Below are 142935 nucleotides of genomic sequence, written 5' to 3'. Positions count from 1 at the left end.
GTTATAAACGAAAGTGAAGAGTCTATGAGAAGTAAACAAAAAAAATCATTCAGTGATTGGAAAAGTTGTGGACTGGAAGTTTTAAGCCTCATAATAGTGTCTAGGGGCCCCATGCTGTTTCCCGGAGACCTATATGCCCACTTGCAGGATTAGTTCGATCGTTAAGGAGCATTCCACTTTGCCCTTGATTTCTTTGCATTTGCTCGGAGGGCCTTACGCTCTTGACGGGGGCCCTGTATGTTAACCTGCTCTGACGCACTGGATCAATCGGGGGTTCTCTGCGTTGGATCTTCAATACTTCCTTACTGAATGGAGGGCCCTACGTTCTTTTTGTGAACTTTTGTCTGTTGACCTGCTCGGGCACACTCGATCATTCGGGGTCCCTCTACATTGGGTCTGGGATACCTCTTATTTGAATGGGGGGGGGGGGGGGGACGGGCTACGTTCTTGTCGGGGGCCTAACTGATAACCTGCTCGGGTACATTTGATCGTTAGAGGGCCCTCTACATTGGGCCTTGGGCACGTGCTTTTTGAATGGGACCGTACGCACTCGTTCGGGGGCCTCCTATGTTCGCCTCACTGGCTACACTGGATTGCCCGGGGGCCCTGCTTATTGGTTCTTGGTGTTTGAATTTAAGGCCCTCTGCCCCCATCCGGTCATCTGATAACCTGTTCGGGTACACTCCATCCTTCGGGAGCCCTTCACACCGGATTTTGTGTACTTTTTATTTGAATGGAGGGCATTAAGCTCCTCTCGGGGCCCTTTCTGATAAAATGCCCGGGCCCATTCGATCGTGGGGGCCTCTGCATCTAGTTTTGGGCACTTCCTTTTTTAATGGAGGGCCAACCGCCCTTTTCGGGGCCATATCTGTCAACCTGCTCCGGCGCACTCCATCATTGTACCCCCTATGTACATTGGGCCTTGGGTACTTCCTATTTCAATGGATAGCCCTGCACTCTTGACTGGGGACCTATATGTTAACATGCTCTGACGCACTGAATCATTCGGGGGTCCTCTGCATTGGGTCTTAAATACTTCCGATTTGAATGGAGGGCCCTACGCTCTTTTTGGGAACCTTATCTGTTAGCTCGGGTACACTCGATCACTCGGGCCCCTATACATTGGGTCTTGGGTACTTCCTATTTGAATGGAGGGCCTCACGCTCCTGACGGGTGCCCTATGTGTTAACCTGTTCAGGCGCACTTGATTGTTCAGAGCCCTACATATTACGTCGTAAATATTTCTTATTTGAATGGATGGCCTTATGTTCTTGGCGGGTCCCACCTATTCAGCTGCTCAGGCCGGTGGCGTATGCAGAAAGTGGGGGGTGGGGGGGTGGGGGTGGGGGGTGGGGAAAGGCACAGAACCATGCCCCATGGACCATGCTAGAGATACCTAAAGGCTCTGAAAGGGTCATAACCGGCCGGATGGACGCAGTTTTCTGACAAAAAAGAAAAACAACACAAAATTGAATGCCTTTGGGCCTACAGACGACCAATAACCAATTTTGGCAAAAGTAAAGAGTTCATAAGTAAACGAAGTCCATTCTTCGCTGATTGAGGAAGTGCTGCTTGGAGAAATTTTGGCGTTCATTACGCTGTCTAGAGGCATTATGCTGTAGGTTGCCTGGCCCTATATGTCCACTTGCCGGGTCAATCTGGTCGCTAAGGAGCTTTCCACGTTGTTCTTCATCGCTTTGCATTTTCTCATAGGGCTCAATGTGCTGTCGGGACGCTATCTGCCTCCGTGCCTGAGCACTGTTGATCGATCAGCTTTTCCGTCACGGATTCTTCCCATTCGTTCGAAAGGCTCTATACACTTTTTCCGGGGTCCAATATGCCAGGGTACACCCAGTTGCTCAGGGGCTTTCCACTTGCTTGAAGGGTCTTGTGCTGTTGCTAAGGCTCTTGTAAGGTAAGACACGGAGACACTCGATGCTCAGGGGCCCTCTTCTTTGATCACGGGCTCTCTTCCTTCGGTCTCATTTGCGGGGGACTCTTCATTCCTATTGAGGCTCGTCGCACAGGGGTATTAATTCATGGTCTTGGAAAATTCCCTTTTGCTCGTAGGGTCCTGCGATATGGCCGGGGCCTAACATGTCGGCCAGCCGGGGCACTTTTTGCTTGCTTTGAGAACCCTATACTTGTTAACGAGAGCCACTTTGTTGGCCTCCTGTGGCACCCATGATCGCTCAGGCTCCGTCCCCATTAGCTTTGGTGCCTTCGCCGCAGAGCAGCAGTCGAATACGCGCCAATGAATTTTTTTTACGGGCGATTGCCGAACGTAATGTTACATGCCGCGGACGTCGTACGTGTCATTTCCATAAGCTATTGAGTGTGTGACACTTATCATACTAGTGCATCATGTTCTTAGCAGCATAAATTGAATGTTGACGTGTTGTATTCCCCATGTTTGACGTGTCGTATTCCCCAACAACAAAGAAAAAACTCTGCATTGGTCATCAGTCATCAGCTGGTTACATCGTCCAGCCGGCTAGCCGTAAATGCATAAGCTAGGCATCAAGTCTTTGCTTGGTTTTGATGGTTGTTGGCAGCCAAGTTAAGTTTACTTGGCCTGTTGCTCCGAAACACTTGGCCTCAAAATCACAGCATCTAAAACATTCTGTAGAAAACGAGTGAGCTCTTTGTTTATGCATGCGCAGCAAGCCTGTGCTTTATAGAGCTGTGCACGGAAAAATAGGTTTCCGTATTAATTCAACCAATGAAGAAGCAAATATATACATGCATAAATATACATAAACAAAGAGAGAGAGAGAGAGAGAGAGAGAGAGAGAGAGAGAGAGAGAGAGAGAGAGAGAGAGAGAGAGAGAGAGAGAGAGAGAGAGAGAGAGATTATATATATATATATATATATATATATATATAACACACGATTTGCCTTAAAATGCAATGACCGAAATGAAAATATATTTTTTGGGAGGGGGCCCAAACTCCAGGGGCCCCACAATGTCTCTGACAAAACCCTGTGTCAATGTAGCGACAGCCTTTAACCAAAGGGCACACTTATCGTTTATTTTTTCAACAGATGGGATGGTTTACCTTTCGTGTATGCGATATGTACCGTTTTTAATCTTATTTTATGTCGGCTGAATTTTTTTATGGTAGCAGTACTTTATGGTCACTTGTTCACCCTGGTTTCTGAGATAGTGGCGCTCTACAGACGTTCATAACGCAACTGGCGCATGTAATAGGGTATATTTGCTCGGCCCTCTCTTATTGGGTGGCGCAACCAGGCAGGTGTGTGGCGTATCTAGAACCGCGGAAACCGTGGAAAAGTCTAGCAGGAACAAGGCGGTTGTCTAGGCGTTCGCCTGTCGTAAAGCTTTCAAGGCTGCTGAATCGGACTTGGCCGAATCATTTCCTGTTTTCTAGCGTGACGTGCCTCTGCACCGCAACCCACGTCAAGAGCTGTCTTTAATGGCTTCAGTCTACATCCCGGCTTTCAGGTCTGCACGCAAGGTTAGTTCAGCCTGGACAGTGGGTGTGCTGGAGCTGTGGATAGTCAAAATAGAATTCTGAAGCTGGAACACTGTTAAGCATGCTCAATTCAGCTGGTTCTGCTATGAATTTTCTGTCTCCCCACTGCTCAGACATTTTGTGAGAGTGAAAGAATGATAGCATGGTTGCGTTTTATGGGAGATAGCAAATGTTAAAGCTGTGGACCAGCCTGAAAGCAATTTCCACTGAGCCAGACACCTATGTGACATTGCCATTTTGTTTTCCTGTACTGCACATTTGGGTGAAACACATGGCAGGGCAAATTGGGTTGAATTTTCACCTAATTTGTGCATAAAGAATACTTTTTGAGCAGTTCCTGGCTTAAATTGAATCTCTATATAGAACTTGATGATTGTGCACTAAACTCAAAGCACTTAGATTCATGGTTTGCATACACAAAACTTTTTGCATTAATATTGGGGTGTCTGCTATGCTTAACAGGCCCGATATTGTATTTTCGCGGTGGCGTTGGGTTAACCTGCAAGAAGCAAGTGGCTTCTCAAATTAGGATGGTGGGAAAGTGATTGTGATCTTAGATGGAGCTGGTACATATCAAAATAGAGGCAAAGACACATTGAGAAGCACTTAGACACTGACTGAATCAAGTGGGGGTTGAGGCTCACACCACTTTAAGAAAAGTGATTTCAATAAGACGACCTAAGAATGCTTTTTTAGACCGTAATATACCCACCAGTAGTAGAAAACAGCGGCTTTGTATCGTTTTACCCTCAAAAATGAATTAATCGATCTCATACCGGCGACGACGTTCGCAGTACACCACAGCGTCAAAAGATGGCGCTGTTAGATGGTTGGTAGACGAGTCAGCTGAGCGTTCGACAGTCAGCCGAGCATGGTGCGAAGCCCCCGTATTTATTCCAGCAAACACGCTACTTCTGGCAAAATGTGCTCCTAGGCTACCAAATAAGAGAAATTGTCTTGCTGTGCTCCCAGCAGCTACTGCTGTGAACACAAAACTGGCAAGCATAATGCGTGCATTTTGAATACGTAAGTGGCATGCATGGAGAAGTATAAGTGTATTAAGTATATGCCGACATGTAAGCGAAATGGAGCAGGACAAGGACGAGTCGGGAGGCCGCAAAATAAAAAAGGTTGACAGGCAGTGAGAAACATGTTTAAGATGACAAACTATAAAATAATTTGTTGTCTCTCTGGGGCGTGGGCATAACCATGACGCTGAGATCGCGGGGACGATCCAGGGCTGGGCGGGTGAGCCTGTAGTCGAGGGGACCTGGGATCGCGGGGACAATCCGGGGTTGGGCGGGTGAGCGTGTAGTCGAGAGGAGACAACCTGAACTGAAAATAATATTTTGAATTGGAAAATTTCAACAAGTAAGCATTCTACGGGCAGCGTTAGGGGAGGGTGTGGAGTGTGAACCACACATATATGGACATACCGCTCACATAAGGAACGGGGCAAACATCATGTTTCCGTCCCCCAATCTCCATAGAGGTTCCTCCATCACTGGGCATGATATGGCAGCCAGAGGACAAGAGATGAGGGATCATGTGGCGACAGGACAAAACAAGACAGGCTTGCACCCGGGGCGGGATGAGAGAGGACAGCATCGAACAGGATAGAGGAGATAAAGCATGGGGCAGATCACTGGTTAGGAACAGCAGTCGTTGGGACTTTACGACGCGCTTAGCTGCTGAGGCTATATGGCGTCGCCTGCCTCTCGCCTTGGCAAGAAAGGTGGGCACCACGGGGAATCGAACCCCGCACTTCTGGTTTCCCAGACGTGCAGTGGTTAAAGGGAGCGTTATACATTTGTATGAGGTTTTGAACTAAACTAGCGCTATTAAAGATCACTCGGTGCAGTTCACAGATGCGCCGTTAGATTAAGACCTAAAACCCTGTGGATTTTGAACTGCACGCTTGTCAAGATGTGCATACTATTTCGAGGTCACCCAGACACCCATGCCGCCATGCCATCATAACGTCATCCATATCATGTCATTCCATTGGCCATGCGGCGATCAATGCTAATGAAAATGTAGTTGTTGAGTCGCTCATACATGGCGTTCGTGGGCCGATTTAAGATATAACGGCCGTCAATTTGCATTAAGTCAATGTTGTGCAAGGTACGATGACTTAATCAAACAATGACGTACTGAGGAGCATATGTACTGGATTAACAACGTGTCGTCTAGATCAGTTTTTACTTAAAAGTATGCCAATTGTTATAAGTGAGCTTGTTTCGTCATATCTGATGATTTCTTCAACATCTTCAAATATGGAACATTCTCTTTAAGTATCACGTCCCATTGAACTAGAGGCATGCTGCAGTCTTAACATATTGGGGCCATCGCGGCAAAGCACCAGCATCTGCACTGGTCTATGCTAACCACACTGCCCAAATCCCAACTCTTCAAAACCCTGGCTAAATCCGGGATGGCTCATGTTGGAGCTAGCTGGGAATGTGCAACGTCAGGGCTATGACAGTCAGGCACACTGTATGTCATAATGGCGTGGAGTATAATGCACTCATAAGGTCAGGATCATGGCAGCTTATAAGGAGCAAATCTGTTATTTTGTTCATAGCTGCCAGCTCATATTGTTCCAGCCAGCCTATGGAAGTTCGCAAGGGTGCTATTGTCAATTGAATTGTGAAATAAGATATGAGCATTGTATCAATGACATTGAGCTCCAGATATACTGAGCTCCAGATGTACTGAGCCCCAGATGTACTGAGCTCCAGATGTGTTAAAATGTTTAAATGGCAGGTGGCCATGCCCTGCGCTGTCATTGTGGAAATGTGTGCAGATAACTGACAAGAGCTCCTCATTGCCATGCGGGGTGACTTGTTTTGGCCTGCAAATGATATGCCCAGTACCAAGACTATGTAGCAAGTACATTTCTCCAGTCCAGGAATGGGGCAGCAGTTATTGGGCAAGATCCGTTTAAAGTGACGACAGTCTGTGTCATGAAATGTTTTCCACCTCGGAAATTTCCTTAAATTGCATGCAAGGGAAGGGGAGTGGTGGGTTCTATCACTGTAACCTTATCAAACAGAAGGCTGTGGTTTCAACAATGTTTTTATTCAAATGAGAAAAAAGGCATATTACGCCCAATAGGGTAATCAAAAGGACAAGAAGTTGCGCAGGTCTCAAACAGCTTTGCAGTGGATTGGAATCCTCAGGTCTCGTGGTTCCCTCTGAATTTCAGGCATATGACTACGCCCAGTTGGAGGGTATGTGTGCCGGTTGTTTTTGTTGTCGGGGGCTGATTGAGGACATTAGAATTTATGTAAATTGAAGCATATTTGACTCAAGCTGAATGTTGAAGCAAACAGTAACATTCGCCCCTCCACCCCATAGTAATATCAACGTGACTGCAGGCTAAGTAAGGCTTTCCGAAGCTATGAGAAAATGAATGTGACTCAGATCTGTTAACTTGAGGTAGCCGGTCCGTCCGGCCGCTACGCTTCCTAAAAATTTATTTCATCACGTTCGCACAATTCTCAGCGCCGAGAAGTACAGTTCTTTAAAGATGTGCTTTACAGCCAGTTAAATGTTTGCACAGGGGCGCGACCGGGATTTTCTGAAAGGACAGGCCCGGACATCTGTAAGGACGCATCACGCTGACGTTTTGTCGGGAGCCATCGATGAAGCAAAAAGCGAAAAATCTAGACGTAAGTAGGCGTCCGGGCTTCGTGTCCCCCCCCCCCCCTAGCATGCAAGCTATTTGGTCAGGTGGTGTAATATCACCACGGTTTCATCGCTCCCATTCTATTAAATAAACAAGAGAAAATTCCAAGTTGCGAACGGCCTGGAGAACGTGGGTCGAGTCCGGGCCCAGATCTTGACGATCCGGCTTCGCAATGATGCGAAACTTATACGATCGGAGGAGAAAACCGGCGATCGCCCTGGGCAAATTACAAGTCGATGTACGCAAACCAGCCAAACGCAGTTCCGCTGGTTTTCGGCATCTTCAAGTGTTAGTGATATGTCAGCAACCAGAGAGGCGAAAGGCGTGGTACCAACTATACGGTGTACGTTATTATACCAACTGCAGCTCCCTGACAGCTCTCAACACTTCCCAACCCTAGATATGCCAGTTATCGACCGAAAAACCGCCAGTGTCACCTTTGAAACTCATCTGCGATGCAGGTCGCTGTGTCCTGTACCGGAGTACACTGGACTCTGGAGGCTACGCTGCTGTGGGGTTGTGGTGATTGTGACCAATATTTAAGGCGCCTTGTTGATATCTTGGCAGGGGTGTGGAAGCAGCAGGGAGGTGGGGTGTTGAATTTATGACACGCTCTTACCCATTGTTGACGCTCGTGGCCCGCACAAGAAACAGACCATTTGTATTCACACTGTTCCTTCCATCTCCAGTCCGATCCAGTTCCATTCCCTTGACCGATTTTGACCACCTTGGCCGCCTTGTCCATTTGCTTGCCATGGTCTTTGCCCAATCTTTGATCTAAAGACACGTCTCCCTCGACTCGTTTATGCCGTCGCCTGCTACTCGGGTGATGCTCGGGCACGCGGTCTTCGGCTTGCGAACTCAGCGGCCTGGGGTTTAGGTGGCTTGTGATTCCGCATGCTGAAGGCCGGTCTCCCAGCTATCAGTGACGTCATCCTTCACATTGTTAAACTCTTGCCATACACATTCAGATATCTCAGGCACTGGGAAACACTCCTTGATCCATCTCATGTTCAAGACCAGCAAGCCAGCAGACCGGTCGAGTATCCGTCCTATATCCCTCGTCCAACTTACCACCAAAATGGGAGAACGAATCGTCGCGCGGCAGTTTTGTGTAGTTTTACCCTTATCTGTCTCACGTGCGGCAGTTTTAGCCTTACCTATCTCACGTGCGGCAGTTTTGCCCTTACCTATCTCACGTGCGGCAGTCTCGCCCTTACCTGTCCCACTTGCAGTAGTTTTACCCTTACCTATCTCATGTGCGGCAGTTTCACCCTTACCCATTTCACGACCATCTTCTTGCGTTCCTCCAGCGCGGGTTCCAGTCCCCGTTATTCGAGGGAAACCGTGCTTTGGTTGGTCCCCGACCACATTCTTGGCGCCACCGATAAGGACAGGTTTCACTGCTGTGCCTTACGTATTTAAGTAAATGTTTTGAAATTTATCACCGCATTTGGATAAAGAAACTGTAGATGCACGGCTTTGAGACCTCCTGGTTTACCGCCTATCTTAAGCGGCAGCCCAGAATGTGTGCCAAAATTATGTTTCCTGACACAGGGTGCTGTCATGGCCGCTCGCCAACAACTTGTGTGTCTTCCAAGGTTTAGCGTTAGGCGCTTTTCTTTTTACAGTTTTCTCAAATGACTTGTCTTTGTACGCAGAAAATGCACATGCTTTTTCAACATGCCGATGGCGCCCAGGTTTTGATGAGCGGTCCGAGGGATGACCTCAGCGGACTTATCTCGCGTATGAAAGCGTTGCGTGCGTCCTTAGCTGCTGGTTCGGCTCGCCTGCCCGTAGGGTGAATGCGACCAAAACACAAACAACCCATCACTTTCGGCAGTCGTCAAAACGTGCGCATCCTTCCGGACTTCACTGTAACTTTTCGTGACGCTGCGCTGCAACCGTGGGCGGAGGTGAGGAACCTAGGTGTCGTCTTTGACGGCGCCCTCCCGCCTCCCCCAACCGGGTGTCGTCTTGGAAGGCGCCCTGTCATGGGATCCTCGCGCCTGAGCTCAGCCGCCAGTGTGCGGGCATGCCGACAGGCCTGTCGCATGCACGACACTGCGTTCCCAACGGTGTCATGAAAACTCTACTAACAGTATTGATGCGCACGCAGGCCAGGTAAGGTGCTGGCTGCACGGCGAGCGGGACGCGCTGGGAGACCCGTTTGTATTAAACTGCGGCGCACGTGTGGAGCCCTCTCGGCAGGATAGGCTCTTACACCTCCCTAGGCCGAGAAGCGAAGCCGGTAGGCGACGTTTCGGATGCCGCACGCCAGCATTGTGTAATGCACTACTAGCCGACATCACACATCGGACACGGCAGCGTTTCGCACGCGTGGCGAGAGCGCACATACTGAGCGCTCATGCCATCGGTAGCCGTTGAATGGGCGTCTGACGGTGTTTCTTCACTTTTTTGCCCGCATGGTTTTTATCTGCTGAAGTTTTGACCCGGGCTGGAATAGTTACGTTCCATTGTGGATGATCCTATGGAAGCAACGTTTGCATGCCGATCACAACTGTCATGTCGTGTCGTGCCTACCACATCGTTTATAGAACCCTGGTTGAACTCTCACGAGTGGTGCTTTTCAGCGTATTGATTACTCGTGTTTGTATTGGTTGCCAAATACATCTGGGTGTACTAGTACAGTTCTTGGCATCATCATCACATGATCAGCCGTGATCATTCACATGATCGCGGCTGAAAACTCTCGTAGTTGTTATCGCTTGGGCCCTCCCACGCTGCACGAGGTGTCCTCGGCCCTGCGATGCCTGGTTGAAACACAGACACCTGTTCGGTTTGTTCAGTTCGGCCTGTTCAGTTCAGCCGAACAGCCTTTTCAGCCCGTTCAATTCAGCCAAGGTGCCTGTTCGAATGTCCTCAGATTGGAATGCAATAAAATGTAGTGAAATGTATTCCCCAAATATTTGTATTGGATTTGCCTTCGTCGTCTCGTTTCGACCGTCCAACATTCACGCATTCAGCATTGCGCACATGAGTGAAGGGTACATGAGTAATACTGCGCTGGTTTTAACACAGAGACTAACACCATTTCATCGGGGTATGACCGTCATGTATTTCCCCTGCGACCTTTGACAATCCACAGTCTTCGGTGCCCGTAGCCAGCGGTCTCTTACGATATATCTGATTGTGTGAAAACCTATTTTAGTCAAAAACTGGGTGCCTTTAACACCGCGTTCTGTAGCGACCTGTCCGTCACTTTCGCCAACTGTGACAGCCGGCACCTCCGCAGCCTGACTGTTATGACGCATGCAGCGGCGGCTGGCATGCTCGCTACAGAGACGTGGCAGCGTCACCGTCGATGAATGTGACGGTCGGGTGGCAGCCACAGCGGCTGGTGCCGCCGTGACGGCCGTTCATCCCGCCACTCCGCTGCGACACGTCCGCTGTGACAGCGTCGCCCCGCCACTCCGTCCGCTGTGGCAGCATGGCCCCGCCACTCCGTCCGCTGTGACAGCATCATCCTGCTACTCCGTCCGCTGTGATAGCGTCGCCTCGCCACTCCGTCCGCTGTGACAGCATCATCCCGCCACTCCGTCCGCTGGGACACGTCCGCTGTGACAGCATCATCCCGCCACTCCGTCCGCTGCGACACGTCCGCTGACAGCGTCGCCCCGCCACTCCGCTGCGACACGTCCGCTGTGACAGCCGTTCATCCCGCCACTCCGCTGCGACACGTCCGCTGACAGCGTCGCCCCGCCACTCCGCTGCGACACGTCCGCTGTGACAGCGTCGCCTCGCCACTCCGTCCGCTGCGACACGTCCGCTGTGACAGCGTCGCCCCGCCACTCCGTCCGCTGTGGCAGCATGGCCCCGCCACTCCGTCCGCCGTGACAGCATCATCCCGCTACTCCGTCCGCTGTGATAGCGTCGCCTCGCCACTCCGTCCGCTGTGACAGCATCATCCCGCCACTCCGTCCGCTGGGACACGTCCGCTGTGACAGCATCATCCCGCCACTCCGTCCGCTGTGACACGTCCGCTGTGACAGCATCGCCCCGCCACTCCCTCCGCTGTGACAGCAACACCCCGCCACTCCGCCCGCTGTGACGCTCCGTCCGTCTGATGCCAGTTTCATTGAAATTTGCCTCGTATAATTCGTTTCACAGCTCTGTGAAAAGCAGACCCTGAACGCGTGAACCCCATGGGCTAATAGGTAAAGAATGCCGCCGAGTGACTCTGCTACCAACGTCCTTCAGTGGGGGCTGGCTTAACGTTACATAGGCGGCTGCATGAGGAAGCCGGTCCAAGGGCGGATCCAAAATGTAATCTGGGGACAAATTCCGAGCATCGGATCATTTGCCCAGGCGCTAAAGGTGTCTGATGCATGGTCAGTTGCGAAATGTCCGGCATAGTTCAGTCCCCTTGCTTTATAGGGCTGACTCTTCATTGTCGGCATGGAAACATCCTGGCGTACAACCGTTGTACAAAAGGCGGACATGCTGGCAGGGTATTCGACGACATTTCTTTTAGGTGGTGACGTTAAGAGTTGCGCGATCTCCCGTTGTTAAAGGGAGTGTTCCACATTGATGTAGGGTTTTGAACTGAAATAGCCATCCAGAAGTGCTGCCTTTCGGTGCTGTTCACAATTATGCCCTTCTTGGGACCTAAGCCCCTCTGATTTCTGAGCTAACGCCCGCGAAACTGCGGAAAGGCATATCGGAAATAGTATTTCGAGGTCACCTTGGCAATGATGACGTCATGATAACACCATTCAAATCCTGCCATTCTATAAGCCATGTGGCCATCGAGGCTAAGAAAAATATAGTTGTCGAGACGTTCATAACTGGTGTTTGTGAGCGCCATTTCCAAATATATCGGCCGTCAATCGGCTCCCAATCAGTGTTGTGCAAGGTACGATGACGAAATCAGACCGTCACGCATCGAGCAGCATGTTTACTAAACAGATAATTTTGCCATCTAGAGCAGTCTTTTCCGCTTAAAAAATTACCAATAGTTGTAAGTGAGCTTGTTTTATCATACCTGGTGCATGCGTCATATCTTCAGATGTGAAACTTTCCCTTCAACAGTGGAAAGTCGTCTTCATAAAGCCTAGCCCCTCTCAACATACGGTTTGCTTCCCTTGCGCGCGATTGGCACTCGCCCTTGCGAAACCCATGTACTCCAGACATTCAGCCTCAGGCGGGACGTGCCATTGCGTGACTGCGGCTGATCGTCGGTTTTGGGCGAGGCCCAACGACCCTGGGTCGCGTGACCGTTCTATAGCGGTCAACGGCCGGATAGCGCGGCGGAGACCGTCGGCCGGAGGTGTCGCCAGGGTGGAACACCAAGGAAGGCGAGCTTACGTTAATGAAGGGGGAAGGTGGCGTTGAGTCGGAGCTGAAACAATCATAGCTGTGCGTTTGTCGTGGGCGCCGGTACCAGAATGGGGAGGGGGGGGGATGCAGTGTTCGGGAGGGCAATAGCCGCCCCGCTCCCACTGGTGACCTTTCCACCTTCGGTGAAGCGGGCCGTCCAGAGCCATTGCGCTCCGGCGGCCGTTTGAGCGTCCACGACCCGCCGATGATGGACCTGGGCTGTCGCAATGCGAGACGCTACGGCTGCCGTTGAGCAAGGCTCCATTACATATCCGACGGTCTGTCTGTGTGACGGTGGTTGGGCTGCACCAGTGTTGTAACCGTCTGCCAAGGGATGTTGGTCAGGCTCTGCATGCTTTATGCAACGTGAGCGCGGACAGCGCGCAGGTGGTTTGCTAGCTTTACGGTGCCGGCAGCCCACTGTGGTCCGTGCACGGTTGCCAGTTGTTACCAGTCCTGGTGGGGAGAGATGCAACTGCTGATACGCTTGCATAGGTCATGGAATACCAGTTAGGCGCCGTCTGCGGCCCGGGATGAGCAAGTGTATCACAGACGCCACTGCTATCACCATGCAGGTGATGCCAACACAGAAACGTGTGATACCCGTCAGCTTCGGGAGCCCATTCTACCGGACTTAGCAATGCATCGGAATATCATCCTTTCATGTATTTGGCTCGCGGATGTGCGAAGATGTTGAGCGTCCAGGCATAAATTTACGACTTATGCCGCTCTGAAATATGGGCTAGTTTGATTTGTGCTTGCCAAGACGCGGCAATTGCAATAGATTATGTAGATGCCTTTTAATGGGTTGTGTTCGTGATAACTGTGCGGAAAATGTTGGAAAAAATCTTGGGTGGATATAAGTCACGACAAACCGGATAATGTAAGCCCTGTTAACATAGCTTTCACCGCAGGCGGCAGGCACGGACTGCGACCCCATAGGCAGTCCTTTGCTTGGTAGCTATCCGTTCCTGCTAGCGCTGCGCAGCAAGACACACATTCCTTTCATGCGAGTTTCCCTTCACCTGTATTCCGGACCTTCCTTCACCTGGGTAACGGTTGGCCAGTCACGGCTGATGGATAACCTTGGACGAAATCTACACCAATTAGCGACTGGTCATAACCGCGGCTTAAAACAGATATGAAAGCCCGGCCGTGTGCCGGCTGTGGGGCCAGGAACGCCGAACGTCGCCATGGCTGTGGGCCAGGAGGGCCGAACGTCACCATGACTGTGGGTCAGGAGCGCCGAACGTCACCATGGCTGTGGGGCCAGGAACGCCGAACGTCGCCATGGCTGTAGGCCAGGAGCGCCGAACGTCACCATGGCTGTGGGGCTAGGAGCGCCGAACGTCACCATGGCTGTGGGGTGGGAACGAGAAGTAACGAAAGGCTTGCTCTTTCCACATCAGTTGGGTGTTATGGAATCGTCAGCTTACAATGGCCTAATAAAGGGAGGGCTTGAAGGCCATCCAGGCGTGCCGACGCCATAGGAATGTAAGTCAACTCCTGTCACCCCGAAGGCCGGGCGGCGGTCAAGGCCAGGAAAGATATTATCACCCGACGTTCAGATCTGACGACCATGATCGCTATTTCCAAATGTAGCGAACGTCGATTGGTTCTCAAACAATGTGGAGCAAGCTGGGCAAGCGTCAATCACGAAGCACGTTTTGTGCTACAGAATATAAGAAATTGGACATGGTTTCTCCCCTCGCTAGTTATCACAGAAATAAAACTTGTGATTGAAAATTTTGAAAATAACACATTTATGCGTGATTTTGTACCCTTGCATATCTATTCGTGATTTTAAGACGTTTATTCGTATTCCATAAACGGGTCTTTTTCTTGCATATTCATCCGTGATGTTAAAGCGGTTACTCATATTCGCATACTCGGTTATGGAACCAGGTATGGGAATGCGAGTAAGTACTTTAAGATCACGAACAAATATGCAAGAAACCCACGAGAAATGGCCAGAACACGAACACAGAGCAATACTTGGCTAAGTGAACACTTCCAGCGCGCGCTGTCATCTGTCGACGAGTTTGAAGTACTTCAAGTAAGTTGCAATTTCGCACGGCTAGTTTGGCAGTAGCTTTGCGTCAAACAAGTGTTCCATGGCTCAGTCAAAGAATGACATATTGATAAGCGTATTTACTAAAGGAATATTTTTTTGTCTTCTCTAGAGCATTCTTCCACATAAAAGTACACCAATAGTTATAAGTGGGTTTCTTTCATTTTATTTCATGCCTGCTTCAGTATCTCCAGATGTGGAACATCCCCGTTAAGTTCCATCGCGATCCATCCACTTTGCACTCCTAATCCTACGTCGCGTGCTCAAAGCACCGAACGATTTCGCAAGACAAGCCGTTTACCAAATTAACCATCGTATCAACCCACATATCGGTCCATGCCTTTCCGCAGCCTTGAAAGGCCAGGTTATCCGGTCGATGTCGGCCATCAACCACAGCCTTTCTTTCGTTCAGACTTGGGGTCCCGTGAGGTGGTCGAAAGCGCTGGCTCGGCTTTTGGCAAGTGTGGTCGCATGGTCAGTGCTCGATTGGAATAATCAGATGGTTCACTCCGTGACCTCGTTAGATGGTTCACTCCGTGACCTCGTCAGATGGTTCACTCCGTGACCTCGTCAGATAGTTCACTCCGTTACCTTGTTAGATGGTTCACTCCGTGACCTCGTCAGATGGTTCACTCCGTGACCTTGTTAGATGGTTCACTCCGTGACCTCGTCAGATGGTTCTCTCCGTAACCTCGTTGGATGGTTCACTCCGTAACCTCGTCAGATAGTTCACTCCGTGACCTCGTCAGATGGTTCACTCCGTAACCTCGTCGGACGGTTCACTCCGTAACCTCGTCAGACGGTTCACTTCGTGACCTTGGGCGCTGATAGAACTGAAATCTTCGTAGAAATCGGGTTCATGTTTTTACCAGGGCGGCATACCCACCCTGCAAGTGGATATAATTATTTCACAAATGGTGTTACTATGCTGTGTAATACTCTGACGTCGGCTAACGAACTTGTTTCGAAACGGAAACAGAAAGTGCCGTCTAAATCCTCGCTCTGCAGGTGTCATTGGTTGGGCCAATATTGATGTGGGATTGGCAAGAGGTGCGCGTGGTTTTCTTCAAATTGGAATGTGTTTCCAACATCCCATTTTAAGCGGTACAGAAACCAGAGTAGTGGAAAGGCCTCGGGGGGGGGGGGGGGGGGGGGCCTCAAGACCTCACACGGGCCAAGTTAACGTAAGTATAGGTACACACATTACTCAGGCCCTCTGACATAGTCGAGTGCCTAGATGCTTTTTAACTGCTCTTTCCTGAAATCCTCTTGAGAAACCGCACGTAGATTACATTCGCAGCAGGCTCGAGAGCCGCGTTCGGGAGCGGGCCGGATGCCTGACTGACTCCGATGAGCTAACGACGGGGAGCGATCGGTCAGGCGTGACCTTGAGATTTGCCGATCCTCGACTGAGCGCGAGCCTGTCGCACCACTGCTCTTTGGGAACGGGTTTGGGCGCTGTGGCTCTGTACATGGCTGTTGAATCCCGTCGGGGTGTGCACGATGGCGTTGTTTAAAAGTGAACGGCCATAAGATCAGATCACTATTTCCGAGCCAGGCCCACGAACTCAAGTACACTTGTGACCTCGATCACCGGCTAACAGACAATCATCAGCAGCTGTAGTATGCTGCTTACGGAGAACCTGTGTGTGATGTCCGAGGCATGTATGCGAAGTCTTGGCACCGTGACCTTGACTGTACCACGTATATATGCACTACTTTGGACATACGTACACAGCTTGCATATTATATATATATATATATATATATATATATATATATATATATATATAGTATAATGTTATGTTTTATTATGGTTGCTTGTTAGGTTATGTTAGGTTAACAATGACCGCTAATTTCGCATTAGCAAACTTGTTGATGCATCGTTCGGGCTTCCGTGCGTTCGACTTAGAATTGTTAAGACTAAAGATTGTTCGTACATCACTCATGTATTCGTCGATATCTGTACATTCTAATGTTTCCAGACCACATCTCATTGTTCGAAAAATACAAATGCCACAAGCAGTGGGCTTTAAGTTTTTAGCGATGAAAGCTGTGCATCGTGATCTTAAAAACATATTTTAGTACGGAAAGGACAATAAGTCCTATCGTTACTTGGACACGTATAAAATGCATTCGCCATGAAAACACTACGAAGACACAAAACCACAACCACATTTACATTAGCTAAAGCCCACCACCTCATATATCAAGAGTTGTGCGAGAATTTGCTTGAATGAAAGTGTCTTCCGCCATTGCACGTGCGAAGAATTTCAGTGTTGTCCGTTAGTTGTTGGGTTGATGTGGTCACATTTCACCATATCACGTTAAAGGGAGTGTTCCACATTTGTATTGTGTTTTGAACGGAAAAGCCAGCTTGAAGATCATTCGGTGCAGTTTACAGCCCGGCCCTTCTTAAAACCTGAACCCTTGTAGTTTCTGAGCTAGACGCCCTCGAAGATGTGCAAACTATTTCATGCAGACTGTTCCAAGGCCACCCAGACACTTATGATGTACTAATAGCGTTATTCAAATCCTGACATTCCATTTGGCATGCGGCGATCAAGACCAAGAAAATATTATTGTCAAGCCGTTCAAATCTGGCGTTCGCGAGCACGATTTGCGGCCATGACAGCCATTATTGGCCCTCAATTAATGTTGTGCAAGGTTCAATGACGTCACCAAACAATGGCATGTTGAGGAGAAAATCTCCTGTATAGGGAAATTATGTTACATACAGCAATCTTTTCCACTTATAAGCATGCCAATAGCTATAAGTAAGCTTATGTCATCATCGATTTCGTCATGGATGAGATTGTCTCGCAAAACCTTTCTCAACGGTTTGGTAAGGTGGGGTCAAGTATTTTTGTAAGACACGTCTCAGGACGATCACGAGAGGTATTGTGTGTGTAAAAAGCATCATCAGGTGTGGTGTAAATGACAAATTTCGCGTTGTGATGTAAACGCATCTAGGTGATCGAAGCAGCCTGGAAGCGTTAATTGAATCTGTGGTAAAATGGATTTGGCCCGATGAAAATAACTTGCTTTTTACATAATCGAGGGTGCTTCATGTACCCCTGGTTCTGGTTCTGTCATTGTGGCCTGGGGAAAAGGCCGTACTCGGGCTCCCTCGGCAACGGCATTGTTTGAGCCGGCTGACAGCTAGCGAAAAGGTCAGGTCGGGTCAGAGGTCACCTGACTCGAGTGCTCGTGCGGTTTGCTGCTCAGCGTGTTAAGTCCCGCGCGATGCCGTCTGACAAAGAGGTCGGAAGCGAAATTATCCGGTAAACTGAGCCGAACCTTGTCGGGTCATAGGTTTATGGTAAACAAAACAAGCTTTGTTCAGCAAATTCTCTTAGTTCAAAGTCATCCATGCGATTCAAAAGTAATCATACGGCATCTTTTTTTGATGGTCCTTCTCCCCTCACCGTGCGACATTTCAGCCCAGGGTTCTTTTTTAGCGGACTCTACGATAGGCTGGCATGCCATAGTGATGCTAACATTATTGCATTCAGACCGTGGCGTACGACGCTTACGAAACCAAATCAGCGTACGACGCTTACGAGATCAGATCAGCGTACAACGCTTACGAGACCAGATCAGCGTACGACGCTTACGAGATCAGATCAGCGTACAACGCTTACGAGACCAGATCAGCGTACAACGCTTACGAGATCAGATCAGCGTACAACGCTTACGAGACCAGATCAGCGTACAACGCTTACGAGATCAGATCAGCGTACAACGCTTACGAGACCAGATCAGCGTACAACGCTTACGAGATCAGATCAGCGTACAACGCTTACGAGATCAGATCAGCGTACAACGCTTACGAGATCAGATCAGCGTACAACGCTTACGAGATCAGATCAGCGTACAACGCTTACGAGACCAGATCAGCGCACAACGTTAACGAGATCAGATCGGCGCAGGACGCTTACGAGATCAGATCAGACCGGAGGCTTACGAGATCAGATCAGCGTACGACGCTTACTAGACTAGATCAGCGCGCGACGCTTACGAGATCAGATCAGCTTACGAACGATATCAGATCAGCGCACGACGCTAACGAGGTCAGGTCGGCGCAAGACGCTTACGAGGTCAGATCAGCGTTCGACGCGATCATCCAAGGAGGGAAGGAGAGAGAAGCACTTTTTCAGCCCCTGTCATTTGCTGTGGTTGTAGAACTAATATTGCAGTTTCAACCGCGTTGCAGGGAACAATAATATTTTAGTTCTCAGGCGTCTTCATCTCACGCTGATCGGGGCACGACATGCGTATTTTATATTGGGTTGTCGTCCGTGCTGTCATGCTTTTTACCTGGCGGTCTCTTTTTCAGATACTGCGAATTCAGCATACCTGTTATTGCAAGTCAGCCAGATATGTTTCGTTCAACAAAACATTCAAGGTCAGCTTGGCAGCGTGATTCCCATTTGTTCCCGGCTTTTCGAGCGGCACGTGGGTGTAGGATAAACACTCAGCCCATGGTTGTCCGGCTGGCGTAGGATGCTGTGATTGGCGGTTCAGAAAACGCCGTCTTATCTGGCGCAGTAGCAGCTCAGTATCCACTAAGGTGTCGCAGTAGCAAGTAGGCCTGTACGGAATTCCGATGTGATATTTTCTGCTGCTGGTGTCATTTGTTATGTGACAGAGCGTGTGTGTGTGCATAATAAGCGCACCATAATATGCATGAGTGCCAGCACAGGAAGGAAGAATGGGCAAACCTTAGTTATGTAAAATTCAGCGTCTGTCTTCTCAGTCACCCCAGACTCGTTGCTATTAGTTTATATTCCTCTTCCTCTTGGTACCGATTTCGTTCGTGACGGTTGCGACACCTATTCGTTGTGTCGAACCCCTTATTTCCCGTCCCCGTTTCGACGGTCCAATGGCCTCGCCTGCACGCCCGGCGCTATCCGCAGTTCGAGGACATGGAGATGGAGCTGGCTACGCCGGACCAGCTGAAGCCAAAGCCGCCGGTCAGCAGCCTGGTGTTCGGCAAGCACTTCACCGACCACATGCTGACGATCGACTGGAGCGCGGCCGAGGGCTGGGCGCGACCCCGCATCACCCGCATCCAGCCGCTGCCCATTCACCCGGCCGCCAAGGTCCTCCACTACGCTCTCGAGGTGTGTGTGTGTGTGTGTGTGTGTGTGTGTGTGTGTGTGTGTGTGTGTGTGTGTGTGTGTGTGTGCGTACGTGCGTGCGTGCGTGCGTGCGTGCGTGCGTGCGTGCGTGCGTGCGTGCGTGCGTGCGTGCGTGCGTGCGCGCGCGCGCGTGTACGTATACGTGTACGTGTACGTGTACGTGTGTGTTTGCATCGGTTGCGGAAGGCGCCGGATGTCACACTCGATAGGTAAGTACAGATTTTGTTATGGCGTGGCACCTGGGTCTACCCTGATTATTGGATAATCTCCTAGGGTAGGATTAGTTGCCTATTCAGCTGGGTGGGAGGGGGGGCTTCATCCCCCCAACACGAGCTTTGGGAAGAAAATGGGAGAAATCCCCGCGGAAAGCTGTTTGTTGGCATATTTTGTGAGCAGATCGGGTCATTTTTAATGGTTCAGCCCCTCCTAACTCATTTTGCGAAACTACGCCCCCATCCCAGGAGCCCTCACTATCGCCATTTGGATGGGATCTGCTATCCATGCGTGGGTACGCACATGGATAGCAGTGTCCGTTGGAGCCTGTCCGTGCCTCGGCGCAGGGTCCGAGCCCATTGCCGGGCGCGGTGTCGGACGGTGGTCGCCCGTGCCGCCAGCTGTTTGAGGGGATGAAGGGGTGTCGGACGGTGGTCGCCCGTGCCGCCAGCTGTTTGAGGGGATGAAGGCGTACCGGTGCGAGGACGGTCGCATCCGTCTGTTCCGACCCGACCTCAACATGGAGCGCATGAACAACACGGCCAGCCGCGTCGTGCTGCCCAACTTCGACGGCCAGGAGCTGATCAGCTGCATCAAGCGCCTGGTTGCGATCGACCAGGAGTGGGTGCCGCACTCCACGGCTTCCAGTCTCTACATCCGCCCGACGCTCATTGGCACGGAGGTCAGCGGGCGGGAGCACGGCCGGCCTGCACCGGGCGTGATTCTCTGATGGCGGGTGGCGCCCGGCCGCAGGGCGACGGCGACGGTGGCTTGTGGTGCGTCAGGAGACGCGTCAGGTGCAGGATCGGTAGTGTGGTATGTGTGTGGGAGCTCGCGCTAAGTCGCTCTGTGTGCGGGAGCTTGTGCCAAGCCGCGTCGGCTTTGTGAAGTGTATCGTTTGTAACGTGTATTCTTTGACTTGTTGCCTTTCGAACCGATACTCTGACCCTCCACTATACTAATGATCACTGTGTGACCGACCCTCCTGTGACCCAGCAGTCTCCGACCCATTATGCTCAGACCTACAGTCTTCTGACCAGCTACCCCACCCGACCCACCACCGTCAATCCCACCGCGTCCCAGCTCACCGTTGTCTGACACATCTAGTTCGTAGTTGCTACCCACTGCGCTTGGGCCCATCGTTCTGCGGCGCCCCGCGCGTTGACCGGCCGTCCTGCGGCCGGCAGCCGACGCTGGGCGTGTCGGCGTCCAACAACGCCATCCTGTACGTCATCCTGGGCCCGGTGGGGCCGTACTTCGCGTCCGGCTTCAAGCCGGTCTCGCTGCTGGCCGACCCGTCCTACATCCGCGCCTGGCGCGGCGGCTGCGGCTACGCCAAGATGGGCGCCAACTACGCGCCCACTGTCATGGTGCAGGTGAGTGGCGACCGGCGGCCGCTGAGAGCGGGCTGCTTGTCAGCGGAGGGGTGGGGTAGGGGGGGGGGGGGGGGGGGGGGGGGTTGGACTGGGGAGTCGACTCAGCCGCCGACACAGCAGCCGGAAGCTGAGCCGGGCTGCAGCCGCGTGACAAACGCATGGGGTGGCACAGGCCCGTTGCGCCGGTGGTTGTGGTAGGGTTGGAAGGGGCTTTGCACAGGTACTCAGCTGCGAATGATCTGCTGCTTGTGGTGTAGGCGTTGCAGTCGTTGCTGGATGTTTAGATGCTGTAGACCAGGCTCGCGGTCGGGATTCACTCCTGGAGATGGCGAGGGTCAGGCAAGCGTCGGCCCCCTGGCGACTCGTTTCTGGGGTGGCGAGGGTCAGGCAAGCGTAAGTCCGTGATGACACCTGCGGCCCCCTGGCGACTCGTTTCTGGGGTGGCGAGGGTCAGGCAAGCGTAAGGCCGTGATGACACCTGGTAACGACGGTGACGCCGTCATAGGCTGATTACATGAAATGAAATTGGAACGCCCGCGCCCCCGTCCATGAGGTTATACTGCACAGGTCGGTAAGTTGCTTTCACGTTTTTGTGCATTTAGCCATCTGAAAAAGCTTTTTATGGTTAGAGAATACCCTTCGCCCTTTAGGACCATGTTGAGTTTTTGGAACTAACAATTTCTGCAATGCATTGTTCTGTCAGCCAGGATCAGGGATGACTCCGGATCATAAACGTATGCTCACAAACGCAAAATTAAAGCCATAATCCATGAGATGTAGACTGATGAGCCCATAGGGGCGAAATACTGGCAAGGAGTCGTTGCTACCATCTTTAATGCGTTCTTATTTTCCATGTGGTAATTTTCTTCATGTTTTACCGCGTGTCTTGGGTGAATCAGGTCACGGCTTGATGGCGGCGCCAGCTGGCCAAGTGAATATAAGCGTGCCGCTAGACCAGCATGAGCGCATCACGGTGTTAACTTGGGGACCGGCTCCCTCGGCGGCGCGCCATGTGTAAGAACGCTCCCCGCTGGTTTAATATGAGAAAAACGAAATACGCAAGTGATCAGAAATCGCCGAAACGCGTGTCAAAACACAGTTAGCTGCTCGGCAACGGCGGTCACAGCAAAAAGGACCAACGCGGAAAAGGGCGGCGACCCGGGCAGATATTAACGTGAAGCCGACTGCATCGTGCGAGCCCATGTACTGTCTACAAATCATCCATGCAGCCCAACACACCCAAAGCGACACTCCCACTTTCAATGCTCCCGTAAACACAAAGCAATGCCGGTAAATAACCGGGGCGCGGGCAATGTCTCTTTTTCGGATACAATCTCACGATCTCCTGGAGCCTAAACTGAGCAATCGAGGTTAGAGAAGTTGACATGACGTATTTCCAGTTCTTGATGGCCTTTACGTCAAAATATGTGCGTATTTTTCCGTACTTTGTTCGCAAATGCCGAAAGCGTTCGTCACTGTATAATGCCTTGTTTTCGTCGGCGCGAAATTCCGCTCTCTTTTTACCGGTTTTCCAACGAATACACGGTGTCCTGGAAACGCTTGGAGCGTGTACGGGCGGTCCTCCGCGCGGCGGCTCCTCAGACGTGTCGCTGGGAATGCGGCAAACGACGTTCATGCACGGAACGAAAACGATTCGGCCGAGACAAATTCATGCTATTGCACTAACGCTCAAATCCGTTTCTGCGTGCTGCTGGTCGCACGGTGTCGAGTGCGATAATTGGCTTCGTGGATGATGTCGCGTATTGCGTGATCACGTGTCTACGCTGCGGGCATTGGGACGTTTGAGGGACAGGCAACAGCCCGGCGCCGTGTGGCGCGGCCACAAAGGGTTTCGACTGGGATAAGGACGCGTAGTTGTTCGTCTCGTATATGCGTTCGGATTTGTGGCGGGGCGCGCGCTGTCGAGCGCAGTGCAGACGTAAGGTAGTACAGTAAGTGCTGCAGTGGACTGTCATAATATATTTTTCACGTTGGATATATGCGCTGAGAAGTTTTAAAATGTTGTATTAGGCTAATAATAGGGTTGTTATGTTGAGCGACACCTTTTACGTACATTTCTTGGGTCCATGCCTTTAGTTGACCCAAATTCTAGGAAAATACTAGGCCTGACAAGCAATCAGCAACGTGCATCGGTCAAGGGCGTTGGATGCCGTCTGCCCCATTATTGTCTGCATTGGTGACAATAATGGGGCAGGCGGGCTGGGTGGGCTTTGAGGATTATTTCATTCAAGGATCATTCATATTAGATCATGTTGAGGCATGTAAGTCTTGTAAGTTCTGTAAGTACTATAAGCAAGCCTTGAAAGCGCTGTCAGTAAGCTCTGTAAGTACTGCATACCTATGAACAGGAATGCCTCAAGGATATGAGTTTGTTTTGTCGCGTCCACGTCAGAGATCCCATTCGTACGTTTTAAGTAAATTTGGAAAAGTTTCGGTCCGGAAATTTATATTATCCTACCGGTCCAAGAAAGCAATGTTTTGCTTTTGGCGAGGTAACCGAAATTTTATCAAGTTGTGCGTCTTAACACATTTTAAAGACGTCTGCAAAACGTTGCCAGCCGAAAATCTCTAATAAAAGGTGTTTGGTTAAGAGTTTTTAATTTTTTAAATTTTTCATCGTCCTTCGTGAAAACGGCTAATTTCAAGCAAGAGGACTGAACATGAAATATAGTTAGATTGGTTTTAGATAAAGCTATCTGCCGACTGCATGGACATGGACAGATAGACCGCGTTAAGCTTGCAAAACGCTCCTAAAATAAGCAAAGCACACGACTCAGAAGTTCAGGCAATGAAATCGGTGAATCATTGGCTCAAATTTGGGATCGGTTCGCATCGGTGGTGCACCGTCGCGTCAGCGCGTGCAAATATGGCCTATTGGTTGAACGCGGGAAACACGAAATTTGCGATTTGCCAAAAATAGCTGAGGTGCGTGTCCAAATCTAGTTCATAGCTCGTGAACAGATCACAGGGAAAATCTCGCGCGTTCTCACATTTTGAACACAATTCTAAAATTTTGTCAAATTTGTTTTGACTCGGGGGAAAAGAACGGACAATCGTGAAAGCGATAGCGCCAATCAATGCGTTCGGCCACGCACGCGCGCTCGTGCGCAAAGAGCAGATTCGCCAGTTTCGGAGTGTTTTCCAGAATCAGTGGCCTAGCCAGGATGATGTGCAAGGGCAGTGGGATCAGAGATCCTCGCAGGCGGGGTGGGGGATGGGAGGTACACGTGGTTAAAATACAATTTTGGCGTAGAGCGACTCGTGTTTCGTGCTTTCGAAACTGCTGACTTGCGCTCCTCTCAAAGTTTGAAGCCATTGGCTTCGAATTAGGATTGTCATGGTAAAGCGCGAAGACATTGGTTCATGCTTTTTGCAGGCTTTTCAGTTGCATATGAATGTAATATATTAGGCATATATATATATATATATATATATATATATATATATATATATATATATATATATGTATGTATATATATATACATATATATATATATATATATATATATATATATATATATATATATATATATGTGTGTGTGTGTGTGTGTGTGTGTGTGTGTGTGTGTGTGTGTGTGTGTGTGTGTGTGTGTGTGTGTGTGTGTGTGTGTGTGTGTGTGTGTGTGTGTGGTGCGTGCGTGCGTGCGTGCGTGCGTGCGTGCGTGCGTGCGTGCGTGCGTGCGTGCGTGTGTGTGTGTTTAAAATATCATGTTATTATATTATAACTAATAATACACTCCAGATATCAATATTAGGGTATTCACTTCGCATCAAGTTTTATGCGAAGTGAAGGACAGAAATCAATGGAAAGATGACTATGCACACGATACTGAAACACCCAAGCTTTTTGGTCTTTTAGGTCAGATGAACGAAATGACATCGCCACGCACGTTGACATGGAAAGCAACGATGCATCCTCTGGGTTTCCTTATCGCTACTCTATTTGGCAGCTGTGCGAATTTTGTTGCTTATGCGTAGCAATAACTATTTTGGTTCATGATCAGGGTCAGGCCACGGTAGGTCACGAGATGTTTGCACTGAGCCCTTCACTTTTGAGGTTGCCATGGTCGTTGATTGATCGCAACAGGGCTCCACAAGCACGCAGGATTGCAAACCTCGTATCGCATGTATGAAGTTCTCCGGGGGGTGACTTTGTTGACAAACATGACCATGAAATAACAGTGTACGCGTAAATAGGTGAGGTTATGCTGTTTCTGTTAATAGGCAGGTAGGACTTTACATGAAGACAGTAACCTGCCAGATATTGCCTCGAAGCATGCCGTGTTCAAGAACGTCCCAACATGTTTTGTCGTTTCTTTGAACGCTTCCTGCCTGTCGCTAAACTCATAAGCGGCACGGAAGAAAAGCTTAAAAAATTGACACGTCGGGGATGGTTTGATGCCTTTATTGAGGTGGCTGGTTGGCCGATCAAATAACCCCCAGTAGCTGACCCTGACGCTGTTGGCGTAGCTTTCTCGTTACCTTTTTGTCCAGACTGCAATTATTCACCACCCATGTTAATATTGTAGCGATAGGCATGCAGTGTCCTAGCTACATCTGCATAGACCCTGATTATGCAGGAAGAAAGAATTTGGTCGGGTAAAAGGCATTTTAATGCATTTCTTAGTGCTCATATTTAAAGGCGAAGTTTATTTCAAAAAAGGCTTCGGGAAGGCAGTTCTGATTAGGGATGCGTAATAATAGGAAACTTCACCGGTTTGATAAATCTTTGTGTACCCATAGAGAACGGGCAGCCGTTTGCGTGTGTACAACTGTTGGGAAAATTACTGCTCGGGGCACGATGATTAATAGGACTTTTGCGAAATGCTGTTAAGATGCCTCAGATAAAACTACCCCATTATTTTTGTCTTATTTTCTGTATTATATCATGCGAGCTATTTTTCTGTAATTACCAACGCACCACAGCCAAATTGGGGAGCAAACTTAACACACACATTTATTACATTTTTAAGATTTAGTCCGAGCCCTTTAATTAGACAGATTTCTGGGATCATTGTCCGAGCTAAGCAGTGCTCGTTGCGTGAACGGTGCCGATCGACCGTCCGTCCGTCCGATACGACCGTCCGATCGTAGAAATCCGGTCCATCGGTGGAATTGGTGGCAAAAGCTGTACATCCATCGATACTCGGCACGATCTGTCTGCCCTCTAGCGTCTCGTGAACATGAGCTTGGTTGCTGCCATATGCCGCTGGACGTGCCAGTCAGAGGCAAACTCCGGCGTAGCGCAGTTCAGCGCAATGCAGCACGAAATTGGCAGCAGTCCATAGTTCTTGTAGGGCGTTTGGCCCACGCTTGTGGGGTGTTTTCCACCAGTCATGCGTACATGGATCTGAATTTCAATATACACGCGCGGCAGATACTCAGCGTGCCACGGGGCAACCGGGGGTCGAAGCTAAGCAGGACGAAAGCAAGTTTACTGAGACAACATGATATAGCTGCACTGGTACTCATCCGTTGTTAAGTGCAGCTGCCCATACGCTCTCCAGTCCAATAGTTGGGCTGCCTGGTGATGTCACACGTGTTTATGACATATTCGCGCGGCGTTTATTTATGTGTGAAGGGACTTTTGGTGGCCCAGGGTCGTAGCGACGCGGGCCCAAAATGATTCCACGGATACAAAGGCGTGCTATTGTACTGGCACATTTCTCCGTTCTGGTGCGCAGCTGGCCACGGACTCTCAAACGCAACGCATCAATCAGCAAGTGTAGAACCGCACCGTAGTGGACTCTCAGAGTTTCGGGCAAGACAACTGATCATAAAGTACGATGAGTACCGATGATAAGCTGTGTTTAGGCCGCAAAGAAGCTCCCGAAAGTAGCAATGCGCAAGGACATATTAATTTTAAAGATGAAATACTCTAAAATCGCAGACATTTCTTCAACCAGAGTGCGCGTCGTGCAATGCTGGATGCTTATTGTTTACATCGTGCCGGCAGTTTTATTCGCAGGCTTTCTGATGAAATAAAAAGTATTTATGTCGAAATAAGCAAGGTCCTGCGTTTTGAGCAACTTTCCTCCCATCTTTTTGCCTGCTGTGCCGTTCTTTTTTAAATCTGCGGAGTATCTAGCTGAGAATGGGTGGAGTGGACGACGAGAGTCCTCACGAGACTACACACTAGGCAATCCGTGTATTATATCCTAAGACCATGGGGAAGCAGTACCAAGTGGTTATGTCGGGCAGGACCACGTAATCACGTCGCATGGAATCCAGGCCCTGAGAACCGTCCAGAGCCTCGCTTATCGCCTGGGCGAGCCGCGGTTACGGCCGGGACGGGCGCCAGCCACTGCAGGACGTCTTATCGCTCGTCCTGTGGCGCCGACGGGTCGTCGGGCGGCTGGAACAGTCGGCGCACACTGGCCATGTCGCCGCGCAGCAGGGTGTCGGCGACGGCGCGTACGTCCTCTGCCAGCACCAGCATGGCCGCTCGGTCGGCCGTCAGCCAGCGTAGCACGTTGAGCGTGGGCGGTCGGAAGAAGAACGCGTCGAGCCGGCCGCTTCGCAGGCTGCGCTCCAGCAGGCGCAGGGCAGCCACGGTCGGCCGCAGGAGGCCGCCGCCGCGCGCCGTCGACAGCGGACACGTCCGCGCGTACGTCCAGAACGCCGCCTGCTTCAGCATGAACGACTGCATGCTGAAGCGCTCGTGCCAGCGGCGGGCGCGCGTGACGAGCTTCAGCAGCCGCAGGTGGTCGCGCAGCGCAGGCGCGGCACGGAGCAGCTCCAGCTCGACGCTCATCGTGTTGCCGATGAACCAGCGCTCGGCCACCTCGCCGGTGGCCACTTCGGCCTCGCTGAACAGTTCCCAGGGCGTGTCAGCCGCCAACCGGATGTCGCACGGCCGTAGGCTTGCCGGGCGCAGGTGCTCGGCGCCCGGCACCACCGCCAGCAGCGGCGAGAAGTCGACGGAGAGACGGCGGCCGTCGGGCGCTGTCAGGTCAGCGCCGGCGGAGGCACGCGTCTGGTACACCTCCGGCTGCAGCTCCGCGTGCTTGCCGGCCGCGTGCCGCAGCGCCGTCAGTATGAGGCCAAACGTCCATTCGCGGAAGCGGAGCGCGCTGAGCCGACCGTCAGGCGTTACCAGCGCCGCCAGCTCGCCGAGCGCGGCGCGCGTGGCCGCCGGCCGCAGGCGCGCCTCGAAACGCGCATCCGGGCCGCGGCGGAGCTTAAAGTGACGCAGCAGCGCATCGTCCAGCACCGCCCACGTGTCAAAGTCGGCATCGGCGTCGGCCCGAGTGCCCTCGAAGGCGCTGCCGCCGCGTAGCAGGCGAGCGTGGCGCAGCAACGGCGAGAATGTGCGCAGGTAGGCGGCGGCGTCGTCCGTAAATTGCTCCGCCGTGCGCCGATGCTGCTGGAACGCGGCGTCGCCGGCGTCGCAGCGACGCAGCGCGTCCCGCAGCAGCTGCTCTCGTGCCGCGGCGTCGGCCACCGGCGTCCGGTCCGTGGCGTTCGAGTCGGGCTCGGAGAGAGACGGGTCGACTCGTGCTGAGTCGGAGAGGCGTGAGTCGTCGAGGTCTCGGGCATCGTGGCGTGCTGAGTCGGGGATGGAGACAGAGAGGTTTGCGTCGGGGCGGACGGAGACTGCTGGGTCGGCCAGGAGCTGGTCCGGGTCGGTGAGGAGCTGGTCCGACGGCTCCTGGTAGATGGCTATCCCAGCCAGCAGCAGCAGTGGTACGGCGACCGCCACCGCCAGCGGCATATCGGTGTCCTGCTGGAGGGCGTCGTCCACCCGTCGGGAAAATGGACACTTGAGATAGCGACAAACACTATGCGGCAGTCAGATGCGGCGTTGCAGTGGTGTGGCCGACGGGCCGAGCTACCGCTCCCACCTGTTCTCAGGGGTCGGGCCGATGGTGGGTTTATTGGCCGTCAGGTACACTGTTTATGATTGCCTCAGAGGAGACGGACTTGTTGACAGTGCGCCGACCACTCACCCAGTTGGTGAGTGGTCGGCGCACAGATACATGACGAAATGAAGTCACAAAACGTTATCGCGTTCACCGGGCAGAACAATTTTGGTTTGTCGTACTCCGCTTCTTTGTTCGGGGTATAACAAAATCGTGCGCGTTCACTGATATGGCATGTTCGTACAAACTGGTAATCGAGACACTGATGCTCGTATTCGAGGTGTGTAGGATTTGTGGGAGATTTGATTGATGGAGATTGATTTGAGGGCTTGTACACTGCGAGCGCTAAGCAACTTCCGATTCATGACAACAAACATGATATGCGCCGTGATTATATGTTACCACTCTTCTGGAGAACTTCATTCATGTCTATCCTCAAGCAACACGTTAAGTCTTGACACATATAAAACAATGCAAACAAGGCCCAAATCGAAGTGCCGTCATCACTAAAGCACGAGAACCAGGGACCGCTGGGATGTCCTCACCCTCTCAGACCGCCGCGGCCATGGTCCCGGCCCCGTCCTTGCCGACCGTCAGACGGTTCAGGACTTCACGGTGACCCCATCCTCGTGAACCCACCTGTGTGACCCACCGACCCACCCTTGTGACCCGCCGACCCACCTGTGACCCGCCGACCGGCCTGTGTGACCCACCGACCCACTTGTGTAACCCACCGGCCCACCTGTGCGGCCCGCCGACCCACTTGTGTGACCCGCGAAGCCACGTGTGTGACTCGCCGACCCACCTGTGTGACCCGCCGACCCACCTGTGCAACCCCCACCTGTATGACCCGCCGACCCACCTATGCGACCCGCGGACCCACCTGTGTGACTCGCCGACCCACCTGTGTGACCCGCCGACCCACCTGTGCAACCCCCACCTGTATGACCCGCCGACCCGCCTGTGTGACCCGCCGACCCACCTGTGTGACCCGCCGACCCACCTGTGTGACCCGCCGACCCACCTGTGTGACCTGCCGACCCACCTGTGCGACCCGCCGACCCACCTGTATGACCCGCCGGCCCGCCTATATGACCCGCCGACCCACCTGAGCGACCGTCCTTCCAGACACGACGGGCAGGGCACGTTGACTGCGGCGGGCGGTACCGGACCGGCTCCGTGGCCCCCGACGCAGGCGACACTGGGGTCACTTCGCCGGGTCGTTAGGTGTTGTTTGTCGAGATCTGGTGCACATTTACCATTCGAACCTAAGTTTTCGGTGCTGATTGGCTTGGTAGTGTACTCTAAGGTTCATACAGTGGTCTGTGTGTTTAGGCCATGGTTCATACCAGGCGACTGGACCAGAATGATTTGCCTGACATGAGTCTCCGCAGGGCAGTGCTGACGTTATCCCTGTGTACTGTTTATTTTGCGGCGTTTCCTTGAATATCGTTAATTTTTTTGCTCCGAAAGTTTCCAGACTATTCCGAGATGTATGCACACAGTGCTGGCCTGACGCTACATTTTCCCTGTCGTAGTGCAATCACTTAACAGTCGCGAACAATCTGCGTCAATGACCATATCAATGGTGACGCTCACGTTTGCCAGTCGCAATGGCCGGCTCGTCTACCCGATTTATTAAGGTCGATCAAAAGACCCTAGTGGCGGTACTCGGTGACGCAAATATGCTATGTCTAGGTTCACAAAGGGTGCTTGTGACGGTGTAATATACATGCATCGGGATTGAGCCATTAAAAAGGTGTTGAAACATGGTTTGGAAACCCCTCAAATGGCTTTGTTACATGTCTATGCCGTGCTCCCATTTCTACAAGTCGCCCGATGCGGGGTGTGGTCAGAAAATAGCCTGACATGAGCTTGGCGGTTTGCCCTGGGCCGAGTGACCGAACGCCGACCCCTGACCGGGCCCGCTGTCGGACTCACCCAGCCCCTGCCAACTACCAGCCGCACCGGCTGCTGCCGGTCCGGTAATAAGGTAAAAGGCGTCGGGGGAAGAGCTTACAAACAATGATGCATGAGCTGAAACCAGCCGAGCCCGGTTGGCGGACTACGCAGGTGGGTGACAGCAGTCACGAGCTCAGCTTACGAGATTCTGGCGCCGCCGGACCAATCCATCAAACTAAGCTGTTGTTTGTTGGATGGATTATTGAATAAAGCGGAACGGACCACAGTGACCGATGCCGCGTGGCTCTGATCGAGACCGAAGTCGTAGCGGTGGCCAGTGCTGCGTGGCTCTGATCGAGACCGAAGTCGTAGCGGTGACCGGTGCCGCGTGGCTCTGATCGAGACCGAAGTCGTAGCGGTGACCGTTGCCGCGTGACTCTGATCGAGACCGAAGTCGTGGCGGTGGCCGGTGCCGCGTGGCTCTGATTGAGACCGAAGCCGTGGCGGTGGCCGGTGCTACGTGGCTCTGATCGAGACCGAAGTCGTAGCGGTGGCCGGTGCCGCGTGGCTCTGATCGAGACCGAGGTCGTGGCGGTGACCGTTGCCGCGTGACTCTGATCGAGACCGAAGTCGTAGCGGTGGCTGGTGCCGCGTGGCTCTGATCGAGACCAAAGTCGTAGCGGTGGCCGGCGCCGCGTGGCTCTGATCGAGACCGAAGTCGTGGCGGTGGCCGGTGCCGCATGGCTCTGATCGAGACCGAACTCGTGGCGGTGGCCGGTGCTGCGTGGCTCTGATCGAGACCGAAGTCGCCCCGCTGATGTTCCGGCAGCCAGTATGTGCCGTAATTACGGCGCAATTGTTATCGAAACCAGACACTGCCACCGAGGGCAGGGCACAACATGACTCAACACGAGCCACAACATGAGTTGTGGCTCGTACCTGTCGAGTGAAATGTCCCTGCTGGGACTGTGCTAAAGGCATCAAACTGATGCGTAGACCCGATAGCGACGTTGCTACAAGCTGGTACCGCGCCTTTGAAGTTGGCATGATTGCAGTTGGGCATTTATGTTGAGTGTTGGTTAGGTGATCATACATTTTTGGTGACATTGCACAGTTGACAATTAACTGCGCTTTTGTTTACATTTAACCACGTGCTCAGTGTTGGCTGGTTTTGCCCATTCATTGACGTTTTCTTTCATTGTAACACTGTTGTCATAGTCGTGTGCATTTAGGGTCACGGAACAAAATCACATTGTCCGGAAATCTGAAGATTTGGGTGGTAATCCTCATCCTGGCGTGTTTTTTGTGCTCACTTCAGTCGTCAGATGTCTGTTTACGGTTGACGCCGGATTCTTAGGTTGCATGACAATTAGCCATACATTTCACGGGTCTGACAACAAACCGCAATCCGTAAATGTGATAGCAATTAAAACCCCAGCAGTTGTGTGGCGCCTACCCACCATTCGATCTTCCCGACATTGAGATAAGCTCCCATTTGGTGACTCAGGAACAGTATGTTTTTCGCTTCTACGCGTAGCAATTCTAACGCTGGCAAAATTGTGCTTTTACGTTATTGCCAGATGCACGGAAAAATTGAATATCCCAAAAAATGAGCGGCGGAATGGTGTCGAAAAAATCACACGCTCAAACCCACCTCGAATTTTCCTAATTTTCGAAACTTGACTCGCGCTTTGCATCGCCACGCTCGGAAAGGTTCATGTCTTGTTCTGATATTGCAGGCATGTGTTTCACCATCGTGAAATGGTTCAAGCTGGTGATATCGTGATCAAACATTTATCATTATCAAGTCAGTGGTCAATGTTTCAATTTAGTGATTTTATATCCGCCACCAAATGGTTCAAGTTAGTGGGGATCCAGAGGGGGAGGTGGGGCCATGATCCTCCTTGGGCCAAAGGGTACCAAAATATGGTGAAGGGGCACCCAAATCCTTATTTCGGTTCCACATGACATTTTTTTGTCAAGAGCCACCACATTTCAGAGGCACCACAAATGGCCCCAATTCTTTATTATCGAGAGGCACTTATCAGGACGGGTGTGCTACAATGGCCAACGCATTCGTTCTCTAGGGGCACCAAGTTCCAGCGGCGCAACATTGTTTTGCCTCCCACCCTGACAAAATGTTTAGTTGGCCCCCTTTTTTACTACGGGGCACTACAACCTTTATTGTATGACATTGTAGCCTTTTTTCAACAGATGCTCTATACAAGCCAGCCATTTAAAGAGTGCAAAACCCTGATTTTGAAAGGGCACCTTAATACGAGGGCACCTTAATTTATGTGGCCTTTACCTTAACAAAATTCCGGATCGACCTGTTCCTCGAATGGGCACCAAAAACTTGCATTTTCGGACACCACAACCTGTTTACTTTTTTATAACTTTTATTTTTCATAGGCACACAGCCTATGGAACACAGCAGGGGTGGATGTATAGGGGGAATTGTACCCTCGAGTCCCATGAGGCTCTGAGACCTGGAGGAGCCACCAGAGTATCATGGTGAAGGAACACCAAAATGTCTTTATTCCGCAACACGTCATACAGCGCATAACCTTTATTTTGAAGACGCCCTCCAGAGCACGCCAGAAGACACCACGGCTGACCCCGAACCTCTGTTTTTGGGGGCCTCATATTCTAAGGCAGGGGCGGATCCAGTGGGAAGGGGGAGCACGTGGCCACACTCCCCCCCCCCTTAGGCCCCAAAGGGGCCCATGTAAGGTACCACACTGAGGAGCTGGATGCTCAGGGCCCTCGACATTGATATATGGCTCTCTCCCCTGGAGCTCATTTACGGGGCACCCGTCACTCTTTTTAGGGCCCTTTCTGGTAATTTGCCCGGGCACTTTTGCTAGCACAGTTCCATTAATTCATGTCCACTGGCCTTGGGTTATTCCGCTTTGCTCAGAAGGTCCTGTGCTGTGGCCGGGCACTATGTATGTTAGCTTGCCGAGGTACTCTCAATCGTTCAGGGGCCCCACCACATTGGTCTTGGGTTCTTCTCGCTTGCTCCGAGGATCCTTGACTGTTGACGTCCGCGGGGTCTCTTTGTTCGCCTGGCACGGCACACTCGATCGCTCAGGTGCTGCCCCTATAGGTCGTGGGTGTTCTGACATTATAGGGGGCCCGCGCCATTGACGGGGACCTAAATCTGAAAAAATAATGATTAGGGTTTACGATTCGCCGACCGCCAGGGGCATTTCGCAATGGATGCCGTTATTAGGTCACCTAATAGGTTACCTGATATAAATATATAATTAGGTTACCTGATAAAGGCATCCGCCTCGGGACCTTCCACATCGGTCGTGGGCTCTTCTGGTGAAGTGAGAAGGATTTAGTCTGTTGCCGAAAGCCTCATGTGTGGTTGCGAGCGCTTAGGCGTTTCGCGTGCTTGTGCGTACAGGCCTGACTAAATATATTCGTGTAGACAAGTCTGAGATCACAGGATGACGACGTTCCGTGACGCCATGGCCTTTAATAGCAGTCGGATATGTGCCGATGAATTTGTACGCGTAATTGTTGAGCATAGCAATGTTACGCGCCGTCGGCGTCTTTCATGTCATTTTCGTGGGTGCTAGGCTGTTTTGTATTGCTTCATAACGGTGGAAAAAAACTCTCCATTGGCCATCAGCCATCAGCTGATGCTGATGGCTGATGACCAATTTTTGACCAGCTGGTTAGCCGTAAATAAGCTAGGAATCAAGTTCGTGCTTGATTTGATTTATTAAGCACCCAACTTAAGTGTATTTTGTAATGTTGCCTCCGAAATACTTCACCTCAAAATAGCAGGATCCATCATGGTCTGGATAACATTAACAAGCTCTTTACTTGCATGCGTGGCCCGCCAAGTTTCCAGGCTTGCGCACAGTGAGATGGTTTTCCGTATGAAAAGTATATATATATATATATATATATATATATATATATATATATGTGTATAAGAAAGTTTAAATTTAATGGACGGAATGCAGGAATTATTTTGGTGAAGGGGCCCAAACTCTGAAGGTCCCGCATATTATGCCCCCCCTCCCCATTAACGAAATCAGGGATCCACCCTTATTTCAGGGTCATAGCTATATTGTCCCTTCCACCCTGTGAAATCCTGACCGGGCCCTTTAGGGTGAAGGAGCACAGGAATCTTCATTGCGGGGCACCATGATCTATTTTCGGTTTGAATCCGTCTAGTAATCTCAGTATCCTAACCTTTGCGTATCGAATTGAAAAAAAAAAACACTGCCAACTCTGTAGAACAGCAGCATCGTTGCTTGTCACCATCACATGACGTGCATCAATATAATCCACATCATCCAGTGAACCAGTGCCAGCTGCCAGTTTTGTGGTTCAATTTGATCCTCTCCCCACACACCCCGCATTCCCTCACTATTCCTCACATCCCTTCCCGCATCCCCTCGCCCTTTCCGTCATTCCCTTCCCGCATCCCCTCGCCCTTTCCGTCACTCCCTTCCCGCGTCCCCTCGCCCTTTCCGTCACTCCCTTCCCGCGTCCCCTCGCCCTTTCCGTCACTCCCTTCCCGCTTCATCTTGCTCTTTTCCACACCCCTTCCGCTTCATCTTGCCGTCCTTCGCCCATTCTCGCATCCCTCGCCCTTTCCTTCAACGCATATGCTATCGATCTAGTCCTCGCCTCTAGTCTTGTCTAGCTGTTCTTTATATAAAATACACGTATACACCTCACAAATACCACAAATGGACTTCAATTTTCGTAGCGGCATTCGGCTTACGCCTTCATCATCTGTTCTGTCACGCTCCACAATGATATTAATTCATCAGATCTACATTTTATCACTTCAACGCACGCTTGCACTATTTGGAAGGCCCTTAAAGAGTGTCCCATCTTTGGGGCATATTTCAAAAACGTACTCCAGTGAAACCTCAGGACTATTGACGTCGAATGATAGCACTGGGTTAGTGGCATCGCAGCACTATCAAGACAAAGAAATGATATAAATTTAGCTGATGCCACTAGTTCAACGCCTATACGGATCTGTAATCAGGTCCGAGTGGTTAACGAAATTAATGTATGTATCCAAAATCCATGGCTCGAAACCACGCGCATGCATTTTCGCATAGGTCCTCCCCACCCCGTTCTTCCCCAATCGATCAGCGGGCTGGGTCGGCCCATGGGTCGCCGCTTGGCTGGAACCAAGTCTTTATGCACCAAGGACACTCCACACCGAACCTGTGCCCAGCGAATGGGTACCACAGCATCCCATACCTGGTGACAAACCGATTGTCGGCTGCATAAGCGCAAGCTCTTGGCGGAATGGGACGCTGAATACCCCATATCGTAACAAGCAAACTGAAACCGTGGGAGTCCCAATTTGTACTGGAATCTTTTCTGCAGAGCCAAATCACAATATATGTATAAACTGTCAAGCGTTTCCCAGTGTATGGATTTGGGATGTACTGCGTTGACAACTCCCTTTCTCACTCCTGCCATCGCCTCAAAAGTCTTCCTTTTGTGGATCGCCACCAGATGCTTTACCCGTGGAAAGTTCTGTGCACTGCTTTATGTCACGCGATTTGTGATAATGACGGTCTTGATCATCGTACACAGTGTATCTTGACAATCCCACAAGGGTTTGTATGCGTGGTCTGTGCGTTTCAGTGCACTCGCCAATTGCTGATGACTGGGGTAACCGCCAGCACTTGTCGGCGAGCATCGTGTCCCGCCGTCCCAGCCATCGCCGTCTCCACCCTCTGACCTAACCCTCTGCGCGCAGAAAGTGGCCGAGAAGGAGGGGCTGCAGCAGGTCATGTGGCTGTACGGCGAAGACCACCAGATCACCGAGGTGGGCACTATGAACATCTTCTGCTTCCTGCTGAACGAGTCGGGCGAGCGGGAGCTGGTGACGCCGCCGCTGGACGGCATCATCCTGCCGGGCGTGACGCGGCGCAGCATCCTGGACCTGGCGCGCCTGTGGGGAGAGTTCGCCGTCTCCGAGCGTCGGCTCACCATGGCCGAGTTCACGCGCGCCGCCGCCGAAGGACGGGTCAGTGCCGGAGGAGGGGAGAGTGAGAGCGAGAGCGCGAGAGAGAGAGGGGGGGAGCGGGAGCGGGAGAGAGCGAAGGCGAAGGCGACGGCGAGAGTGGGTTGAGGACGAGGACGAGGACGAGGAAGAGGACGAGGAAGAGGACGAGGACAAAGGACGAAGGACAACGGGCCGAGCGATGCGTGGGTGGTACGGGGATTACACGAACAGAGTAGAACGTCGTTGGCATGATGCTGGACCGACGTTGGTGGGCACCAAGCGTACTCGGTTGACTGTAGTGCATAACCACACACAGTCGTTGCTCCCGAAAACACCGAATCAGCGTCGTCGTCGACAGCTCTGGGCCGCTCTTAAACCAGCAGTGGGCTAAGTGGCATACTTGCAATATGGAACAGTGGGATTGTCGCGCTGCAAGAGGGAGCAGCGGTGGTAAAGACGAAGGAGGGGGGGGGGGGGGGGGTATTTAACTGATGGAAGTGAGGAGACCGACGTCTGCGATCATCGCGTTCTAGTGAGTTTAGTTTAGACTTTGAACCGATATCTCCCCCCCCCCCGATCCGCTACCGTGCTCCAGGAGGGAGCAGTGATGGCAAGGACGGCGGGGGTATTCAACTGACGGAAGTGAAGGCACCGACGTATGTTATCATCACGATCTAGCGGGTTCAGTGTGGAGTTTGAACCGAAATATTCCGCTCCGAGCCGCTGCGCGGATACGATCGTCTTGGCGTGACGTCGCCGGCCGTGCTGACCGTCCTCCGTTGGCTGGACAGGTGCTGGAGATGTTCGGCGCCGGTACTGCGTGCATCGTGACGTCACCGGCCGCGCTGACCGTCCTCCGTTGGCTGGACAGGTTGCTGGAGATGTTCGGCGCCGGTACTGCGTGCATCGTGACGTCACCGGCCGCGCTGACCGTCCTCCGTTGGCTGGACAGGTGCTGGAGATGTTCGGCGCCGGTACTGCGTGCATCGTGACGTCACCGGCCGCGCTGACCGTCCTCCGTTGGCTGGACAGGTGCTGGAGATGTTCGGCGCCGGTACTGCGTGCATCGTGACGTCACCGGCCGCGCTGACCGTCCTCCGTTGGCTGGACAGGTGCTGGAGATGTTCGGCGCCGGTACTGCGTGCATCGTGACGTCACCGGCCGCGCTGACCGTCCTCCGTTGGCTGGACAGGTGCTGGAGATGTTCGGCGCCGGTACTGCGTGCATCGTGACGTCACCGGCCGCGCTGACCGTCCTCCGTTGGCTGGACAGGTGCTGGAGATGTTCGGCGCCGGTACTGCGTGCATCGTGACGTCACCGGCCGCGCTGACCGTCCTCCGTTGGCTGGACAGGTGCTGGAGATGTTCGGCGCCGGTACTGCGTGCATCGTGACGTCACCGGCCGCGCTGACCGTCCTCCGTTGGCTGGACAGGTGCTGGAGATGTTCGGCGCCGGTACTGCGTGCATCGTGACGTCACCGGCCGCGCTGACCGTCCTCCGTTGGCTGGGCAGGTGCTGGAGATGTTCGGCGCCGGTACTGCGTGCATCGTGACGTCACCGGCCGCGCTGACCGTCCTCCGTTGGCTGGACAGGTGCTGGAGATGTTCGGCGCCGGTACTGCGTGCATCGTGACGTCACCGGCCGCGCTTGACCGTCCTCCGTTGGCTGGACAGGTGCTGGAGATGTTCGGCGCCGGTACTGCGTGCATCGTGACGTCACCGGCCGCGCTGACCGTCCTCCGTTGGCTGGACAGGTGCTGGAGATGTTCGGCGCCGGTACTGCGTGCATCGTGACGTCACCGGCCGCGCTGACCGTCCTCCGTTGGCTGGACAGGTGCTGGAGATGTTCGGCGCCGGTACTGCGTGCATCGTGTGCCCGGTGGAACGGCTGCGCTACCTGGGCCAAGACATCGACGTGCCCACACCCGAGGGCGAGGCGTCACTGACGCACCGCTTCCTCGCCGCCCTCTCGGACATCCAGTACGGCCGCGTGGCGCACCCGTGGAGCGAGCCTATCGACTGAGGCGCCGCGCCGCACAGGCGAGCATCGGCTAGGCGAGGGCGGCAGCTAGCGGCTGTGATGTGCTATCTGTTCTGGTCATTTTTAGAGAGCAGTTGTTGAGGAACGTGCAATATTCGGTATGTGGCGGCCGGTGGCGGCGGACGGATCGGTCCCGCCGAGTTGTGAACGGGTCAGGGCGTTGACGAGCGGCTGGGGCTTGGAGGCCAGGACGGGGACTTCATGACATTATGGATAGGTCAGGTGTCTCTTCCGCCGACTGAACAAAACGGATGGCCAGCGTGTGATCGGGCGGGCTGTCTGCCATGCGGTGTTCGTTCTCCCGCGCCCCGCTGCGCCACGAGCCAGTCTTGTGCCAGGCGGGTCTGTGGGCAGCGCCGACGCGGCACGGCCGATGGGTTTGTCGCCGGTCGCGAGGCGTCATCTGGGACCGTCGGCCGGGGAAGGCGTGGCAATATATTTGACTGTGAACACAGGCGCGCACGCGTCTTAAGAACAAAACTTCGTCATGGCCCACCTGATCTGTTTATGTATTCGAACTTTTTTGTAGAATGTGCAGCTTTAGACATGGCGTTGTGTAGTCCGTTATTTTATGATAGTTTTTTTCTGTTTGGAGAGGGCTTCGCTACGGCCGATATTACGTGTCTTTGTCTAACGTTTACTTTGTAGTCCGCGAGCCTTAGTCTCCACTAACTAGCGCTAACTTAGAACGAAGACCAATGGGTGGTTCTAACTCATGTGTTGCACGCTGTCGTTTGTCAGCGAACGGCTCCGTGCAGTGTTGTGAACTGGCGCGCTGTCCCGCGGCTCTCGGACAACTAAGACCTCCGTTTAGCTGCCCGCTGTTTGTGAACCGATGTACGGGTGTTGGCGTGCTGTAGCGCGTAGTCGACTTGGTTGTGGTTCAGTCGTCTCCTCCGTCCGAGCCGATAGCAGCTGCTGAGCGTGCCGGCGGCTCCCTATTGGTAACCAGACGTTCCAAGGGCGCGTACGTGCAGGACCGTACGTCCTCTCTCTGTAGATGTCTATTAATACCTGCAGCGGTCTCGGACGGGCCGTCGCGCCCTATAGCTGCATGCTCCGTAAAAGACATGTGTACGAACCGAAGAATCGGGGTGTGAGTTTTGTTCATAGAACGCCAAGCGGAGCAGCCATTTCCAAAGCAGTGGCGAGTGTCATGGGCTGTAGTTCCTGCATGAACACGTCTCGTAGAGATTAATACAATACTTCCTGACCGCCACAAGCGTTTCACGCGAAGAGGCAGCATTCAGCGTCTTGCTTCCAAAAGGCAACGGTACCAGTCACACACGGTATGTGATCCGGCATTATATGAAATTACACGATTGCTGTGGTATGATTTCGCGGTACCCTCTGAGCGCACTTTCAAGTGAAGCGCATTGAGGATGTCGTCTCGCACCGCGACCATGAGCTTGCATTTCGAAGACACCAGAGCGCCCGGTGACATCGAGGCCGTTTTAGCTGGCAGCACGTGCCCACGGAAAGAAAGATCTTGAGGTATCCCAATGGGCACTGGGCTCCCGCACGCCATCCCACTAGCCGGACTAAGGCCGTCCAAAGGAGACCGGCAGGACATCTTCGCATCTCATCTGGCGGTTGGTCGCCTGTTACACACCACAATGCGACCTGTCGATCATCTGTTACCCCCCTCCCCCTCCCCCCCCCCCCCCCGAGACTGACCACTCACTTTCCTTCGTGTATTATCTGCGGTAAGACGCGGCTCATGTCCAGATGTCAGTCTGTACCGGCGCGAGTAAACAGCCCGGCCGGGCCTTGCTTGCGCCGGACCGGCCCGCTCGCATACCAGCGGGAAATCCACAGCAACGGCCGAGTTTGATTATCTTCCTCTATGAAATCATGGGCATACTGTCCCATGAGCTATTAATCAATCCGCAATGCTGGCGCGGCACACAGGAGCGTACACAACGCAGTCGTCAACACGGCACTGACAAACAGCTGGAAGGCCGGGTCGGACCCTGCAATATGGCACACGCCAGGAAAAATATACATGGAGCAAAAACTAAAATAAACACACTACGCACGTGCAATTTCTAAAACAAACCCTGAATTCAAACACAATACATGACATGGTTTGTTCGTAGTTTCTCATGCAATACTAGTTCCGCGTGGCACACAATTCAAGTAGACTAAAAAAAATCGCATGATAAAGCAACTATACAACGATAGACTGGAAAAAATAAAAAGTGCTCTACCTGCATGATTATTCAGACCTATGTGAATAGTTACATCTGGCTGCAACAACGCTATAATATGTATATCTGGTAACTGATCACGTTCGGGACACTATTGGGATGGGGGCAAACTGTTAGTGGTACGTATAAAAGAAAGGTAAACGAGATAGTACAAACAAAATACCAACCGACAATGAACTGAAAACAATGGGCAAGAAAAAAACAAGGCATTATTGTACTAGGTTCACGAACTGGACGAGACAGTTCAAGACAGCCTGGTTTGGTGATGTCAGATAAAGCGGGAGTAGAAGCCATGCAAGTCACGTGAGCGAAGCAGCGTTAGAAGCGAGACATTGGATTGTGCACGTCGCGAGCGGCAGGACCTGGGCCAGTCTGGGTGAAGCCAGGCGACAGGCAGCAGATTTCTGCCCCACGCCACTAACGCCTCGCATATGACAGAACCGCAGCTTGGGCGTTGATGCGGTAGTCCTGCCATGTATATACACATCAGACAATGTCCAGTAGTGATAGAGAATAATGAACAGCAGCAAAGTGTTATTTATGCGAATATAGCAGCACCACCATTGGCATGGACCTATGTTCAACAGCAGCAAATTGCCATTTATGCGAACATGGCAGCAACACCATTGGCATGAACCTATGTTAACGCAGCAGCAGCAGCAGCGACAGCCGACACCTCGACGGAGCGGTCAAGAAAATACGCAGCAGCGCCCTGACGTTGGCCAGCGCCGACAGCCTCTGTTTCCTTTCCTTAATCACGTCCCGGCGTCCGGGTGGGGTTCTCAGGCTGGCGGATCAGGCCCAGAGCCAGAGCGGAGCCCTCGGGCGGTTCCATCACACCCAGACGCCGTGCGGGTTCTTGCTAGTGGGCACGGCGCTCTCCAGCTGGCGAGGCGAGCCGATCAGCTGCCTGCTCAGACCAGACTTGGCCGGACCTGGCGTGAGCACAGAGGTCCCGTCAGCACACACACACACCCCTCAGCCGATCATCCGCCTGCTCAGACTAGGCTTGGCCGGACCTGGCGTGAGCACAGAGGTCCCGTCAGCACACACGCACACCCCTCAGCGCAGCCGATCAGCTGCCTGATCAGACCAGACTTGGCCAGACCTGGCGCGAGCACAGAGGTCCCGTCAGCACACACACGCACCCCTCAGCGCAGCCGATCAGCTGCCTGCTCAGACCAGACTTGGCCGGACCTGGCACGACCACAGAGGTCCCGTCAGCACACACACCCCTAAGCCGATCAGCTGCCTGCTCAGACCAGACTTGGCCGGACCTGGCGCGAGCACAGAGGTCCCGTCAGCACACACACCCCTCAACCGATCAGCTGCCTGCTCAGACCAGGCTTGGCTGAACCTGGCACGATCACAGAGGTCCCGTCAGCACACACACCCCTAAGCCGATCAGCTGCCTGCTCAGACCAGACTTGGCCGGACCTGGCGCGAGCACAGAGGTCCCGTCAGCACACACACCCCTCAACCGATCAGCTGCCTGCTCAGACCACGCTTGGCTGGACCTGGCACGATCACAGAGGTTCCATCAGCACACACAACCCTCAACGCAGCCGATCAGCTACCTACCCAGACCAGACTTGGCCGGACCTGGCGCGAGCACAGAGGTCCCGTCAGCACACATACCCCTAGTATATCAGCACGGACGGTGTCAGAAAGTGAACTTCGTTTGCAGAAGTGCCAGAGCAAAACAAAAAAAGAGAAAAACTACAGCCAAAAAGCTATGAGCGGGAAAATATACTAACGAAGAAGGCCTGCCATTATGTATGTATGTATGGACAATGCACGTATGTACGGGCTTGTACGTACGGCAACAAGTTACATGTAGCAACCCGTCTGGTTCTGCAATTGCGGATGCGTCGTTCAATACTACATGTACACCATTCGAACTCTGCATATAAGGGGTAGAAATCTAGCGCATAAAGTTTAAGTGAGCATCCCACCAAAATCCACTCCTGTCGGGCCACTGGGTATCGTAGTGTATACACTACTCTAACCAATGTCATGTCCATAGGTAGACGTCCAGGATGGATTTTTCGCCGCACTCAACACGTCATCGACGAGACCGGTACCGGAAATCTACGACGGAACGCACCAATGTGGCAATCCAAAGCGGAAGGTGGTGGTCGGCTAAACAACAGCAAAGCAAGCATTGAATAACTTAAATTTCCAGTTCTTCCATAAATTAGCATGACGGTCATTTGGACGCCGATTGTGTGGTGGTTCACGCGTCTGCGGTAACCACGTCTGGGAGACCAGAGGTGCGGGGTTAGATTTAACGCGGTGTCCAACCTTCCTGCCAGGGCGAAAGGCAGGCGACGCCATATAGCCTCAGCAGCTGAGCGCGTCGTAACGCCCAATGACACATGACTGGCCATTTAATCACGAACAAAGAATAAGGTATTACAGCACAGCACTTAAACAGATAGCTCAGCAAATACAAATCTAACCATGTCTATCACCATTTCCTTCTGCTTGCGTTAGATATTACGCGCGGCAAAAGGTTCGGACAGGCGGATCGCGATGCTATGTGCACACCAGCGCTGTTCATGAGTATAGTTTCCTACACAACTGAGACAGAAACATGCTTTTGCACATTTCGGGGTATGCCACGCCTTTTTCTCTATCAAACCACCCCCTTTCTTACGAGACTACGCCACTGACACTGACATATCCCCTCCCAAACCGCTCTGCTCGCACGAAGCCCTGACCGGGCCGGAGCCGGAGGCGGTACTCCTCGGCGCGCCCCTCACCCTCCAGCCCTAACCAGGCCGGAGCCGGAGGCGGTACTCCTCGGCGCACTACTCACCCTCCAGCCCTGACCGGGTTGGAGCCAGAGGCGGTGCGCCCCTCATCCTCAAGCCCTGGCCGAGTCGGAGCCGGAGGCGGCACTCCTTGGTGCGCCACTCACCCTCGGTGATCTTGGTGAGCTCCTCGGCGCCGGCCATGCGCAGACTCTCTAGATTGACCGTCTTCAGCTCCTCGAGTAGCTGCTCGACGCGCCGCTGCCGCTCGCGCAGCTGCTCGGCCAGCTGTGCGATCTGCGCCTCGAGCGCGGCGCGCTCCGTCTCAGCGCGCGCCGCCTGCTGCTGCAGCTGCTCCAGCTGGCCACCCAGCTCGGCCAGCTCCTCCTGCGTGATGCGCGCCTCCTGCTCGCCGCGCGCCTGCTCCGACTTGACCGCTTCCGACAGGTCTCTGGGGACCGCCAGCGACCGTCAGCGCCGAGGCCCACTGCCAGCGAAGTCATGCACACCTGTCTGCGCCCGAGAGGTGTCGCCGTGGTGCGCCAAGTCTGAGCTGGCCACCGTATGTGACAGGCCAACTCATAGCCCGCACCTGTGTACGAAGGTCTACTTCACTCCCACAGGTGTACAAAGGTCTACTCCAATGTCACATGTGTACAAAGGTCTACTCCACTCCCACATGTGTACAAAGGTCTACTCCACTGTCACATGTGTACAAAGTCTACTCCACTGTCACATGTGTACAAAGGTCTACTCCACTGCCACCATTGCGAGCTCCAACAGGCCCATGGCTTAACGCACGAAAGAAGGCCGCGCATGGCTCTCCGCCCACTAAGAATCAATACCGCACTTATCACCCCCGGGCATTTCTACCACTTACATATGCCTCGGGTTACCTTAACGTTTGAACATGTCGCTCAAAATTCACGGCCTTTACCACCATCAACCCCTTCAAACGCGCTGCGGCTGATCTGAAGTGACCGATGACCCGACGCCGTGACCGACGCCATCCATCAGACCTGAACCCGAGACAAACGCCCCGCACGACTGACCGCATCATGCCGTCGTATTTCTTGATGTCGGCCTCGCAGGCGGCTAGCTTCTGCTTGAGCAGTTCGCTATCAGCGCGCATCCTGTCGCCCTCCTCCGTCTCGCGTCGCAGCTGCTGCGCCGTCTCCTCCGCCTCCGACACCTGGGGCGGACACCAGGACCGGGTCAGTCGCCGGCTCGCCACCAGCCCTAGGTCACAGCAGACCACCCGCAGCGACGCCGTCCCCTCCGCTTCCGACACCTGGGGCGGACACCAGGACCGGGTCAGTCGCCGGCTCGGCACCGGCCATAGGTCACGGCAGACCAGCCGCAGTGCCGCCGTCTCCTCCGCCTCCGACACCTGGGGCGGACACCAGGACCGGGTCAGTCGCCGGCTCGGCACCGGCCATAGGTCACGGCAGACCAGCCGCAGTGCCGCCGTCTCCTCCGCCTCCGACACCTGGGGCGGACACCAGGACCGGGTCAGTCGCCGGCTCGCCACCAGCCCTAGGTCACAGCAGACCACCCGCAGCGACGCCGTCTCCTCCGCCTCCGACACCTGGGGCGGACACCAGGACCGGGTCAGTCGCCGGCTCGGCACCGACAATAGGTCACGGCAGACCAGCCGCAGCGCCTGGGCGTCTGCCGACCAGCTGATCTCGCCGCCGTCTCCTCAGCACGGCTAAAAGTGTGCCAAACTCGTTTACGGTAAAGAAATAAAACCAAGCTGAAAAACGTATGCAGCGCAGGTGGTCAAGCAAGCCTTTCATCAAGCCTGCTGGCTGTGCCAGGACATCGGCGCTCCGCGCCGATAGCGTGCGCCGGAAGTCAAACACGGACCTGCACACTTCAAAGTCCTATGTGGTGGTGCCATGAGTCATATACGTAATGCAGCTGGCGGCAGCTTGTCAGGCGCCGCTTCTTCCACGGCTGAGTTTGGTCACCCAGCACATAGAAACTTCCATAACTCGCAACCAACAAACATGGTAACACACTGGGATGGAATTGTTACTGGCACAAACCGTTACAAGAATTACCACACATCCGAAATACCACGCATTCGGCGGGGGAAGGGGGTGCGTCATTTGCAACTATCAATGTTATACGTGTGGACTCGGGGCGGGCTCACGGACCTCCCGGTGTTGCTCGGCGAGCACAGTCTCCAGCCGGTTGGCCTCGGTGCGGACGGCTGATAGCTGCACATCCTGCTCCCGCTGGAACTCCTCCAGGTATACGATCTCTGCGTCACACTGTGGCACAGGGTCAACTCGGTTACAGTGTCCTGCTCCCGCTGGAACTCCTCCAGGTATATGATCTCTGCGTCAAACTGTGGCACAGGGTCAACTCAGTCCGTGTCCTGCTCCCGCTGGAACTCCTCCAGGTATACGACCTCTGCGTCACACTGTGGCACAGGGTCAACATAGTCACAATGCCCTGTTCCTACTGGAGTGGAATCTCTTTGTCACACCGTGGCATAGGATCAACATGGGCACAATGCCCTGCTCCTGCTGAAGTAGGGTCTCTCGGTCACACTGTGGCACAGGGTCAACATGGCCACAATACCCTGCTCCCGCTGGAGTAAAGTCTCCCCGTCACATTACGGCACAGTGTGGGAAAAACCTCCGTTTTCTGGTGGATGTGGCACCAGGAAATTTTGTACTCCAGGCTCTTGACTGGTAAGAATGACAATTTTTGTACTCCAGACAAACGCTGCAGTCGCCCCACAAAGCAGACACCATTGCAAATGTATGAGCCTGAGTATAAGTACCAAGGCAGACAGTTTTGCTTTCTTGATAGCCAGGAGTGTGCATGAACTTGGCTTTCATAAAGTGAGTTATAACTTTCATTCTATTTCCAGGGACCAAACATATGGAGCACCAAGAAATGGAAACAAGCATCTGCAATCCTGCAGGAGCTGGCCAATCCAGGGCATTTATGTCAATGTCCTTCATCATTGTATTACATGGGTTAGATGCACTTGTACAAGCCTATGCAACTCCTGAATGGTGATGACAACTCATGTGAATTACTTCTGTGGGAATGAAATAAACTGAAATATGAAATGTGCTTGTTTTAAGTAGCTACCGCCGCCACATACCTCGCATGTCATTCCCTGTGGGGAAAATATATGGCGCACCTGAGTAAGTAAGACCGCATTATCCACGACGCACACACCTACCGATACCTTTCAAGAAACGGACAAACATATCACGGCTCTGGCTCCCACCACGCGACGAACCCATCGCCTCCCGTACCCGAAACCAACGGCACCCCAGCCTCCGCAACTGACGAGTGCATTTTCGAGCAGTGAAGGTCCGCGTCGCAACAGACACCTACAACAATATTCGTTCGACCAGAAAATCACTGGCAGCACCAAAATCATCGATGGCACATCTTTTTCAACTAGGTCATTCAAAGACTCGCCGAGCAAGAAGTCCAGCATGCCAACTATGCTCTTAACTTACCTCATATTAAGATAACATGTTAGCGATTTTACCAAAGGACGTGCATCTTGCAAACAGTTTGGTGGGAAAATTCCAAAGATTGCAGCATTGCACATCCTTTTCAAAGCGCCTGTTTCATTCCTGCTCCTGCCATACGAGCCACCAATCACCATCCAACTTGCAATTAAACTCAAAATCATAGCATTCAAACACACCACATATCGGCACTTTTGAGATAGAATCATGACATTAAATGGCACCCAAATATCACTTTGTGGGCGGCACTTTTGGTGGTAACGGCTTCTTTTGGGTTCTTAAATGCCATCGGGAATTACGTTCCCAAAATGGGAGTTTGTGGCATGCAGCATTCCAAAACTTATTACTATTGTATAAATAATAGTACGTCAACCACTTTTTCAGGAATCGGTAAATGCCGGTCTTTGAAGATTCGAGGATATCTTACTTACTGAACAACGGTATCATGTCTCCAGGCTCAACCAGTACCTATACTTGTAAGATAGAGATGGTCCATAACCCAGTGGGAAAAAGTCGCAGTACTTGGTTGCCCTTCTCACAATGGGGCCTATGGGGAGACCCGGGGAGAACAAGCCAGAGTACAAGCCGGAGAACAGCAAGTTTTAGCAAAGTTGGCCAAATTTAATCGAAAAATTTACGTGTCTTGGTATCGCCCAGATACGGGCCCTCCTCAGAGGGTGTTGAAATGTCATGATATGCCTTAGAATGAGAAATATCTATAGATTTATAGTACAGGTACTGCATTATCTCGGCGTTGTCTTGCGCCACCAGAAGATAATACATATTTGTAGGTGGAAAATAGCAACTTGAAATGCATGACTGTAAAGCTCTATGATTTTTCTACCACAAACTTAACAACTTGTGTTGGTGCAACTGCATAAATGGCTTTTCTTAGACTATTCATCACAGCCTGTCATTTCAGGACCGACCCGTGGTACTTGTACTTGGTTGCCCCATTGACGAGTGCTAGAATGCCATCACAATGTCTGTGAATGCGCCAAAACTCCTGTGCATGGTTTGGTTGTTTGTCTTGATGTGGTGGGAGTGAGGAGGGCGGAGGGTGAGTGAAGATGCTTGGGATTATGTGCGTCGTAGTTGCGAGTTTGAGGTATTCAGTGAGGCCAAGTGGAATTGGTTGTCTTCAATTTTCACACAGCATGCATCCACACTTCTAAAGTTACTTGGGATTTAGCTTTGGACTGCTATTAAGTCATTTCAAAAATGGTAAATAAATACCGGGGACTGATCTATAAATGTTTACCGCTGCAGGCTGGTACAGAATCACCTTGGTATAACCTGCTCTACCTACAGCATGGTGGGTAGGTACGTAGGTACTAAGATATCTATATACAACATTAATGCTAGGCTTGGGTTTCCCATGTGGGATCAAATATGAGGCTGGCCTCTTTTCAGCCTGTGGTTATAGTTGCTATAACCCGACAGATGGCAATGCTGCCATGTTCCTTGCTGTCAGGCATAAGGCATTGCAGTGACACTATTAAAATTTTCCCTACATAGGATCATAGGAAACTTGGAGAAGAGGAGAGGGATAACAGGAGGTGCAGGAAGAGAGGAGGAGCAGAAGTGGAAGAGGAGTGGAAGGAGAAGAGTGACAGAAAGAGAGGCTGAAGAACTGAAAGAGCAGAAGAGCAGAAAGAGAAGGACAGGAAGAGGAACACTTTTGGTACATTTATATCAATTATGTAAAGGCCAAAAGGACAACATGTTAGTGTTGCCACATACATAAGGCTTTCATAGTCAGTTGCAGCTGCCTAAGACTCATTAAAAAACTGGGGTGTGATGCACAGTGGTTGTCTGCAATTCAGTTTGTCAGTAAGCAGAGGATGCACCTGATTTATCATTTTGATATTGTGTAAGTTTGCATGTAGATAGGTAATGATAAGTAACTGAGCTTTGTATGATGCACCTGTGGATGTATATGTATAAAGTTTTGTTGTTATCCTCTCTAACTGTATATTTCTTATTAACATGTACCATTACTCGATCTTTGCATGTGTAGGTGAGCTAGTAGCACTACAGGGATATGGATGAGATCAGTGTGGCACCCTCACTCACAAGGAGTGCTCTGTTCCACTGAAATGCAAAATTGCATGCTGACACTAATTTTTGCCAGAAAAACGTTGGGAAAATGTTGACCCATTAAAGGCAGTATGTGACGTACTCCAAACAAGGCCCGTTGTGCAGACACCCATTCCACATTAGACAGACCTTTGCTTGCAGGCAAGTTTGTACTCCGACCACAAAAAATTGTACTCCGCCACCAGCAAAAACAACTAAATTTCCCACCCTGTTACGGCACGGGGTCAATATGGTCACAATGTCCTGCTCCCGTGCGGAAACGTCCAGAACCACTTCTGCATCCTTTACTGGCCACAGCTTTGGTGTCCTGCTTCGACCCTGCCGTCCGATCGAGCGGTACAACTTTACGCACAGGCACCAGACAGGCGCATCCACCTCGGCTGGGTTTGACAAGTTCGCATCAGTGGGAGACTTGGTACCGACCCTGGACGGCGGAAAGAATGGTGGTCGCGCGTAGACTCGTATTTCCAGACAAGAATACCGTTGCGACGGCGGCTGAGCCCGGCTACCGCCAGCTGGACGTCACACCTCACCTTGGTGACGTCCGCCTGGAGCGAGCTGAGCTGGGTCTTCTGGGCGTTGACGACGCTGAGCAGCTCGCGGTACTGGTTGTTGTACACCACCTCCTCCATGTTGTATGAGTCGTTGGCGAGGCCGCGGCCTGGTCGGCGCGACTGCAAACAGTTCGCGTGTGACAATTTATTGGAATGAGAGAAAGAAATACCAATTATGGACATCGTCTGTAGTCGGCGCCGAAAACCCGCACGGCATGGAGTAAAAGTGTACGGTCAGCAGTCATCCTCATGGCTCGTGTACCTGGTCATCATCACCCATAGGTTTTCAGCACAGAGGGTCATCACGTTAGTCACTCCAAACAAACCAAACTACACACAAATTTGTTTTCAGCCCGTGCCTTGCCAGCGCTCCGGCCTTCCAAAAAGTAACAAACAGTAGCAGCCTTAGTTTGCGGACACCAAGGCAGCAAACCCTTAACACCATGACGCGGCCCTCGCAGCCTTACCTTGGCCGGGTGGCCAGGAGGCGACGACGGGCTCTCCTGGGCGGCCAGGATCTGACTAGAGTGCGGCGGCGGCGGCGGCGGTGGCGGAGGCGGCGGTGGCGGCGGCGGCTGCTGCGGGGGCGGAGGGGGCGTACCGGGCGTACTGCCGGCGCCCGGTGGCGGCGGCGGCGGCGGGCAGCGGAGCACAGGCGAGCCGCGCGCGCCGCCCGGCGGCGGCGGCGGCGGCGGCGGCGGCTCGCGGTAGGGCGGCGGTCGGCGCGGCCCGGCGGCGCGCGTCCCCAACGGCGGCGGCGGCTCCCGGTACGGCGGCGGCGTGCTGAACCGTAGGCTGGGCGACGGCGCCGCCTCGCCCGCCGGTCGCACGCCCGGCACCTTGTCGTGACTAGTGTTGAAGCTGGTGTCGACGCTCGACACGCTGTCGTTGAGGCTGGGCTTGTCCAGCGGCGGGAGGCGCGGCCCGGGCGGGGGCGCCGCGCGGCCCGACCACGCCTCGTCCGGCGGCCGCTGCTGCACGCCGCGCACCACACCCACTGTGCCGCGCTTCACGTGCTCGAGCAGGCGCAGCTCGGAGCGGCGCCGCTGCAGTTCCGGCGACAGCACGGTGGTGCTCGTCTCAGGGCTGGGCGGCGAGATGTCGGCGCCGCCACGAGGCCGGCCGGCCCGCCGCGCCCGACCCGGCGACTTCTCCAGCGGAGAACGAAGCAGGATGAACTGCACGTCGCTCGAGTACTCGCCCCACTTCATCAGCACCTGCAGGACACGAGCCGAAAACGACGCCATCACAAACCGGCAAATCACCGCGACGCTGCCAAGTCAAAGACCACCAGAGGATCGTCCTTCTTCGACCTCTCGTGCTAATAGACAGACAGCTGAAAATCAGAAAACACTATGTGTCTACGGGTTTGCCCAGCAGCGGCATGCCAGCATCAAAAAAAGAAAACTAACATCATCAGTGACACCTTGCTGTGAACTGTAGACAAATCACTAGTAAGACAAATCATTCACAAAAGTACTCTAGCGACAACAGGCGCGTCCACTCCCAGTCGGCGGCGCCGTTCTCGGCCGCGGCGCGCGTCACCCTCTCCGCTAGCGCTGACCCACCTTGACGGGGAGCTCCTGCGGCGCCAGCAGCCGCTCGTTGTTGCGCCATCGCTCGATGAGAGTGAAGCGGCCGGTGCGGCCGGTGGCGTGCGCCAGCGCGTAGACCACGTCCTGGCAGCTGGTGGTCTCCGAGACGCCGCACACAATCCGCTGGATGCCGTCCACCCACACCTTCAGCTCCATGGTGCCTGCTCACAGGGCACTCAGAGGTGGCCTGGCCACCCTGATGGCACATCACAGCACCGGCATGATGACTCGCTGCAACACCACATACAACCACAATGCTACAATAGAAAAATGTCACATGTGAAATGTAAAAGTGCATCATGCTATTTGCTCACTGTTCGGCACCTCATCTGATACACAGGTACCACCATAATTACTTACAATACCATAACATCACTGTTTTTCATCATACAACAACAGGTGCTGATTTGCATTCTTTTGAGTGGGTCACTGTCCCAACTCCCACAATGTCTGGTTTGTTTCCTCTCCCAATCTACTGGAACCCAGGTACTAGCAGAACATTACAAATGGGTGCTCAAACTTACACCAATTCTAAAGGTTTCTACTCATTGTTTCACAGTTAAAAAGAACAAAGAGAATGAAAATTTTCATGTCAAGTTAGGATGAATGCAGCTGTCTGAACTTGCAGCATTCTTAAAGCCTCAGGTCAGTAGTCTGTTTGCTCGAGCATATTCTGCTCTTTCTGCCAGCTGAATGTTTTTAATTACATGATAAAGATGTCTTGTTGACTCCAACCTAGCTATATGATACCATCTGAGAGCTTTGGCAATATAAAGCAATGTTTTAGGTTCTACTCACTGCAGAAAGTTGCATTATTTTGCCATGGTGTCTTCCCAGAAATTGGAAACAAACCAGTTGAACACCAGCCCACAAAAATATGGCCAAGTTATTAGCCATCTACATTGGAAAGATCCCTTGAAATGTGAGGCCCTTCACTTTCACATGAATATTTGATGGAACAGTTGCACTTACAAAAACATGACAATCAACATCAGCTGGTTGAACCCATGGGGTTATAGTCTGACAATAATCATGAAAACAACACTAGCACTAGCCATGTTGAACACACCTCATGTGAGTGCTGCTTTGCAGCTTACATCCCACCTCGCAGCTACCAGCCAGAGGTTTCATGGCAGCATTTAATAGTTGTGCAGATCAACTTACACCCTGTTCTCTCTCCTGAAGCCACATCTTTGAGTCAACAGCCATCTTGAAGATCAGTCAATGCAGCTCAAAGTCATTTTCTTTAGACCTAAGCCCTTCAAGCTTCTGAGCTACATGCCAAAAAAGATGCCCAGGCTATTTGAGATACCATTTAAAAATCCCTCATGCATCCATGACACCACAACATCATTGAAATCCTGTCATTCCATTCACCATGTGACAATCAATGCCAATAAATATTTAATGATCAAGTCATTCATATCTAGTATTCATGAGCACAATTCTCAGATATAACAGCTGTTGAATGGCTCTCATTGTTGTGCAATATATGGTGGCCTAACCAATCAATGATGTATTGAGTAGCACATTCACTTAATTGAGAAACTGTGTGGTCTAGAGCAGCCTTTTAGACTCAAAAGTATACTGATAGCTACAGATGAGCTTATCTTATTATCTTTACAGCTCGGTTCAATAACTTCACATGTTGAACATTCTCTTCAACAGATGTACCTAATAGAAACAGGTCAAATAACATCTTACATTACAGCATACAAATAAACCAGATAACTGGTTTTCAATTTGCCAAAAGTTGTCATCTGCAATTTGTCTAGCATTGCTAGGCAAGCCATCTTTTAGTGAAAACAAAAATGCTGCCAAGTAAGGATTAATAATATTCTTTACATATGACAACACATTGCCCATACTGGCTAGTCTCATCAAATACCTCATTCCTCTTACCTTATCAAATACCTCATTCCTAATGATCTCATTGCAGGTACATAGTAAATCTAACTTTGAAGTCTGCTGCATGGTGGCCACCACTTCCAGGGCATGGAATGAGCCAATGTTTCAAGGAATGCTGTTGTAAATGTAGTTCCTTGTAAAACAAACTCAGAAACATTTTCATAGTGATGTAAAAATTGTGTGTAATTAGCCCAGCCTGAATTCTGTGCATGTGATTGTGAGGTCTAACACAACAATATCAACTTGTACACATTCAATGTACACCAGTTCCACCTTAGTGTGTACATACATTTGAAGCAGGATCAGACACATGCCACGATCAATACTGGTGCAGAATTGAACCTGCCATTAATTTATTTATAATTGGTTCATCTCCTTTGGACACTGGTGGAGAGCACATGTTTCAAGACTGTTTACTGTTCCAAAGGAGTTCTGAAAAATAGTCTGAAAACAATTGTTTACAAAAAGGCATACAAATTCAGCTTGTTGTCCTCATTTTTGAGAATGGCATGTGCAAACACAAGTTTCCGCATACCAGCATAGCACAGGCATATGACGAAGCTGGCAATCTCTGTAAACTGATATCAACAGTGTTCAATATTAAATCACTGCAAATTTTGTCATGGAAACAGCATATTTCAGGAGCACGAGCTGACAGCCTAACATGACAAAATCCAACTTATCTTATCTAGACAGCTTTTCATGTACATTTTCAATCGATCTGGAGGAGCCAGATGGATAACAGTGGTAGTCTATGTGTCTGAATGGCACCTCAAAAACACACATAAAAAGTTTCACTAGCAACATCGCTGTTTAGTACCTTGGAGGAAGCCTCATTAGATAATGGCTCTTCTCAACAAGTAGCAAGCAGCACAGAGCTACATAACCGTCCATCAATGTCCAACAACCACCTGCACCCAACAAACAACAAACAAAATATGGGCGTCTCGCATTATCCTGGAGCGAAACGTCCTCCAGGACCACGTATTTCAGCATGGCTCATTAAAAACAACATGCACATTTTGAAAGCAGCTGATTGTAGAGTTTGATCTTACAAGTTTGGTGCAAATACATGTGATATCGTATTTGATACAATTATTGACGCATGAATATACGCTTGAGATAATACAATCTATTTTGAGATACTAAATAGCTTTTTAGACGATATATTAGCTAACAAGCTAGGTTTTAGTGGTATCGGACCCGCTTTTACCGTACAATCAGCTGATAAGAAAAGAAAAACATCGAAGCATCATAGTATCATAATATCATCCTTGATATCATCCTTGATAATGAAAAACCATCTGGTAATGAACGTGTCATCATCACCATCATCTTTATAATAAATATACTATCTGATGAAACAACACAGCCTCAAGAATATTTAGTATCAACACGTGTTTAGAGGGGTCAAAGTTTTTAGTACCGCCTGGTACCTAACTCCTCGGAATTTGGCAAAAATCTGTACTAAAAGCCTGTGCTTCTGCGTATCTCAATTACCCCGGTCTTGACGGCGACGAGAACGGCGAACTGTCTTGGGATATGTGGACAGATTCTCCGCACGTGAGCATCAGTACCGCCGCAATTCCGTCCGTTTCGTTCCAGATCGTGACTCTCGTGTTTATGTTGGGATTGTTTCCTGTACACTGTTTCGTAACCGTTAGCGTTCTCATTAGTCCTTTAGCCATGCGCTCTGGATGGTTTCACACCTAGCCGGTTTTCAGGTTAAAGTGTTAGCACACGGCTTATCGTGTATTTTCACTGAACGAAAAAATGTTCAAATGAATGGTAGCGTGCCGCGTTGGCAAGAAGGAGCGAGACGTAGCACTCGCGACACTCAGGGATACAATCAATACCTGTCCCGTGGCATTGGCACTGGAAAACTACAACGACCGACTGTCCGTCGGCAGTCACATTTGATCCCGGCTTGTCCGAGATGAAAAACATAAGTCCTCACATGTTTAGAAGAAACGCAGAGTCTCAGCAGCACAGGCAGCACTGGCCTTCGAGAGTCCTCGCGAAAGACAGAGTTTGCTACTCGAATCCTATAACTTAGCCCTTTATGTCGCCTAAAAGAAGTCGGTAATGGTGGGGTTGGCCGACGCTGGCGGGTAATTATTCGCCAGGTATGAGTGACGCAGTTGCCATGCTGGGCTGCCGTTCCGTGGCGACGCGCGGCTCTTGTATCCGCGGTCGTGCGGCCACGGACGCTGTTCCATTCGGTGCGTGGAGAGATTCGGTGTCTGCGTCGAGCAGCAGGGAACGCCATGACGTCCGGCAGTGGAGACACAATGGCCGTGCCGAGCTGCAGGGGACGCTGTGACGTCCGGCGGTGGCGACGCGGTGGCCGTGTCGAACTGCAGGGGACGCCGTGACGTCCAAGAGTGGCGAGGCGCTGGTCGTGCCAAGCTGCAGGTTGTGTGGATCGCGTAGCATCGAACGCAATCCCGTCTTCCCCCGGGCGGGCCCCAACCCCCCCCCCCCCCCCCCCCCCCCCGGGTGGGCAGTCGTTGGCCGTGAGTGTCCACCCCTGGGACGGGCCGGAACGGCCCGTGACAGCGACACTTGCGATGACTGCCGGTGCGTAGACCTTGAGCGCCGGCTTGCAGTATGGGCCGGTCGGGCGGCCTACCTGGTCCGGTGGCTCGGCGAAGGTGTGCCGGTCGCTGAGCCGGGTCGTAGCACTAGCTCTAGTATTCCTCACATTTAGCGTGGCGCTTCGCGAGATCATGCGGCGACAGCAAGAAACACCGGGCTAACAACGACAGCAACTGCAACGCATAGCATTCATTGAATGGTTCAATGACTATCGAATCAATTATAACAACAGAAAAGTGGATGAGTTTTGTGAAACGGTGCTGTTGCCGCGATAATTTCGGACAAATACATTGTGAATTAAGTTTGACATGGCTTATCACTGTGATGTGAAATAGTCTTCCTGGAATTATCGCGGGCCATCAGTCAGATGGGACTTGAGGGGGTAGATCGATGAAGTCCAGCTGGGGCTCATCTGGGGTGGTAATATGGGTTCTGATCGGGTTGGTTATATGGATCCCATTTGAGCTAGTTATATGGGTCCCATCTGGGCTGGTTACATAGATCCAGCTTAAAATACCCGTATGGGTCCCAGCTGAACATGCCCGCGTGGTTCTCAAGCAGGCAGCCCAAGTGGGCCCCATGTGAGTTCCAGTTTGGCCCCGTATGGGCCCATGTGGGACCCAGTCGATTGCCCATAACATGCCCACATGGGACCGAAGTGGGACAGCCCAGATGGCTCCATATGGCTGCGAGCAGAGCCAGAGCAAGTATCTATTACCCTGCGCCAGGGATGAATTTCTAGTTCCACAGTCATTGTCTGCGCAGGGCCTGCTGAGCGAGTGCTCCAGTGACGTCACGCCAACGCCAAGCGGGTGGGGCACAAATCGCCGTACGTTGGTACTCCTCTTGCACGCTCTCTATTCGTACTGACCGGCAGGTACTGGGTTCCGCTGCGCGTTGGTTTATGGTAAATGTGTGATGTATGGGTTGTAGGTGTGAGGGAAAACGACTTTGATTGTCTTCATTGTGTTGATTTGTAAAACTGTACTTACGTTCAGCGGCTGTTCGCGTGGCAGAGTCCCTTGCCAGGTGAACGAACCGTTACTCTAAAAATGTCTTAAGCATCCCAATATTCAGACTTGCAATGTTTGGAGAAAAATATGTTAACAACTCTATTTTTATACATCTCTAAGTATTTTTACAATTCGGCATTTCGAAAAACACACCTTGTATAACTAGCTGATACGGACTAAGGAAGTGCATGGCCAGCATTGCATGTGGCCAATCTTTTTGGCTGCCATCCAGGCTGTCTGTTGCTCATTCTTGGCTATTGGCTATTCATGCTGATCCAGCAGGTGCAGGTAGATCTGATCCTGCCCCAAATTAGGTAGCCAACTTCTTGGCTTTGGGCAGAGGGATTACTTGATGGCCAGGTGTGTTTCCAAGGCTTCCCTGACCATCTTATTTGTGCTTACTGAGTGCTTATTACCTTGGCTGATATGCTACCAAAGGAGCAAAATCACACTAACTTTTATTTCAAGTTTTATTTTACCATCCAATGTTCATATGATTGGCAAATAAGCAGCATTTCAAGATGCATCAAACATTTTGTAATGTGAACAATATAAGATGGCAATTTGGGAGTTGGCACTATGCCATTGTGCCATTTGGGAGATTTGACCCATTTGGGCAATGCAACCAGTTGGGAGACATCTAACCTGTCTGGCATGGAACTGTTTGTGGTTGGTTTGCCTGTGGAGCATAAGGAACAGAAATAGGTGTGAGCAAAAACTATGTGCCTATATAATATGTATGTTCATGGGCTTTAATTTTACTAGTGAATCTATGCCTGCAGTGGTGGAATGAGCAGCCACATATAGGACCAGAAAGGATGGTGTGGTGGCAATCAAAACACTATGATGCAGTTGAGACAAATATGGTGCATTTGGGCTGCTCTTGGTATTTGAATTATCATTCATTTGTCTTTTCACACTTATGTGTGTTTTCCAGTTTTACCAGGTATTTGCCTCAGTTTGACACCTGCCCTAAGGGACCTCTAGCTGCCCCAAAGTGGCTTACCTTCCTTGATGGGGAATTCCTGCCATCAAACTTCCAAAGCCTGACTCAAGGAGTAATTCTTACCCAATGTGCACATCTGGTCAGGCCATTGATTGTACCAAACATATAAAAAACCTTGGGTGTGGTATTGGTCATGACATAATGCAAGCAGTATCCAGCTTGGCAGTTCTAACTTGTTTTTAGACACTAAGTGCTGATGTGCAGCCACATCTGAGGGTAATATTACACTGTCCAAAACTTCCCATCCATCCCTTGTTGTTAAAAGTACCAAGAGTTTCTCAAGATTTTTCAAGGTTTCACCTAAGCATCCAATTTTTGTGTGTTTCACTCAAGCACCCAAGTGTTGTGAATCAAAACCCAAACATTACCTGACAAAATTGAGGTGCTTGGGCTTTCTACAAGAAAGTAACTCAAAGCTAACAGAACAATTGCTATCTGGAATCAGTCATACAGAATACAACACTGAAGCTCACAGTGAATAGCCATAATGATAACAAATGGGACTTTACATCTCACTGACCGTCAGGGCCATTTTGGGACCCCAACACCATGTATAAGGCTGTCATGTGGGATGCGGTGGTGGCGTGATGGCTGAGTCCAAAACCAACAGGTTCAGAGCTGAACATCCTAAGTGTTATATCACCACCACCCCACCATAAACAGCTGATGATGTGTCATTGTGGTCACTGGGTCTTCATGATGTACTGAGCTGCTGAGGCTTGCGTGGCATCTCCTACCTCTCATCCTGGCAGGAAGAGCAGGCGCCGCGAGGAATGGAACCCCGTGCCGCTGGTTTCGTGCAGCAGTTAACACAGATGCGTTAATGGCGCAGTGGTTAACGCAGACGCGTTAATGGCGCGGTGGTTAACGCAGACGCGTTAATGGTGCAGTGGTTAACGCAGACGCGTTAACCACTGCGCCATCAGCACCCACCCCAACAGTGACGTGTGAACGTGCATGGCATGACATGTCCTACACATTCACTCATCACCATCACCCTGTTACTTTCTGATGCGGTCTTTATGATATTTCTTCCCAAACTGTATTTGTCAGGGAACAGTTCATGACGATACGGAAGGTCGAAGCCAAGATACGTGATATTTTTGGTGGACCCAATGCCTTGAAATCCCTCTATATTTAGTGTATATGTGAACCCATGGTCTCTTAACAATGATTCAGGATCGTTTCCCTTCCCAGGGATTGCCATGAAAGACAGCAGAAAGCTTAGGTTTGGACCGGTGCGTTACAGTTTTATATGCTAATGCTTTTGCAATGATGGATAGGGCCCAATCCAAAATTTGTGTCTAAAACTTATTTTAGCTTGCTGCAGGTGCGCACAATTTCTTGCCTGACATGTGGCAGCATTACTTGAAATCCACGTCTTTTTACATGTCTTCCACGTTTTTTCATTGCCCACGATTATTTGCGTGCATTTTTATACTGATATAGATGCAAATAGACCACGGGGGGGGGGGGTCCTTTGTCTTCCCCTTGAACACGCTACCGTTTCTAGCATCCCCAGAATGCTTCTTATATTATTGTCTGGGTCTGATGGTGCATCACAATGCATGAAAAAAGCTGACAACCGATGGCATGACCTTTTTCAAAAAAATGAGTGAAAATGCATGTGTTTGACTTCATCCAATGACGCAGGTGCACGCGATTAAAATGCGTCTTCCCGCCGCATGAATGCACAAGAGAATGGATAATTTCAGCAGTCGCCTAGACTCGACGCCATCACCTCGTGGTCGGTGCCTTGGCTGGGTCGTCCGCCGGTATTGACGCGGCGCCATGTGTGTTTTTATGTGCTCAGCAGCGCCGCGGCCGGCCCGAGCATGAGATCGCTGCCCGAGAACCAGTCCTCGCCGCCGAACAAGAGGCGCCGGCTGGTTTCGCCCGCTGCCCCTGAGGTCAGAGGCGCGCCGGCGGCGTGCGCGTGGCGCAGCGCCGGCTCGGCCGCGCTGCTAGGAGGACAATGCCACGCCGCTCTCGCTTGGCTTTGCGCCGACTTAGGCTTCGGGTGTCGGGACGCGGGTTGAGGTGGTGGCCCCGAAAGACAGCCCGCAGGCTTGATGTGGAGGTTGGGTTTGAGGCTTGTAGTTCAACAAACGTAGAGAATGTCCAATCGTCCACTTTTTATCGACGTTACTGAAACGTGCTAATCAGAAGCTGGTGTGAATCAGACCGACGACCATATTCGAGGCTTGCAGGATAATACGGCATATTACCATTCCACGACGAGAAAAAAATTGTACAAAACAGTCAGTTGATTCAGGGTGTTTTGCGTGGTGTCCGCCCTTTCCGCAATACGCTGGCGGTGAAAATCCGAACACCCTCTAAGACGCGCATTGTTGACCGAGACAGTGGTCTGACCAGTGTGATTGGGGGGACACTGTTGCCCTGCTCGTCGCCTTTGGCTTTCTGTTAACCCTGGGTCAACCGTAGCTCGCCAGTCTTTTGAGAACGCATCTGGTGTAGATATTGAAATCTACTCGCGGCAGCTTTTCGCTTGCATGCTGAATTGCTCGCTGTCCCCTAACAATGGTGCTGAATGCTGAATGCCGTCCCTAACAATGCTGACCGAATCAGCAGTCATCAGCAGTCATCATCTTACCGAATCGACAGCCATTGCCTGACCGAATCAGCTGTAAGGGTCCGTGCCGTTCGCGGCCGACGCTCCTGGGCGAGTCCGGACCGGGCCGGACCGGACCGATCCTGGACCTTTGGTCCCGGCCCCGCAGCCGCTGTCGATCGATCTCTGGGCCGACCTGCGGTGTCCCGTTTTCTGGGAACGTCCGACGCCGCTTCTCTCAACTTGAGTAAATAATGATGAATTTAGTTTCTGTGTTGCCATTCAGTGTTCAGCCCAGTTTGAATTTCATTCACATGGATTAGCATTGCATTAACATCAACATTTCAACATCAACCACGTCTATGCAACTGAAATTAAGTTTGTTGTGTGAAACGATACCCTTTATAGAGATTCCTTCAGCCCATAGCTTTAGTTGGCCCAAATTCTAGGAAAATACTGGGCCTGCAATCAGCAATGTGCATCGGTCGGAGGCGTTGGATGTCGGCTGTCCCATTATTGCTTACGTCGGTGCTGTGTATGGCAAGGCTGGGCTTTGGTGATCATTTCAAGGATCATTCATATTGGATCATGCAAGATATCCAAGCCCTGTAAGCTCTGTAGTACTGTAAGCAAGCTCTGTAAGTACGGCAAGTAAGCTCTGTAAGTACGACACACCCAAGAACAGAAATGCTACAAGGATATAGGAGTTCGTTTTGTCGTGTCTGCGCTAAATACCACCGAATATTTTAACTAAGCTTTGCAAAGCCACGGTATGAAGACATCTGACGTGATACCTATCCCTAACAGCATGGTCGTGTTTATAGCCAGCTAACCGCAATTTTGTTAAAGTTGTCTGTAAGCATGCTTTTTGAAGGCTCGACGAACTATTTTTCGTCGAAAATCGCTGTGTGATGAAAGATGATGAAATGATGATGATGATGTGATGAAAAGTTGCGTGATGAGTAAATGAACGCCGAAAAGTTTTCAAAAGTTTACAAAAGTTTTCCACGTAGCCCTAAGTGAAAACGGCTTTTCTCACTTTCGTAACATCGCATGTCAGTGTAGCTTCGGGTAATTTAACACCCGCTGGGGCGGGGAGTTGAATTTACCTCCCCCGAAGGTTTTTCCCGAATTGTTTCCGAACGGCGCGGCGAAGTCGCTCCAAAATGTTCAATTGCTGCAGGCAATTGAATAACGGATCGTCGGACATCAAAAATTCAGATGTTTGTAAGGCCGCTGATCTATGGCAGGACAGTCAGACCATTTTTTAGCGAAGGCATTTTCTAGGGAATAGTTCGATCTGATCCAACAACGGGGTGTAAGACAAAGCCATACATCTCTGAGACACTTTCTGAGGCAACACAACAGTTGCATTAACAAAATGCATTGAACTAAGGCCAGGTATGAAGGTCAAACCAGGGTCAAAATAAACCTGTTGTATTACTCTAGGGGCTACTGTTTAGCGTAGTTTCTTGTGCTTATTTCGAATTTATTGATATCAGGAATCGCATTATACATCTCCCATCGACTTCTTTAAGTTCAGAATAATCCACTGACCTAGAATGACTGGTCAACGTTTTGTCTTTAGGAACATACCGCCTAGCGTAATCCTCGTCGCTTATTCGACTGCAAAACTCAAAGCAGCCTCGTATGATTTTGGTCATCATGACCTCCAAAAGGTCACTAACCTTAAATGAGCATATAACATTTTGTTCAGAACAGGCATCTAGGTTCTGGGGATACTTTGAAGACCAACCTGGAGTTGAACCTTGTTTGGCTTTATTTAACCTAAAGGTCATGACCCAGGGATCTCAAAATCTGACCTAGGTCAGTTCACGTACAGGCCAGCACATCCCGTGAATTTGGTGTCTCTGGGTGTCTTAGTTCCTGAGATCTTAGGGAGTCAAATTAACCCCCCCCCCCCCCCCTATCCAAGCGAAGGGTATCAAACCGGCCACCCGAGCGCGTCCTAACACCTGAGTTAGTAAACACCTGTCCGAAACATTTGTACCTGCATTGCTAACACACAAGATGAGGACGATAATCCGACAATTTTCCATCCGTAGTGCTTACTTGTGATTCCATACAGTTTCCAAACGGTCACCCGGGTGCGTGTTAAGAAGTGGGCGAATATGGAAGTAGAGTACAAATTATGAACACTGACTGTCAGCGCAAAACTGGCTTTGAGACAACCTACTGGAGAATAGTTTGTGGTCGGTTACATGCCTAGCATTGACGAAAATCCTGCTCATCGCACTCCCACTGCTTCCAGTCATTGTTATATGCTTGGCTCTCAAAATGCCAAAATCGTGAAAAACATAGAAATAGACACCCGTCGTCATAATTTAACATGTGTATTAGGTGGAAAGTGGGGGACCTTTCCCGGGGGACCCTCACTAACTCCACGCGCACCCTGCCCTTTCAGCCTACGGGTCCGGGCGACACAACAAGTGTGTTTGGGGTCAAAGGACAAATTTTGGCGACGTTTCGCAGGCGGCGCCGATAGTTACCAGACTGCTGTTCGAACAGGCTGTGTATAGATGCCATTCTGGTACCGTGTCTCCATTTAGACAACGCTGGTTTTGTATACGTCTCCACGCAGTCTCCGACCACATCCGGTCCGTTTTACGAGCGGTTTCACGCGTACATACTATTGAGGCTCGTTTTTTTAGCACTTACGGGTATGATTTATGTTCATTGTGCAACAGTTTGTTTGTAAGATTCGAATTCTAGGCCACATTTGTGAACGTTGCGCGATGAGCCGGTAAAGTGGCTATGCTAAAACAGCTAGATGCCAAAACAGCTGGCTTTAAATCGTTGGCCACCCGTTTTCTGGAATTCTTCAAAAGTGCATTACGCGTGACCGGAAGTCAGTATCCTGGATTGTAGGTATGCGTACAGAGTGCACAGCTTTTTTGGTACCTCGTTAGAGCGTCACATGACCAGGGCAGACGGCGCGCCCTTGAGCCCAAATCATCATCATCATGGGTGCCTCGTGGGCGCCATGTGACCCACGGCAGACGGCAACCCCTTAGACCCAAATCATCATCATCATTTACGGATGCCTCGTTATGGTAGGTCCACTAGCTAGTTTATTCTTTTGGAGTTGTATGAACTGAATGTGACCCGAGCTCCAATTTCAAACCTGCATGACCAAGCACACGCCCTCGGAGACAACAGCAGGACGCTTTGTCGTATGTTTTCATACAAAACGAACTTCCTGTTTCTGCGGTTTTAAGATGGTCAGAGCACGGGAAAATAATGTGCTCGTCAGCTGGGCGAAACATGCATGCTCTTTGTAGCCCATCATGCTGTGTTTACCCTCACAGTATTTTAATGCACATCATTGTATGGTTTCTGGTCAGCGCTTGGTTACCACAGGGGACAATCGTTTACGTAGACTTCGGTTTAGCGTTATCTGACGGTTTGACCGTCATAAGGTTTGGTGGTGTAAACGCTGGCGCAGCCAGAGTTGCGGGCTGAATGCCTTTCCTCCCCCCCCCCCCCCCCCCCCCGCTCTTTTCATATTTACAATCGATGGCTCCTGCCAGGAATTCAAAATCCACATGATACGTTCAAACTGAACTCTGACCCCTCCCCCTCCCCCTAAGAAAATGGTGGCCACGACCCGAAGCATAGATGGTGGCATCACTAAGCTGCTTTCACCTCCTAGCGCGGTTGTAAGCCAGGCTCAAGTCCGTCACTTATTGTTTTGTCACCGTTTTGTGTTGCAACTGGTAGCAAACTTAGAACACCTGTTTCATCCCAGAACTCGTCCAGGTTGCCAAAGGCCACGAACACATTCATCAACTCATATTGCTGGCGCGCTGTTCCATCGCCGAGTAGGAACATGCTCTGTTCAGCCTGGGTGCGGGTCTGATACTGTTGGTTAGATATTTGGGCTAATTAAATATGTGGAAACTAAACAACCAACATAAGGAGCAGACAAGCTGGTTCTCCGAAACGGCTCGTCCGATCAGTTGAAACCTGCACCAATCGATTCAGTGTATTGAGGTGAGTAATGGGGTAGCAGTATCGGGACCTGGCTTGGGGTTGAAAACGGTAAGGGAAAATTTCGCGTGTAAAACCAGACAACTCAGGTCTCAGAACCTACGTCACTGAGCGCTGTGAAACTTGTATCATTGGATGCGCCATACCTGATTCCCTTTTGGACGTTAAAATTTGGGGACCCGAGGTATGGTCAAAAGTCATCAAATGTCACAACTTACAAATTCTTGCATGCACTAGGCTCAGTTTGCGCAATCTGCCGAACCGATCGCTGCGAAACCTTCACCATTGGGTGCGCTATACCTGATCCCCGTTGGCAGCGGAAAATTGCTAACGGATCTCACGAATTCCCGAATTCCTGCCACAAGCCATGTTCAGACTTATTGCTCTGATCGTCGTCAAGCCTATACCATTCCATGGGACATACCCTGCAGTTGCCATGTATGGCACAAAGCCATACGCTACTGTTTTTTGCGGTGTCCAAGCGGGCGGCTATTTTTTAAGATAATTTTTGTGGTCGTGCGCATTACAGCAAGCACATTTGTACACATGTGCGCAAATGCAAGGGCATCGTCTTCTTTTTTGTGACCAAAGACATAACAGCGCAATGTGCAGAACGTAGTCGATTATCGATGCAATTGGGACAGTCGTAGTCGTAATCACGCATGGACACGGCTGCGCGCAACACGCGCAGTGAAGCTTAAGTTCCCGTCGACCAAAGCAGTGACGGTTTTTTTCCTTCATCATTCATTACATCGTTCCGTTTTCCGTCACGTCGTCGAGTGCAGAAAGCAAGTCCCCAAGAAGCATTCTGAGGCCATGAAGCTCCCAGTAGGACACCCAACAAACCGGTCCGTTTCGGTCAGGCCCATCCAGCCTGCTCACGCAGCCGTGCACGTCAAATGGGCGGCATCCGACCCAGCCACGGCCCAGGCGCAGTCCGATTTGGCGGACTTTTGAACAACTTGGAGCCGGCGACTAACAAAAGGCTGCTGAGGAGGCATGTACATAATCACGACAGAACCGTATTCGCGCACCACACACATCGACCAGCTGCACACCGCAACGACTACGGCTCCGTTCAAGAGAGTATGCCTCCACCTTTTGAATAGCTCAGAATTGCTGTTTAATTTCGCCGACGCTGCGGGAGAAATCTCATTTCACTCCCTGCTCACACCTGTGAACGTAATGCCTTTCATTCGTCTTCCTTTTTCCAACATGTGTGTTCTGCAATGTTTGCAAGACATCAAGGTGTCGAAATGTTTGTGGAAGAAGCGCCAAGACAGTTTAGACACTTTGTGTTAACAAATATATTTGCGAACATGAAGCTTTTACACCGCGCATTCAACAAAACGTCATACTAGAGCTTTGATTTTTCCCCTATGGCGTTAACCACAGTCGCGCTTTCCGATGCGCACTATGACTGGGAGTGGGAGCATCACGTGATTCACGTGGCGCACTGGTTCAAACTTTAGCCAGCCGCCTTCTCAGTAAAAAGTCACACTTTCCTAGGCGCACTATGACGGAGAGTGGGAGCATCACATGAACCACGTGGCGCACTGGTTCAAACTTTAGCCAGCCACCCTCTCAGTAAAAAGTCGCACTTTCCTAGGCGCACTATGACGGGGAGTGGGAGCATCACGTGAACCACGTGGCGCACTGGTTCAAACTTGAGCCGGCCAACTTCTCGGCAACAGGCCCTTGACCGCTGGGCCTATCACAAACGTTATATTCGCTGGAATAGGATAGAGCATCGCATTGCACCGCATTGCAGTAGAGTGCGAACGTTTGTTGTGACGACGGTGGTTGCGACTGCATGGGAGAAGCGCAGTGCTCTTTCGGAGCGTTGACGGCGTAATGTGGACTCGAAAGTCATGAAATCCTTATTCCTTATCTTAGTGGCGTTTTGACGATGCTTCAGTGCCACTTCATGTTATTTTATTGGGCTCATTTTACTTTGATATTTGGTTAGACCTATTATGCCCAAAGATGGGACGTTCCCTCGAAAGGGAGTAGTTTTGTGTTGGGGTTTGAATTGAAATAACCATCTTGAAGGTCATTCGGTGCAATGTACAGCCCTGCCCTTGTTAACGCCTGAACCCCGCCAGTTTCTGAGCGGCGCGGCCGTGAAGATGTGCAGACTTTTTCGGGTAGGCTGTGACATTGTCACCCAGGCATCCATGGCGCCTAATCCTGCCAATCAACTAACCATGCGATGATGGAGGCCAAGAAAAGTATAATTGTCAAGTCGTTCATATCTGTGGTTTGTGAAAACGTGATCCAGATGTAACGGCTATCAATTGCCTATTAAATCAATTTTGTGCGAGGTACAATGACGTAATTAAACGACGTAATGAGTGGCGTATCTATTAAACAGAGAAGTTATGCCGTCCAGGGCAGTTTTTCCACTTTAAAATATACTGACAGTTATAAGTGAGGTTATTCCACCGGAGCTGGTGCTTGCTTCAGTACCTTCAAGTGTGGAACATTCGTCTTAGAAGGAATGAATGTTCCACCACCGACACCATGCCCAACGCAGCGGATGATTTTCAGCAGAACACATCCGTTAAGGAGAAATTTAAATAACAAATGGCATGAATAGTTCTTATAAGATCAGCCGAACCAAGTTGCCTATTTTCGTGAAATTAAACACAAAAGGAGAAGTAATAGTGACTGGCACCATATATGCAGCTTCGTCCGGAGATCCGCTATCGCGCGTCCAGTGATGAAGGTTTGGCAGCGATCAGCTCGGCAGGCTCTGGGAACTAAGATGTCTACGAACAAGAATTTTGGAACTTGTGAAATATGATGACTGCCTGAGCTAGGGTCACCAAATTTTCAACTACTGGCTGGAATCAGGTATGGCACATCCAATGGTGAAAGCTTCATTGCGATCGGTGCTCTACGTTCTGAAATCGAAGTTTTCTGTTTTTGCATATCAAATTTTCCTTCCGCGATTTTGATCTGTTTGACCCCAGGCCAGGTCTCGATATTGCCGCCCCATTACTCACCTCATTGCACAGGGTCGATTGATGGAGGTTTCAAGGTGATCAGAAAAGCCGTTTCGGAGGAGGGGCGTGGTGGTTTCGAATGCCGTTTTTTTGTGTCAATTAAACATGAAATGAAGAGGTCATCCAGGATATAGAGCAGCGGCAGCCTTATCAGTACTCACATTCGATTCCTGTGCGGCTGCGTAGAGTCTGTGCTCGTGCAGGTTCTTTCAGTGCTCCCCGCGCTTGCCGTGAAATGTCAGATTTAGATGGACGGATCGTCTCGTAGTGTATCAGTTATCAATTATTGCGTTTACTTTGCGATGTCGTCTGTTCTGAGCTCAAACAAAACGTAGGCTGGCTGGTGCCTTGCTGGGAGACGATGCGTTGAATGCGTGTCATCTACGCCAAAATCAGGCACGAGTGTGTAATGGGTATCAGCTAAAGCAGGGTGATGCGCTGCCTTTTTTATTAATATATAATTCCTTCAACATGGCTGAAAGCCCAAGGCAAGGCCAAGACTTAACTGATATATAATTACTTCAACTCCAATATGGCATGGTGGGACTGACACATTTTGTGTTGTCATTTTGTCATTACCCGCATTGTGAGGCGAACTCAGCCGGCAGAATCTAGAAAAAGAAACACCTCGGAAGGGCGACGTCAACGTACGGAACACTGTACGTTTCCGTTTCTACTATAATGGCGTTCCATGAAGACTGCAAATCCCCAATCGTGTAGTGAAGGGAGAGTGCAGACTATTACATTGAAAGACTCAAGATTATAGGCACAGAAAGAAAAAAACCGATTCGGACTCTCGTCACGACATTTCAGCATACACGTTGAACGAAGCATTCAAGTGTGGTGCTTGTATTATTAAAATGGTATCGTGTCATAAGATTTTAAGGGTTCCGTACATGTAACAGACTGGCTGCAAAAAAAGAACAGTGATGGTGCCTTTTTATCCTGGATCTGATCCTGTCGCCCTGAGATTATTCATACATGCCAACATACATCACTGATAAACATGACTTTAAAAAATCAGACAATGCTACATTCACTGCCAGATTACAAGAAATGTGCGCAGACTTATTTCAGGGGTCGCGCCTATCGTGAGTAAGCGATTGACCATCAGGGTTTTGAAATTTCGACGGTGTGTTAAGAGGATTTTTTAGATTGGCGCGATGTTTTTATAGGATGGTTTTCTGGAATCAGAGCCGGAGCCCAGCTTAGCTGTTCGGCGAGCCGGCAATACTTTGCAGCGAGAGGTTAGCGTTCCGCAATACTTGGCACGGTCCGTCGTGCCCTCTGACGTCACCTGACCTATAGCACCGCCGCTGCTACCAGTCGCAGGCCATCCCTGTCCGCAGCGAATGGCGGGGGCCTAGAGCGTCTTGCCGGACGACTAGCCGGGAATGAAGTCGGCTTCAGCTTCAGGGTCGGCTTTCAATTCTGGTTGGTTCGGCTTTCAAAGCCGCGGTTTTTCTCCAGTGGCTTCAGGCTTGCCTCGGGCTTTGAGCTATGGCTCATGGCTGCTTCGGCTTTGGCTTTGTGCCATTTGAAAGGGTTGGCCCTGGCTTTGACTGTCTGATATTTTTTCAAGGGAGTGTTCCACATTTGTATGGAGTTTTGAGTTGAAATGGCGGTCGTGACGACCTTCTGTTTCTAAGTTTTAGTTTCTAAGCTACACGCCTGCGAAAATGGGGAGAGTATTTCGTGGGAAGTATTTCCGGGTCACCTTAGCATTCACGACGTCAAAGTAACGGCATTCAAATCCTGTTCTTCCATAAGCCACGCGGTGATCAAGGCCAAGAAAAATAACATGATCAGGTCGTTCAGATCCTTCGTTAGTATGTCTTCGAGATACGACGGCCGTCAATTGTCTCTCAATGTTGTGCAGGATGCGATGAGGTAATCCAGCAATGGCGTATCGAGGAGGATATTTTGTCAACAGGGGAACTGTGATCTTTGAAACAATCTTTTCTGCTTAAAACTACATCAGTAGTTATCAGAGAGCTTGTTTCATCATAATTCATGCTTGCTTCAGTATCTTCAATTTTGAAACATTTCCGTTGAGCTGCTTTCGACTTCGACTTGGCGTCAAATATGATTTTTGGATTATGACTCCGATCGGTAGCTCATGTCATCCTGAACCGCTGGCTACGGCTCCTTCGTGGTGATTGTTTCCCCGTAGATGGAACTTTGCTTTACAAAAACAGTCTTGCCGGTCCTTTCACCCCAATATACCACGGAAATCCCCGGCATTGCAACGTACATATGGCTTAAAGGCAAGTGATGCACTCTCCAAATCACTTAACACGCTCTCGGGCAGGGTCAAATTGACCCCCTCCCGAAGTTTTTTTGGGGGAATGGTTTCCGAACGGCGTGGCGTAGCCACGCATAGCTGTAGGCAAGTGATTTATAAATCGTTTGGTATAAAAAATGTAGATGTACCTTGCCCGGTCGCTGACCAGGTCAAAGTCAGGCCATGGATTCGGCGAAGTAAATTTCTAGGGAATCGTTCAATGTGATGCAACAGTGAAATGTTAGACTAATAGACTAATCCATACATCTCTGAAATACTTTCTTAGGCAACAGAGCAATTTAACGAACAAATTACACTGACCTGTGGTCAGGTATGAAGGTCAGACCAGGGTCAAAACCAACCTGTTTTATTACTCTAGAGCTTGCTGTGTTGAGTAGTTTCTGACGCTCATTTCGAATTGATTGATGACAGGGACGGCATCATACATCCTCCATGGACTTCTCAAATATCGGAATAGGTCACGAACCTAAAATGGCCCTGGTCAGGTTTTTAGGAACATGTTACATAATGTAATTCTTGTCGCTTATTCACATGCAAAACTCAAAGCAGCTTCGTAGAATCTGAGTCACCATGACCTTCAAAAGAGCAAAAAGGTCACTGACCTTAAATGAGCATGTGGCCGTTTGTTTAGAACAATTATCTCGGTTCTGGGGCACTCTGAAGAACAACCTGGAGTTTAACCTTGTTTGACCTTGTTTGGTTTGAGGGTCATGACCTAGCAGTCTCAAAAGTTGAGCTAAGTCAGTTCACGGACAGGCCAGTACACCCCGTGAATTTGGTGTTTCTGTGTGTCTTAGTTCCTGAGATCTTATCGTCAAATTGCCCCCCCCCCCCCCTTCCAAGCGAAGGGTATCAAACCAGCCACCCGAGCGCGTCCTAACACCTGAGTTAGTGAACACCTGTCCGAAACATGTGTACCTGCATTGCTAACACACAAGATGACGATATTCTGACAATTTTCCATCCGTAGTGCTTACACTCCGTTTCAGTTACTGCGCAGAATCCTGATGATATTTTGAGTTTCCATGTTTTGTTTTTTTGCAGACGGTGAATGTTGTGTTTGGCTACCAAAACAACGTGGTACGCGAAATTCTGCTACCACTTGGATTCGTGGTTTTTAAATTATAGATTTGGCTTTGGCTTCACGTCTCCGAAATGGAAAGTCGGTGCCTTCGGCTTTGCGTGGAAAAAGCTCGGTGCCAATTGCTTTAAATTCGATTTTATGTTTTTTCATGATGAGGGGTCACTGGCATTGGCTTCAGCTTCGCATATATAAACTTGAAGGGAGGGTTCCACATACGAAGATTTTGAGACAAGCACCAGATAATCAATATTGGAAAAAGCTCACACGTAACATCTGGCATGTTGAAAGAGCCAACGACTTCTGTAGGTCCCGAAAGTGCCTAATTTAGTATATTTACTCCTCAACGCATCGTCGTTTGATGTTATCGGATACGTCAATCCCATAATGCGTCATCGTATGATACCGTCATAGAACATTTTTATGACGTTAGGGTCGCTGTCAGGTTGTCAATTTCAGAATTGCCCTCTCTAAGAATTGATTACTCAATTGTGTTTCGACTCGCCGCATGGTGCCTCGTTAATTTAGGCGCTTGAGATAAACCGACGATCGTTATGTGCGAGTGTTCTGGTCCATTTTGTGGTGTTCTTGTTTTGTTTTTTTTGGTGATGGTATGGGTTTTATTTGCATTTGCGTTATCGATTACTGCGTTATTCTTAAGTCATTTTTTCCCAGCGTTCTGTCCAACGTAACTACTAGAACTGCCCAAATGCCAGTGTGATGTTTTACAAAACACGGTTCGCGATTATGTCTTACATGTAGCGCGTCAAGTGTCTGATAGCCAACTGCTGGCTGCTGATGCGACAAGTCGTGCCCACGTACCTCAGACACGAATACATCAGTTGTCATAGTTTTCTGGACCTTGACACAATGTGGCCGTTGTGAAGGCAGAATTCGTGTGACGTCTTTTTGGTGTCATACATCTGTGGGTGACTTCCCATTGGAGTGCGCGAAATAGTGTGCTCAAATTTGCTTGCGCCTGGTGAGAAACTAGCGGATTTGAAGCACAAAAAGGTGAGATACTTGACATGTGACTATGAAAAGTAGGATTTATCTTGAAAATATCAATCTTAGTCCAAAACCCTTTACGAATGTTGAGCAGTCCCGTTAAGAGTCATCGGTCACGACCTCAATTTCGTTTTTTTTTTTTACTGTTTCGGCTCGACATTCGTCTCCAGAAATGTCGAATAGATGCTGCTAACATAGCAAACGCGTCCCCGAAGTAAAAGGTTATGGCTTTAGTGAAAGCTGGGACCACAAACCATGGATTTCGCTCCTGATTATTCCATGTTTTCTTAATGCGTTTCAGATTTGGTACCAAATTAGATCCTTGACTAGCAGTGTTGGCGTGAAAATGGCCACTATGGATACACTTGGCAAGGCTGTCTTCAGGGCGTTGGACCATTATGTAACGTGCCATGTGTTCCAATGGTTATTTTGAACAGGATATCTTACGTGGGTATTTCGCTCATGTTTAGTTGACTTCATTGGCCCACACGGCATACTAACAGAAATTAAACACAAACGGTACACCCAAATTGTCCTCAGCCTGGCTGTGAGGTATGTTAAGTTCATGGCCATGCATGCCCAATAAGAATATTGTTCTCGCTTCATCGACAAACCGTAACCGAACAAATGTTCTTAAATTACGAAATTTGCCCGATAATGGGTTAGCCGGGCTCGTTATCCGTAGCATGTCTGTTTTATTACAGCACGCAACGGTATGCAGTGAACCATCAAAAAATATTGTGTGAGGGATACAAAGGCCCGGTGGTGAATCCAAGTTCCCCCCCCCCCCCTCTCCCCTATGCCCTCTTTTCGGATAAAGGGCGAGCAAGAAAATTGGTTGTCCTCTTTATTGTTCGGTTTTCAGTAAATGGCATGGTACCATGGACTTAACCTTCCTCCGGAATTTGGTGTGGAACATGCAAAAGCCACATGAGAGTCGACGAGCGGAACAAGTCGAACAGGTTTGTTATTTGATTCGATCACGGAACGACGCACATCTGGCGGCAGTGAGTGACTATAACCATCCTTGGCAAGTGACTCCCGTGTACCCTAACGTACGGCAAGCCTCCTTCGAATGAGCACGGCGTCCAGTATGGTTATCCCGCGATGTGGACATCGTGGATCCGCGCTATTTTTAAAGGGAGGGTGTTTCCAACAAGGGTGACGGCTTCGTCACCTGTGGCCAACCCCGCAGGGGGCACCGGCTTCGGTCGGTGTAGTGGAATAGGCCACCTCGGGTCCGAGCTCCGGCAGCGGGGAGGGGGGGGGGGACAGTGCAAGCTGTTCATTTCCGGGCCTAGCGACCCTGCCGTTACGTGAGCTCCTTCTCCCTTCTTCCGCCCGCTCCCTCCCCACCACCTGCATTCCCGCATTCGGCCGTTTCTCACCATTTCTCATCCTCGTTTTGTCGGGATCGCCGTGCCCCCTCGCCCGCGTCCCCGGATTGATCGGATCCTGGTGGCTGAGGGGCGCGTCGTATGGGTCATGCGCAGCGCGCTTCAACAATCGACGTTGGCCAGGATATCCGGGGGCGCGGGGGGCCCGTAGGGCTCCATACGAGTCTACCGTCGTGTTGCTTGCGCTGCAGGTGGGTGCTCCTTATGGGCCTCTGCTTTGGGCGCCTGACCGTGCGCAGCGGCTTAAGAGGTCAAGGGGCGACGGCGCTGAGCCATGGTCAGGACGGGGAAGGGTCTCCCCGGTTATACCTGGCCGTGTGGGCGGTATCGTTCGCCCCACATAGCACCGGGGTAACCCTGGTGGCGACCACCTCCCGGGGCAGTGTTGGACCATCCCCCAGATGGACTCTGTGGTGGGTGGGGAGCCCCGGCGCCGAAACTTGACTGAAACTTGCATGACATCTTATAACCAAGAAACCATCCGACCCCTGAAAGGGGGAAGGACCACGTTGATGATAGAAAGCATCGGAGAATATTCACCACCTCCCCGCATTTTGGTCTTCCAAGGTGATGAGACGAGTCTCTCGTCTCTCGCCGTTTCAGCGAAAGAACGAGTGTGATTGACTTGGAAATGTCGTTCAGTGCGACAGATTGTGCGATGGAGGGTTAGAGGCAGAGTTCGTCAACAGGACTGAGGCTGATCATGCGGTGACTGCAGCCGAATTCACGCACAAGGATGGATGGATGCACGGGACAAGGACGATAAACGAGACGTTTCTGTGCCTATCCGAGTAACACCACACCTGACGAAAAATGCATCCAGCGGAATAATCAACTGCTTCGACGTTAGCGAAGACAGCGAAGAAGAGATATCTGACGAGTTGTCAGTGTTCGGCGTGATTGCAGCACGTACGATCTCCATCAAGAAAGGAAGTGAACAGCTGCCGACAAATAACACCATCTTGACTTTCAATCACCCGGATCTGCCTTTTGAAATACGCGTTGAATGCGCTCGTGTCAAGACGCACTTCTCCATCCCGAACCCCATGTGATGCTTTTACTGACATTTTTTGACGATTTGGCCATACTAAACGGTGCTGCCGCAACAAGTCTGCCTGTGGGAAATACGCTGCTTCCGAGCACACAACGGAATTTGCGATTCAGATAGAGCGTGTTGTGTGAACTGTAACAAAGACCAGACTCCGCACACGACTTTCGACCGCACGTGCCCAGCATACGTGAAAGAAAAATATTTATCTCGATTAAGACCTCTGACATCTCTTTTCGCGATGCCAGAACACTGTACGACGAGAGCTACCCTCGAACATCATATGACGAAAAAGCTGACATCTCCACCGCACGTCCGACCTCCATTGATCAAATGACCGCTGCGCAGTTTGTCGCGTCCTTGAGGTCTTTTGGTCTCTTGGTTGCATCGGCGAACCAGGCGCTGGACTCCGATCTGGCAGCCCTGCCTCCCCTTCTTCGCTGGAGCGGTCGAAGAAGACCGTGTTGCCAACCCCCTCGCCCCCCGCGGGGAGGAGGGGGGGGGGGGGGGGTTCGCCGTTGGTGGCAGGGGACAGTGGATGGACGGTAGTTCGGTATGACCGAGGTAACCAGGCGCTGTCGGCCGCCTCCTCGTCTACCAGCGCGACGACTAAAGCAACCTTGGCGAGCGCGTGCTCGCGAACGGCAAAGACACTAGAGCGCTACGAGGCAGACAGGCGCGCCCGTGGGGCCAAGGCAGCCAACCGGCTGTCTGGAGCGGACCAGGTGACCGCTGCAATGGGGGAGGCCCTCCCGCCGCCCCGAAAGTGTGTGGAAGCTCCACTAGACCCCTCCGACCCGCGGAGGGACCCACCTATTGGCCCTCCGCCACCACCGCCACCTAGGACTACGACGTCGCTGGGGCCAGCCCCGTTTAGAACGGGGCACCCGGGAAGCGTGGTCTGCCGGGATCTATTTCGCCAACAGATGGCGGCAGTTGTCGGATCCGCCCCAGGATCCTCCCAATCTCTTTGGGAACGGGTTCCGAAGAGAGAATCAACAACCATGAACCGGGCTCTAGCGCTGCTGAGTTCTTTTAAAACATTACAGTGCTTTTAAAGCCCCTCATTCAGTCAGTCTTACAGTGGAACTGTAGAGGTGTAAGTCAAGCACCCAGGACTCGCAGACAGTTTTAAGCGCGCACTGCCGGATAGCTGTGTGTCCCCAGGAGATAAAGTTGACACCTGATGCAGCCTTCAGCCTGAAAGGGTACACTACCTTCCACACTGGTATGCCAACAGACACCGTTGCTTACCGTGGCGTCTTGTTAGCTGTACACCAAAGCGTACTTGCACAGCGTCTGGTGTTAAGAACAGACTTGCAAGCCGTTGCAGCAACAGTAAATTTTAACCGCCGCACCATGGCTTTCTGTTCTCTCTATTTACCACTTGGGACTCCGTTTCCATCTGCAGGACTTCGAGAGTTGGTTTCTCAACTTCCTCCCCCTCTGCTGGTTTTAGGCGATTTTAATGCACATCGTGCTATGTGTGTGGGTGTACTGCCACGACCACTCGCCGTAAGTTATGTGAGGTTTTCGTGCGTGATGAAGGTATATGTGTTTTGAAAACAGGATCAAGGACGCATTTTACTTTGCCGTCAGGACGATCGTCAGTGCTACATCTGAGCATTTGTAGTCTGCAGTTGGTATCACACTTCACTTGGGCTGTTTCAGAGGACCCTCTCGGAAGTGACCATTTTCCGGTCCGGGCTCGGCACCATAATGGTGCTGTTTTTGGCACTTGACCTCAGCGTTGAAATTTCAAGAAGGTGGACTGGAGCGGATTTGATACCCGCCCGAAGGAAACTTTTTCTAGCGATTTCGAATCTGTGACTCCGATTGCGGAGGAATTTGCGTCTCGTGTTCTGGACGCGGCAGATGAATACATTCCGCGCTTCTCTGGATGCCCTCGTCGCATCTCTGTACCTCGGTGGAACGACGATCGTCGCGACGATATTCGCGCTCATCGGAGAGGTTTTAGGGCTTTTGATTAACACAGCAGTGCGTGTGACCTTCTGTGCACTGCACTGCACTGGGTCACAGCAGCACTGTGACCCCATGACCTTCAGGCAAGCATGTGAGGTCGCACGCCGCACTATACGAGAGGCGAAACGTGCATGGTGCAGCTACGTCAACTCACTGAATTGCCACACGCCAATGTCATATGTATGGGACCGCAATAAAAGAATCGCGGGATTACACCCACCAGTTTCACTTCCCGTACTGCGGGTGGAAAGTCAAGACATCACTCGCCCGAGTGATGTCGAAGGAACCATTGGGAAGCCTTGTCAGACCGTTGCCGAAATGTTGCCTACAATCCACGGTTTTTGCGACACAGGGCGCGATGTAAAACTTCCCAAGTTAATTTTTATACAGGTGACATACTGACGTACAAGGATTTCACTATGATAGAACTTCAAGCGGCCATTCGCTCACTGCGTAGTATTGCGGAGGGACCCGACCTCATCCGCAATGGCATGCTACATTTTCCTCCCCGTACACTACGAGCACTGCTGGCACGTTTCAACTGGATGTGGGAGTCAGGTAGCTTTCCGCCAACCTGGCGGGGGGCCATAGTGGTGCCTATCTTAAAGCCCGGGAGAAGTGGAACGTAAGCCCTTGACTATCGCCCGATCGCCCTTACGTCTTCGCTTTGTAAGCTCATGGCAATGATGGTCAATGTGTGGCTTTCATAGGCCTTAGAACGTCAAAACTTTTTTACCAATGCATAGTGTAGATTCCGTAAGAGCAGAAGCACGATTGGCCACATCTTAGCTCTTAATCCCGCAGTGTGGGCTGGGTTTATTAGCAAACGTCATACCGGCGCCATCTTTTTTGACATAGAAAACGCTTACGACACCAAATGGAGACTTGGAATTTTGATAAAGTTATTGGATTGTGGCATCTGGATCGGAAAGCTTTATGAAACTTTTTGACTGACAAATTTTTTGGGGTGTGTGTTGGTTCTTATCACTCCGACAGATATCCGCATGAAAATGGTGTGCCTCAAGGCGGCGTTTGAAGTGCCATCCTCTTTGCAGTGATGATAAACGATAAAGGGGCACAGTTTTCACTTTACTTCGCTATTTGGTGCGGCTCGTCGACTACTGGCACGATGGAGCGACAGCTGCAGCTGCCTGTCACACTTCTGGAGAAGTGAAGAGTGCTCAACGGGTTCCGGTTTTCCACATCGAAGACAACTGCAGTTCATTTCTGTCGCCGTCACTTTCCTGAAATGGGAATCAGGCTGTATGGGCAAGGCGTCGCTATTGAGAATACCGAGAAATTTCTCGGTATACGATTTGACCGACGCCTTACATACCAAAAGCACATAAAAATCTCTGCGACAAGTGTTAAATCCCCTAATATCTTTAGGTGCGTGGGACGTACATCATACGGTGGTGACAGGATGACGCTCTCACTCCTGTACCGTTCCCTCATTCGTTCAAAACTTGACTACGGCTGTTTTATCTATGACGGCACATGAGACGTGATCAAACACATTTGTAACACAGTGCACGACGCAGCACTACGCATCGCCACAGGGGTTTGTCGGACATTGTCCATAGATTGTCTTCTGGGGAGGCTCACGATCCCTCACTAGCATTTGAAAGGTATATGCTGGAACTGCGCTACACAGGCAAGCTGACGCAGTTCCCAAATCATCCTTCCTACAGAGCAGTGTTTTCGCGTAGCTTACGAAGGCTATTTCTATTTTATCGGTCACCACAGACTTCTCCCTTTTGTGTGCGAATGTGAGAATTAGGAGACGCGAGCGGCTTCAACATACGACGTGGCATCAGATCTAAACCCATGAAGATCCCAGATCCCAGATATAAACCCATGTCTAGCCTGTGAGGAGCTAGCATCGCTAAGAGTGGATGTTTGTCTATCAAACACGCAAAAGCAACGCGTTCTCGTGACGGAACTTAAAGGCGCGGCCTTAGAGCACATAGCCTCCTTTGACGGATACGTGATGACTTACACGGATGGTTCAAAGACGGATGCAGGTGTAGGGTGCGCTCTTGTATGTGGTTCCGTAACACGGTCATTCACACTGTCTGCACACGCGTCGGTCTCCACTTTCGAGCTTATAGCCATCAGCAAAGCTCTCTGTTGCATTGAAGTAGACGATAGCAAGTTGCATTTTATTCTTTCCAACTCCTTGAGCAGCCTCCTGGCTGTTAGTGGCTTCTCCACGTCGAATCCACTGGTCCAGGACATTCAGTCGCGTCTTAGCTCCCTGGATTGAGCGGGAAAAGCGGTCGTTCTGTGTTGGATCCCAAGTCACGTGGAGATCTGCGGAAGTGATCTTGTTGATGCGGCAGTAAAGCGCACTACGACGGGACACGCATTCCTATAACACCACTGCCAGCGCATGATATGTATTCCGCAGTGTCGTCGTTTATGCAGAAGCGATGGCAGTTCCACTGGGACTCGCTGAGGCCCAGCAAGCTGAAGCCAGTGAAATCCCGTACTGTAATATGGCAGTCGTGTTTTCGCAACAATAGGAGGGAGAGGTTGCCCTTTGCCGGTTACACATAGGCCACACATATGCTACACACCGTCACCCGTTATTGGCTGGCGACAGACCGCGCTACAGTCTATGCTCTGACCCGCTGACCGTGCATCACGTACTCGTTGCCTGCCGCCGCCTTGGTGCAGCGAAAGCGCGTTTTTTTGGACGCAACGTCCAGAGTTCCACGCTATGTCACTTTTAGGGGATTGCTTACATGCTGTCGAGATTGGGAAAGTGTTCCAGTTTCTTAGCGACCCCTTGTAGATTCCGTGGATTTTCCAATAATCTTTCCATCACGACACCAGGCTTGATCATCAAGGCTCTATAGGGTGACCTGATTGATACAGTTACTTGATTTGCGCCCCTGCATAAAATCATAGCTATGGCCGCCGCATGACTTAAAGCAGTTGGCATCGCCTGTGGCCAAAATGCTCGTTTGACGGAGTTTGCGTTACCAAATTAGTTGCATAACTTAGAAGCTCCATGCACGAAGGCGTTTGTGTGATAGGAATGCCATCCCCGTCGTCAGCAACGCTAAGACCGAGCCGCAACACAGCGGCGAACGGGCTAGGGCCCTCCGAACATCCTTTCTGTGATAAGCTACCGGTCAATGAGTCTTGGTGGTGGCCGTGCTCGAAGCAAGGCTTTGCTTTGTACAAACCTCCAAGCCTTGAAATGCTTGAAATTCAATCAAGGTAATTCGCCTGCCTCGTTTTTTTTTGGTAGACTCAGATGCGCTTTGCAGCGTCACGTATGTACAGTGACCGATAGTCTTGTGGCCTTTGGAGTTTTGTGGTGGTCTTCAAGGACTGCTTCCACCCCCCCACCCCCCTCCCTTATTTCACTCCAGCACTGAAGGTGATGCAAGACTCCTATTTTCCAGGGGTACCCTCTACTGCTCGGCGAATTGCGAAACAATTTGGGACCTTTTTTAAACGCTTTTTATCAGGCGCGCGAAGTTCGAGCTGTTGCCAGGGCAGGTCGCCGACCCACTGCATGTCTGCCAATACCTACGGAAGCAGTGTGAAAATTGGCGTTCTGCGGCGGGCTCTTCACGCCATGTGCGCCAGACTTTGAGGGTTTGAAGCTGCCACATAATTACCCACTACCCAAAAAAGCCGCACAGCAAAGGCCACTGGAAGTCAAGTTTGCAAGGTTAAATCGTGGAAAAAGCAAAGGTTGAACCAAAGTGAGGTGTCTGTGTCAGTAATCGGTGTAAGTATCATCCGAGGTCCGGATCAAAACCAAGGATCATCCAAAAATTAGGCCGGGTCCGGTCGTTTTTTCAAAGCCCCACAAAGATTGTGAGGCCTTTTCTCAATAAACCGCTGCGCCGAACTTGGCTGGATATTAAATATGGGGCTTTTCTAGGCCATTGTCACCGAACCACATGGAATGATCGTGGAATTGATGACGTGGAATTGCATCTTGGCAGTATTTAGGCGACGTGCTTCGACTTATTTCATATTGACTACGCGAGCAACTAAAAAGCTTCGCAGAAATGGGAAGAAGGTGTTTTGACCGTCGCAGTACATACATTACAATCGCCAAGGGAAGGTGGTGTATTACTGTGGATGACTTTTTGTTATGAGAGTGGTACGAGACGCCACTACGCAGGAAGATCAAAGAAGATATCTTTGTGTTATAATCATCTTTTACCCACATTTCTGTCACATTTCATAACATTTCATCCAGCCAAAAACATTGAAGGGAAGACCAAGCCAAGCATTGGGGGATCAACTCAGCATTGGGGGGGGGGGGGGGGCTCACAAAAGAATGCAGATCGGCGCCCGTGACGGTACCGTTCCGCTAGTTGCCAGAGGAATGACTCAGCTTCAACCTATATCTATCCACCCGGTCAGCGTGTTTGTTTGTTTGTCGCGAGTGGATGCCTCGGCGTGGATCGGCGATTAGCGTCGTATTCACAACCATTCGCTTACGTCAACACCATTCATGACACACCCCGAACCACTCATCCAAGTGATTCCTCGCAGAGCCCGGAGCAGGCGGCCGCCGGCCGGGCGGGCCATGTGCCCGCCTGGCCGGCCGGTGTCTTGCGTAATGCGTGACGTCAGCGCCGCGGGCGCCGTTGGCGGTGTCGGATGGCGCGCGCGGTCTAGTTCAGAGCGGGAAGCGGCGGAGGGCGGCTGTACGGCACGCGGTGGAAAGGTGGGTGCGCCGTCGCCGCGTGCGCGGCCGACTGTGAACCGGTGGGGAGCGCGTGCGTAACATGTGTCGTGACGTGGTGAGAGTGGGAACATGACACGTGGTGCGCGGCGTTCGTGGAATTTGGTGGGGAGCACGGGGCGTGGGATGCGCCTGACGATTACTGCTGTGGGCGCCACCTTGTATCGACCCCCTGCCGGGAGACGGACCGTCGCCGGCGTCAGTGACGGCCCTCGGCTTGATGGCCCTGTGCGGCTCGCTGGCGTGTGGTGATGGCGGCAGGTCGGGGCACTCAAGACCCCTGTTATGACTCACGATCCACCCTGAGGGGAAGGGTCCGTCGGGTCCGCCGCGCCGGTCCGGACACCGGCAGAGTGGGAGGGCGACGGTCGAGGGCGCCACCGGCGTGAGAGCGGGGGAAATCGGCTCAATTGGCCGTTATTACAGCGTCTGCCGGCACGTCCGTTTGTGGAGGCCCGGCGGGGAACCTGCGGAATGTGGGGGCGGCGAGAGGTGCGTTAACGACTTCGCCCTGGCGAGCGCGGCGTTGTATCAGCCCAGATGTTTTTGCTGCAATTTGCTGACCCCCTTGAAGAACTTCCGGGCATGCAGACTAACTTCTGCCGTCTGCGCCATTGTTCGGCTTGGTTGAATGGCGTGCGGGGCAGGGGCAGATGGACCAGCCGCGTTGTGAACTCTGCCCCTATCTACTCGTCCCAGTCAGACCCGGCGAGCCCGACCCGACCCTGGCGTCGGCCGTGCCCCGCCGCGACCACCGCCGCCTCCGGTGCTGTTGTTCTTGGCGGGCTACTCCCACGGTCGATGGTGATATCTAACCGCCTGGGCGCGGCGTCCGAGGGTGGCCGCTGCTGGCCGTGCGCGCCGTCGGGCGGACGCCGCCGGGCTCGTTCCCAATCGGCCCAGGCCAGCAAGGCACGTGGTGGAAATCGCGCAACAGTGGGTCGCTGTGCGTCGGGGCTGGAAGATTAGCTCTTTTTGCAGCCCGATATGCTCGGAAGTTGTGGAATGCGACAAGGGTGTCGATTATCTTCTTTAATGAAGGCTCTGTCAGCCCCTCCCCTTCCCCCGTCGCAGATTAGGGCCCCAGCAGCATTTTGAAAGTTGAAGAATAGCCTAACATCGCACCGAGTTCACGGTCTTGCGTTCGTTGTTGGCTGGTCACGACTAACATGCTGCTTAAGCACAGCACCAAGGGTTAAAACTACTAGGATGAATAAAAGTTGCCGTTCGTTTGAATTAAGCGGGCCAAATCAGTTGAGAAACACATCTGGAGGGGTTGAGGTTGGGGATGTTGGGTTGTCGAGCGCGTGGTTCGGCCTCGTTATTATGCAGACTGACGCCCCAGCAATTTTGGTTGGCTGGTTTGCCGTCAACATCCGGACCGGCCTGCATATTGTATCTCGGAGGCGCTGGAACGATTTCATATTTGGTGGCTAGGGTTGAAACAAACGAAAAAGACAATCCCTTCCTGCCCTTTTTTGTCATCGTACGTCAATTATGAACTACGATACCGGATCTATTCTCTTAAGTATGGGATATTTTTGTTTTAATCGTAAAATATTGTTCCTCATATGCATTTGACAGGCTCACTTGGCTATTGATTTATAATGTTAGAGGAAAGCATACATCATCAATATCCTGCAGCAGTTGTATCCTCAGACCTTCCGTCCGTTTTCACGTTCACGATTTCCGGAAAAAGGATGCCAGAAATGCCAGAAAGTGTTAAAAATGTTTACATTTATTTCATAGTGAAGTCGGTCATGAGCGCATTGTCAGGAAATGTTTGGTCCGATATTTACCGGTGCTCGAGGCAGCCCCCGCGGTAACTCCGCGTTATTGCCGCGATAAGCACGCGTTATTTTTACGTCTGCCATTCCGATTCACTTATAGTGCTCTGAAGACCGCTGCAGTGATCTGGTTTGGTCCGAATAAAAGAGGTCAATTAAAATATCACGAGAAGTGCCCCACCAGATGTCTGCTTTTCACGAAAAGGAAATGTTCCACATTTTAAGATATTGAAGCAGGCATCAGATAAGACGATAGAAGCTCCCTTTTTACTTCCTGTATTTTGTTTTTAAAGATTCAGTTCGAACCACTTGAACGGATGGATTTCTATCGGTCCCGATAGCTCAGTTGGTCAAAAACGCCTGCCTCCCGATTCACCCACTCGTGACAAGGTTGGTCGCCTGATGACACACAGCTCAACGTACAGCTCACGAACTAGAGGGACTTGGATCTTAGAAGGGCATGGCCGCAAACTGCACCGAATGATCTTCCAGATGGCTATTTCAGTCGTAATCCCCACAGAAATGTGGAGCATTCCATTCGAAGGGTGATCAATTTAAGTAAAACAAAATCGTTCAAACAACTAAGCCGAGTGTTCAAATGAAAATGTTCTGAGTTCTATGAAGAAGCATTTCAAGTTATCTTCATTTTTTAAGACTGCGAGAAAATTATCTTGATTTTGTGCCAGGTCAGCCCAATTGAGGCACCGCCCCCCCCCCCCCCCCCCCAGTCTTAAAGTTGTTGGGGGCTAATGCTCCTGTCTGCGCGAATGTCCCCTTCCCTGTTCCGCGCCCATGTTGGATGTGCAGGTCTGTGGGTGCGACGGGACGGTGTTAACGATTCCGCACTCGAAGCTGTTGTCCTCTGCGAGGCATTATAGCTTTCGTTCCTAACCAACGCACCTTGACACGCGTCGATGAGTCGGCACACGCCGTCTCGCAAAATTAGCGCAGTAAGGGCGTGGAACATTGAGCCATAATGCAGACATTGGACCCATGAGTGGTCAAACATAAAATGCCCCGAACATGGCACCAGTATCATCTGTCCCAGAATTTTAAGCACTTGATCGGAGGCTTCCTGAGCACGTGCGGCGGATTATCGCGGAGCGCGGCCGGTGATCGGTGCGCTTATCTGTCGTCGGGGTGCAGGCCGGTGGCCTTATCAGCGCTCGCCGCCGCCGACTGGGGACTAGCGGCGCGGTATCTGAGCCGGGGTGGCGGTCCGCTGCCGGGAGGGCGGCATCGATAGGAGCCAGCCGGCACGCGGCTGCTGAGGCTGGGGTGCTGAGCGGTGCCAGCGGGGTGTCTCGCCAAAGACCGGGCCAGGGAGGGCAGGGGACCGGTCCGCATGCCGGCGCTTTTCGCAGACCCGGGATTCCACGGCGCGATCCTTATCTGCAAGCGCGTGTGCTCGCTCGATTGAGTTGAGTTTGGGCCATCAGATAGTATGCGCGCAATTTTACGAGAGTGTCTCACCCTCGGGCCGTTTTTCAAAAACGTAATGTAGTGAAACCTCAGGACTAGTCACGTTAATAATGCAGTCATGGTAGCACGGTTAAGGCATAAATTTGTTTCTTAATCATTCTTAATCTTTTTCTTAATCATGTTTGGAGTTAAGATTACGATGTCAGTGCTGTGCAACAGCACTATGCTTCTTACCTGCAGTCACAACTACCGCCGTTATGAAAACCGCCGTGCGCGCCTGTCTGGTGCGAATAAAAGAACGTTTGTGACTGGCCCAATGGGTAAGGACCTGTTACCGAGAAGTTAGTTGGTTGAAGTTTGAACCAGTGCGTCACGTGGATCATGTGATGCTCCCATTCCCAGCGCCAAAATGCGCTTCGCAAAGGGCCACTGTGTTGAACATCACGAGGGAGGAATCAAAACCATATTATAACATTTCGCAGAGTTGGTGAGAAAAGAGCTTGATGTTCGCATATATTTTTGTTAAGACAGTATTTCAAAGCTTTCGTAGCATTTGGTGCACAAACCTTTTGACACAATAGTGTGTTGCAGACTTTGCAAAACGCACATGTCTGAAAAAGTAAGGCGAATGGAATGGATTACTTTCATAGTATTGAGCGGAGGGTCACATGATATTTCATCCGCAGGGTCGGCCACTTCAAATAAAAATTCTGAGCTATTCAGGAAATTTCGAGAGAAAACTGGTAGCATCGGTGAAGTCGTACGCGTCTTTGTAACAATAACTACCAGGTACGTAAAAGTCGGGACGCTCACTTCAAAGTACGTGGCGGATGATGTTTGGGTTTAGTTTCCGGCTGTCTGGATGGCGTGTATCGTGTGCACAGCGTGCTATTGAGGTTCGGTGACTCACTCCATCCGGAATGTTCTGGATGCCCGTTTCCGACGGACGCGTCGCATTTGTCTGGTCCAGACACACGGTCGTTACGTCTCGCTCTTGTGCAGGCGGTTTGGTGCTTAATTAGCGCGGCATGTTTGCTTACATTCCGAATGGTGCTGTCGTTCGTGATGAGGGTGGCCAGTGTTATCCCGTGGGCATACATTACTGAGCGCTCCGTCCAGGATTGGTGTACATACATTAGCTCTGCTGCTCGCTCTGCTGGGGGAAAAATATACCACTTATGTGCACTACGTTTGAGGCCACACGTATGTCAATCACCTTGGTCGGAGTTCAAGTGTATTGTTGATCGTCGCCTATCCGATTTTTACCTGTGGGTACGACTCGACACTCAGATCGGGACATGTGCCGCGATACGGTTATACTCAGATACCGTGGTCCCCACGGCAGGGCTCTGCTGAGTAGGCCTCGGCCTTTCGAGCCTCACTGGTACCCCGACTGGCCATTGGGCGCGTCAGACACGTCGCCGGCGTGCTGCCAGTGCCGCCGGGCGGCGAGCGTGGCGCGCACGGCGGCATTCTCAGCGCCACGTGCGCCCCCTGCCGCCGGCAGAGCGGAGCCGTGCCTGTCCGCCGGCCCTACGGTACACAAAGGCACGCGGATGGCGGCGGCGCCTGCCCGGCGTCCGGCTTTGGTGGGGTTTCCCTGACCTTTTTTCCCCGGTCTGGCAGGGTTTCGGCCTGGGCCTGGCTGCCCGCCCCCGCGCCCGCCCCCGCCCCCGTCTTTTCACCAGCTTTGCCACTATGAGCCGCGGGAATCGGCGCCGCTGCCCGGTGGTCGGCCTGCCCACTCTCCTCTCCCGTGTGATGGCCGGCGGACCGCCCACCACGCATCCAGCGAGCCGGCGGGCCCGTCCGGCCCGCTGCGGCCGGTGCAAGCGGCCGCCGCTGCCGGAGATGACGCGTCACTGGTCGGGGACATCCGCTGTTAGGTGGCTGCCGGATGCCGTCAGTCGCCGGTCCTTGTTGATGGTGATGCGTCAGCCGCCGGTCCCCGTCGGTGGTGACGCCATTAGTTGGCGGTCCCCGTTGATGGTGATGCGTGCGGTGGCTCCGGTGCCTGGTGTGCCACGAATGACACGAGCGGTCGCAAAGTGGGCCGGCTGAAGATGGGGATGGCTGTTCCCCTGTTGGTTCAAGAGGGCAGACACCGGTGGCTGTTGATGCCCTGCTGATCCCTGAGTCCGGTGTCGCTGTTGTCGGGTCACCCGACTGGCCTGTGGTTATCGAGCTGATGGTCTAGGAGGGCTGCCATCAATCGTTGGTCTTTGCTGGTCGGGGAACTAGGTCGTCGTGGCTTGTACGTCTACCCTCAGTGACTGCACAGTCGTCGGGCCTGAATCCCCAGTCATCAGCCATCGGGCCTGAGTCCTCAGCCAGTTGAAGAGTCGCCTGTTGTGAGTGTTAACCCCCCGTCGGTCGGGGAGTCGCTGTTTTTCGGTTGTTCATGCCTGCTCGGTGCGGTCGTTGGGGTAATCAGTGCGTTGTCAAGGCAGCTCGGGTCGCCGGGGGTATGGCGGTCACGTTGCGTGCTTTTCCCATAGCTGGCCAAATGTGCGCGCGGCAGCGCCAGGGTCGGCCGCCTGTTCAGGTGGGCATCGGCAGCATCAGATGGCCGATATCAGGAGGACTGTCCACATCATGGCACCCTCCCAGCGCGCCTTCGGAGACTCCATTCACAGGGACGAGGTGCCTTCCGTCTGATGCACATCTGTCGTCTCTATTCTCTATCTCTGTCTCTCTGTCTCTGTCTCTGTCCCTGTCTCTATCTCTGTCTCTGTCTCTGTCTCTGTCTCTGTCCCTGTCCATGTCCCTGTCTCTATCTCTGTCATTGTCTTTGTCTCTCTGTCTCTGTCTTTGTCTCTCTGCCTCTGTCTATGTCTATGTCTTTGTCTCTCTGTCTTTGTATCTGTGTCTCTCTCTCTCTCTCTCTCTCTCTCTGTTGTGTGTGTGTGTGTGTGTGTGTGTGTGTGTGTGTGTGTGTGTGTGTGTGTGTGTGTGTGTGTGTGTGTGTGTGTGTGTGTGTGTGTGTGGGTGTGTGTGTGTGGTGTGTGTGATGCGTAGTGCGTGTGCGTGTGCGTGGTGCTGTGCGTTGCTGCGTCTCTCTCTCTCTCTCTCTCTCTCTCTCTCTCTCTCTCTCTCTCTCTCTCTCTCTCTCCTCTCTATCTCTCTCTCTTCTCTCTCTCTCTCTCTCTCTCTCTCCTCTCTCTCTCTCGCTCTATCTCTCTCTCTCTCCCCCTCCTCTTCCCCCTCCCTCTCTCCCTTCTCCCCTCTCCCTCTCCCCTCTCCCCTCTCCCCTCTCCCCTCTCCCCTCTCCTCTCTCCTCTCTTTTCTCTCCTCCTTTTCTCTCCTCTCTTTTCTCTTTTTCTTTCTCTTTTTCTTTCTCTTTTTCTTTCTCTTTTTCTTTCTCTTTTTCTTTCTCTTTTTCTTTCTCTTTTTCTTTCTCTTTTTCTTTCTCTTTCACTCTCTCGTTCTCTTTGCGTCTTTCTCTCTCCTTCTGTCTGCCGGTCGTCGTTTCGGTTACGCACGCGGTCGGCGACCTTTCTCGCGGCCACAGCTCGGATGAATGCCCTGCTTGCCAGACTGTGGCCGTCGCGCTTTCGTTGCCGAGGCAGCAGCTGAACGTCGTCCCGAGGCGGTGGGACTGGGGCGTCCCGTGAGGTTCATCACGCTTCAGGGCATCCCGTGAGGGTCATCACGCGTCAGGGCGTCCCGTGAGGGTCATCACGCGTCAGGGCGTCCCGTGAGGGTCATCACGCGTCAGGGCGTCCCGTGAGGTTCATCACGCTTCAGGGCGTCCCGTGAGGTTTATCACGCTTCAGAGCGTCCCGTGAGGTTCATCACGCTTCAGGGCGTCCCGTGAGGCTCACTTCGCGTCAGGGCGTCCCGTGATGGTCATCACGCGTCAGAGCGTCCCGTGAGGTTCATCACGCTTCAGGGCATCCCGTGAGGGTCATCACGCGTCAGGGCGTCCTGTGAGGGTCATCACGCGTCAGGGCGTCCCGTGAGGTTCGTCACGCTTCAGGGCGTCCCGTGAGGCTCACTTTCGCGTCAGGGCGTCCCGTGAGGTTCATCACGCTTCAGGGCGTCCCGTGAGGCTCATTTCGCGTCAGAGCGTCCCGTGATGGTCATCACGCCTCAGGGCGTCCCGTGATGGCCATCACGCCTCAGGGCGTCCCGTGATGGCCATCACGCCTCAGGGCGTCCCGTGAGGGTCATCACGCTTCGGAGCGTCCCGTGATGGATTACGCTTCGGGGCGTCCCGCGGGGCTCATCACGCTCCAGGGCCGGATGACATCAGGTCGCTGCCGTGATCCCTCTCATCGCAAGTGTTGATGTGTTGATGCGACTGAAGCGTTCTCATCGGATCGGATCGGTGAACGTCTTTTCGAGAACGAATGGCTTCAGCCGGGTTCTTGGCGCAGATTGCTGGGCGTTGTATGGGCACATTTCAGTACCACGAACGAGTGTCAGAAAATACATACCTATGACTTGTCTCTATCGAGCAACTTAATATTTCGTGATGCTCGTTATGTTCTAGCGCAAAGGGCATTTCATGTCTCGAACCTCGTGGCTCTTGAAATGTCCGTCCGCTGTTCCGCAGAATTGTTCGCATGTTACATTAACGGCAGATGCGCGTGGCAGATGTCATTTAGATGATTGGTGTTTCGAGGTTATATGTGCTACTTATCAATCTATGTATTGTAGGCGAAATTGAACAGAACATATTGGACAGTTATATGACATAAAATGTATGTTGTGCCACAAATAGAAATCTAGCTATAAGGGTTAACACGCGCTGGGGTGGGGGTGGGTCAAATTGGCCCTCCCCGAAGATTTTTCGGGAATGATTTCCTAACGGCGCGGCGTGTCCTCGCCAAATTTTGCATAGCTGTAGACAGTTGAATAGCGGATGGTTTGGTATGAAACATTTATATGTATCTTGTGAGGTCGCTGACCTATGGCTGGTCCAAGTCAGGCCATGATTTCAGCGAAGTCAATTTCTAGGGAATCGCTCAATCCTATGCAGAATTGGAGTGTTGGACGAAGCCATACAACGCTGAGATACTTTCTTAGGCAACACAACAATTCAAAGAATAAATTGCATCGCCCTAAGGTCAGGTACGAAGGTCAGACCAAGGCCAAAACCAATCTTCTTTATTACTTCAGGTCTTGCTGTATGGAGAAGCTTCTGATGCTCATTTCAAATTTATTGACAACAGGAGCCGCATAGGATCTTTGATGGATTCAAAGGTCAGAATAGGTTACTGACCTAAAATGACCCAGGTCAATATTTTTGTTTTTAGGAAAATGCGGCTCAGTGTAATCATTGTCGCTTATTCAAATGCAAAACTCAAAGTAGTCTTGTATGATTTTAGACACCATCACCTTCAAAAGATGCAACAAGGTCACTGCTATTAAACGAGCATGTGGCCTTTTGTTTAGAACAGTGATCTAGGTTCTGGGATCATCTCTAGAGACCAACCTGAAATTTGACCTTGTTTGACCTTATTTTAACCCGGAGATCATGACCAAGGAACCTCAAACTCTGACCCAGGTTAGTTCAGGTACCGGTCAACACTCCTCGTGAATTTGGTGTCTAGCTCTCTTAGTTCCTGGTATCCTCGGGAGTCAAAGTGACCCATCCCTCCACCCGAACGAAGGGTATCCAGACGGCCACCCGGGCGCGCGTTAAAGGAAGTATTTCACATTTGTATCGGGGTTTGAACTGAAATCGCCATTTTGCAATCCTTTCGACGTTCACAATTCTGCCCGCCTTAGACCTGAGCCCCTCTAGTTTATGTGCTACGCGCCCGCTACAATGGGGAAAGGTATATGGGGGGAGAGTATTTCAAAGACACCTTGGCATTCATGACGCCAGAATGACGTCATTCGAATGCTGCCATTTCTAAGCCATGCGGGGATCAAGGCCAAGAAATGTCATTATCGCGTTGTTCATATCTGGCGCTCATGAGCGCCATTTTCAGACATTACGGCCATCATTTGGCTCTCAATCATTGTTGCGCAAGGTACGATGACATCATGAAACCATGACGCATTGAGCAGCATATTTACTAAACGGAGAATTGTGCTGCCTGGAGCGGTCTTTTCCACTTAAAAAGTATACCAATAGTTATAAGTGAGCTTGTTTCATCGTATTTCGTGCTTCATTATCTTCAAATGTGAGACATTCCCGTTAAATGGCCCTTCCAAGGCATCGCTGAGTTACGTCTGCTTTTGGTCTAGATTTACAAATCTGCTCTACCGAATTCCTGTACCAGAGCTGCCGCGCTGACGGCCACTGAGAGCAGCAAACATCCGTTTTGCAGCTGGGAACTTCCGGCTGTTGTGGTCTGTGAACAACACCACACACTCTGCCTGCAAACGGGGACGCGGCCGCGGCTGGGCGGGCGCCACAGGGCAAACTGCAGCCGCAATCCTCCAGCCCGTGGTCCTGAAATCCCCCAACTCTCGCTCCAGAAATCCCCCAGCTCCTCGTCGCCGGCCGCGGACCGTCTGGCGTGTGGTGTTGAGGCAGGCCCGGCTGGCTGGCGGCTGGCGTTCGGCCGGCAGCCGCGGACGGCCGCGGCGCGGTGCCGGGTGTGGCGGCTGTCATCGGGCGAGGCTGCTGACGTGCCGTCAGCACACGCCAGGTGGTGGTGACTGACATCTGTGGCTCGGCCGCGCGTGCTCGGGACGGCGGCTTGACTGTCAACAGGCGGCGGCGACACCTGTGACCCCGCGCGCCTGCTGGGCAGACTAGCTCAGCTGAGGGCCGTGACCCCCCCCCCCCCCCCTCCCCCGCCCGCCGACAGGTGCCCCACGCGATGCTGCGGGTCTTTTTTTGGCGGTTGCTGCGTGGAGCGAAGGGATATATTTTTTGTTTTTGTTTTGGGAGGGAAAACCAGTTCGAACCCTCTTGAATAAGTCACAATGGCCACCCATCTTACTGCAAAAGTGGCGTGAATCACACAACATAAGTAACTGGTATGAGGTTGTGTGGATTTACGCTGGCATGCTTTCACCAAGAGAGAGCTGGACATCCGTAGCGCCCACGCACGCGACGCCTCCGTCGCCGTGGTGGGACCCGCCGCCGCACAACCGCACTGTGGGCGCCGCTCCGCGCGATGCCAGACTCGCGGGCCGTGATCACCGCTGTGACGGCATCCAGTCGTCCGCACACACGCTCACTGCCCGCTCTGTCCGCTTCCAGTGCAACAAAATGCCGTGCCTTCAGCCCCAGCAGCCGGCGCCCTACTTCAAGTGCCAGGCGGTGGTGGACGGAGAGTTCAAGGAGATCAGCCTGGACGACTACAAGGGAAAGTACGTGGTGCTGTTCTTTTACCCGCTCGACTTCACCTTCGTCTGCCCCACCGAGATCATTGCGTTCAGCGACGCGGCCAAGAAGTTCCGCGACATCAACTGCGAGGTGAGGTCATAGAGCGAGGGGGATGGAGGGTCGAACTGGCGGGCCTGGGTGTCAGACGCCCGCCATCTGCGTCATTCGGCTGCGCCTTTGTCTTTGACCTGACTGAGGCTTGATTGACAGTTGAGAGGCATCATACGATGCGCAGTGCTGGTGAGGCTCTGGGCCGCTCTCCAAAAGCGTCACCCTTATGACCCCGTTGATCGATATTCGATGGAGCGCCAGATAACCGCAGACTGATGTTATACCCGCGTATGTGTTGAAGGGCGACGTCGTGGCGACTGGATATGGCGTCGCGGGTCGTGCCGCGCGGTCCCACGCCGTATCTGACGCTCGGTCCTGTTCAACGGCATGCCACTCGGACGTTGCCCGTGTTTCAGCTGTTGTTGATAGCATCGTCGTCTTTTTGCGCGTGCGACGCCATCATGTCTGTTTATACTGTGCTGCTTGGAGTCAGCCTTGCCTGTGGTATTCGGAGACGGCCAGCCCCAACCACCAGGCGGCACTGCCTCGCCACGCTGACTGTGCAGCCCCAAAGTGTGGGCCACCCGACATCGAGCAGGTGTTCTTCACCCAGCTGAGCGAACTAGCAATCCTGAAGATCGTCTGCGATGATATCATGGCTTATACTTGGAAAACGCATTGGCCCCCGCTCTCCATCTGTGTTTTGGAAAGCACATGGTTTAACTGGACAACACAGTTGCTCACTTTCCGCATAGATAACTCTGGAAAAACAGTATACGGTCAAAAATCTGGTACCATCGCATGTCCCCAGCCGACAGCAGACGCGGAGCCCGCTGCCGGTGGTGGTACCATCCCGCCGTCTGCCTTGTCTCATGACCCGCCGCGCCCCGTCCCGCTCCCCTGCGCAGCCGAACCTCGCGCCTTACGTAAGCGGCCAGGTGGCGGTCTGTTTCCGGCCTGTGAACGGACGTCTGCGGCGGCTGGTGAACCTGTGCCGGTGACTGGCGCGTGCTCGCCGCGTCGGCGCGTGACCCGACCCAGTCATATTTCGCAGGCGGCAGGTGACCGTGCGACGGCGCACGTGCGCTTCACGTGGGCAATCTGGGGTACAGCGAGTTTTAACGCGTACGCCATAGAGGACGATAACGTGTTCAGAGCGACCCGTTGGTGCGTGGGGGTTCCGGGTTGATTGGGTTGAGGCAAACGCCGGTGCTGTGAATGCGCGCTGAGGAGGTCTCGGTGGTTGTGAATACGGCTGGGCGGAGCCTTACTGGCAAGTGAAGAAATCGCACGCAGTATTCCGTACCGGAGTTCCTAGCAGCGACATTAGTAGCATCACTTTGGTCCAGCCTGACACAGACGGTGTTGCTGAGCATGACTCACGGGTCTTGCCATGGCGCTGGTCGGCTCTTCCCCGCGGCTGGCTGGGGGAGGGGAAGTCGACTTCCCCCTCTCCCCGGCCGGGAGGGGAATCCCCAACATCCCCCTGGGATCTCCAACTTCCAGACGCTGTATGAGAAAAACAAAGTGGCCTTTTTGAAGGTCTCGTCAAAGCGTGAAGAATGCACACCATATTTCTGACTTCAGGTCAAATGTGAGGTCACCAGAGTTCACGGAATGTAGAAAACGGTCGTTCCGATGAATGCAGTTGAGACCTACTTTAACACGTCGAGACGGATAATAAGGGCACGGAAATGAGTGTTAAGAGTGTGGAGAGTCCATTCCGACTATTTTTGTTCCTCCGCGTGGATCAGGTCGGATGAGGTCACCACTCAAAATTTGTGTACCAGCAGCCTACAAAAATGACACTTTCTTCGCAATGTGCCTCTGCCTTAGTCTGTTTTATTAGATGCAGCTGTGGAACAAGATTATTCCAGATGCAAGCTACCATTTTGGGTGACCCACAGATTACCTGAGGTTAGCTTACGTTAAATGTTAAAACATTCAAATGAAATGATTTAAGTGGTAACTGGAGCCTGTGTGACCAGTACAATGTTTTTCTGTGGTCAGAAACAGTTTTGAACATCCACGGGTGCTCAAGATCGCTTAGCTGTTGTCTACACTATGCTTAATTCCTTGGAAGCTCGGTCATCTGTTTGTAACAAACTGAGAACAGGTATGTTGGTGCATGAAAGTAGACGTCATCAGCTTCACGAACACGATAAGGAGGTGGTAACGCGCGTCACACTGGTTCATCAAGCTTCTCTGCTACTGGCAACATGGGTCATTGACTGGATGATCCCATATGACTTAACACATCTTCACATAACGTATTGTTACCTCATTATGCACTAGAATATTATCACAGCATGTTTTCATTGGAGGATTTTAATTAAGCGTCCAAAACCTCCCAATAAAATTGCCTATTTTGAGCTCAGCATGTGTTTTGCAGAGGGTGCCCATGGAGGTAGGTCATGACCCGGGCCAAGGTCATATACTCTGTTGATATGATGGCTGTGTATGTAAGTTATTACTCTTTTCCTCATATAAAAACACCCAAGCCACTGAAAAATACGTGCAAATTTGCATCATTGACGGAGGAATAATAAAACATTATCAATATCCAAGTCCCTGATCTTGCCTTTTCCACAAAATCTGAAATGAACAACCTGTGGGTACCATGATGTTCTCTTGCTATAACAGGTTTGAACGAAAGTAAATGACATACACAAAAGTTACCTGTGGTCGAAATTTTTAAGAGGTTGACATGTTTGACCTGACTTGGGTAGCTGATCTTGGTAGATGAAACGCCGGCCTCAAATTAACTCAAGGATGCGAGGTGCCAAATTGCCTAGGAGATGAACAGTTACTGAATACACGTACTGCAAATTTTGTGCCGCTTCAGGCGCGCGTTTTCGACCACGTGTGCTCGGAAATCGTAGGGTAAAGTCATCTTCCCTCCAGCGGCCGGGCGCGGATGAATCGGGCGTTGAACCGCTTGCGGTGCCGCGCCGGCCTCCGTGAAACCGGTAGACGGTCTCCGGTTGCGGCGCGACCCGTTGTCCCACTCTCTGCGGTCGCGTGACACACGGCCTGTCCCCTGCGGCTGCGGCGGCGCCGCTCGGCCGCGTTACCCTCCAGCCGTCCGGGGCCGGCCCCCGCCCCGCCCCCGGCCGGCCGACCGATCGACCGCCCTACCGACCGGCCGCCGCCGTCGGCGGCGCCCTGCAGCACGCTGGCGCCTGCCGTGTCTGCGCATCGCTGCAGCGCTGCAGCGCCCGCCCGCCCGTGGCCGGATCACGGCCGGGCCGGGCGTGCCGTGTCGGTGCCGCGTCGTCTCTGCTTCGACGCGCCGCCCGGCACCGGTTGCCACCTGGACCGCTGCCGGTCTGCGGCCTCTTGTATCAACCGCTTATCGCACGGGCCGCGGTGAGGGCGGATGTTATCTCTCACGTGCCTCCTCGCTAGCGGGGTTTAAGTCCGGGGGCAATCCAAGCCAAACACCGGGGTTTGTGGTCTGAGCCAGCGCGCTGATGCCGGTCTTCATTAAGCTGGGCAGGCGCAGTAAAAGGTCGTCACGCAGTGGTGCGATGCGCAAAGGTAAAGCGCTGCTGGATTGGGGCCATTTAGGGTCGTGCCCGTGCGATAGTAGTGTTACCAGGATGTCCTGCTCGTCCGTAAGACCCATCATCTGTCGACACGAATTTGGTTTTGCGGGATTGTCTGATAATGCCTTTGTTGATGCTGACCGATGGCATTACGTGCGGATTATCCCACCCTCCTCGTGGTCGCGTCTTGTTTGAAACCGTCTGGTTTTCGCATGGGGCGGCAGTGCTATGACGGTCCTCGGCCTTTTCTGCTGTGGGCACGCCAAGCTCACGTCCGTCACGGCTGGCGAGGCCCACACCGGTTGACTGCAGCCTCCGTCAGTATCCGTCTCGGTGGCGGTCCAGCCCAGTGGGGCGCCGGCTGACAGGCGATCCCCCCCCCCCCCCCCCCCCCGCCCATTGTTTCTCAGGTCGTGATGTGCCATCAATACTCGCGGCCGAGGATCGATACGATATTTGATGTTAGATGTCGGATATCGACAGGCAGAGGCGTATTCAGAAAAAAAAAACATTGGGACGCCCGTGGATGGTCCATGTGAAACAGCGGACATCGATATAATGAATCAATTCGGTCCCAAAAATTACGGCAACAGGACGCAGAGATAAGCTTTTGCTCCCATGCTCTTCTGAACAATGCACTCCAGTCCACAAAGACACAGACCCAGCAGCCACGTTACATCTGTGTATGTGTAATGGACCGCCGGACCGCCCGGCGTGGCTCGCCGCTGGCTGATCTGTGATGATTTTCGCCCACAGGGCCCACTGGGGTCCGAGTGTTCACTGTGCGCGACCGCCGGTCCCCAATCAGGGCTGACCTCTCTGACGATCCCAGCCCCGACTGGCGCCCAGAAGTTACTCTCCGCCGGTCCCCAGCCCCGGTTGACACCCAGCAGTCACTCTCCGCCGGTCCCCAGCCCCGGCTGACACCCAGCAGTCACTCTCCGCCGGTTCCCAGTCAGGGCTGACCGCTCTGGCGATCCCAGCCCCGACTGGCGCCCAGAAGTTGCTCTCCGCCGGTCCCCAGCCCCGGCTGACACCCAGCAGTCACTCTCCGCCGGTCCCCAGCTGGACTGATAACCAGCGGCTACTCTGCGCCGGTCCCCAGCCCCGGCTGACACCCAGCAGTCACTCTCCGCCGGTCCCCAGCTGGACTGATAACCAGCGGCTACTCTGCGCCGGTCCCCAGCCTCGACTGACACTCAACAATGACTCTCCGCTGGGCTGTTACTGGGCGCAAAATGACCCTAGAAGTCGACGTGCCCTAAAACCCTAATCATCATCATCACTCTCCGCCGGTCCCCAGCTCCGGCTGACACCCAGCAGTCACTCTCCGCCGGTCCCCAGCCCCGACTGACACTCAGCAATGACTCTCCGCTGGTCCTCAGCCCCGACTGACACACATAAGCTACTCTCTGCCGGTCTCCACCCTCGGCTGACCCTGCAGTGATTCTCCACCGGTCTCCAGCCCTGACTGGCACCCAGCAGTCTGTATCCGCCGGTCTCCAGCCCCAACTGACGCACAAGAGTCTGTCTCTGTCGGTCCCCGGCGTGGAGTGCACGCCATGGTTGAGCACGTTGGCGTGTGGTGCCCACTTTTGACCTGTTATTACCCTCACCCGCCTTCATGCAGGTACTGGCCTGCTCAACGGACTCGCAGTTCTGCCACCTGGCCTGGATCAACACGCCACGCAAGGAGGGTGGTCTGGGCTCCATGGACATCCCCCTACTGGCCGACAAGAGCATGGCGATCTCCAAAGCGTACGGCGTACTAAAAGAGGACGAGGGCGTCCCATTCAGAGGTGAGGTCGCGAAGAGCAGGACATTTTGGCATGCTCTGAAAATACCGCAAATGTTCGACGTGTCATTCAGCTTGAAGAATGCTTGTCGTTTTGTGGTCTGTCATTCAGCTTGAAGAATGCTTGTCGTTTTGTGGTCTCACTTAGAGAGAATGTTCTACATCTGAAGATATTGAAACAAGTATCAGATAGTGGTGAAATAAGCTTGGCTATGACTATCGATATGCTTCTCAGTGGAAAAGACTGTCCAATACAAAGCAAGTTGTTTTTTTATAGTAAGTATGCTTCTCAGTGCGTCATTGTTTCATTAGGTCATCAAATGTTTGAATGGTGTTCGAGGCACTGCCAAACTGACCGTGCGAAATTCCCGCCCCAGCATTCACGTGAAATACTTAAACCTGCGGGGTGATGGCACCGACGGTGCTGGATGTGTTTGTTAAGGCAAATATTGCTTCGGACTCGTGTTTGGGCCAGTTTTCGTGGTATTCTTGCATATTCTTCCGTGGGTTTAAGATGTTACCTTGTTTTTATATGCTCGGTTATGGCGGTGTTCTTACGTTATTCCATTAAGTCTTACTTTCGTAATATCTAGGACCCATGTTAAACTTTGCATATGCGGCATAAAACGTGATTCGTGTTTTAATCTTACACTACCTGCACAACATCGATCGAGAGCCATTGGAAGTCCGTTATATCTGGAAACCGTGCTCATGAACGGCAGACATGAATGACTTGCATCCTTTTTGGCCTTGAACGCTGCATAACCAATGAGTTGACAGTTTTTGAATGGCGTTTCCGTGACGTCATGCATGCCCGATTGATCTTGAAATAGCCCGCACATCTTCGCGGGCTGCTGTGACCTGTACCGAGTAGTCTTCAAGATAGTCATTTCAGTTCAAACTTCCATACAAATGTGGAACACCGTCTAAAAGCATTACCTTTAACCAAACCACCTGTGTGTTCCTGTTGAAGACCGCCTACAGGACTATGCTACCTAGTGGCGGCCCTAATTGAAATAGAACCCCATGGGCAAAATTTGCAGGGATAATTATTTCCGATATTCACGGTGATTAATTTCCGTGACGGCACATGGTAGTGCTGCCTCTGCAGCACGCGCACGCGGTAGTGCTGCCTCGGCGGCACACGGTAGTGCTGCCGCGAGCCTGCCCACCAGGCGCACTCACTTAGCCGCAGTACCCGCTGTTCTCGCTTCATTAGCGCCGCCGGCGCCGCCACAGTCGGTATATTCGCAACCCAATGAGAGTGCGCGCGCCCGGTGATGAGGCTGCGTTGCGCTATCCGCCGGCGGGTCTGACGCGTCACCGCGCGCCTTGCGTGACGGTGCCTGCGCCGGCCGCATAGCAGCGGCGGGTGGGCTGGCGGCCGCCCACCGGCGGCAGGAGACCGGGACGGCAGCCACGGGCTGGGCGGGCCGGGTCACGGGGTTCTACGGGGACTACCTTGGACGGGCCGGGTCGGTTGCCCCCTGATAGGCGGCTGGATGAGGAGAAAGGATCAGTGGACGGAGGGTAAAGAGTCATTAACAGGCTGATGCACGTCGCTTTAAGTGGAGTATTCCACCCTTTTTGCACTTTTTGGTTGTTACATGAGATGCGGATGATTTGATCAGCAATACCAGTTTTCTCGAAATCGTTCTAAATAGCTCAGACTTTTGGTTTGAAGTAGCCGGCCTTGCAGAAAAATCTTAATTGGATCCCTGCTCACCACTCTGAAAGCAGTACATTTCATGCGCCTTACTTTTTCCATCGTGTGCATTTTGTTATGTTTGCAACATACTAATGGGTCAAAGTGCTTGTTTGATAAATGCCACGAAAGTTTGAAACACTGTTTAGACAAAAAGATTTGCGAACATGAGGCATTCTGCGAATTCGTCGAAGCAGTTTGCTGTGCATTTGATTTTCCTCCTACGGCGTTTATCGCAGTGGCTGCTTTCGGAGGCTCAGTTTGGCTTTGGGAATGAGAGTATCACATGATGCATGTGACGCACCGGGTTTGATCTCCTACCAACCACCTCCTCGGCAACGGCCATCGCCAGCTGCGTCAAGCGCAATCGTTTTTATTCTTCCAATAGAGGTGCGCACGATGGTTGTCATGACGACGGTGGTCGCGACTGCGGGGAAGAAGCAAAATCCTGTGACAAGCGCTGGCAGCTTAATTTGGGCTCGAAAATGATTGGAATTGGATCATTGTCTTCACGGTGCTGTGGTGGCGCGACCCAGTACTACTATGCGACTGACTAGTCCCGTGCTTCCATTAGTGCTTTTTTTAATATGCCCCTTAGGTGGGACACTCCCTTTAAAGTGGTCATTTTCTTCACATAGTGCTGTTGCACGTTTCTTTTTGTTTATCGGACGGCTGGAAATGGTTGAATAAGATGGTTGTTTTCCATCGCGTTGGACCAAGATCTTCTGAGATCCCGGACCGTTTTGGAAATTTGTCGAAGGGTCCTTTGAATCCTGAATCTTTTTTTAAAAATGTCGTAGGATCTCCTGTGATCCTGGTTTTAATATTTTTGGAAGGATTTTGTTCGATGCTTTATTCTTTAAGTTGTTTTTTCCTGAAAAATATTGTGAAACATTAGAGCTTGTTTTAAAATTTCCCGTAGAATCTTTCAGGATCCATATGGATAGTTGTGCGAAGTATTTTAGATGTGTATGGAGGTAGATGTGTTGATGGTTGGTTGACCAATGAGATCAATGGTTGATAGGGCTGTTTATTTCACGATTTGAACCTCAACCTTCACCACTTCAGTAACTGGTGAATGTCATGGCTTGCTGGCATTCTGTCCTATTGATTCTGTCCTCAAGTCGTAAGTTTGCAATCTCCTTACCATAACTGCGAAAGAGGGTTTTCACTAAATTGTCTTTAAACGCTGCGGGTTTCCATGTTAAGTATTTCGTGTTGTTTATGAACATTACGTTCGAAAGTTAGCCCAGCGACAGCACATCCGTGCAAGGCGTACAATTTGTGTTCTTTTTGCGACACATGCGACCTGCTACAATTCAAGCGCAGTGATGCCGGCGTGTAGCGGAGCGAAACAGTGGCTCTTCATGGTTCCTGTGCGTGATAACCCGTCTCCGAGCGTGCTCTGTTTTGAAGCGTTTCACAATTTCTATTCCAGGACACTGGAAGAGAACTTATAATATTTTAACCAAACCCCGCTCAATTGTAAATAAAAGCTAAGCTAAACCGTCCAATATATATGGACCAGAGTGGCATCAAGTTCTAGCCGTGAAAATTGTCGTACGATTTCTCCATTGGTACAAGTTTTGGACACGTTTTTTTCTGAACCCGTAATCCCATCTGCCCACCATGGTCCGTTTGTGGAGAGGGCTTTATTGGCACGAAGGCCAAAGCAGTTACTGAAATTATCTCGATCACTCAAGTGTCTGGGTTGCAGCAGATTGACCGCAACGCAGACGTCAGCGGCATGCGACAGGAGATTAGCCGCAATTTCAGGAAAAAGCAGTTGTGGAAAGACCGCGCCATTTAATAGTTCCCGTCGATTTAGGTGAAATCGAGCGGTTCTCTGATTTTCTTTTTTCGAACGCATCAGCTTTTGCTTGTGGTGGCGATGGCGTGACCGCCGCCCCATGCAGCCAGGTGGTGGCTTTGCAATGTCGGCGTTTTCCGGAAGTGGTTTGGAATCGCGTGCACGGAACCGCGTTTCCGGACCTTTGATGAATAATGAACGGTTCTAAAGGCGCGGAAGGGCGCCATTCTGTGGTGAATGGTGCCAATGAGTGAGAGTAGTCCATTGTTGACCCGCAAGGGACGGCACAATGGCCGCATTCGTCGCACCGGAGGGGTCGTCGCGTTCCCATCCCGACGATGGGTAATGCAATGGGCCTGGTTCGGACCTGATGTCATTTCTTCGTCACGGAACATGTGTTCACAATGGTCGCCGCGTTTGGTAGGCGATGGAACTCGCCAGTTGGCTAACAGCTCTGCTGCTGCAATTATGTATCGTGCTCCACTTGTTGCCCGCTGTTGAGCCCCGTCAGCGCTATATTGACGTCTGTTCAGACCTGTCAGCGCTATATTGACGTCTGATCAGACCCATTAGTCACGGTCGGTCACGTGGAGAATGCGGTCCTCCCCGCCGGCGTGGGCGGCTGGTCGGCCGTTCCGGTGTCCCACTCGGCCTCTCCTTTCCAGGCCTGTTCATCATTGATGGTAAGAGCACGCTGCGCCAGATGATTGTCAACGACTTGCCGGTCGGCCGGTCGGTGGACGAGGTGATGCGGCTGGTGCAGGCCTACCAGTTCACCGACGAGCACGGCGAGGGTGAGTCGACAATCTGGTGGGCGATGGCAAACGTGGCGAGGCTTTAGTAACGAACACAGCGGTCACCGACGGACATGCGGGCGGACGGAATATTTGACGCACGCTGGTGTCGGGGATGAACGGGGCGAGATTGAGCGGTATCCAACCTGTCGGCTAGTCGGAGGGCTGGTCCTTTAGGTTTAGGACATCACTTGTTAACAATGTGGCTGCAACGCCTGGCGGACACCTGTACGCATCACTAGGGCGTCAGAGGCTCCAGAAACCAGGCCGCGGGATAGCCGTGATGGCACACGTTCACGTGTGGTATCTGACGCCCCTGTACCGTGCATTACCCATGTTTGTATGTCATGTCCTCATCGATCAGCAGTAGTCCATTATTTTTGCAATGCATGATTCATTGGATGGTGAATTCTGCCAATGCACTTGTGAAATTCAGCGAGCAATCTCGGCTTCTGTGGTGTTAAACGGCATCACGCGTGGCGCCAAAAATCGAAATGGTCACAGGCGTGGGCATCCAACAGCGTTGATTTGCATTCTTCTGTTTGCAGTGTGCCCAGCCGGCTGGAAGCCCGGAGAGAGCACCATGAAGCCCGATCCCAAGAAGAGCAAGGCGTACTTCTCCTCAGCGAACAAATGAGGCGCTGGGGCCTAGCGGCATCTACCGAAACTCAGAGAACCTGTCATTCCGCTTCGCCCACCGCCAGATGGCAGAGGCTCCGGGCAGCGGAGAATGCAGCACGCCCTTTCCACTCACTGTAGCCCTGTTTTGTGTTAGTGATATTCTGTTATCTGGTCATCTTGTCATGAATAAATGAGCATTTTGAAATGTCCGCCTATATGGAGGTAAGAAGCCGACTTATTGAGACAGACGATACGAAATTTGACGAAACCAAAATCAATCCGATGGTATTGTGGCTGTATGTCGTTGTTAAGTTTGTTACTTTAGCCATTACCTAACCCACGGCTGTTGATATACCCATGGATAAGCTGTAAATTCTCTCAGCTGGTGGTCCATTAATGACCCCGACGCTGCCTGCCTTACAATGCCAAGGTTGTTCAATGAAACCAGCTGAGAATCAGGGGTTCAATTTAAACATGAGTCGACTGGTTCAAAAGTTGAATTGGCAAAAAAAAATGAAGGTGGAAAAACAAAGAACCATGTGGTCTCAAGGACAGTAAACCGACATTGAAGACAACAGAGACAAGTCTAGATAGAGAAGTTCGAAGAGACTTTGACCGACAGGAAGTCCACGGAGCAGTCCAATGCTTCAGACGCGGACGCCGTCTGCTCTCTTGCGGCCGCATCGCGTACCACTCTCCTCTCCCCAGCATAAAATGTCTGGAATACTGAAGTCGTGCGCGGTCGCGCTGCAGACGAGGGCAGTTCATTTCAAGCAGTTGACTCAGTTTGGCATTCTATTTAGGCTCATCGGTAGCAGATTTTGTAAGGTGGAGCTAAAACCCCGTATACACTCGTTTTTGTCTTTTGAAAGCACCGTTCTTACTGCGTCCCTCTTTTCCCCTCCCCCAGCGTAGCAATTCCTTCCTGCTTTGCGTAGCAGGGGGTTCATCATATCTAAGGCAGATTCAGCGACGATTCAGCCGGTCGGGCAAGGCGCCTGAGCGCACAGACCGCGCCGGGAGGGCCGCTGCGGACCTGGTCGAAAACAAGATTGTCAGGGCGAGAGGCCCAAAAGCATGCCCAGGGCTGGAAGCAGCCGGGGAACGGGGTGTCCAGCGGAAACATGTCCCACGTCTCTGCGTTCGCGCCGCCCTGGGGTCGATAGAGCGCTAGCGGACGACTAAAGAAGGCCCGTGCAGAACCGAGCAGCAGACCGGAGCCGGACCAGCTGATGCAACCTATCCGCCCCGTGGGAAAGTTCTGAGTTCGAAACCGAGCTCGATCCCGAGCCCAGTCTCTCAGTACGCAGCAAAACTCCACGACAGCAAAACCTCAGGGCCAGGCATGACTCCGGGGCATACCGACTGTTGATATCAGAGGCCCTGGGTCTGTCCCGGGGCAAGAAAGAGCCCATGCAAAACGGACCTGAACATAAGCACGAACGGGAGCGAACCTACCCAATCACCGAAACCTGGGAGAAGAGGCTTGTAAAACAAAACTGACACGAGCGTCACATTCGCGGGGCCAATCAATCATCGGACCAGCACGATCCCAGCGGGGAGCGGCACTCTGGCCCGGGGGACCTCAGTGGACGGAGGCGCAGGGCCGTCGAGACCGATGACGTCATTCGGTTTCTCAGTCTGGTCTAGTCCTGAGAGGGGTTCTGCGCAGAATTGATGACGGACAACGTCCTGCAGTTCACTAGTGAGAAATGTCGCCAGCACCTCTCCGAACGTGGGATGAGGCACACCACCTCTGCAGTCTATTGACCACGCGGCGACACCGCAGTGGAGCGGCTCAACCGAGAGGAGAAGGCGTGGATCCACGAGACCACGCAACTGGCGCCACACGCGGCTGCGAAATTCGCTAACCACGTGCGACAGCGTCTCGCGCAGTACAGGGTAACGCCGCACTGGGCGGCCTCAACCTGCCGGTCGCTACAGTGGCGCCACCACGCGGCAGCGCACTCCAGCGCCGGCTCGAGACGCAGCAGCGACGCAACAGCCGCAGCCAGGGCGCCGGACAAGCCGCCCGACAGCCAGACCTCCAGCCTCCAGCCTGGCAACATTGACCGCGTGCGGAAGCGGGGGCGCGTGCCCAAAAACCACAGCAGGTCCTCCAGCCCACTCCGCATCGCGCGACAGCTCGGACCGGTCACGTTCCTCCCGTCGGACGGCAGCAAGCGGAACGCCGCGCACCCTGGCCGGACCGCCAGGCGACAGCGTGAGGCCACCGCCCCAACGCCTACCGGCGACGGCCTGGCTGCAGCCTTCACGCCAGCTGACGCCGCCGCCAAGTCCCGGCACGACCCGGCCAGGGTCACCACAAGGCAGCGCCAACACCGCACGACCTGACGGTGCAGGTGGCGGGCCCCCAGACGACGCTGAAGGCGGGCGCCACACAGCGCTGGAGACGCGCCACCAGACGGCGCTGATGTGGCGGCGCCAGATGACGCCCGCGCCCAGCCACAGACCGCTAGCGGTCGCCCGCTGACAGAAGTGGCCCGAATCGCGAACTGCCACCTCCCTCGAAGGAACGCCGTCGCTATCTATACAGTCCCGGCCACCCGGCCATCTTGAAATACAGTCTTACGTTGAAGCCGCGTGTGTGATTTCGTCCGTAGCCCCGGCGGTTCAAGAACACTAAGGATCGTCCATCCGCCAGCTTCAAATCTTGAACGAAAAAGCAAATGTCAGTTTGTTTTGTTCCTAGTATTACGCAAAGAGCATCAACGAAAGCTTGTACGCCAGATCAGCGAAGAAATCAGGCAGTGCATAACATTCAGGCTTGACAGCTTGACCAGAGCGTAGTCAAGCGATTACAGTGTCATTCATGTGTAACAACGCGACGATTCTTCAGTGGTTCCCTGTCACACAGCATCGATCAGAGCGGGCCTACAGGCGATGCGCCACTGGACGTGACTCTCCTTATTCCGACATTGTCAGTGCATTCTGAAATTCAGTTTCATTCAAACTCAGACCGAATCAAGAACCACGTTAAGTTTCCGTGCATCACGCTCCACTGGGCTAATATTTTAAGCTGCGCCTTTGGTAACAAGTGATGCACGAGAAGAGCTTAGAGCGTAGAGTTCTGTCAATACAGGCCGTGCTTGCTTGATAACATCATTTAACCGGTACCTCCTGGCAGAGCTGTCATTATATAAAATTGCTTGAGAAAGGGGCTGAGCCAGTAAAGTTGATCCAACCTGCCCCAAAATCCAGACTTTCCCAGGATTTCGACCCCTTTGCTTTACCTCACTGACGCAAAAAATTGCTCCATTCAAAAATCATTTTGATGTTCAGGGAAGGCCTCCAATTTCGAGTCGACAGGATAGTAACCACGATCATATATATATATATATATATATATATATATATATATATATATATATATATATATATATATGCACACCACGTGCCATGCCATGCCACATGTTCACCCCGTCAGGTCATGTCGCATGCTATGCCAACACCACACATGAACGTCTAAGAGAATCTAGCATCTGAAACCATCTAAATGAATAATATGATAAAAATAGACATGATATATACATTTGTACATATATACATATATGTGTGTGTACATATATATATATATATATATATATATATATATATATATATATATAATGAAGATGAAGATAATGATGGTGATGATATTAATAGTGATGGGCTCCGGTACCAAGTGCATTAGCAGTTCAGACACTTCCTGCATTTCATTGGCCCAATATACCCTTTTGCCTACATGCATTGGGGAAGGAGGGTGGGAGCAGAATACCACTGAGGGAGCTTAAAGGGAATGTCCACGTCTGAAGATATTGAGGGAAGCATTGGAAGGAGGGAAGCACATAAAATCAACTCACTTATAATTTAACATACTTTTAGGTGAAAAAGACCGCTCCAGAAAACAATTTCTTTATCCCGTAAAAATGCTCCTGACTATGTCATTGTTTGGTTCCGTCGTCACGCCCTGTGCAACATTGATTAAGAGTCAAATGACGTCCTGTCGTATCTGGAAATCGTGCTCACGAACGTTAAACATGAACGACTCGACAATTGTTTTTCCTTGCCCTTGATCATCACATCACCAATGGAATGGCAATATTTAAATAATGCTATCATGACGTGAATGATGCTTGGTGACCTTGAAGAAGTATGCACGAAGAAGTCCGCTCATCTTAGCGGGCGTATAGCTAAGAACCTTGAGGCCTTTAGGTATTAAGAAGTGCAGGGCTGTGAACAGCACCGAATGAACTTCAATATGGTTATTTCAGTTCAAGACCCGTACAAATGTGGAGCACCCCCTTTGATTCAGCATTAGAGAAGGCTCAGACCCTCCCTGAAAACATACAAGTGACTCCCTCGCCTCCTCGCATACTGAAGGTCTATTAACATCAGGATAAGCGCTCCCAAGTCATAATGGCGAAACACTTCTGGCCTTCATTGCGCTCACAATAAAACGTTGTGATCCATGAACACAACGGAAATAACTTCCAACTGCAGCCTGAACACGTGCCAAGCAGGGTGGTGCCGTGGATTTTGAGTTGGGGGGTGCAAGATTTTCAGGGGGCCTCCTGAACAATGTGGGGTCTCCTCACACAGGGGACTCGTGGAAAGTGTCGTATTCAAATGGGAGGGGCACCAAGTGCATGTGCCCCTTTCACATTGTTACATGTATGATATCCAAGCTTCGCTCAGAATGGGCAGCCTTCTGATTATCCAGCAAAGGTCCTAAAACAGAGCCTCATTTCCAGAAGAGGTCTTCTGATGCATACAGGAGGCCTCCTTATCCAGAACAGAATGCTTCCTATTTGGGGGAGGGGGCCTACAAATATAGCGAGGGGCTCTCATTATCCCAGCATCCTGATATGGAACCGTGGCCATCTCAAATACGGAAAGGATTTCCTGTTCCAAAAATGGATCCTCCTGAATGCTAAGGTTCCCTCCTAACCCAGAACAGGGCCTCCTAGTTTGTGACGGGAGGCCTCCCGAACCAACGAAGGGCATTTTTAACATAAAATTTGGATTTTCTGATCTAGAACATGGACCGGATTCATAAAGATGGCCCGATGCTCAGAGAACTGGCCTGTTCATGCACAGCAAGACTTCTGAGAACGATTTGATTATTCCCTAGCTCAATTATGAGGGCCTCCTTATCCTGAATTTTGGAAGTCTACGGGTAGCTACAATACCTTCAGTTTGGGACATATCGGCCTCCCAAAAATTTTGAGGGGCAACATCCTCTTTAAATAGAGGGCAAATACGAATGTTGGGTGAAATGAGTGGGTTAAGACATACCGTGCCGGCAGAGCACAAGTAAGCCTCTCGGTACAAAATTCGGACATTAGGCTTAGATTTAACTATCGAATGGTGGAAGAGTCAAAGTTTACACAAGCACAGCCAACCGTGGGCTCGGATCCGTAGGGCGTGGGGGGGGGGGGGTCACGGGGGTCACGTGCCTTTTAAGTCCCAGGGGCCAACGGGCCCCTAGGATCGACGATAAAATGCCCGATTTCGGGGTACGAGCTCTACGATGATTGAGCTCATCTATGTGTTTCAAACGCGAGACGCAGGAGCGCGGGAACTATGCTGAATATGGAGAGGGGCAAATTCCAAATGACAAAATGGCTTCCTCAGAAATGATACAGGGCCCCTACAAGCCGGAATTTGCCCCCCACGTCAACAATAGATCTTCTGGTCAGAAAAGGCCCAAATGGCATAGGCGTAGGAACGTTTCGAATATCGGGGTACTAGGCTAAGGCATATGGAGCTTCAAGTGGGAACCGAGTCCGGTCATCGGAAAAAGCGGGGGGGGGGGGGGCGGGGGTAGAGGTGGAGGACATTACCCTAGCCCAGGTCGCATGACGTATTTTGGAAATAATTCAATGCCACGGGTGCTATGCTAGATGTATATCTTCACTGCATCACACTGGTGCACAATCCTGCCTACCCGACTCATCTTGGCCATTTGGAAAATGACTATCCAGCTTCCTGAGATTATCCGTCCATTTTAGCACTGTTTTCCCTTGGGAGGCGGATGTCCCCGAGTGGGTAGACATGTGGGCCATTGGGAGGCATCCGCCTCCACAGTGTAGATACCGAAATACGACCTGGGCCCAGGCTGGTCAGAATCGGTAATGTGAATCAATCGCTCATAGTGCGACATCATTTTTGAGCGCCTAGATTTCACCGGCTGCTTGTCAGGAAATAACTATTTGTCACAGCATTTTATGCGGAAACAAATTCGGAGGCTTCAAATACTAACGGCCAAAACAAGGTTGTGAACTAATAAAACCGAAGTTCTCCTGTAAAAAAACAATTCAAAGAAAAATGCCCTTCTTCCCGATAATCCTCACCCGAGCCCTGCTCTCACGTGCCGCCGGCGACCACTGCCCCGGCCCGGCTGTCTCCCGCACGACGGACTTCAAATCAGGCGCCCAGCCAGAGCCTTGGCAAGGAGAGGCACAGGGTTGTCAAAGGGCCCTTTGATAGTGAAGGGGCCCACAATCGCCGGATATGGTCCATTTCTCAAAAATGGCATGTTTTGATGTATTTATTTTCGGCTTCTATAACTGGAACAGAAGTCAGAAGCTCCCGAGAGAACATTTCTACCTTACTTTTGTAGTCAATAAACTAAAGAACTGCTAAAATAAGCTGCTTTAAACGACTGCACGAAATGTAGCGCCGACACTGTTCATTTCGCCATGGTCCAATTAACTCTTTCTAATCTGATAGAACTCAAAAGTTTTATCTAAGTCGAAGTGGGTCAGTAGTCCGCATTAACATGGCCAACCCACGCTTCTCGAGAAACGTTCAACATTCCGTCAGAATCGTTTAGTGATACAAACCATACCAAGCCAAAGACTAGCGAGAGTTGTATACCGTTTTCATGAAATTTGCCAGCTTTAGGCTGCGTTAGCTTATTGTAAGCATTTCTTGGATTTTTTTACTACATGATAGATCCATCCTTTCTCTACAAAACGCACCCATCCCCATAATTCCCTACACTTTGCCTACGGCTGCCCTAGCAAATTGCTCTGTAGGAATAAATTTACTGCACTTGGTTGTTTTGGGCATATATTTAACGCATCTCATCATGTCGAGGATAAAATCCACGCATTTAATTATCCTTACGTAGTTTCGAACACGCGCGTTCGCAAATACTCGCAACAAAAACCTTGATACCAGGCTGTCTCCATAGACCGCTCAGCGTTCGCCCAGCAGCTGATACTGAGCCGTTCCCAACGGGTAGATGACAAAGATGACGCTTCTAAAGGAGGTACCTTTGAACGCTTAGGAAATCACATCTTACATTAACGATGTAGTCCACGCGAGTATTTCACATGTACACTTTTAAACTGATAAGAACGGACTGGTTATTGCAGCACCGCGAATTGGTGCTGCAATCTGGTGGTGGAACTGGAAGAGCCCGGGGCCGATACAAAGTTGGGTGCACGGGGTCGTGGCCCCCCTGGGCCCCGAAAGGCCCATAGGCTCCGAAGGGACCCTGTCACCCGAACAGTTGTAGTTTTTTATGCAGAACAGTCGTAAGCAAAAATGAACGCCCCATGAGTAAGAATAGTTTCTCACTGATTAAGACGGTGGTGATCGGAAGACTTGAAGGTTCATCACCCTATCCAGAGGTCTCATGCTGTTTCCTGGGGACCTATATGCTCACTTGCAGGATCAATCCCGTTGTTGAGCCTTCCACGTTGCCCTCGATTTGCTTGCATTTATTCGGAGGTCCCTGCGCTGTTGCTGGGCCCTTCCTGCTACCGTGTCGGGGTGCTCTTAGGGCCCTTCTACGGATTCTTTCCATTTGCCCGAAAGGCTCTGTCCGCCATAGCCGGGGACCCCATATGCTAACCTGCCGAGGCATTCCCGGTTCCACACTTCCACACGTGAGGCGCCCTTGAAGGGCGCTTCACGTTGGTCTCAGTTAGCCTGCCGACAAACTCGCGACATGCTCATGGGCCCTTTATGTTGATTTAGGGCCCCTCCAACTCTCTGCCCCTTGCCTAAGGCCTTTCCCTCTTTTGAGGGGCCCATCTGTTTGCCTGCTTAGGCACGCTCGGTGGTCAGGGGCCGTCCAACTTGGGTTTTGCATACCTTCTATGACAATAGAGGGCCATGTACACTGGTCAGGGTCCCACCTGTTAACCTACACAGGCAAGATGTGGGGACATTTTCAACTGTTCCTATGATTATTCTGGTGAATCTTTTGGCTTCTGACATGCCTAACTCCTCAAACTGGACAGCAATTTTACTTTCAGTCAAGCCCAGGTCACATGCATGCCAAGTTCCCTTTGAAGTGTTCCTCCTGGCATCTAGCTGCACAACACATTCCTCACCCTGAAAGTTCTTTGCTCTCAGAAACTTTCCAGTTTGGGTTCTGGTTCCTTGTTCTGATGAGGAGGCTGCCATCACCAAGCAGCCTGGCCTTCTCAGCCTTTCCTTTCTCTCTAAGAACATTTTGAATACACAGCTGTGTCCATGGCCACCCCTTGCAGTTATGTGGTTGTCCAGAACTTAGCTGCATTCTGAAGCTGTAACTACCTCATCTGAAACATCTGACTGAACCCACTTGATTGGTCAATGAGTATGCATAGACTCCACATATGATCACACTTCAGAAACATAATATCACTCCTGTTCCTTAATCCACTCCCAGAAATATGCACAAAAGCCTCACCACCACTACCATACTTCAAAGCAGTCTTGTGAAGTCTCCTATACCAAATTGAGAACCAGCCTCAGCAATCTTTAAAATATCACTCTCCTGCAACCACCTGTCTCATGTCCACTCCACAGCTATCATCTGCACCCCATGCTGACATGAGCCCAGCTAGCCCACACAGGGCCCATATGAAATAGGTTCCCCTAATGTAAGTGTTCTCTTTCTACTTGACATGGTAAATTTTGATGGCACAGTACAATGCACAAATACTTCTGAAGCATGTAGAAACATGACATGATGTGGATGCCCCATACAGGACCTAGCTAAAGCCTAGATAAAAGCCCATCTGCAGCACATGCCAACATACCCAGCTGCCCCACATTCATACCATGGAGGCCCCATTTAGGAATGCTGGCCAGAATGTTTGCTGCCTAGCAATTTACAGCCTATGGAGAACAATTTTTCTTGGATACAGTTGTGAGTGAAAATTTATTTCTACAGCCATAACTGTTTCTTAGTTGTGTGTGTCATTGGGGCGTTACGCCACTCAGCTGCTGAGGCTATATGGCATCCCCTGCCTCTCATCCTGGCAGGAAGGGCGGCCACAGCGGGTAACCAAACCCCAGTATCTCAGGTTTCCCAGACGTACAATGGTTAAGGTTCTTAGTTGTAACCACTTCTTTAGGTTTTAGCATGTCTTATAGCTCTGTGTGCCTATTTGATCACGCCTGATGCTTGCTTCAATTGGTTTAAATGTAGAATGTCCATCTTCAGCTCCTCAAAAATGCAGCAGGCCTCTGCAGTAGACAATGACCTAGGGTCTGCATTTACTCTCACAAAAGCTCCATGCCTTTTGAAAAATCGTAGTAAGTGGGCCACCCTCAAAATACAGCGGCCCTCAGGCTGCTTCCTTAAACCGGAGGGCCCTTCGTTGGTAAACTGCCCCCCCCCCCGCACACACCCGCACTCCGGGGACGCTATCGAGCCATGGCCCCCACGCCTACTATTCCACTTTTCTTTCCCTTGTAAGAGCGCTGTCGGGGTACAAACGTCCTTGAAAGTAGCGTATCCATCACGATCCATTTATTTCGTGAGCCTTCGAGATGCTTCGACAACATGGCAACGACAAAAATCAAATATAAGTTTTATGACGTCATTTGACGTTACCGGTAGCAAAATGTTCGAACGTTGACGTGGTACATGACGTCATCATAGACGCTGCATTACCATCGAAATTTCCGGAATTATGCCGGCAAGCCATCGGGGTGCGGCGCGTGCGCGGCGTGGGACCGTTCCTTAGTCTGCGAGTTGTCGGCAGGCGTGCGGGACCTGGCGGAGTTGTGAGGTGGTCGGCGAAGTTAGAGGTGAGGTTATCCGCTTTGTTTTATGTCGTCGATACTCACCCGGCATTACTGTGTCGATGATGAATGGTAAGTGGAAAGATGTGTATTAATCCAAGGTCTCTGGCTGAAGAATCTGCTGGCGCTGTGGCGGTTCCTCATGGTTGTGACCATATAAGGAAATTCTCCCCATGTTAAGTACTCTGGATTCGGTCAGCGATGTAAGCTTAACTGAACATCTCCTTGCTTGTTTTTTTCTTGGTCATAAAACTCAATGGTTATGTATATCGTACCTTACCCGTATCTGCATTCTATGCTTGATCACATGCCGGTCTGCTAAACGTGGCAGAAGTCAACAATGCCACAAATGGAGCTTCCACCTTACCTGCTTGTGGCAGGAGCATATGATATGATGACCAGTGGTGTGGTCTCCATGATTTTCCTCACAGTTTAATTTGCCCCCACATACCATTGATTACCCCTACTGCTCTGCTCCACATTGGTCAGAGTTATGCTTGATTTACTATTCCAACATTTTGCATGGTATATTTTTGTTATCAATTCACAGCATTGCAAAAATGTGAAAAATGGTTCTCAATGTGAATGTCAAAATCCTCCAGCTTCAGAGCCACCATGCTGACACTGGCCTGGCTTGTGTATAGTCTTTGCCTATGGTTTGCCCAGTTCAGCACAAGCAGCAGAATTGGATTCAAGCTGAATGCTAGCATTTTCATCTGAGCATTTGAATTTGATTGCTGTATCTCTGAATACAGGGACTTTATGTTATCCATCACACCCAGGCCCATATGTGACAATAGGATGGCAAGAAAGATGACTGACAAAATGAATATGGTGCATTAAACCTTTGGTCTGCCCCTGCATTTTTCATTTGTTGCCCCTCCAGTTTTTTTCCACCATGGTGTAGTTCCTGGTTCTGCACCATCATTGCCATCAGTGTTGAAGATTTCAAAAAAAAATCCTGGTTGCAGGGTACAAATTTTCTATACTCAAGAAAAGTGCTGTTTTTCATATACAGCAATTCATGTAAAAACATTAAATGAAAGGAAACATCAGTATAAAACATGGCACACTGAAACAACACAGTATCATACTCTGTACTGTGAAACACATGTGCATATACATTGGTTAGCAATTTATGAAAGGCTCTGTGTATATGCCCTCCAAAACAGAGGGTAATTATGCATCAGGCTTATACACTCTCCAAAATGGTGGGTGGCTACACACAGGGCTTGTACACCCTCAAAAGGGGAGGGTGGGTAGGATATGCACAGCCAGAAAAATATGTTGCACAAAAAATGCAAATGAACATGCCACAGACGGCCACCTAATCATTCTCCACCACGATCACACTGCTCACGCTCCACCACGGTCATGCTACTCACGCTCCACCAGCTAACCAGTTTTAAAAACAGCTAAACATTCATGCCCTCCACCTTCCAACTCCCGGTCAACACACGAGGCCCTACAGGTCCCACCGGAACAAAAGAGATTGGCAGCACTCTCAACCGATTTACGGAGACAGCAGACAGCGCATGTACAATGCCTGACAGACCCGTGCAGGCCGGCCAAAAGGGATCGGAGTCAGTCACTCCGCTGACTCCGGCGGATAATGCAAAGTGCTAATGGATTTTGATGTGCTTTAACTGATATAATTGCAAAATATGATAATTTATGTTGAACTTAATCCACGTTTTTGCCCTAATAAACTATTCTCTTTAATTTTCCAGGTCAAAGTTATAGGTTCATGTTACTGTGGTGTCTTGGTGTTTTTGCCGGAGTGAGATGGGTGTCTCCGAACAGTTTTTTGGCTATTTATAGCAACGTTTTTCGACTTGAAAGGGCATTTTTGTAAGGCCTGAATTGCCAGCTTTAATTTCACACCCTCAAGTGATAAATTTAAGTTGGTTTAAATCCACAGCTGCCGCCACATTTTTGTCCTCGGGATACCAGAAAGTGGTAAAAAATCCAACCACATGGCAGTCCTGGATGAGTACAAATAAATCCTTCATAATCGTGATGTCTATCTCTATACAGCTTGCCTCCAAATGTTTGCAAATCTGTTCAAGGCATGAGCACGAGCAGAATATTTACGCTCTTGACAATCAGTCACGAGGAGGTGAATCATTAAAACCAGTTGGAGAGTTTGCTATGTTAAGCCTCCAACCTGAGCTGTGAGGCTGTGCGCAAGCCGCTGAATAGAATAGTTGAAGCGTTTCCGACACTGAATTGCGAGTGATTCTCTTATTTGCATTACCATGACACAGTGGTGACGCGTGGGTAGGCGGCCGGCTGCGGTAGGTAATTGGGCGTGCGATTTTCTATGCACGTTCGTTGCATCCTTTGCAATTAATGCGATTCGTCGTCGGTGGTAGGTTAAGTCATGTTCAGGTTTGAGATGGTCTGCGTAGGGCATAGGAAGTGAGAGCTCTGCTAATCTACGGACCGGTGCGATCTGCCACTAGTTTCTCATTTCCCGGTATTGTTCAAAGGCAATTCCATTCAACATTCACATGCTTTATTTTTCACATTTCTGTACATGGTTTATCATATACCTAGGTGGCAGCACAGGCTGCTCGCTATTGGGCATCCTAGTCTGGTGGGTGCAAAATTTGTGCTCTTGCAGATATGAATACATAGCTCCTGATGGAAGCAGCAAGTCTCAAGCTGTTGCACCTTCTGGTTTTATTTTGTCCTGACACAAAGAGGCAAAATGAGTTTTTCCAAAAGCTGTTCTTGTTGCATCAAGATGGAGTACACAATTTCCCATTTTACCTATTCACAATCCTGGAGTACAAGATCTGGTATACATTATACCAGGAAATGTCAAGCTTTCCAACACTGGCCCAAAGTTATTTGAACCCACCCAGCCACTGGGTTGATTGGAAGGCAGCCACTCTAACAAACTGAGCCAGCAGGACAGGGAGTTGGTCATTTACATGAAGAAAATATGATAAAACTGTTTATACCTTTCCACGCTAAGATAATCTCGCCCAATCTTTTCATCAGTGAAGAGCATCTATTAATCCTGTACATCAGCATCAATTGCTCTTAAGTGTGATGTGAGGCCTGAATGGAGGGCCTCACATGAAGTTAGGATTTTGGCATGATGGCATCTTAGCCCTACATTGACTGGGAGGGGGGCAAATCTGCCCTCCCCTCTCCAATATTCACAATAATTCAAAAATAGTGTAAGATATTGCTGCAAGCTTTTCAGTAGCTTTTAATTGATGACTTCTTCACATTGTGTCAAAATAGCGATTATGCGACCATCAAAGATCAATCATGAGCAGCATCATGCTTGCTGATTTTTTACAAAAGTGCACGCCGACAGATGCATTGACATAGAAGCTGAATGAAAGAACATATTTTACACCTGTAAATGGGAAATGTGAGCCGATAGGTCCATTATTCATGTGCCTTGTTGTTTTGCGTTAATATGGCATGTTGAAATAATGGCAGTCAAATAACAAAAATGTTTATGAAAAGTACACTGAACATTTATTGCTGTCAGATTCAGAATTATGAGGACATGTAAAAGGAGTCCTGGATACGACTAAAGAGGATGCCTGCGCCAAGTTTCAAGCTATTATCTGTTACAATGATTGAGAGTTAAGGCTCACAGTGCGTTGCCTCGCGTGTTGCCCGTGCCCTCGTCACCCGCGGTGGCGGGCGCCGTGGCTCAGGCCCGCCGGAGTGGCGGATTGACGGTGGAAGCCGGCGGTGGAAGCCGTTTATCAGTTTTACACGCAAACTGACGACCACGTGACAAGCGACGGGGTTGAAGGATATCAGATTGCGGTGTCGGCAGGACTGAACCGTCGAAAACAGCACGAAAATCAGTCCAGCGGCTTGTTCACCACGCAGGTCATCCATTTGATGTTCACCTTTTACGGTTCATGAATAAGTAGCACCTCTTGCCCACGTGTCTGGTACCCATAATTGCGGCTACTTTTCCACTTCGTGTTAAAATGGCTCAAATATGACGAAAACGAAGAGACCAAAATAGGTATATAGAGTAAGGTTTCAGTTGTCATTTACGCAGCACGCGACCGTCGTTCTAGACCTAGTGCGGCCCTTGTAGCAATCAGGGTGCATTGATTTCTCACCATGATATATGCCTCTAAATGAAGTGCCTTGTGGGAACGGTCAGATATCGCAAAGTAGCATATTTTTTAAGGTGATCTTGACCTGTGACCTTGACGCACACTGAAACTGGACTTCGTTGTGTGGTCTGAGGCCGCACGCCACGCCGCTATTGATTGAAGTTTCATGTTTTGTTTTAATTCAGCCCGGCTGTTCGTGAGCTCAGCAAGGACGGTGTCAAGTCTGCCCCTCTCCCCGCCAATGATATGCCACTGAGGGGCCTGGTTAATCTGGAGTAAGCTAGAATGTGACACACTCAAGTTTTACACATGAAAAATTTTTGCTCTTGCGTGGATAATCTAACAGTTAGTTCGTATTTTGGCGGCATAGTAGTCATAGCCATGTGGCATATGATGCCGAAGAGGGTAAATGTTTTGGTATTGATTTTTCTGCTGATTAGTGGCCATTTGGTTAATGGGTTACTCGTATTTGGATTACTGGCCCTTTCAGCCAGTAAGAACCATTCAAGGGTATGGATGATGATGAGGGCTAACTAGTATACAGTTTTTGAAGCTTATATGGTGAGAATGCTGTACAGTATGACAGTGTGTCCAGTGACTGAGATGGTAATGGAGACCGCCTTCTAATTCATCCGCCCATGGTGAAGACGGCGTGCGTGATGTTAGGTGCTCACTGTTTATGGCTGAATAAAATGGCTTGTGTCCAGAGGCAGTGGCTATGCTAAAGGTCAGGTGATAGCAGAGAGCAGGACAGGCTGCTAACTATTGCAGCACAATAGCTTTTCCGCAAAATTCTGGCATCTTTACAGTCACAGTCAAATGCCAGGATCACGGCACACCTAAACATGCTTTGTTTGGGATGAGTGCTATTCCGTGAAATGTATGTCATCAAAAGAGGATTTGCATAAAATCTTTGTTATCAGAAAAGGTGCATCTATTAAATGCTACAATCACCCCTGAAACAATATTACACACTATGAAAAATATTTTCACACAGAACAAAATACAGAGTTCTGTTAACCTTTTGTTGTGCACTGCTATCTACCATGGAGCACCACTGAGTTGCTGATGCGGACTTCTTTCATTAATAATCATCAATGATTTGATCATCATCATGTGACGCTCCTAGGTAAAACAAAACTTCTGGCAACAGTTGGTTCATAGGGAAAACTGGCAGGCATCACGCAGCATATGTTGTTTATATTTTTGGTCATGTGTTTCATGTCCCTTCTCATTGTTCAAGGATGAAGTTTAGGTGTGATTTGTTGTGAGCAAATGGAATTCAAGCAAAAGCCTGGGTTCCAGCTAGCAATAGGAACATGCTTTCAGAATGCTTCCTCGGTGTGTTCACTTGGCTGAGATAGTATGCATCCTATAAAAATGTGAGGTGTGGTTGTGGGATAAGCCTGGGTGCACCAAAGTCACAACACATTCGCACTTGTATTCAATTTGATGGCAGTTGCACGTGTCATCATTTGTCAAACTTCTTATATTATGATCCAAACAGATGAACAATATGCTTGAAATGTCCCCATCACTTTCATAATGACGGGGATAGTGTGTTCTTACTCCGAAAAAAATCAGACGATATGTGCAATATGACATGTCCATGACATGTTTTTCCTAATACTTCATTCTGCATATGAAGGTAGTATGAGAGCCTGCTGGGAGCATTTTTCCTGATGCAGACCCCAGCATGATATTTGATGCGGGAATATGATGCATTGTGGGCAAGAGCAGCTGGGTAAGGCATCAGATGGAGTTCCGTGTTGGTGTATGCGACTAGTAAATGGTAATTTGACATTGTTGTAGACCATTTTTCCTCAGCACATTTGTGCCCATTCCGTGATGGTGATGCAAATACTTGTTTTCTTTTTCAGTGACTAGAAGGCACATAAAAATGTCCGTTGTCGGCATTGACTTCGGGAATGAGTCGTGCTGTATTGCCGTCGCAAGAGCAGGTGGTATAGAAACCATCGCCAATGAAGCCAGCCAGCGTCAAACGTCGTAAGTATTCTGTCAAAGCTGGTCTATTATGTGCGGTGTCTGGCTTTCGCTTTTTGTGGGTTAGTTTCTCGATAGTTGAGCAGTTTGGCGAGCCACATGTATGTGTTCAACCCATGATCATATTTCTCTGCCATTTTTGCGTAAGTCAACTGGTTGAGGTAGCTGTTCTTGAAGGTCGATTTAGGCCAGTGACATTTATAACCTTCCGTGGCAGATTATCACATGGAGATGAGCAAATGACATTGAAGGAAAGTTTAAAGACGGATGAGGACGGCGGGTTGTGCTAGTAGAATGGATACAAAAGTTATGGGTGAAGGTGGCCTACGATGGTGATCTACGTTGTGGGTAGAAGTGACTTAGGGCGGTGATGCACGATAAACTTTTGGAGGAAATATGTCACCCGCAGGTTAGAAGTGTTGACCGAGTTTTAAAAAAAATCGACACCTGGTGCATGTAGAAGGCATTTTCCCAAAGACGGGAAGGAAAGGGACGGTAGGCCAATGTCCCATAATGACGGCAGAATGCAATTTGGAGGTCAGGTGGTGAAAATGGTGCGTGGAGAGTAATCAGACGAAGAGCAGCCACGTTAAAATACGTATGAGTGAATGCCATATTTAACCACGTTTTGGCTCTACGTGACATTGGTGGTGATTTGGGTTTTAAGGGCGCGTCGGCATCGGGGCCATTTTGCGCCCACGCTCTACGTGACATTGCTTGAGCTTGTCTGTCTGCTGCACATGGCTCCAAGGGTATATTAACATGCGCATCCATATGTGGCCTCTGGTTTGGCCTCATTAAGTATCCGTAGAGTCTAATAACCGCTAGGTTTTGTCATGGGCGCTTCATTAAAGGAAGTGTTTCACATTTGTGTGGTGTTTTTAACTGAAATAGCCATCTTCTACAGCCATACCCATACAGCCATACTTCTCAGTGCAGACTTCCGGGAAAACTATTTCAAGGTCACCCAGGCATCCATGATGTTATTCAAATCCTGGCATTCCATTAGACATGTTGCGGTGAAGGCCAAGCAAGCTGTGATTGTCGAGTCGTCCATACGTGGCGTCCGCGAGCGCAATTGACAGGTATCAGGGCCGGTAATTCGTTCTTAATCACTGTTGTGCGAGGAACGGTGACGTAGTCAAATAATGACGTATCACGAAGCGTACTTTTATTTAAAAGAAACTGTATTGTCTAGGGCAGTGTTTTCCACTGAAAAGTTTAGAAATAGTTCTAAGTTAGCTTACTTCATCACATATGATGTTTGCTTCAATGCCTCCAAATGTGGAACATTCCCTTAACACGCGGCCGGGCGGCTGGCTCTATACCCGGCGCTCGGGCGGGGGAGGGGGCATTTGACCCCCTGAAATCCCCAAAACAAAGACAGTTGGAGACACCAAATTCACAGGGTGGGTGGCCTGTTTGTAAACTAGCGGGTTTAAGTTTGAAGTTGGTAGACTATGGCGTTGGGATCAAAAAGTCAACCAAGGTCAAATTTCAGATTGGTGTCTCAAGCACCCCCAAGTTCAATGAAGGTCATTGGCTTTGTCTGACCTCTTTACGGTCAAGGTCAAAACCTACAGGACTGCTTCTGTGGATAATCCTGATGGCTAATAATAATGTCCCGTAGATAATCAGCCCATCTTCATCAGTACGATATGAGTTGACAGCACGTCTGACAGCTCACTTAAGCTGACCATGCAGGTGGCGCGTCCGTTTGGTGTTTGCATACAATGGTTTATGACTGCGCACGTCTCTTCGGCAGGGAACGGCTTTTAGTGGCTACACCGCGCCAATTCCGCCATTTTGACGCGCCACGGTGCGGTGGTAATGACTGTGTATAACGCGATAACCAATGGTAATGATCAAATGAGATTTTCTCACCACATGGCTATGTGATGAAAGTAACGAAAAATGCCACGTTCACGTGCCTGGCATGCAAAGAATGACATATCCGTTCGGACTGTATCCTGTACTGATGCGGGACTCTCGTTTTAAAGGTGTATGTTGAATGGGCCGCTACTGAAGATATTGAGGCAAGCATTAGATGTGATGGGAAAAGCTTAGTCAAAATTATTGGTATACTTTTAAACATAAAAGGCTGCCCACGTTTTTTTTTTTAAACATCATTATTTAGCAGTTATGCTGCTTAATGTGTCGTCGTTTCATTAGCCCATGGAGCGTTTTTATGATATCAGAGTCGCTGCCAGACTGGCAGTGTCAGAGTTGTCACTGTAACGGACCGCGTGACTCACTTGTGTTAGTTTTACGCGCCGCAAGGTGGTGTTGATTCATGCGTGTAAATTCATGTAACGAGCTTGATGGATGTCTGTTGTGTGTCTGTTTTCGTCATTTCTCGTGCTGCTCTTTTTTCCTTAATGGGATGTTTTGCACGTACGTTTGCATTTTCAGCTACGGCGCCATTCTTAAATTCTTAGCCCCGGTCCGCCATAACTTGAAGTTTTAACATGACTGCTGTTTTAATCTCTTGCCCAAACCTCACGAGTGCTTTTTGCGTGGCGGTTTTAAGCTGCATATACCTGTTTGCACTTATGTCAAGCTTCTGTGGCTTCACAGTGTAAATGTTGGTTGCGTATGTTGTATCACCACTGTGCGATGCTCATTGTTGCAATATCCCACCCTTGCAGGACATGTGTGGGATTTGGCCCAAAGAACCGCCTCCTCGGCGCGTCCGCCAAGAACATGCAAGTGACGAATGTCAAGAACACGGTGGTAGATTTCAAGCGACTAATGGGTCGAAAATTTCGCGACCCACACGTGGGTCGGGTTATTTCACAATTGCCAAACACCTTCCTGGAGAACGAGGATGGCAGCATTGGCGTCAAAGTGCAGTACATGAACGAGGACTGTATATTCAAACCAGAACAGCTCACCGCCATGCTGTTCACCAAGCTGAAAGAGACTGCCGAAGCCGCCCTGAAAATCAAAGTTGTCGACGTGGTAATCTCGGTAAGTGTTGTCGAGCGCTTTTGCTCGGTTTCGACCTGTGTCTATCACGTAGGTGCCAGAAATCGCGCGCATTGTCCCCAAATAGATACGGGGAATACGAAATGCTCTTCGCCACACCTTTACACCATAAAGCCATATCAAAAAGACCGAGTGCTTAAAATGTAATTTCTAGTGTCTTCCGCGAGGACGATTGGTTGTGGTTCTGTTCGCCATGCTGACGTTGACAGCGCAGTTTGCGCCTCGCTCTCGTCATCTATTCCCAATCCATGGTCTGAGCCATTCAGCTTTCACGGGGCTGCACAATAGCGGCGGCCGTGCTGCAGCCCGCGCGTGGCGGCGCGCCGCCCACGGCCGATGTTGCGATACGCCGCCACCCACCCACCGGCCTCGCGCCTGGCGCTCCGCCCGGCCGCCACAGCGCGGCCTCGCCGGCGCCGCACCACGCCGCATAAGGCGATGGCTGCGGGCGGCGGTGACGTCACACTACCCTGGAAGGATGCTGTGCCGCGGTGCTGCGTTGACCGCGGCCGCCTGCGCTTACGCGCGCGTGGCGGGGCCGGTCCGGTTCGTGCATGTATTTCTGGTCGGGAGATGCACTGTTTTTGCACCTGTCCAATGGATGTCGGCACGATGCTGTCTGTAGGCACTGTTGGCGCGGGCCTGTAAGCATGGACGCTGCCTTCGGACCGGAAGGTGCAGACGGCACTGACACCGAATGCGGTTTTCATTGTGTGACGGGTCAACATTGCGCGATGTCCGCACGTTACTGGCATAAATCGAGGCTACGTGCCACTCCCGCACCGCCTGTATGTACCATGACACCAGAATACCACGTTTTAGTTCTCGACGTGGTTGCCGACCCCCGGCGAGCCAGCGCCCGTCGCCTGGTGTCGCTAACGTCTGCGCCGCCGGTCAGGTGCCGTCCTTCTTCACGGACGCGGAGCGGCGCGCCGTGCTGGACTCGGCGCAGATGGCCGGCCTCAACGTGCTGCGGCTGATGAACGAGACGACGGCCACGGCGCTCGCCTACGGCATCTACAAGCAGGACTTGCCGGCGCCCGATGAGCAACCCCGTAACGTCGTGTTCGTCGACTGCGGACAGTCGGCGGTGCAGGCGGCTATCTGCGCCTTCAACAAGGGCAAGCTCAAGGTAAGGGCGGCGGCCGGTAGCATGGAGTGCGCGGAGTAGGGTTGCAGAAAGTGGTATGGGTCGGGCTTTTGGGAAACTCTGGGTCGCCCCGTTGCGGGTCGCTCCGGAATTAGGGAAGGTTTCGCACATCAGGCCTGGTCACCAACACCGTATATTGTGTACCCTGGTGGCCATCTGACTCATGCTGGTTTGTCACAGCATAGTCACGGGTATTCTCCTGTCTGTTCACCTCGCCGGCCACGTCACCTTGACTTCTGCGCGCACGTGTTGTGAATGTTGCGGCGCTGGCCACGTCGTCACCTGCTCCACCTGCGCGTGGCGAGGACACCGTGAGAGCCGTTGTGAGCGGCGCTTGTGCGGCAGGTGCTGGCCACGGCTTCGGACGCGTCGGTGGGCGGCGGCGAACTGGACCGGCTGCTGGTTGACCACTTCGTCGCCGAGTTCCGCACCAAGTACCGCATCGACGCCGACAAGAACCCCCGTGCGCGCATCCGGCTGGCCACCGAATGCGCCAAGCTGAAGAAGCTGATGTCGGCCAACTCGCGCCGGATGCCGCTCAACATCGAGTGCTTCATGGAGGACAAGGACGTGTCGAGCGCCATGGACCGTGCAACGTTCGAGGAGATGGCCACGCCGCTGCTCGAGGCCGTGCGCGCCGTGCTGCGCCGCTGCCTGGAGACGTCCGGCCTGGCCACCAGCGACATCTACGCCGTCGAGATCGTCGGCGGCGGCAGTCGCGTGCCGGCCATCAAGCAGCTGATCGAGACCGTGTACGGCCAGAGCCCGAGCACGACGCTGAACCAGGACGAGGCGGTGGCGCGAGGCTGCGCGCTCCAGTGCGCCATGCTCTCGCCCACGTTCAAGGTGCGCGAGTTCGCTGTGACGGACCTGCAGCCGTTCGCCATCCGCCTGCTCTGGGAGACCGGGTGAGTGGCGGCGGGGGTGGTGAGGCGACGAGCGGGCGAGCCCCGCGCCGGCTGAGAGACGGTCCCATTAGGTCGTGCTCTGGTACGCCGCTGTGAGGGATGTTGCCCCGCAGGAGGCTGTGGGCAGCCACCTGCGATGAGACCGCACAGCTACGATCGCTGTCAGAGATTACGGCACTCATGGCCAGGACAGTGACGTCGTGAAAGTGACCCTGGGGGCTTCGATTGTTTGCCTCCTTTTGAAAAAAACAAACTTCGGTTTCACACGTTCCCTTAATGCTGCATGCAGCGTGACTTTGCTGACCGTGACGACAGCGTTGCTCTCGCATGTGCCAGGGTAAATGTTATGTTACGTTGGGCGACATTATCACCTTGCTGGACCATTGCACCCGTCTTCCTTCAGGGACGTGGTGAGTTCTACGATCTATGGCGTATGCATGCTGCACAACCGTACTGATCCGCTTCATGCGTGCTGTATTCAGCCTCAGCACAGTACATTCTGTAGGTTTGCGTAGCTGGCTTGTGACAGGGTTACACCACAACACCGCTGTCGCCTAACTCACGGGGTCTTTTTTCAGTGACATGGAGATCTTCCCGAAAAACCACGAGGTGCCGTTTTCGAAGATGTTGACGTTTCACCAAGTTGAGCCATTCACAATTACCTGCAAGTACAGCGGGGATATTCCATACCCAGACCCCTTCATAGGTAAGGCAGATCGTCCGATTTTCTTTTTAGCGCGGAAAGGAGTAGAACGTCGTGCCAATGTTGACGTTCCCTGCTGCTGGGCGTAAAAGTCTCGAAAGATCTCGCGAGAGAACCTCTACTGACGATAGCTATCCGTTTATTATGTTCGCTAAGAAGAAGAGAACGTCGCCGCGTTCTGCGGCACCAATCACGTTCTGTTCTCGCGCCAGTGCGTGCCTGGTTGGGGGCCGGTTGCGTGCTGCGCTGCGTCACGCAGGGTTCAAAGCGGTCTGGCGTGCGACTTGACAGCAGCTGCCGCCCGGGCGACCGACACTGCTCCTCTCCGCAGGATCCTTCACCATCGCGAACGTGAGTCCAGCGGCTGACGGCGAGCCCCAGAAAGTCAAGGTCAAGGTGCGCATCAACATCCACGGCGTGTTCACGGTGGCGTCGGCAACGCTGCTGGAGCGGCAGGAGGACGCGGGCTCAGCGCCGACGGGTGGCGCGGCCATGGAGACGGAGCCGGCCGGCGGCGACGAGGCGCCCCCGGCTGACGGCGACTCGCCGCCGCCGGCCGACAAGCAGCCGGCCGACGCCAACATGGACACGGACACCGCCAAACCGGACGGCAAGGCGGACGCCGCTGACGCCAAGGACGCCAGCAACGTGAGTGATGCCGATCTGTGCGGCGCGCCGACGGGCCGCGCGCCCGGTGCAGGCGGGCACGCGGTGCGGCGGAGGCGTGTGGGGTGCGCTCCGTGACGGGTGTGACTCAGGCCTACCCAGCACCTTTTGCGGAAGGGGAACTCTTGGTCCTTGGCAACAGCGTTTAGTATAGCGGGACTGCTTGCCGCGTGCCGCCTGCATAGTGCGGCCATGGCGTGCCACGAACCGGTCGGCGCGTGGAGTCGTCCCTCTGTTCAGGGTGGGAGGTCCTACGGTCCTACGGTCCTGCCGTGTAACTCCGCGGGTCGGTCGGCGCGTGGAGTCGTCCCTCTGTTCAGGGTGGGAAGTCCTACGGTCCTGCCGTGTAACTCCGAGGGTCGGTCGGCGCGTGGAGTCATCCCTCTGTTCAGGGTGGGAGGTCCTACGGTCCTACGGTCCTGCCGTGTAACTCCGCGGGTCGGTCGGCGCGTGGAGTCGTCCCTCTGTTCAGGGTGGGAGGTCCTACGGTCCTACGGTCCTGCCGTGTAACTCCGCGGGTCGGTCGGCGCGTGGAGTCGTCCCTCTGTTCAGGGTGGGAGGTCCTACGGTCCTACGGTCCTGCAGTGTAACTCCGCGGGTCGGTCGGCGCGTGGAGTCGTCCCTCTGTTCAGGGTGGGAGGTCCTACGGTCCTACGGTCCTGCCGTGTAACTCCGCGGGTCGGTCGGCGCGTGGAGTCATCCCTCTGTTCAGGGTGGGAAGTCCTACGGTCCTGCCGTGTAACTCCGAGGGTCGGTCGGATGCGCCGACTGGCGGCGTACGGCGCTGGTCCGGTCAGGAGGGGCGTCGCGGGTGGTGACCTCGGCCCCAGGGGCGCCGGCCGCGGACCGGAGAGACGCCGGCCCGCTCCCGGCGGCGGTCGTGTCGCGCGGGCTCGCGGACATGAGACGATACGCCACCCCGCCCCGGCTGGCGACGGACCGGAAACTCGGTCTGCAGGGCTGATATTTGGTTTGTTCGCACGAGTCCAACGTTGCGTAGGTTCGCCTCTAGTGATGCCACTGGTGAGTGCAATGAAGATGGCGTCTTGAAGGTTGGATCCAGGGACTCTAGAGTAAAGGGCTACGCAGACGTGACGTTACCATGAGACTTAAGTTTGGTAGCCCGTAAAATGTTTTTGGTGGATACTACGGAAGGGTTGGTAGATACTAATAACATGATTAACAACGGAGTTTTCATCAATGAACTGGGTGGAAATCCTGTTTTACCTCTTTATTTCAATGTTATGTGAATAGATATTGTACATTTTGCATTTCAAAGCTTCTAGAAACCAATTGATACTAGGGTCTGTTTGCAAACACAGATTGTACTAAACCACGTCGTGTAGCTCTAGCACCCGCGCGTTTTCGTCGTGGTCAACGCGCCGGAATATTGAAATGTGATGCGCTTTTGTAAAAGGCATATTTGTATGGAAATAAGTAAATATCAGATGAAATATTTACATTAAATTCATTAAGGGGCAATGATTGCCTCCGTGCCAATATCTCCGTGCCGTCATGCCCAAATGGAGTGAAATGTGAAAGTGAGGTAATGTGGGGAGGGCAAGTGTCAAGAATTTTGCTGTTGCTTTGCTATGATCGTTCTAGGTGGTGGTCAACTTGCAGATCCATAATGGTGAATGGGTTAGATAAAAGTGGTGTGCTGAGAATGATATCCCGACCGCCCTAATACATCCCCAACATTATTTCCGAGCTGAGATATGGGTCACGACTCTTTGACTGGCACAAATCGCAAAACTTGCCAGAAATCGGCCTATTTCAGAGGAAAATCTGCTATCTTGAATTGAAATGGTGTGCGCTGTATTTAAGCCTCGGGGTTCACCACTCCCTGCCCCCATCAGTGCAGGTCAACCCTGCAACCACCCCTGCCCCTCCTAAGGTCACAGGATGTGCATTCCAGCTTCTGAATACGCGTCCCAGGGTGCTGCGAGCCCGTCTGGACCGCCGTATCTCATCCCCACCCTATGTTGTTGTATGTTGCACTCTTACACGGACTGTTTCTCAGCACGTCCTGCTTGAGTTCTTCTGAGTAAATTACTGGTGAATGGGTTACCTCAGTTATCTGTCGGGGGCAGGCTGGAAGCGCATTTCAGCAATGATTTTGTAGCTCTGGTGCAAACCAATGCCATTTCCTAGCGGAAAATGCTTCATGGAATGTGCTAGGTCAAAAAATCGGTTTATGGAAGTATTCGTGTCGAAACCAGTCCACAAAAGTCAGTGTTCTCACGCCGCCGTAGCGTTGGTGCCATATGACTTAGTCCAATGATGACGTCACAGCGTCGCTACCCAGGATGCAGTAATGCGGGGGCTTGGTTAGGTTCACGTGTTGGCAATCCAGGCAGGTCCAGGCTCGTTCCACTTCAGTATCGAAATGTGGGTCACGTTACGATGCATACGGCTAATGGGAAAGGGAAAGGCGAAGCAACATATAATATATATATATATATATATATATATATATATATATATATATATATGTGTGTGTGTGTGTGTGTGTGCGTGCGCGTGCGCGTGCGTGTGCGTGTGCGCGTGTGCATGTGTGTGTGTATGTGTGTATCATGATAGACAAGCAAGGCCGGGTTGGAGATCAGTTGGATTCTTGTTGGGCTGGATGGGGGCTTCGAATGGCTCATGGTTTCAACAACTTTCTCTGGTTACCATTAAACTTCCCGAGAGCACTGAGCGGCGAGGAGTTTGAGCTCGCTGTTCCTGGGATACCGCTCGCCTCGTTACTGCCATGGATGGCTGGGCCGGAGCGTAAAGAAATCCGCTGTGTGTTGCGGAAGCCTAGCTATGTTTCGCGCCTAACAAAACATTTTTGGTGTAGTGACATCGCTAAATCCGTACTCCACGTCGCCGCGTCTTCTGTTCTAGCCGGGCGGGACGAAGCGAGGAGCGCTTGCCGCAAGTCTGCCCCCGGCGCGTGTGGCGCCGCCAAAGCGCCCGAGGGCGTCACGGGGTCCCTCACCACCCGAGTCTCCCTTCCAGCAGGGCGACGTCAAGGACAAGAAGGTGAAGGTGAAGAAGACGGAGCTGCCGGTGGAGACGGTGGTGACAGGCCTGACGCAGCGGGAGGTCAGCGAGCTGATGGAGAAGGAGGGTCAGATGTGTGCCTGGGACAAGCTGGAGAAGGACCGTCAGGTGAGACGGCCGCCGCTCGGGCGGAGCGTTCGCCCGGCTGCCGACCCAGGTCGGCGCCGGCCGACGCGTGGCACGCTGGACTGCCTTGCGACGCGTTCGCAGCGCCTCTCTTGTGCGAGTTGTGGTTTTGTTGATGGCGCAGCTTTATCATGCAGCCAGTATGCTATGTTTCGGCGTTTGTACGCAGTGTTCAGTTTGGGGCCTTGCCGGCCACGTTTATCGGCTTGGTGCGGCCCCCACGAAGTTTGTCGCTCGCCTGCCCGACTTGCCGCCATGTCTACGCACTTGTACCGACTTGCCGCTGTCAGACCAGCTCTTTGTGGAGAACGCCATTCAGCTTGGTATGCCAACAGAGGCGTGTCAAAACGTCCACAAACGTGAGGGCGGCGGCTGACTTATCCGTGCTCACGCTGGCAGGACTCGAAGAACGCAGTGGAAGAGTACGTGTACGACCTGCGCAGCCGGCTGCTGGAGGATCTCTCGGCCTTCGAGCGCGACGAGGTCAAGCAGCCGATCAACGCCACGCTGGACGCCACCGAGAATTGGCTGTACGAGGACGGAGAGGAGTGCCAGAAGCACGTCTACGTCGAGAAGCTGACCGAACTCAAGGTAGGCGACGGCGGCCGGCGTGGCGGCGCGCTCTGGTCGCCGCGACCGTGCCGTGATGCCCGCTGCGCCCGCTTGTTGTCTCCGTAGGCTGCGGTTGGTCGTGTCGGGATTGGGACGCCGGCAGCGGACCGGGACAGACGCTGCACGCGGTGGCGTCGACCATAGGTAGCGTGGGCCTCCCGCAGACTCCCTGTGAGTCCGCGCTGTGTACAACTCAACGCGTCGCTCCATCACTACCCGACCGACGCGTGGACTCTCCCCCGGCTGAGCTCCAGCGTTGTGATGTTCCCGGCGCTGGCGTCCAGCCGCGGCGGCACGACGCCGACGTACGCGCCACCGTGTCCCGCCGCTGACGGGACACGGTGGCGTCCAGCCACGGCGGCACGACGCCGACGTACGCGCCACCGTGTCCCGCCGCTGACGGGACACGGTGGCGTCCAGCCGCGGCGGCACGACGCCGACGTACGCGCCACCGTGTCCCGCCGCTGACGGGACACGATGGCGTCCAGCCGCGGCGGCACGACGCCGACGTACGCGCCATCGTGTCCCGCCGCTGACGGGACACGATGGCGTGCCCGCCGACGTGCTCCGTCTCGCTGTGTCGCCTCTGCCTACTGGCCGTCACAGGTCCGCACCCACCGGCCACCCTTTCCTCGTGCACTCACTGGCCTCCCTCCGCAGAAACTCGGCGAGCCGATCAAGAACCGGTTGCGCGAGTTCACGGAGCGTCCGGCGGCACTGGAGGGCCTCAGCTCTGCACTCCAGCTCTGCGACAAGGCCGTGCTGGCGCACCGGGCCGGCGAGGAACGCTACGCCCACCTGGAGGCGACCGACATGGAAAAGGTGCGACATTGAGTGGGTCACGTGGACAGTCTGTGGCCTGACGGGAAGAGGGCAGGGTTCGTCCGGTGTGGGCCTGCAGCTGGTTGTGGGCAGCCCAGGTGAGTGGCGAGCTTGGGAAGGTCAGCCGTATGTGCGTCGTCGTCATTGGGGCTTTGCACTCAGCTGCTGAGGCTATATGATGTCGCCTGCCTGCCTCCTTGGCGGGAAGGGCGGGCACCACAGGGAGTCGAACCTCGTACCTCTGGTTTCCTAGGCGCGCAGTGCTTTTAGACCGGCACCCACATGTACCACACTATCGATGATGCACGTGAGGGGCTGGGGAGGCGTCTGGGTTTGCTTTGCTGACTGTGACGTCGCGAAACGTGCTGAAATCCCGTTCATTGACCGGAATCACGCATACAGTTACACAGGCGCTTAATGGTGCTGTTGGGATAGCTCGCCGTGGTCTGGCGGCCTGAGGCGTGGTCGTGTCGATGAGGAGGCGGGGGGTGTCGCGTGCCGGCGGCGCACGTCGTGTCACGAGGTCCTCTCTCATCGGCAGGTGGAGAGGAGCCTGGCCGAGAAACGGGAGTGGCTAGACAAGAACCTGGGCACGCTGGCCAACCTGCCGCGCACCGAGGACCCGCCCACTACCGCTCAGCAGATCTGGAGCGAGAAGCTGGTGGGTCGCCTCGCCCGCGGCAGGCGCTGGGGCAAACGGCTCCTGGGCTTGTCTCGATGGCAGGCCCACGTGTTGCCCATCTGGTCAACCGGCTTCTCGTACTGGCGGCCTCCGCAAGCTGCTGTTTTAAAGCCATCACTTGTTCTGGTTACCGACAATCTCCTGCTAACTCGTGCTGTTGTCAGCCGACGCGTGTACTGGTATGCTGTTGTTCGCCATCAGCTGTTGGTTTGCCGTCTGCTGTCGCTCGTCCGGTCGAGTCGTTGGTAATTTCGCCTGTTCATTCACCGGCTATGGTGTTCACATTTTCGCGCGCCGCAGGCGTTCGAGAATTCCGTGAACCCGATCCTGAACAAGCCGAAGCCGAAGCCGCCCAAGGTGGAGGAGCCGCCGCCGGCGGACAAGACGGAGGAGAAGGCGGAGAAGCCGAACGCCGCGGCGCCGCAGGACAATACGATGGACGTGGATTAACGCGGAGCTGAGCGGTCGCGCACGCCACGCCCCGAAACTTAGACACTTCTAATGGGGGGCGCCAGGGAGACGGCAGAGTGGGTGGGGTACCGCGCCGAACAGGCCTCTGCATGTGCTAACAGCGCTATTTATTGTGTCTGCGGATCGGTGGAGGTCGGGCCGGTCGGGCGTCGTTCCGCCGGGGTCGAGCGTGCGGCCCCGCCCGGGCCGCCACGTGCTTCGGCCTACCGCGGCTGCCCGGCGCCTCAGCCATCGGGACTGATGCCGGGCAGCTCGCCTTTCGGCGTTAGCCCGTATGCTGTCGAAAGCCGACTTGGATTACGTTTCCTAACTTCACATAACTGAGCGTTCTGCCGCGCAGGCCTGGTGCCACATCTGTGTTATTGGCGTATTATGTTGCGCTGACTTATTAGTGTAGTAGGGCGGAGCCTTAGGCCTAGATTTGCCTTTGGCCGCTGAAAATTCGAGTCATCCTGTTACGTTTTGTAGCCGGGCAACCACCACCATATCTCTTGGACCTCTTGTAACATTGCATTCGAATATACGTAAAACGAAAACTTGTGCGTCTCGATGGTTGTGGGTGTTTCATGAAACTCGCTATCCAGCGGCGGGCTGGAAGAGCATGGCATGGGAGCATCGGAGATACGTGGAGATAGCGGCGGGACCCAGACGAGCACAGCCACCGCAAGGGGACATCACAGACCCCCTGACCCTCGGGCGGCGGACTAGCGGAGCGCCACCACCGGTGATACAGTGATGGGTCAACACGGGCTGCGCGACGCACTTCGACCAATGCAGCGAATACACGACGGCTAGGCGAATATAACGACTGCATCGGCACGATGCCACGGCCCCAGCGGTTCTTGTACAGCTGACTCACAGAATATTCCCGTGGATTAACGTGATCTTTGTTTTCCCGACACGGCGATATCTACCGAGGCCGCATTCAAGGCTACGACGGCGGCTGCGACGGCGCGATAGCCGACAAAGACATTGGCTTGACTGCTGTGTTGTCTTAGACAGCGCTGCTGAGGGTGAGGAGCAGGCGAGCTGGCCCGCGCTCCGTCGCCAGGCTGCCGTTTAGTCGCATCTGGCGCATTCCGCGTGGTGGCGGTGGTGTAGTGGGGCTTCGCCAGTTTGGACAGGCGCCTGATAGTGCAGTGGTTTAGCTGCGCGTCTGGGAAAGGCACCAATCACGCACACGGTTCGAATAGGCCGTGAATGTTCGGAGTTAAATGATGAAGAGGCAAGTGCCAGCCATTCATCACGTTGAAGGCACTTTCCTTACCCTCTGACTCTTTTGGCCAGCGAGGGCCAGTCCTCGGCTATAACATGAAGAGCAATGGACGTTGGAGCAAAACTAGGTGCATCGAGCGATCCAGCGCCACTTGCACCGCACACACAGACAGGTAACGATGATCAAATTTTCTCCGAGCTGCTGCGAATTGTACTGGATTCCTGCAGAATCACCCAATATCTGGCGTAAACCTATTGGCTCAAGTGGAGAGCATGGCCCTCGTGCTCCTCCCTCCTTGGCTACATTCCAGCCCACGGGGATCACTCTCCATGCCGCGGAGATTTAGGGTAAAGTGGTGAACGATGAAAGAAGCGTAGACCATACATGTGACCAGAAAGGGGGGGTGGGAACACACTCCAATTTTCTCAAATTATAATTTTGTCCCCTCACACTTTGCCCACGGATGGCACGTTTTGTCGCGTTTCTCTTTTTAAAATAACATTCTCAGGTCAGGCCGCCTCTCACAGATTTCGTTTTTCACCCTCCCCTCCCCCAATTATTTGTCTCACCCAACCTCAGAGACATGACTCATTGCCCAACCTCAGACGTTATCCGCTCCATGGGCCGATGTCGCCGAGTAATGATGTTCATGAGGGGCCGTCCATGGAATACGTTTCGTATAGAGAGGGGCAAGGGGTCTGATAGAATGTAAGTGATGATGATTGTTATTTGGGTGATAGAGCGTAAGGAAGCGTCACACGGGAAGATGATGAAAAGTTTCGACAGCATAAGTTAACGCTCAGGTGCGGTTGGATATCATGCTAAACACTCCAAAAATAAAACAATTGTTTTCTTAAATGGAGCGTTCCACATTTGTATGGGTTTCGAACTAAAATAGCCCTCTTGAGATTGTTCTGCGCAGATCGAAGCCTGCCCTTCTTCAGACCTAAACCCCTTTATTTTTTAGTACATGCCCGCGAAGATGTACAGACTATTTCAGGAATATTATTTAAAGGTCATCCAAGCATCCAGGACGTCATAATAACGCCACTAAAAGCTTGCGATTCCATTTTCCATGCGCCGGTTCATGCCAATGAAATATAACTGGCAAGTCGTTCATATCTGGCGTTCATAATTACGATTTGCAGATATAACGACCGCCAATTGGCTTTCAATCAATATTTTGCGAAGTACGACGACGTAATCAAGCAATGACGTATTGAGGAGTATATCTACTACACAGAGAAATTGTGATGTCTAGAGCAGTCTTTTCCACTAAGAGTGTACCAATACTTAAAAGTGAACTTATTCCATCATATCTGATGCTTGCCTCAATATCTTTGAATGCGGAACACTCCCTTCATCTTGGATGCCGCCAATGACGAGGAATAGGGCCGGTATTTGTTTCGCGTCTCCAGCTCAATAAGGGGCCGAACGACGTTACTGATTTTAGACGCTACGCATAGAAAAGCGTAGCCAGAAGGAGGGGATTTGATCGCATAACCAATCCGCGACCGGGGGACGGAGGGTCGGAAATGACCAAAGAATGTGCAAAGTAATTTAGGGGTGGCTAAATTTCGCGAAAGAAGCTCTAGCCTCAGTAGCGATGAAGGTGTGGTAATGATCATGCAGGCCCATGTGAAATGCTCTTAACTGCTCTGGACTCGAGGGCGCCACATTGCATGGTTTTGTGGAGGCTCGAGCTCCCGCAATGCTGACTTGAGCCCCCATTCCTCCCTCCGCTCCAAGCCCGCTCCCTTCCCCCAATGCATATGGGCAAAATAAAGAAACGTCGGAACAAGGAAACGATGAAAGATATCCCGAACTACTAGCACATGTATCTAAGCACACCTCTTTTAGTATCACGCTCATTCTGTGTCATACACTATGTTGTAGCCGTCCTCAATCTAGCATTATTAGACGGTTCCAAGATAAGTTTGCGATGGCGTTCAGCTGAATGTTAAACCGATGAATGTGAAAACCCGAATGATTATTGTCGCCATATATCTTTGCCGTCAAGTAAAAAAAGCGAACGACTTAAACGAGAAAGGCATATTGACATGTTTCTTATGATAGCATGGCAATTATCAATATGCAAATGCCTAGAAATATGAATCAACCGAAAAATAATCAGCCGAAATATGAATTAGCTGAATGGTAATTTGCCGAAAGGGCGTGCAGGGGAATGGCAAATATACGAATGGAAATAATCGAATGACCAATAAACCAAGACCTTTTTTGTTAAAATGTGAATTTGATAAACGAAATTAGACGAGCATAATTAGCAGAGTGGGCACTTAGCCAAATACATCTGGTCGAAGTGAGAATTACACGATTTAAATTTGGCGGGGTGATGACGTCTCCAGACAGTAATGGTGGTTCATAAATTGCATTGTGTGTTGGTGGCATGATTGGTTAAGCATAACCCATATTACAAGTGACATGGAGTATTCGGCTTGGTTTGGCTATTCAGTTCTTGGTAAAGCTGTACCTCCCCTTTTATGTCTCCCCAATATCCTCTTCTTTTTTCTGACCTGACACATTGCAAGTCACATCTGGCGATGTCCACATGAACGCTTCAGATACAGTTTTTAAGAGCTATTCAGCGTCATTTTCTGCATTGTCGTAGCGTGCTTAGATCTCACAACAGGAGAGTGGACACTGCTCACTTTGTTAAGGGCCACATTCGCGATTGTCCCCTTTAACTAATTTGACGTAATGCGACGACAATTTTCCATTGCTGTCTTTCACGTGGTCCTAGCTTGCTTAGTTTTTGAGATATTTAAAGGAGTGTTCCATATTTGCATGGGGTTTTGAACTGACATGGCGATCTTGAAGACAATGCGGTGCAGTCCACAGTTATGCCGTTCTTTAGAACTAAACCACTCTAGTTTCTAAGCTACACGCCCGCGAAGGTGCACAGACTATTTCGTGCAGACTACTTCAAGGTCAGCCTGGCATCCATGACGCCATAATAACAACATTTCAATTCTTGCCATTCCATTAGTCATTCATATGTCGTTCAAATCTGGCGTTAGGAGCGCGATTTCAAGATCTGGCGGCCGTCAATTGCTCTCAATCGATGCTGTGCGCGGTACGATGGCGTAATCAAACTAGGACGTATTGAAAAGGCTGTTTTCAAAATGGAGAAATTGCGTCATATAGAGCAGTCTTCTCCACTTACAAGCGTACCGACAGCTATAAGTGATCGTTTTCATCGCATCTGGTGTTCCTTTTAAGGAGAGCTGCTGCGGTCTCCCCTCGTAGGGCGACGGCAAAAAAGCCCAACGGCCGAAGCCCAGGGGGCCACAGTCTGCAATCTAATGACAGCATTGTGACGTATACACATTTGATTAAAAGACATTCAGGAAAACAACATTCAGCTTAACCGTATATCGGCATAGAACATTTCGATACTTTTTTCGATTTCGACTATTATGCCTTTCGCCATAATAGCACGGCGGCACAAAGACACGCCGACAAAAACATTCCGTTGACCGCATTTGGCAAAAAATGATTTCGCTGGTGCATTTTGGCGATTCGTCAGGATGTCATATAAGGCACGGATCTAATTCGGCACCAAAGCTGAAATACACAGAGAATGAGACAGCAAAAGCTGGGACCGCCGCTTGCCGTCATCTCTATCAAAATAGCCAGCAATTTCGCTGGGAAGCATTTTTGCTTCGCGCAAAAATTCCCGTAGGTTTAGCACAGACGACGCCAATTTCGCGGCGACTGGGCGACGGCACGACAACTTTCGTTTCTCGGAGCCGTTTCTCGATAACCAATGGTCGCAGTGTCATGAGACTTGCACAGCCAGATAGATAATGGAATGGGCCACCGGACTGATGTAAGTTTATCGTGCCACGTGTAACGTGACAAGTGCACACGTATTAAAAAGATGGAATTGGCCGTTTTTTGACAGACTTTTACACTTTGGTTATATCGCCGTACGCAGTGCAGGTAGAGGCGTAAATTTTGTTTTCCAACATTCACAATGAAAGCGGCTACACTTGAAGCGCGCATCACGGTTTGTGCAACGCGTCGTTGCACTGAGAATTGCAATACAAGTTGCAAGCAGTTAAGTTTAAAAAATCGCCGTCGAATGAAAGCCGCTACCGTCAAAGCTATTCATGATTTAGCATTGAAAACCTACAAGTATTGCCGATGTGCTATCTCACTCTCTTTCTCTCTATCTCTCTCTTCTCTCTCTCATCTCTCTCTATCTCTCTTCTCTCTCTCTCTCTCTTCTCTCTCTCTCTCTCTCTCTCTCTCTCTCTATCTCTCTCTCTCTCTCTCTCTCTCTCTCTCTCTCTCTCTCTCTCTCTCTCTCTCTCTCTCTCTCTCTCTCCTCTCTCTCTCTCTATCTCGCTCTCTCTCCTCTCTCTCTCTCTCTCTACGGCGCCGTCCAGTGTCTCGACCGACGCCGGAGGTTACTTCAAGGTGAAACGGCCGTCTGATCATGGGACTGGCTGCCGTCTGCCTCCAACCGATTATGCCATCTTGCACCAATATCTCGACAGTGGCGGGTCGCAGCAACATGGGAATAGCACCGAAAGATGTACCATGCGAAATGGCACCATCGCGCGTATCACTTGGTACGGGCTCAAAGATCAGTTTTGCTCCCTTCCACGAGTTTGCACGTTTTGTGCCACATCTCAGCACTCATGACACGAACACACTCAGGATTGGCGCGCTTCAATGATGAAAGGAAGCAGCGAGATGATAAGGTATGGTGACACGTGTCACATGTCATGACGCCCATGTATTGAACTATGGATTTACACGTTTTTGCTCTTTATGATGGATTTGTACGTTTTTGGGATGTCTCAGCAACCAGGGCATAACGTACGTCGAGACTGGCATGCTTCGATAGACGATCTAACGGACAATCGCACAAACGTGTACAATGTAAAGCTGCACGTGTCATGTGACACGTGCACATTAACTGTGAAGCTGTAGTTTGCCGATTTCATCCATTTTTACGCTTCGGATTTCCGCTCATTTGCGCGGGATTGCCGCTCATATGACACATAGTAACACGAGACTGGTATGCTGCGATTGGCCATTGAACGAGAAATCCCATGGTGTCACAAATACGGGGTGGCACCTCACACGTGTCGGCCACACACGAGCCAGGAATATGACGTTTGCTCTCTTCTACGAGTTTACACGCTTTGTGCCACATCTCGGCGCCCAGTGCACGAACATATTCGGGAGGAGCCTACATTTGTAGGGAATCATTCGGTAGAAATTGCCATGTTGTACGTGCTGTGTGTCACGCGTGCACACGTCAGGAAAAGGGATTTGGCCATTTCCGACCGCTTTCACGTTTTGCACCATATCTCGGCATCCACAGCAGCTAAAACCATCAATCAAAATGCAAAATATAGGCAATTCAAAATCCTACGTTTTCTCACTCAGCGCAGCGAAGCAAGCGCGGGAAAGCCTGTCTACTATTATACTAAAGGAACAATGTGTGTGTGTGTCCACCACCGACAGGGGCAGATCCAAGACAATTCATATGTTATACATGTTATATATATATATATATATATATATATATATATAACATATATATATATATAACAAACACACATATATATATATATATATATATATATATGTATATGTGTATATATGCATATGTACATGTATTAATGCATGCATATATTTACTTCTTCATTTTTCTAATATAGACGGAACCCCGTCTTACTGTGCACAGCCCTATAAAGCATAGGCGTGCTACGCATGCATACACATAGAGCTCTCTCATTTTCTACAGATCGTTTTGAAAGCTTTGATTTTAAGGCTAAGTGTTAGCAGACGAAAGGAACTTAAGTTGGCTGCTATGAAACATCAAAACCAAGCATGGACTTTATTCCTAGCTTATGTATTTATGGCTAGCCGGCTGGGTGATGTAATCAGCTGATGGCTGTTGACTAGCGCATGCTTTTTCGTTTATTATTGAGGAGCACAACATATCAAAGCGTTCAAAATATATTAAGAACATGATGCGCTAGTTAGCAAGTGTCATGCACTTAATAGCCAATGGAAATGACATGTACGACATCGGCGGCACGTAAAGTTACGTTCGGCGATCGCGCCCCGAGTAATTGAGTGCGCCAGAGCAGTTTGATGACAGGAACCCCAAAAAAGCGGAAGGCCCTCCATCGAAAAAGGAAGTACCCAAAACCACACGTAGAGGTCCCCCACGATCGAATGGGCCCGAGCGTCTTATCAGAAGGGGCCCCGACAGGAGCGTAATGCCCTCCATTCAAATAAGAAGTACGCTAAAAAAACCCGGTGCGGTTGGCCCCTGAAAGATGGAGTGCACCCGAACAGGTTATCAGATGATCCGCATGGGAGCAGAGGGCCCTGAATTCAAACACCAAGAGTCAATGTGCAACCTCCCCCCCCCCCCCAGCGATCCAGCGTGACCGAGGAGGCGAGCGGAGGAGGCCCCCGACAAGTGCGTAGGGCCCGATTCAAATAGCCCGTGCCCAAGGCCCAATGAAGAGGTCCCCCCGAACGATCAAATGTGTCCGAGCAGGTCATCAGATAAGTCCCCGACAAGAGCGTAGCCCCCCCCCCCTCCCCATTCAAATAAAAGTACCCAAGACTCAATGTAGAGGGCCCCCGAATGATCGAGTATGCCCGAGCAGGTCAACAGATAAGGTTCCCCCCCCACCCCCAAAAGGGTAGGGTCCTCCATTCAATTAGGAAGTATCGAAGACTCAACGCAAAGGACCCCCAATGATCCATTACGGCAGAGCAGCTTAATATGTAGGGCCTCCGTCAAGAGCGTAGGGCCCTCCATTGAAGAAGCAAGTACCCAAGAACCAATGTAGAGGGCCCCCGAATGATCGAGTGTGCCCGAGAAGGTTATCAGATAGCGCCCTCCCCCCCCCCCCCCCAGCGTATGGCCCCCATTAAGAAAGTAAGTATCCAAGACTCAGTGTGAAGGGTCCCCGAACGACTGGTGTGCCCAAGCAGGCCATCAGATGGGTCCCAGACAGGAGTGCAGGGCCCTAAGCAAGCGACAGAGAATTGGAAGCGCGCTAGGCCAATGAAGAAGGCCCATGAGCGCATCGCAAGTGTGTCGGTAGGTTAGCTGAGACCCACGTAAAGGGCCCCTGAGCAACCGAGAATGTCCCGGCAGGTTAAGATATGGGACCCCGGCTATAGCACACTGAGCCTTTCTAGCGAATGGAAAGAACACGTAGAAGGGCCCGTGATTGACAAGAGTGCGCCGGCACGCTAGCAGGAAGGGCCCCGACAACAGCTTAGGGCTCTCCGAGCAAATGCAAAGAAATGAAGGGCAACGTGGAATGCTCCTTGACGATCGAAATAATGCTGCAAGGGGCATATAGGTCCCCCGGGAAGGACATGGGGCCCTAGACGGTGTAATGAGGCTTAAGATTTTCAGTTCACTTTTCCAATCAGTGAATAATTGTTTTGACTTCTCATAGGCCCTTCACCTTCGCTTATAACTGTTCTTGGTCGCCTGAAAGTAGAGTGATACCCATTTTTGTTGCGTTTTGTGTTTAAAAAACTGCACCTGTTCGGCCGGCGATGGGTCCCCTCGGAGCCAATGGGTCCCTTTCGGGGCCCAAGGGGCATGGCCCCGTGCCCCCCCCCCCCCTTGGGATCCGCCCCCGGCCATCGATTCTTTGGGATCATGCGTAGGCTAAACGGTTAGGACTTTTCAAGTGATATTTTCACACGAGCAAGCATGGCTGTAGGAGCAGGGGGGCCAGGAGACCATGCCCCTACTTCAAGGTGGGGGGCCAGCAGTGTTAACTGCCCCCCCCCCCCTACACTTTTCAGATCAAGGTTGCGTCTAGCTTACTTTTGCGCTACATTAAACATACATGCCGAGTTGCCTAGTCTGTCAGCCATCTTCATCAAGATGTGTCGTCTTTTTTCGTTTTGTCAATGACCATCGCTTAGTGTCAGCCGCAGGACCGACGCCGTGCGGCCTGCGGAGAATGCAACGCCGGGCGTCGAGGCTGTTGTTGTTGAGACTTGTGGGCACGCATGTTCAAAACTACATTGCATGCTTTTTATCAGTGATTTATTACGCCTGAATCTCGAATGTCTTATGACGAACATGGGTGAGCCATGTCAATGCAAATTTGGGACTTCATTTCATCAACAATCTACGATCAGGGAGTCCTTAACATATCTGAAGAAAACAGAAAAATGTGGAACTGGGTCTATGTGAGTTATTGGACCACCTGCAGCGATCAGGGATGCTGTTGCGTCAGTAAGGGTTCCTGTGCTGGTCCGGGGCCAACTGCGCGGGTCAGAAGGCCTTCCGCGTCAGGGAGAGGAACAATGTGATATGATATATCCTTCAAAGGACTTCCGGATCGACCAGGAGATCCCGCCCCGTATCGTCAAAATGACAGCCGGACGACACTTCGCGATGGGACGTGATGGCTCTCCAGCCCTTGATCGGAAACGATAAAGCGCCCCTGGTGCTCCACTTAAGGGGTCACTTGCCCGGAAGGAAATAAGAGGTCTTAATATTGTTGAACAGAGTTGCTGAGCATGTGAAACGCTCCAAAGTAGATTGCTTAAGCAGAACGCCGCATCGCAGACTTTTGCGGCGTGTGGGCTGGACAGCATCAGAGAACGGGAATGACTTGTGAACGAGCAATTGTTTTACCAGTGTGTGTAATATGTTCATTGAGTCGCACACATGCATTAAGCATAGAATTTGTTAATTGAAAACTCTTAATTTCACGCTCTTAGTTCATGTACATATTTCCGGAGAACTCCACAGACATGACCTTTGTGCTTTTTCATGAAATGAAGGCGGAACAGAAAGCGCACATGAACATTTTAAGAAGGGCTTGAATTGCTCACATCTTAAGGCTGATGTTTTTTGCGATACGCGGTTGAAATGAACGCTTTGGTATATAGTGTCAAAGATAAACTTTCATGGGGGGGGGGGAGCGCTTTGCCCCAGTGCAGGGGGGGGGGGGGGTTGGGTCGCCTCAAGCTGGAGTCAAATAACTTTTTTACATACTTGCATAACTTGACAATTGTTGACCTTTAAAACATCATCAACTCCCTATGGATTATTATTCAGTGCGAGAAATTGTACTGAGCCTGCCACTGATGCTTAAGTTGATCCGATTTCTTACCTCAGTCCAAAAGTATGATGTTTTTTTATGAAACTAGGGGATCTTTTGCCCCATCTCACCCAACCAAAAACCATCATTGGAGCCATCATCGACCTATTGAAGTCTCGCGTAGATAAACGAAAACCGAAAAATCTACAGACAGAGTCAAATGGATACATTTGATGACATAGTTTAATATGTAACCCCAATTTCTGAAACATGGTGCCTTTATTTTTTGTAAAATAGTGTGAATTGATGGCCAGTTTAGATCTGTTGAATGCCATTACCAGGATTTTTGCTGCTCTTTTACCAAGTGCCTTTAGGGAATGCTCAATTAAAAGAATCGGTTGAAAATACTCGGAGAAGAAATTGTTTCCGTGACGCTGACATATCACGGCGAGTGCGATGCAAACCATTTCCCATCATCACGAACAAGGGCTGTTAGCTTCTTTACTTGTTTCAATGTGCAGAATGTCCGTGCCAAGCTGAGAAAACCCGTAAAGTGACTTTAGCTGAAGAACGAAGGAACAAACAGGAGTTTGGCGGGAGAAATTGGGGATGAATCGCGTACGGGCAGTTCGAAAAAGCACAGCCATCCGCCGTTTCAAATACGAATACAACTTCGCCAACGAGTGAGTGTGTCGGATCCACAGAATCAATGCATGGACACAAGCTCGGGATCGACAGCAGGATCGAGCTCAGCTCAGCTCAGCTCAGCTCAGCCCAGCTCAGCCCAGCTCAGGATCGAGCTCAGCCACGTAACTGCGAGCCCGGCAGCGAGACCATGATCCGCGATTCTTGATTGATTCGTTATTCGTGATTTTCGCGATCATGACTTTAATATTTCTTTGAAACAATTACACACAACAATGTGTACCGCTGGAGAAATCTCTGTCCGTACATGTGGGGGCAGTTTTATTTATTCGTCCATGTGAATGCTCAACAGGAGAGGGGCGAATTCGCTGTGCCGTGCCGCGCGTCTGTGTGTGCTGTTTGGGTGCAATAATGATAATTGTGGCATTCGTGTGCAGTAATCTGTGCGGAAGAATTCAGCACAACTTATTAGCATATGTTCGATTTACTTGTCAGGCTGACAACGGTACCGCGCTGATGAATTAGTTGCTTGCCGTTGCAGGAGACTATTGAAAACGCAACGGCTCAGGAATGCACGAAGGATGCTGGGTGCTGCCACGAAAGGCATGACAAAACGCTTGTCCGTTGGTCACCGTTTTGTTATCTCGAAAATTGTTATTTTATTGCACAAGACGCAGTCTATAGTTACCATGGAGGAAAACCTCCTCAGCGAGTAGCGGTTTAGAAACATGCATCTATTCGTACCGCTGCTTCAAAACGGCTTATGACCCCGTCAGCAAAATTATCTGTATCATCCGTGATAGTTGTGCCCATTCAAAAGCCGCAGCATGCGCTAGTCAGAAAAAGGTGCTGAAAAGTTTCTGTTAAGTTCAAGACACGTTCATTGATTTACCTATTGTCATAGATAGCCTGACCTGGTATAAAACAGATATAACATCCTCAACATGTGTCACCATGCCGAGGATGCGGGCTCTAAAGCGTATTGCATTTCTACACAACATTGCATTGGAAAGCTTCACGCATCGAAGGGGGGGGGGGGGAGGACCGCCAAACGCTTGACAAGGTATGGGAATTTACAATGCACAGCGCAGGACCAAATCAAAGCGTCACACCACATGCTAAGCTGCCGCACCGACGACCACATGGCTGGGCGGTGAACATATAAATTATGGACGCAGCTTATGTTTCGCTCAACAGAGCACAGCACGGAGAAATAAAAATATTGTTGTTTCGATCATGGCTTATCTGTTACGCGCACGCTCTGCCTTCGCATAATCCTGTAATTTGATTTGCAAT

General features: G+C 51.4%; 4 protein-coding genes across 9 annotated transcripts; 3 read left to right on the top strand and 1 right to left on the bottom strand.

Annotated features, from left to right (window-relative positions):
- Positions 1–3250: 3250 nt before the first annotated feature.
- Bcat (Branched chain amino acid transaminase) lies at positions 3251–40754 on the top strand. Its single transcript, XM_037230853.1, has 7 exons — positions 3251–3480; positions 18940–19008; positions 19520–19726; positions 20409–20639; positions 21145–21333; positions 36874–37143; positions 38956–40754. Exons 1-7 carry the CDS (start codon positions 3439–3441, stop codon positions 39142–39144), a joined length of 1197 nt encoding a protein of 398 aa, XP_037086748.1. The 5' UTR covers positions 3251–3438; the 3' UTR covers positions 39145–40754.
- An 88-nt stretch (positions 40755–40842) lies between these two features.
- Positions 40843–54741, bottom strand: RASSF8 (ras association domain-containing protein 8). The gene is made up of 9 exons (XM_037230796.1): positions 54615–54741; positions 51860–52082; positions 51131–51508; positions 50759–50848; positions 50271–50411; positions 46291–46407; positions 45181–45320; positions 44296–44579; positions 40843–42307 (listed from the first exon to the last, which is right to left on the bottom strand). The coding sequence occupies exons 2-9, from the start codon at positions 52040–52042 to the stop codon at positions 42207–42209; spliced, it is 1434 nt and encodes a 477-aa protein (XP_037086691.1). The 5' UTR covers positions 52043–52082; positions 54615–54741; the 3' UTR covers positions 40843–42206.
- A 2509-nt stretch (positions 54742–57250) lies between these two features.
- Positions 57251–102577, top strand: Prx2 (Peroxiredoxin 2). Of its 4 annotated transcripts, XM_037230511.1 has the most exons (6): positions 57251–57269; positions 60228–60321; positions 91922–92137; positions 97277–97445; positions 101622–101750; positions 102299–102577. In XM_037230511.1, exons 2-6 carry the CDS (start codon positions 60247–60249, stop codon positions 102385–102387), a joined length of 678 nt encoding a protein of 225 aa, XP_037086406.1. In that variant the 5' UTR covers positions 57251–57269; positions 60228–60246; the 3' UTR covers positions 102388–102577. The 4 variants fall into 4 exon arrangements, with proteins under 4 accessions (XP_037086406.1, XP_037086408.1, XP_037086405.1 ...); XM_037230513.1 differs by lacking the exon at positions 60228–60321; XM_037230510.1 differs by lacking the exons at positions 57251–57269; positions 60228–60321 and adding an exon at positions 81397–81526.
- A 9747-nt stretch (positions 102578–112324) lies between these two features.
- Positions 112325–131232, top strand: Hsp110 (heat shock protein 70Cb). Of its 3 annotated transcripts, XM_037230401.1 has the most exons (13): positions 112325–112412; positions 118393–118519; positions 121165–121486; positions 122403–122636; positions 123000–123562; positions 124141–124268; positions 124597–124767; positions 124831–124913; positions 127938–128090; positions 128508–128699; positions 129381–129542; positions 130084–130203; positions 130525–131232. In XM_037230401.1, exons 2-13 carry the CDS (start codon positions 118413–118415, stop codon positions 130672–130674), a joined length of 2385 nt encoding a protein of 794 aa, XP_037086296.1. In that variant the 5' UTR covers positions 112325–112412; positions 118393–118412; the 3' UTR covers positions 130675–131232. The 3 variants fall into 3 exon arrangements, with proteins under 3 accessions (XP_037086296.1, XP_037086295.1, XP_037086294.1); XM_037230400.1 differs by having other exon boundaries at positions 124597–124913; positions 127941–128090; XM_037230399.1 differs by having other exon boundaries at positions 124597–124913.
- Positions 131233–142935: the final 11703 nt, after the last annotated feature.

Source organism: Pollicipes pollicipes, unplaced genomic scaffold, assembly GCF_011947565.3.
Source record: "Pollicipes pollicipes isolate AB1234 unplaced genomic scaffold, Ppol_2.1 Scaffold_6686;HRSCAF=7923_pilon_pilon_pilon, whole genome shotgun sequence".
NCBI classification, from domain to species: Eukaryota; Metazoa; Arthropoda; class Thecostraca; order Pollicipedomorpha; family Pollicipedidae; genus Pollicipes; species Pollicipes pollicipes.
Note: the sequence above shows the minus strand (reverse complement) of the source record. Positions and strands in the feature narration are given on the sequence as shown.

What these genes read in the sequence shown, in the direction of transcription:
- RASSF8 (XM_037230796.1), bottom strand. Translation starts at nt 52,042, where the DNA reads ATGGAGCTGAAGGTGTGGGTGGACGGCATCCAGCGGATTGTGTGCGGC. An exon ending in CGCAGGAGCTCCCCGTCAAG is followed by an intron (nt 51,509 to 51,859) that starts GTGGGTCAGCGC and finishes CGTGTCCTGCAG; the next exon opens with GTGCTGATGAAGTGGGGCGA. An exon ending in TCCAGGCGGACGTCACCAAG is followed by an intron (nt 46,408 to 50,270) that starts GTGAGGTGTGAC and finishes CCTGTGCCACAG; the next exon opens with TGTGACGCAGAGATCGTATA.
- Prx2 (XM_037230510.1), top strand. Translation starts at nt 81,419, where the DNA reads ATGCGTGACGTCAGCGCCGCGGGCGCCGTTGGCGGTGTCGGATGGCGC. An exon ending in GTACGGCACGCGGTGGAAAG is followed by an intron (nt 81,527 to 91,921) that starts GTGGGTGCGCCG and finishes GTCCGCTTCCAG; the next exon opens with TGCAACAAAATGCCGTGCCT. An exon ending in CGAGGGCGTCCCATTCAGAG is followed by an intron (nt 97,446 to 101,621) that starts GTGAGGTCGCGA and finishes TCTCCTTTCCAG; the next exon opens with GCCTGTTCATCATTGATGGT.
- Hsp110 (XM_037230399.1), top strand. Translation starts at nt 118,413, where the DNA reads ATGTCCGTTGTCGGCATTGACTTCGGGAATGAGTCGTGCTGTATTGCC. An exon ending in TTGTCGACGTGGTAATCTCG is followed by an intron (nt 121,487 to 122,402) that starts GTAAGTGTTGTC and finishes GCCGCCGGTCAG; the next exon opens with GTGCCGTCCTTCTTCACGGA. An exon ending in TCAACAAGGGCAAGCTCAAG is followed by an intron (nt 122,637 to 122,999) that starts GTAAGGGCGGCG and finishes CTTGTGCGGCAG; the next exon opens with GTGCTGGCCACGGCTTCGGA.
- Bcat (XM_037230853.1), top strand. Translation starts at nt 3,439, where the DNA reads ATGGCTTCAGTCTACATCCCGGCTTTCAGGTCTGCACGCAAG. An exon ending in CGTTCAACAAAACATTCAAG is followed by an intron (nt 19,009 to 19,519) that starts GTCAGCTTGGCA and finishes CGCTATCCGCAG; the next exon opens with TTCGAGGACATGGAGATGGA. An exon ending in TCCTCCACTACGCTCTCGAG is followed by an intron (nt 19,727 to 20,408) that starts GTGTGTGTGTGT and finishes CCGTGCCGCCAG; the next exon opens with CTGTTTGAGGGGATGAAGGC.